The sequence below is a fragment of the Osmia lignaria genome, unplaced genomic scaffold, assembly GCF_051020975.1.
Source record: "Osmia lignaria lignaria isolate PbOS001 unplaced genomic scaffold, iyOsmLign1 scaffold0011, whole genome shotgun sequence".
Lineage (NCBI taxonomy): Eukaryota > Metazoa > Arthropoda > Insecta > Hymenoptera > Megachilidae > Osmia > Osmia lignaria.
This window is the reverse complement of record NW_027478165.1, coordinates 6,875,404-7,019,582: the sequence shown is the minus strand read 5'-3', so window position 1 is coordinate 7,019,582 and position 144,179 is coordinate 6,875,404.

The following is a 144,179-nucleotide window of genomic DNA, read 5'->3' as shown; positions in this document are numbered from 1 at the left end:
GTTTCCGAAATATTTGCAGATTTATCTCAAGGGAAGGGGGCTGACGGACATATTTCCAGATATTTCTTCTTCTTGTTGTTCTTCTTCTGCACAGCTAAGCTGGAAGTGGCATTTGCAGCTCGCAATAGTGCAGAGTTATCTCAGAGAAAGGGGCCACGGTGTTTCTGTATCTCTATTATGTTGGTGCGGCTTCGGAACTTTTAAATATCTTGATATATCTCGAGAACTACGCATCTGATCAAAAAATATCATAGAACATAAAAAGTAGGAAACTTAATTCTCTACAAAAAAGGTCTCATAACGTTTTGCAATAGCTCGCTTCGTTTCCGAGATATTTGCAGATTTATCTCAAGGGAAGGGTCCTGACGGACATATTTCGAGATATTTCTTCTTCTTGTTGTTCTTCTTCTGCACAGCTAAACTGGAAGTGGCATTTCCAGCTCGCAATACTGCAGAGTTATCCCAAAGAAAGGGGCCACGATGTTTCTGTATCTCTATTATGTTGGTGCGGCTTCGCAACTTTTAAATATCTCGATATATCTCGAAAACTACGCTTCTGATCAAAAAATATCATAGAACCTAAATTGTAGGAAACATAATTCTCTACAAAAAAGGTCTCTTAACATTTTGCCATAGCTCGCTTCGTTTCCGAGATATTTGCAGATTTATCTCAAGGGAAGGGGCCTGACGGACATATTTCGAGATATTTCTTCTTCTTGTTGTTCTTCTTCTGCACAGCTAAGCTGGAAGTGGCATTTGCAGCTCGCAATTGTGCAGAGTTATCTCAAAGAGAGGGGCCACGGTGTTTCTGTATCTCTATTATGTTGGTGCAGCTTCGGAACTTTTAAATATCTTGATATATCTCGAGAACTACGCATCTGATCAAAAAATATCGTAGAACATAAAAAGTAGGAAACTTAATTCTCTACAAATAAGGTCTCTTAACATTTTGCCATAGCTCGCTTGGTTTCCGAGATATTTGCAGATTTATCTCAAGGGAAGGGGCCTGAGGGACATATTTCGAGATATTTCTTCTTCTTGTTGTTCTTCTTCTGCACAGCGAAGCTGGAAGTGGCATTTGCAGCTCGCAATAGTGCAGAGTTACCTCAAAGAAAGGGGCCACGGTGTTTCTGTATCTTTATTATGTTGGTGCCGCTTCGGAACTTTTAAATATCTCGATATATCTCGAGAACTACGCATCTGATCAAAAAATATCATAGAACATAAAAAGTTGGAAACTTAATTCTCTACAAAAAAGGTCTCTTAACATTTTGCCCTAGCTCGCTTCGTTTCCGAGATATTTGCAGATTTATCCCAAGGGAAGGGGCCTGACGGACATATTTCGAGATATTTCTTCTTCTTGTTGTTCTTCTTCTGCACAGCTAAGCTGGAAGTGGCATTTGCAGCTCGCAGTAGTGCAGAGTTATCTCAAAGAAAGGGGCCACGGTGTTTCTGTATCTCTATTATGTTGGTGCGGCTTCGGAACTTTTAAATATCTTGATATATCTCGAGAACTACGCATCTGATCAAAAAATACCATAGAACATAAAAAGTAGGAAACTTAATTCTCTACAAAAAAGGTCTCTTAACATTTTGCCATAGCTCGCTTCGTTTCCGAGATATTTGCAGATTTATCTCAAGGGAAGGGGCCTGACGGACACATTTCGAGATATTTCTTCTTCTTGTTGTTCTTCTTCTGCACAGCTAAGCTGGAAGTGCCATTTGCAGCGCGCAATAGTGCAGAGTTATCTCAAAGAAAGGGGCCACGGTGTTTCTGTATCTCTATTATGTTGGTGCGGCTTCGGAACTTTTAAATATCTTGATATATCTCGAGAACTACGCATCTGTTCAAAAAATATCATAGAACATAAAAAGTAGGAATCCTAATTTTCTACAAAAAAGGTCTCTTAACATTTTGCCGTAGCTCGCTTCGTTTCCGAGATATTTGCAGATTTATCTCAAGGGAAGGGGCCTGACGGACATATTTCCAGATATTTCTTCTTCTTGTTGTTCTTCTTCTGCACAGCTAAGCTGGAAGTGGCATTTGCAGCTCGCAATAGTGCAGAGTTATCTCAGAGAAAGGGGCCACGGTGTTTCTGTATCTCTATTATGTTGGTGCGGCTTCGGAACTTTTAAATATCTTGATATATCTCGAGAACTACGCATCTGATCAAAAAATATCATAGAACATAAAAAGTAGGAAACTTAATTCTCTACAAAAAAGGTCTCTTAACGTTTTGCAATAGCTCGCTTCGTTTCCGAGATATTTGCAGATTTATCTCAAGGGAAGGGTCCTGACGGACATATTTCGAGATATTTCTTCTTCTTGTTGTTCTTCTTCTGCACAGCTAAACTGGAAGTGGCATTTCCAGCTCGCAATAGTGCAGAGTTATCCCAAAGAAAGGGGCCACGATGTTTCTGTATCTCTATTATGTTGGTGCGGCTTCGCAACTTTTAAATATCTCGATATATCTCGAAAACTACGCTTCTGATCAAAAAATATCATAGAACATAAATTGTAGGAAACATAATTCTCTACAAAAAAGGTCTCTTAACATTTTGCCATAGCTCGCTTCGTTTCCGAGATATTTGCAGATTTATCTCAAGGGAAGGGGCCTGACGGACATATTTCGAGATATTTCTTCTTCTTGTTGTTCTTCTTCTGCACAGCTAAGCTGGAAGTGGCATTTGCAGCTCGCAATTGTGCAGAGTTATCTCAAAGAGAGGGGCCACGGTGTTTCTGTATCTCTATTATGTTGGTGCAGCTTCGGAACTTTTAAATATCTTGATATATCTCGAGAACTACGCATCTGATCAAAAAATATCGTAGAACATAAAAAGTAGGAAACTTAATTCTCTACAAATAAGGTCTCTTAACATTTTGCCATAGCTCGCTTGGTTTCCGAGATATTTGCAGATTTATCTCAAGGGAAGGGGCCTGAGGGACATATTTCGAGATATTTCTTCTTCTTGTTGTTCTTCTTCTGCACAGCGAAGCTGGAAGTGGCATTTGCAGCTCGCAATAGTGCAGAGTTACCTCAAAGAAAGGGGCCACGGTGTTTCTGTATCTTTATTATGTTGGTGCCGCTTCGGAACTTTTAAATATCTCGATATATCTCGAGAACTACGCATCTGATCAAAAAATATCATAGAACATAAAAAGTTGGAAACTTAATTCTCTACAAAAAAGGTCTCTTAACATTTTGCCCTAGCTCGCTTCGTTTCCGAGATATTTGCAGATTTATCCCAAGGAAAGGGGCCTGACGGACATATTTCGAGATATTTCTTCTTCTTGTTGTTCTTCTTCTGCACAGCTAAGCTGGAAGTGGCATTTGCAGCTCGCAGTAGTGCAGAGTTATCTCAAAGAAAGGGGCCACGGTGTTTCTGTATCTCTATTATGTTGGTGCGGCTTCGGAACTTTTAAATATCTTGATATATCTCGAGAACTACGCATCTGATCAAAAAATACCATAGAACATAAAAAGTAGGAAACTTAATTCTCTACAAAAAAGGTCTCTTAACATTTTGCCATAGCTCGCTTCGTTTCCGAGATATTTGCAGATTTATCTCAAGGGAAGGGGCCTGACGGACACATTTCGAGATATTTCTTCTTCTTGTTGTTCTTCTTCTGCACAGCTAAGCTGGAAGTGCCATTTGCAGCGCGCAATAGTGCAGAGTTATCTCAAAGAAAGGGGCCACGGTGTTTCTGTATCTCTATTATGTTGGTGCGGCTTCGGAACTTTTAAATATCTTGATATATCTCGAGAACTACGCATCTGTTCAAAAAATATCATAGAACATAAAAAGTAGGAATCCTAATTTTCTACAAAAAAGGTCTCTTAACATTTTGCCGTAGCTCGCTTCGTTTCCGAGATATTTGCAGATTTATCTCAAGGGAAGGGGCCTGACGGACATATTTCCAGATATTTCTTCTTCTTGTTGTTCTTCTTCTGCACAGCTAAGCTGGAAGTGGCATTTGCAGCTCGCAATAGTGCAGAGTTATCTCAGAGAAAGGGGCCACGGTGTTTCTGTATCTCTATTATGTTGGTGCGGCTTCGGAACTTTTAAATATCTTGATATATCTCGAGAACTACGCATCTGATCAAAAAATATCATAGAACATAAAAAGTAGGAAACTTAATTCTCTACAAAAAAGGTCTCTTAACGTTTTGCAATAGCTCGCTTCGTTTCCGAGATATTTGCAGATTTATCTCAAGGGAAGGGTCCTGACGGACATATTTCGAGATATTTCTTCTTCTTGTTGTTCTTCTTCTGCACAGCTAAACTGGAAGTGGCATTTCCAGCTCGCAATAGCGCAGAGTTATCCCAAAGAAAGGGGCCACGATGTTTCTGTATCTCTACTATGTTGGTGCGGCTTCGCAACTTTTAAATATCTCGATATATCTCGAAAACTACGCTTCTGATCAAAAAATATCATAGAACATAAATTGTAGGAAATATAGTTCTCTACAAAAAAGGTCTCTTAACATTTTGCCATAGCTCGCTTCGTTTCCGAGATATTTGCAGATTTATCTCAAGGGAAGGGGCCTGACGGACATATTTCGAGATATTTCTTCTTCTTGTTGTTCTTCTTCTGCACAGCTAAGCTGGAAGTGGCATTTGCAGCTCGCAATTGTGCAGAGTTATCTCAAAGAGAGGGGCCACGGTGTTTCTGTATCTCTATTATGTTGGTGCAGCTTCGGAACTTTTAAATATCTTGATATATCTCGAGAACTACGCATCTGATCAAAAAATATCGTAGAACATAAAAAGTAGGAAACTTAATTCTCTACAAATAACGTCTCTTAACATTTTGCCATAGCTCGCTTGGTTTCCGAGATATTTGCAGATTTATCTCAAGGGAAGGGGCCTGAGGGACATATTTCGAGATATTTCTTCTTCTTGTTGTTCTTCTTCTGCACAGCTAAGCTGGAAGTGGCATTTGCAGCTCGCAATAGTGCAGAGTTACCTCAAAGAAAGGGGCCACGGTGTTTCTGTATCTCTATTATGTTGGTGCCGCTTCGGAACTTTTAAATATCTCGATATATCTCGAGAACTACGCATCTGATCAAAAAATATCATAGAACATAAAAAGTTGGAAACTTAATTCTCTACAAAAAAGGTCTCTTAACATTTTGCCCTAGCTCGCTTCGTTTCCGAGATATTTGCAGATTTATCCCAAGGGAAGGGGCCTGACGGACATATTTCGAGATATTTCTTCTTCTTGTTGTTCTTCTTCTGCACAGCTAAGCTGGAAGTGGCATTTGCAGCTCGCAGTAGTGCAGAGTTATCTCAAAGAAAGGGGCCACGGTGTTTCTGTATCTCTATTATGTTGGTGCGGCTTCGGAACTTTTAAATATCTTGATATATCTCGAGAACTACGCATCTGATCAAAAAATACCATAGAACATAAAAAGTAGGAAACTTAATTCTCTACAAAAAAGGTCTCTTAACATTTTGCCATAGCTCGCTTCGTTTCCGAGATATTTGCAGATTTATCTCAAGGGAAGGGGCCTGACGGACATATTTCCAGATATTTCTTCTTCTTGTTGTTCTTCTTCTGCACAGCTAAGCTGGAAGTGGCATTTGCAGCTCGCAATAGTGCAGAGTTATCTCAAAGAAAGGGGCCACGGTGTTTCTGTATCTCTATTATGTTGGTGCGGCTTCGGAACTTTTAAATATCTTGATATATCTCGAGAACTACGCATCTGATTAAAAAATATCATAGAACATAAAAAGTAGGAAACTTAATTCTCTACAAAAAAGGTCTCTTAACGTTTTGCAATAGCTCGCTTCGTTTCCGAGATATTTGCAGATTTATCTCAAGGGAAGGGGCCTGACGGACATATTTCCAGATATTTCTTCTTCTTGTTGTTCTTCTTCTGCACAGCTAAGCTGGAAGTGGCATTTGCAGCTCGCAATAGTGCAGAGTTATCTCAGAGAAAGGGGCCACGGTGTTTCTGTATCTCTATTATGTTGGTGCAGCTTCGGAACTTTTAAATATCTTGATATATCTCGAGAACTACGCATCTGATCAAAAAATATCGTAGAACATAAAAAGTAGGAAACTTAATTCTCTACAAATAACGTCTCTTAACATTTTGCCATAGCTCGCTTGGTTTCCGAGATATTTGCAGATTTATCTCAAGGGAAGGGGCCTGAGGGACATATTTCGAGATATTTCTTCTTCTTGTTGTTCTTCTTCTGCACAGCTAAGCTGGAAGTGGCATTTGCAGCTCGCAATAGTGCAGAGTTACCTCAAAGAAAGGGGCCACGGTGTTTCTGTATCTCTATTATGTTGGTGCCGCTTCGGAACTTTTAAATATCTCGATATATCTCGAGAACTACGCATCTGATCAAAAAATATCATAGAACATAAAAAGTTGGAAACTTAATTCTCTACAAAAAAGGTCTCTTAACATTTTGCCCTAGCTCGCTTCGTTTCCGAGATATTTGCAGATTTATCTCAAGGGAAGGGGCCTGACGGACACATTTCGAGATATTTCTTCTTCTTGTTGTTCTTCTTCTGCACAGCTAAGCTGGAAGTGCCATTTGCAGCGCGCAATAGTGCAGAGTTATCTCAAAGAAAGGGGCCACGGTGTTTCTGTATCTCTATTATGTTGGTGCGGCTTCGGAACTTTTAAATATCTTGATATATCTCGAGAACTACGCATCTGTTCAAAAAATATCATAGAACATAAAAAGTAGGAATCCTAATTTTCTACAAAAAAGGTCTCTTAACATTTTGCCGTAGCTCGCTTCGTTTCCGAGATATTTGCAGATTTATCTCAAGGGAAGGGGCCTGACGGACATATTTCCAGATATTTCTTCTTCTTGTTGTTCTTCTTCTGCACAGCTAAGCTGGAAGTGGCATTTGCAGCTCGCAATAGTGCAGAGTTATCTCAAAGAAAGGGGCCACGGTGTTTCTGTATCTCTATTATGTTGGTGCGGCTTCGGAACTTTTAAATATCTTGATATATCTCGAGAACTACGCATCTGATTAAAAAATATCATAGAACATAAAAAGTAGGAAACTTAATTCTCTACAAAAAAGGTCTCTTAACGTTTTGCAATAGCTCGCTTCGTTTCCGAGATATTTGCAGATTTATCTCAAGGGAAGGGGCCTGACGGACATATTTCCAGATATTTCTTCTTCTTGTTGTTCTTCTTCTGCACAGCTAAGCTGGAAGTGGCATTTCCAGCTCGCAATAGTGCAGAGTTATCCCAAAGAAAGGGGCCACGATGTTTCTGTATCTCTATTATGTTGGTGCGGCTTCGCAACTTTTAAATATCTCGATATATCTCGAAAACTACGCTTCTGATCAAAAAATATCATAGAACATAAATTGTAGGAAACATAATTCTCTACAAAAAAGGTCTCTTAACATTTTGCCATAGCTCGCTTCGTTTCCGAGATATTTGCAGATTTATCTCAAGGGAAGGGGCCTGACGGACATATTTCGAGATATTTCTTCTTCTTGTTGTTCTTCTTCTGCACAGCTAAGCTGGAAGTGGCATTTGCAGCTCGCAATTGTGCAGAGTTATCTCAAAGAGAGGGGCCACGGTGTTTCTGTATCTCTATTATGTTGGTGCAGCTTCGGAACTTTTAAATATCTTGATATATCTCGAGAACTACGCATCTGATCAAAAAATATCGTAGAACATAAAAAGTAGGAAACTTAATTCTCTACAAATAAGGTCTCTCAACATTTTGCCATAGCTCGCTTGGTTTCCGAGATATTTGCAGATTTATCTCAAGGGAAGGGGCCTGAGGGACATATTTCGAGATATTTCTTCTTCTTGTTGTTCTTCTTCTGCACAGCTAAGCTGCAAGTGGCATTTGCAGGTCGCAATAGTGCAGAGTTATCTCAAAGAAAGGGGCTACGGTGTTTCTGTATCTCTATTATGTTGGTGCGGCTTCGGAACTTTTAAATATCTCGATATATCTCGAAAACTACGCTTCTGATCAAAAAATATCAGAGAACGTAAATTGTAGGAAACATAATTCTCTACAAAAAAGGTCTCTTAAGATTTTGCCATAGCTCGCTTCGTTTCCGAGATATTTGCAGATTTATCTCAAGGGAAGGGGCCTGACGGACATATTTCGAGATATTTCTTCTTCTTGTTGTTCTTCTTCTGCACAGCTAAGCTGGAAGTGGCATTTGCAGCTCGCAATAGTGCAGAGTTATCTCAAAGAAAGGGGCCACGGTGTTTCTGTATCTCTATTATGTTGGTGCGGCTTCGGAACTTTTAAATATCTTGATATATCTCGAGAACTACGCATCTGATCAAAAAATATCGTAGAACATAAAAAGTAGGAAACTTAATTCTCTACAAATAAGGTCTCTTAACATTTTGCCATAGCTCGCTTGGTTTCCGAGATATTTGCAGATTTATCTCAAGGGAAGGGGCCTGAGGGACATATTTCGAGATATTTCTTCTTCTTGTTGTTCTTCTTCTGCACAGCTAAGCTGGAAGTGGCATTTGCAGCTCGCAATAGTGCAGAGTTATCTCAAAGAAAGGGGCCACGGTGTTTCTGTATCTCTATTATGTTGGTGCGGCTTCGGAACTTTTAAATATCTTGATATATCTCGAGAACTACGCATCTGTTCAAAAAATATCATAGAACATAAAAAGTAGGAATCCTAATTTTCTACAAAAAAGGTCTCTTAACATTTTGCCGTAGCTCGCTTCGTTTCCGAGATATTTGCAGATTTATCTCAAGGGAAGGGGCCTGACGGACATATTTCCAGATATTTCTTCTTCTTGTTGTTCTTCTTCTGCACAGCTAAGCTGGAAGTGGCATTTGCAGCTCGCAATAGTGCAGAGTTATCTCAAAGAAAGGGGCCACGGTGTTTCTGTATCTCTATTATGTTGGTGCGGCTTCGGAACTTTTAAATATCTTGATATATCTCGAGAACTACGCATCTGATCAAAAAATATCATAGAACATAAAAAGTAGGAAACTTAATTCTCTACAAAAAAGGTCTCTTAACGTTTTGCAATAGCTCGCTTCGTTTCCGAGATATTTGCAGATTTATCTCAAGGGAAGGGTCCTGACGGACATATTTCGAGATATTTCTTCTTCTTGTTGTTCTTCTTCTGCACAGCTAAACTGGAAGTGGCATTTCCAGCTCGCAATAGTGCAGAGTTATCCCAAAGAAAGGGGCCACGATGTTTCTGTATCTCTATTATGTTGGTGCGGCTTCGCAACTTTTAAATATCTCGATATATCTCGAAAACTACGCTTCTGATCAAAAAATATCATAGAACATAAATTGTAGGAAACATAGTTCTCTACAAAAAAGGTCTCTTAACATTTTGCCATAGCTCGCTTCGTTTCCGAGATATTTGCAGATTTATCTCAAGGGAAGGGGCCTGACGGACATATTTCGAGATATTTCTTCTTCTTGTTGTTCTTCTTCTGCACAGCTAAGCTGGAAGTGGCATTTGCAGCTCGCAATTGTGCAGAGTTATCTCAAAGAGAGGGGCCACGGTGTTTCTGTATCTCTATTATGTTGGTGCAGCTTCGGAACTTTTAAATATCTTGATATATCTCGAGAACTACGCATCTGATCAAAAAATATCGTAGAACATAAAAAGTAGGAAACTTAATTCTCTACAAATAAGGTCTCTTAACATTTTGCCATAGCTCGCTTGGTTTCCGAGATATTTGCAGATTTATCTCAAGGGAAGGGGCCTGAGGGACATATTTCGAGATATTTCTTCTTCTTGTTGTTCTTCTTCTGCACAGCTAAGCTGCAAGTGGCATTTGCAGGTCGCAATAGTGCAGAGTTATCTCAAAGAAAGGGGCTACGGTGTTTCTGTATCTCTATTATGTTGGTGCGGCTTCGGAACTTTTAAATATCTCGATATATCTCGAAAACTACGCTTCTGATCAAAAAATATCAGAGAACGTAAATTGTAGGAAACATAATTCTCTACAAAAAAGGTCTCTCAAGATTTTGCCATAGCTCGCTTCGTTTCCGAGATATTTGCAGATTTATCTCAAGGGAAGGGGCCTGACGGACATATTTCGAGATATTTCTTCTTCTTGTTGTTCTTCTTCTGCACAGCTAAGCTGGAAGTGGCATTTGCAGCTCGCAATAGTGCAGAGTTATCTCAAAGAAAGGGGCCACGGTGTTTCTGTATCTCTATTATGTTGGTGCGGCTTCGGAACTTTTAAATATCTTGATATATCTCGAGAACTACGCATCTGATCAAAAAATATCGTAGAACATAAAAAGTAGGAAACTTAATTCTCTACAAAAAAGGTCTCTTAACATTTTGCCCTAGCTCGCTTCGTTTCCGAGATATTTGCAGATTTATCCCAAGGGCAGGGGCCTGACGGACATATTTCGAGATATTTCTTCTTCTTGTTGTTCTTCTTCTGCACAGCTAAGCTGGAAGTGGCATTTGCAGCTCGCAGTAGTGCAGAGTTATCTCAAAGAAAGGGGCCACGGTGTTTCTGTATCTCTATTATGTTGGTGCGGCTTCGGAACTTTTAAATATCTTGATATATCTCGAGAACTACGCATCTGATCAAAAAATATCATAGAACATAAAAAGTAGCAAACTTAATTCTCTACAAAAAAGGTCTCTTAACGTTTTGCAATAGCTCGCTTCGTTTCCGAGATATTTGCAGATTTATCTCAAGGGAAGGGTCCTGACGGACATATTTCGAGATATTTCTTCTTCTTGTTGTTCTTCTTCTGCACAGCTAAACTGGAAGTGGCATTTCCAGCTCGCAATAGTGCAGAGTTATCCCAAAGAAAGGGGCCACGATGTTTCTGTATCTCTATTATGTTGGTGCGGCTTCGCAACTTTTAAATATCTCGATATATCTCGAAAACTACGCTTCTGATCAAAAAATATCATACAACATAAATTGTAGGAAACATAATTCTCTACAAAAAAGGTCTCTTAAGATTTTGCCATAGCTCGCTTCGTTTCCGAGATATTTGCAGATTTATCTCAAGGGAAGGGGCCTGACGGACATATTTCGAGATATTTCTTCTTCTTGTTGTTCTTCTTCTGCACAGCTAAGCTGGAAGTGGCATTTGCAGCTCGCAATAGTGCAGAGTTATCTCAAAGAAAGGGGCCACGGTGTTTCTGTATCTCTATTATGTTGGTGCGGCTTCGGAACTTTTAAATATCTTGATATATCTCGAGAACTACGCATCTGATCAAAAAATATCATAGAACATAAAAAGTAGGAAACTTAATTCTCTACAAAAAAGGTCTCTTAACATTTTGCCATAGCTCGCTTCGTTTCCGAGATATTTGCAGATTTATCTCAAGGGAAGGGGCCTGACGGACACATTTCGAGATATTTCTTCTTCTTGTTGTTCTTCTTCTGCACAGCTAAGCTGGAAGTGCCATTTGCAGCGCGCAATAGTGCAGAGTTATCTCAAAGAAAGGGGCCACGGTGTTTCTGTATCTCTATTATGTTGGTGCGGCTTCGGAACTTTTAAATATCTTGATATATCTCGAGAACTACGCATCTGTTCAAAAAATATCATAGAACATAAAAAGTAGGAATCCTAATTTTCTACAAAAAAGGTCTCTTAACATTTTGCCGTAGCTCGCTTCGTTTCCGAGATATTTGCAGATTTATCTCAAGGGAAGGGGCCTGACGGACATATTTCGAGATATTTCTTCTTCTTGTTGTTCTTCTTCTGCACAGCTAAACTGGAAGTGGCATTTGCAGCTCGCAGTAGTGCAGAGTTATCTCAAAGAAAGGGGCCACGGTGTTTCTGTATCTCTATTATGTTGGTGCGGCTTCGGAACTTTTAAATATCTTGATATATCTCGAGAACTACGCCTCTGATCGAAAAATATCATAGAACATAAAAAGTAGGAAACTTAATTCTCTACAAAAAAGGTCTCTTAACATTTTGCCATAGCTCGCTTCGTTTCCGAGATATTTGCAGATTTATCTCAAGGGAAGGGTCCTGACGGACATATTTCGAGATGTTTCTTCTTCTTGTTGTTCTTCTTCTGCACAGCTAAACTGGAAGTGGCATTTCCAGCTCGCAATAGTGCAGAGTTATCCCAAAGAAAGGGGCCACGATGTTTCTGTATCTCTATTATGTTGGTGCGGCTTCGGAACTTTTAAATATCTCGATATATCTCGAAAACTACGCTTCTGATCAAAAAATATCATAGAACATAAATTGTAGGAAACATAATTCTCTACAAAAAAGGTCTCTTAACATTTTGCCATAGCTCGCTTCGTTTCCGAGATATTTGCAGATTTATCTCAAGGGAAGGGGCCTGACGGACATATTTCGAGATATTTCTTCTTCTTGTTGTTCTTCTTCTGCACAGCTAAGCTGGAAGTGGCATTTGCAGCTCGCACTTGTGCAGAGTTATCTCAAAGAAAGGGGCCACGGTGTTTCTGTATCTCTATTATGTTGGTGCGGCTTCGGAACTTTTAAATATCTCGATATATCTCGAAAACTACGCTTCTGATCAAAAAATATCAGAGAACGTAAATTGTAGGAAACATAATTCTCTACAAAAAAGGTCTCTTAAGATTTTGCCATAGCTCGCTTCGTTTCCGAGATATTTGCAGATTTATCTCAAGGGAAGGGGCCTGACGGACATATTTCGAGATATTTCTTCTTCTTGTTGTTCTTCTTCTGCACAGCTAAGCTGGAAGTGGCATTTGCAGCTCGCAATAGTGCAGAGTTATCTCAAAGAAAGGGGCCACGGTGTTTCTGTATCTCTATTATGTTGGTGCGGCTTCGGAACTTTTAAATATCTTGATAAATCTCGAGAACTACGCATCTGATCAAAAAATATCATACAACATAAAAAGTAGGAAACTTAATTCTCTACAAAAAAGGTCTCTTAACATTTTGCCATAGCTCGCTTCGTTTCCGAGATATTTGCAGATTTATCTCAAGGGAAGGGGCCTGACGGACATATTTCGAGATATTTCTTCTTCTTGTTGTTCTTCTTCTGCACAGCTAAGCTGGAAGTGGCATTTGCAGCGCGCAATAGTGCAGAGTTATCTCAAAGAAAGGGGCCACGGTGTTTCTGTATCTCTATTATGTTAGTGCGGCTTCGGAACTTTTAAATATCTTGATATATCTCGAGAACTACGCATCTGGTCAAAAAATATCATAGAACATAAAAAGTAGGAATCCTAATTTTCTACAAAAAAGGTCTCTTAATATTTTGCCGTAGCTCGCTTCGTTTCCGAGATATTTGCAGATTTATCTCAAGGGAAGGGGCCTGACGGACATATTTCCAGATATTTCTTCTTCTTGTTGTTCTTCTTCTGCACAGCTAAGCTGGAAGTGGCATTTGCAGCTTGCAATAGTGCAGAGTTATCTCAAAGAAAGGGGCCACGGTGTTTCTGTATCTCTATTATGTTGGTGCGGCTTCGGAACTTTTAAATATCTCGATATATCTCGAAAACTACGCTTCTGATCAAAAAATATCAGAGAACGTAAATTGTAGGAAACATAATTCTCTACAAAAAAGGTCTCTTAAGGTTTTGCCATAGTTCGCTTCGTTTCCGAGATATTTGCAGATTTATCTCAAGGGAAGGGGCCTGACGGACATATTTCGAGATATTTCTTCTTCTTGTTGTTCTTCTTCTGCACAGCTAAGCTGGAAGTGGCATTTGCAGCTCGCAATAGTGCAGAGTTATCTCAAAGAAAGGGGCCACGGTGTTTCTGTATCTCTATTATGTTGGTGCGGCTTCGGAACTTTTAAATATCTTGATATATCTCGAGAACTACGCATCTGATCAAAAAATATCGTAGAACATAAAAAGTAGGAAACTTAATTCTCTACAAAAAAGGTCTCTTAACATTTTGCCATAGCTCGCTTCGTTTCCGAGATATTTGCAGATTTATCTCAAGGGAAGGGGCCTGACGGACATATTTCGAGATATTTCTTCTTCTTGTTGTTCTTCTTCTGCACAGCTAAGCTGGAAGTGGCATTTGCAGCTCGCAATTGTGCAGAGTTATCTCAAAGAGAGGGGCCACGGTGTTTCTGTATCTCTATTATGTTGGTGCAGCTTCGGAACTTTTAAATATCTTGATATATCTCGAGAACTACGCATCTGATCAAAAAATATCGTAGAACATAAAAAGTAGGAAACTTAATTCTCTACAAATAAGGTCTCTTAACATTTTGCCATAGCTCGCTTGGTTTCCGAGATATTTGCAGATTTATCTCAAGGGAAGGGGCCTGAGGGACATATTTCGAGATATTTCTTCTTCTTGTTGTTCTTCTTCTGCACAGCTAAGCTGCAAGTGGCATTTGCAGGTCGCAATAGTGCAGAGTTATCTCAAAGAAAGGGGCTACGGTGTTTCTGTATCTCTATTATGTTGGTGCGGCTTCGGAACTTTTAAATATCTCGATATATCTCGAAAACTACGCTTCTGATCAAAAAATATCAGAGAACGTAAATTGTAGGAAACATAATTCTCTACAAAAAAGGTCTCTCAAGATTTTGCCATAGCTCGCTTCGTTTCCGAGATATTTGCAGATTTATCTCAAGGGAAGGGGCCTGACGGACATATTTCGAGATATTTCTTCTTCTTGTTGTTCTTCTTCTGCACAGCTAAGCTGGAAGTGGCATTTGCAGCTCGCAATAGTGCAGAGTTATCTCAAAGAAAGGGGCCACGGTGTTTCTGTATCTCTATTATGTTGGTGCGGCTTCGGAACTTTTAAATATCTTGATATATCTCGAGAACTACGCATCTGATCAAAAAATATCGTAGAACATAAAAAGTAGGAAACTTAATTCTCTACAAAAAAGGTCTCTTAACATTTTGCCCTAGCTCGCTTCGTTTCCGAGATATTTGCAGATTTATCCCAAGGGCAGGGGCCTGACGGACATATTTCGAGATATTTCTTCTTCTTGTTGTTCTTCTTCTGCACAGCTAAGCTGGAAGTGGCATTTGCAGCTCGCAGTAGTGCAGAGTTATCTCAAAGAAAGGGGCCACGGTGTTTCTGTATCTCTATTATGTTGGTGCGGCTTCGGAACTTTTAAATATCTTGATATATCTCGAGAACTACGCATCTGATCAAAAAATATCATAGAACATAAAAAGTAGCAAACTTAATTCTCTACAAAAAAGGTCTCTTAACGTTTTGCAATAGCTCGCTTCGTTTCCGAGATATTTGCAGATTTATCTCAAGGGAAGGGTCCTGACGGACATATTTCGAGATATTTCTTCTTCTTGTTGTTCTTCTTCTGCACAGCTAAACTGGAAGTGGCATTTCCAGCTCGCAATAGTGCAGAGTTATCCCAAAGAAAGGGGCCACGATGTTTCTGTATCTCTATTATGTTGGTGCGGCTTCGCAACTTTTAAATATCTCGATATATCTCGAAAACTACGCTTCTGATCAAAAAATATCATACAACATAAATTGTAGGAAACATAATTCTCTACAAAAAAGGTCTCTTAAGATTTTGCCATAGCTCGCTTCGTTTCCGAGATATTTGCAGATTTATCTCAAGGGAAGGGGCCTGACGGACATATTTCGAGATATTTCTTCTTCTTGTTGTTCTTCTTCTGCACAGCTAAGCTGGAAGTGGCATTTGCAGCTCGCAATAGTGCAGAGTTATCTCAAAGAAAGGGGCCACGGTGTTTCTGTATCTCTATTATGTTGGTGCGGCTTCGGAACTTTTAAATATCTTGATATATCTCGAGAACTACGCATCTGATCAAAAAATATCATAGAACATAAAAAGTAGGAAACTTAATTCTCTACAAAAAAGGTCTCTTAACATTTTGCCATAGCTCGCTTCGTTTCCGAGATATTTGCAGATTTATCTCAAGGGAAGGGGCCTGACGGACACATTTCGAGATATTTCTTCTTCTTGTTGTTCTTCTTCTGCACAGCTAAGCTGGAAGTGCCATTTGCAGCGCGCAATAGTGCAGAGTTATCTCAAAGAAAGGGGCCACGGTGTTTCTGTATCTCTATTATGTTGGTGCGGCTTCGGAACTTTTAAATATCTTGATATATCTCGAGAACTACGCATCTGTTCAAAAAATATCATAGAACATAAAAAGTAGGAATCCTAATTTTCTACAAAAAAGGTCTCTTAACATTTTGCCGTAGCTCGCTTCGTTTCCGAGATATTTGCAGATTTATCTCAAGGGAAGGGGCCTGACGGACATATTTCGAGATATTTCTTCTTCTTGTTGTTCTTCTTCTGCACAGCTAAACTGGAAGTGGCATTTGCAGCTCGCAGTAGTGCAGAGTTATCTCAAAGAAAGGGGCCACGGTGTTTCTGTATCTCTATTATGTTGGTGCGGCTTCGGAACTTTTAAATATCTTGATATATCTCGAGAACTACGCCTCTGATCGAAAAATATCATAGAACATAAAAAGTAGGAAACTTAATTCTCTACAAAAAAGGTCTCTTAACATTTTGCCATAGCTCGCTTCGTTTCCGAGATATTTGCAGATTTATCTCAAGGGAAGGGTCCTGACGGACATATTTCGAGATGTTTCTTCTTCTTGTTGTTCTTCTTCTGCACAGCTAAACTGGAAGTGGCATTTCCAGCTCGCAATAGTGCAGAGTTATCCCAAAGAAAGGGGCCACGATGTTTCTGTATCTCTATTATGTTGGTGCGGCTTCGGAACTTTTAAATATCTCGATATATCTCGAAAACTACGCTTCTGATCAAAAAATATCATAGAACATAAATTGTAGGAAACATAATTCTCTACAAAAAAGGTCTCTTAACATTTTGCCATAGCTCGCTTCGTTTCCGAGATATTTGCAGATTTATCTCAAGGGAAGGGGCCTGACGGACATATTTCGAGATATTTCTTCTTCTTGTTGTTCTTCTTCTGCACAGCTAAGCTGGAAGTGGCATTTGCAGCTCGCACTTGTGCAGAGTTATCTCAAAGAAAGGGGCCACGGTGTTTCTGTATCTCTATTATGTTGGTGCGGCTTCGGAACTTTTAAATATCTCGATATATCTCGAAAACTACGCTTCTGATCAAAAAATATCAGAGAACGTAAATTGTAGGAAACATAATTCTCTACAAAAAAGGTCTCTTAAGATTTTGCCATAGCTCGCTTCGTTTCCGAGATATTTGCAGATTTATCTCAAGGGAAGGGGCCTGACGGACATATTTCGAGATATTTCTTCTTCTTGTTGTTCTTCTTCTGCACAGCTAAGCTGGAAGTGGCATTTGCAGCTCGCAATAGTGCAGAGTTATCTCAAAGAAAGGGGCCACGGTGTTTCTGTATCTCTATTATGTTGGTGCGGCTTCGGAACTTTTAAATATCTTGATAAATCTCGAGAACTACGCATCTGATCAAAAAATATCATACAACATAAAAAGTAGGAAACTTAATTCTCTACAAAAAAGGTCTCTTAACATTTTGCCATAGCTCGCTTCGTTTCCGAGATATTTGCAGATTTATCTCAAGGGAAGGGGCCTGACGGACATATTTCGAGATATTTCTTCTTCTTGTTGTTCTTCTTCTGCACAGCTAAGCTGGAAGTGGCATTTGCAGCGCGCAATAGTGCAGAGTTATCTCAAAGAAAGGGGCCACGGTGTTTCTGTATCTCTATTATGTTAGTGCGGCTTCGGAACTTTTAAATATCTTGATATATCTCGAGAACTACGCATCTGGTCAAAAAATATCATAGAACATAAAAAGTAGGAATCCTAATTTTCTACAAAAAAGGTCTCTTAATATTTTGCCGTAGCTCGCTTCGTTTCCGAGATATTTGCAGATTTATCTCAAGGGAAGGGGCCTGACGGACATATTTCCAGATATTTCTTCTTCTTGTTGTTCTTCTTCTGCACAGCTAAGCTGGAAGTGGCATTTGCAGCTTGCAATAGTGCAGAGTTATCTCAAAGAAAGGGGCCACGGTGTTTCTGTATCTCTATTATGTTGGTGCGGCTTCGGAACTTTTAAATATCTCGATATATCTCGAAAACTACGCTTCTGATCAAAAAATATCAGAGAACGTAAATTGTAGGAAACATAATTCTCTACAAAAAAGGTCTCTTAAGGTTTTGCCATAGTTCGCTTCGTTTCCGAGATATTTGCAGATTTATCTCAAGGGAAGGGGCCTGACGGACATATTTCGAGATATTTCTTCTTCTTGTTGTTCTTCTTCTGCACAGCTAAGCTGGAAGTGGCATTTGCAGCTCGCAATAGTGCAGAGTTATCTCAAAGAAAGGGGCCACGGTGTTTCTGTATCTCTATTATGTTGGTGCGGCTTCGGAACTTTTAAATATCTTGATATATCTCGAGAACTACGCATCTGATCAAAAAATATCGTAGAACATAAAAAGTAGGAAACTTAATTCTCTACAAATAAGGTCTCTTAACATTTTGCCATAGCTCGCTTGGTTTCCGAGATATTTGCAGATTTATCTCAAGGGAAGGGGCCTGAGGGACATATTTCGAGATATTTCTTCTTCTTGTTGTTCTTCTTCTGCACAGCTAAGCTGGAAGTGGCATTTGCAGCTCGCAATAGTGCAGAGTTACCTCAAAGAAAGGGGCCACGGTGTTTCTGTATCTCTATTATGTTGGTGCAGCTTCGGAACTTTTAAATATCTTGATATATCTCGAGAACTACGCATCTGATCAAAAAATATCGTAGAACATAAAAGGTAGGAAACTTAATTCTCTACAAATAAGGTCTCTTAACATTTTGCCATAGCTCGCTTGGTTTCCGAGATATTTGCAGATTTATCTCAAGGGAAGGGTCCTGACGGACATATTTCGAGATGTTTCTTCTTCTTGTTGTTCTTCTTCTGCACAGCTAAACTGGAAGTGGCATTTCCAGCTCGCAATAGTGCAGAGTTATCCCAAAGAAAGGGGCCACGATGTTTCTGTATCTCTATTATGTTGGTGCGGCTTCGGAACTTTTAAATATCTCGATATATCTCGAAAACTACGCTTCTGATCAAAAAATATCATAGAACATAAATTGTAGGAAACATAATTCTCTACAAAAAAGGTCTCTTAACATTTTGCCATAGCTCGCTTCGTTTCCGAGATATTTGCAGATTTATCTCAAGGGAAGGGGCCTGACGGACATATTTCGAGATATTTCTTCTTCTTGTTGTTCTTCTTCTGCACAGCTAAGCTGGAAGTGGCATTTGCAGCTCGCACTTGTGCAGAGTTATCTCAAAGAAAGGGGCCACGGTGTTTCTGTATCTCTATTATGTTGGTGCGGCTTCGGAACTTTTAAATATCTCGATATATCTCGAAAACTACGCTTCTGATCAAAAAATATCAGAGAACGTAAATTGTAGGAAACATAATTCTCTACAAAAAAGGTCTCTTAAGATTTTGCCATAGCTCGCTTCGTTTCCGAGATATTTGCAGATTTATCTCAAGGGAAGGGGCCTGACGGACATATTTCGAGATATTTCTTCTTCTTGTTGTTCTTCTTCTGCACAGCTAAGCTGGAAGTGGCATTTGCAGCTCGCAATAGTGCAGAGTTATCTCAAAGAAAGGGGCCACGGTGTTTCTGTATCTCTATTATGTTGGTGCGGCTTCGGAACTTTTAAATATCTTGATAAATCTCGAGAACTACGCATCTGATCAAAAAATATCATACAACATAAAAAGTAGGAAACTTAATTCTCTACAAAAAAGGTCTCTTAACATTTTGCCATAGCTCGCTTCGTTTCCGAGATATGTGCAGATTTATCTCAAGGGAAGGGGCCTGACGGACATATTTCGAGATATTTCTTCTTCTTGTTGTTCTTCTTCTGCACAGCTAAGCTGGAAGTGGCATTTGCAGCGCGCAATAGTGCAGAGTTATCTCAAAGAAAGGGGCCACGGTGTTTCTGTATCTCTATTATGTTAGTGCGGCTTCGGAACTTTTAAATATCTTGATATATCTCGAGAACTACGCATCTGGTCAAAAAATATCATAGAACATAAAAAGTAGGAATCCTAATTTTCTACAAAAAAGGTCTCTTAATATTTTGCCGTAGCTCGCTTCGTTTCCGAGATATTTGCAGATTTATCTCAAGGGAAGGGGCCTGACGGACATATTTCCAGATATTTCTTCTTCTTGTTGTTCTTCTTCTGCACAGCTAAGCTGGAAGTGGCATTTGCAGCTTGCAATAGTGCAGAGTTATCTCAAAGAAAGGGGCCACGGTGTTTCTGTATCTCTATTATGTTGGTGCGGCTTCGGAACTTTTAAATATCTCGATATATCTCGAAAACTACGCTTCTGATCAAAAAATATCAGAGAACGTAAATTGTAGGAAACATAATTCTCTACAAAAAAGGTCTCTTAAGGTTTTGCCATAGTTCGCTTCGTTTCCGAGATATTTGCAGATTTATCTCAAGGGAAGGGGCCTGACGGACATATTTCGAGATATTTCTTCTTCTTGTTGTTCTTCTTCTGCACAGCTAAGCTGGAAGTGGCATTTGCAGCTCGCAATAGTGCAGAGTTATCTCAAAGAAAGGGGCCACGGTGTTTCTGTATCTCTATTATGTTGGTGCGGCTTCGGAACTTTTAAATATCTTGATATATCTCGAGAACTACGCATCTGATCAAAAAATATCGTAGAACATAAAAAGTAGGAAACTTAATTCTCTACAAATAAGGTCTCTTAACATTTTGCCATAGCTCGCTTGGTTTCCGAGATATTTGCAGATTTATCTCAAGGGAAGGGGCCTGAGGGACATATTTCGAGATATTTCTTCTTCTTGTTGTTCTTCTTCTGCACAGCTAAGCTGGAAGTGGCATTTGCAGCTCGCAATAGTGCAGAGTTACCTCAAAGAAAGGGGCCACGGTGTTTCTGTATCTCTATTATGTTGGTGCCGCTTCGGAACTTTTAAATATCTGGATATATCTCGAGAACTACGCATCTGATCAAAAAATATCATAGAACATAAAAAGTAGGAAACTTAATTCTCTACAAAAAAGGTCTCTTAACGTTTTGCAATAGCTCGCTTCGTTTCCGAGATATTTGCAGATTTATCTCAAGGGAAGGGTCCTGACGGACATATTTCGAGATATTTCTTCTTCTTGTTGTTCTTCTTCTGCACAGCTAAACTGGAAGTGGCATTTCCAGCTCGCAATAGTGCAGAGTTATCCCAAAGAAAGGGGCCACGATGTTTCTGTATCTCTATTATGTTGGTGCGGCTTCGCAACTTTTAAATATCTCGATATATCTCGAAAACTACGCTTCTGATCAAAAAATATCATAGAACATAAATTGTAGGAAACATAATTCTCTACAAAAAAGGTCTCTTAACATTTTGCCATAGCTCGCTTCGTTTCCGAGATATTTGCAGATTTATCTCAAGGGATGGGGCCTGACGGACATATTTCGAGATATTTCTTCTTCTTGTTGTTCTTCTTCTGCACAGCTAAGCTGGAAGTGGCATTTGCAGCTCGCAATTGTGCAGAGTTATCTCAAAGAGAGGGGCCACGGTGTTTCTGTATCTCTATTATGTTGGTGCAGCTTCGGAACTTTTAAATATCTTGATATATCTCGAGAACTACGCATCTGATCAAAAAATATCGTAGAACATAAAAGGTAGGAAACTTAATTCTCTACAAATAAGGTCTCTTAACATTTTGCCATAGCTCGCTTCGTTTCCGAGATATTTGCAGATTTATCCCAAGGGAAGGGGCCTGACGGACATATTTCGAGATATTTCTTCTTCTTGTTGTTCTTCTTCTGCACAGCTAAGCTGGAAGTGGCATTTGCAGCTCGCAGTAGTGCAGAGTTATCTCAAAGAAAGGGGCCACGGTGTTTCTGTATCTCTATTATGTTGGTGCGGCTTCGGAACTTTTAAATATCTTGATATATCTCGAGAACTACGCCTCTGATCGAAAAATATCATAGAACATAAAAAGTAGGAAACTTAATTCTCTACAAAAAAGGTCTCTGAACATTTTGCCATAGCTCGCTTCGTTTCCGAGATATTTGCAGATTTATCTCAAGGGAAGGGTCCTGACGGACATATTTCGAGATATTTCTTCTTCTTGTTGTTCTTCTTCTGCACAGCTAAACTGGAAGTGGCATTTCCAGCTCGCAATAGTGCAGAGTTATCCCAAAGAAAGGGGCCACGATGATTCTGTATCTCTATTATGTTGGTGCGGCTTCGGAACTTTTAAATATCTCGATATATCTCGAAAACTACGCTTCTGATCAAAAAATATCATAGAACATAAATTGTAGGAAACATAATTCTCTACAAAAAAGGTCTCTTAACATTTTGCCATAGCTCGCTTCGTTTCCGAGATATTTGCAGATTTATCTCAAGGGAAGGGGCCTGACGGACATATTTCGCGATATTTCTTCTTCTTGTTGTTCTTCTTCTGCACAGCTAAGCTGGAAGTGGCATTTGCAGCTCGCAATAGTGCAGAGTTATCTCAAAGAAAGGGGCCACGGTGTTTCTGTATCTCTATTATGTTGGTGCGGCTTCGGAACTTTTAAATATCTTGATATATCTCGAGAACTACGCATCTGATCAAAAAATATCATACAACATAAAAAGTAGGAAACTTAATTCTCTACAAAAAAGGTCTCTTAACATTTTGCCATAGCTCGCTTCGTTTCCGAGATATTTGCAGATTTATCTCAAGGGAAGGGGCCTGACGGACATATTTCGAGATATTTCTTCTTCTTGTTGTTCTTCTTCTGCACAGCTAAGCTGGAAGTGGCATTTGCAGCGCGCAATAGTGCAGAGTTATCTCAAAGAAAGGGGCCACGGTGTTTCTGTATCTCTATTATGTTAGTGCGGCTTCGGAACTTTTAAATATCTTGATATATCTCGAGAACTACGCCTCTGATCGAAAAATATCATAGAACATAAAAAGTAGGAAACTTAATTCTCTACAAAAAAGGTCTCTGAACATTTTGCCATAGCTCGCTTCGTTTCCGAGATATTTGCAGATTTATCTCAAGGGAAGGGTCCTGACGGACATATTTCGAGATATTTCTTCTTCTTGTTGTTCTTCTTCTGCACAGCTAAACTGGAAGTGGCATTTCCAGCTCGCAATAGTGCAGAGTTATCCCAAAGAAAGGGGCCACGATGATTCTGTATCTCTATTATGTTGGTGCGGCTTCGGAACTTTTAAATATCTCGATATATCTCGAAAACTACGCTTCTGATCAAAAAATATCATAGAACATAAATTGTAGGAAACATAATTCTCTACAAAAAAGGTCTCTTAACATTTTGCCATAGCTCGCTTCGTTTCCGAGATATTTGCAGATTTATCTCAAGGGAAGGGGCCTGACGGACATATTTCGAGATATTTCTTCTTCTTGTTGTTCTTCTTCTGCACAGCTAAGCTGGAAGTGGCATTTGCAGCTCGCAATAGTGCAGAGTTATCTCAAAGAAAGGGGCCACGGTGTTTCTGTATCTCTATTATGTTGGTGCGGCTTCGGAACTTTTAAATATCTTGATATATCTCGAGAACTACGCATCTGATCAAAAAATATCATACAACATAAAAAGTAGGAAACTTAATTCTCTACAAAAAAGGTCTCTTAACATTTTGCCATAGCTCGCTTCGTTTCCGAGATATTTGCAGATTTATCTCAAGGGAAGGGGCCTGACGTACATATTTCGAGATATTTCTTCTTCTTGTTGTTCTTCTTCTGCACAGCTAAGCTGGAAGTGGCATTTGCAGCGCGCAATAGTGCAGAGTTATCTCAAAGAAAGGGGCCACGGTGTTTCTGTATCTCTATTATGTTAGTGCGGCTTCGGAACTTTTAAATATCTTGATATATCTCGAGAACTACGCATCTGGTCAAAAAATATCATAGAACATAAAAAGTAGGAATCCTAATTTTCTACAAAAAAGGTCTCTTAACATTTTGCCGTAGCTCGCTTCGTTTCCGAGATATTTGCAGATTTATCTCAAGGGAAGGGGCCTGACGGACATATTTCCAGATATTTCTTCTTCTTGTTGTTCTTCTTCTGCACAGCTAAGCTGGAAGTGGCATTTGCAGCTTGCAATAGTGCAGAGTTATCTCAAAGAAAGGGGCCACGGTGTTTCTGTATCTCTATTATGTTGGTGCGGCTTCGGAACTTTTAAATATCTCGATATATCTCGAAAACTACGCTTCTGATCAAAAAATATCAGAGAACGTAAATTGTAGGAAACATAATTCTCTACAAAAAAGGTCTCTTAAGATTTTGCCATAGTTCGCTTCGTTTCCGAGATATTTGCAGATTTATCTCAAGGGAAGGGGCCTGACGGACATATTTCGAGATATTTCTTCTTCTTGTTGTTCTTCTTCTGCACAGCTAAGCTGGAAGTGGCATTTGCAGCTCGCAATAGTGCAGAGTTATCTCAAAGAAAGGGGCCACGGTGTTTCTGTATCTCTATTATGTTGGTGCGGCTTCGGAACTTTTAAATATCTTGATATATCTCGAGAACTACGCATCTGATCAAAAAATATCGTAGAACATAAAAAGTAGGAAACTTAATTCTCTACAAATAAGGTCTCTTAACATTTTGCCATAGCTCGCTTGGTTTCCGAGATATTTGCAGATTTATCTCAAGGGAAGGGGCCTGAGGGACATATTTCGAGATATTTCTTCTTCTTGTTGTTCTTCTTCTGCACAGCTAAGCTGGAAGTGGCATTTGCAGCTCGCAATAGTGCAGAGTTACCTCAAAGAAAGGGGCCACGGTGTTTCTGTATCTCTATTATGTTGGTGCCGCTTCGGAACTTTTAAATATCTGGATATATCTCGAGAACTACGCATCTGATCAAAAAATATCATAGAACATAAAAAGTAGGAAACTTAATTCTCTACAAAAAAGGTCTCTTAACATTTTGCCATAGCTCGCTTCGTTTCCGAGATATTTGCAGATTTATCTCAAGGGAAGGGGCCTGACGGACATATTTCGAGATATTTCTTCTTCTTGTTGTTCTTCTTCTGCACAGCTAAGCTGGAAGTGGCATTTGCAGCTCGCAATAGTGCAGAGTTATCTCAAAGAAAGGGGCCACGGTGTTTCTGTATCTCTATTATGTTGGTGCGGCTTCGGAACTTTTAAATATCTCGATATATCTCGAAAACTACGCTTCTGATCAAAAAATATCAGAGAACGTAAATTGTAGGAAACATAATTCTCTACAAAAAAGGTCTCTTAAGATTTTGCCATAGTTCGCTTCGTTTCCGAGATATTTGCAGATTTATCTCAAGGGAAGGGGCCTGACGGACATATTTCGAGATATTTCTTCTTGTTGTTGTTCTTCTTCTGCACAGCTAAGCTGGAAGTGGCATTTGCAGCGCGCAATAGTGCAGAGTTATCTCAAAGAAAGGGGCCACGGTGTTTCTGTATCTCTATTATGTTAGTGCGGCTTCGGAACTTTTAAATATCTTGATATATCTCGAGAACTACGCATCTGGTCAAAAAATATCATAGAACATAAAAAGTAGGAATCCTAATTTTCTACAAAAAAGGTCTCTAAACATTTTGCCGTAGCTCGCTTCGTTTCCGAGATATTTGCAGATTTATCTCAAGGGAAGGGGCCTGACGGACATATTTCCAGATATTTCTTCTTCTTGTTGTTCTTCTTCTGCACAGCTAAGCTGGAAGTGGCATTTGCAGCTCGCAATAGTGCAGAGTTATCTCAAAGAAAGGGGCCACGGTGTTTCTGTATCTCTATTATGTTGGTGCGGCTTCGGAACTTTTAAATATCTCGATATATCTCGAAAACTACGCTTCTGATCAAAAAATATCAGAGAACGTAAATTGTAGGAAACATAATTCTCTACAAAAAAGGTCTCTTAAGATTTTGCCATAGTTCGCTTCGTTTCCGAGATATTTGCAGATTTATCTCAAGGGAAGGGGCCTGACGGACATATTTCGAGATATTTCTTCTTCTTGTTGTTCTTCTTCTGCACAGCTAAGCTGGAAGTGGCATTTGCAGCTCGCAATAGTGCAGAGTTATCTCAAAGAAAGGGGCCACGGTGTTTCTGTATCTCTATTATGTTGGTGCGGCTTCGGAACTTTTAAATATCTTGATATATCTCGAGAACTACGCATCTGATCAAAAAATATCGTAGAACATAAAAAGTAGGAAACTTAATTCTCTACAAATAAGGTCTCTTAACATTTTGCCATAGCTCGCTTGGTTTCCGAGATATTTGCAGATTTATCTCAAGGGAAGGGGCCTGAGGGACATATTTCGAGATATTTCTTCTTCTTGTTGTTCTTCTTCTGCACAGCTAAGCTGGAAGTGGCATTTGCAGCTCGCAATAGTGCAGAGTTACCTCAAAGAAAGGGGCCACGGTGTTTCTGTATCTCTATTATGTTGGTGCCGCTTCGGAACTTTTAAATATCTGGATATATCTCGAGAACTACGCATCTGATCAAAAAATATCATAGAACATAAAAAGTAGGAAACTTAATTCTCTACAAAAAAGGTCTCTCAACATTTTGCCATAGCTCGCTTCGTTTCCGAGATATTTGCAGATTTATCTCAAGGGAAGGGGCCTGACGGACATATTTCGAGATATTTCTTCTTCTTGTTGTTCTTCTTCTGCACAGCTAAGCTGGAAGTGGCATTTGCAGCTCGCAGTAGTGCAGAGTTATCTCAAAGAAAGGGGCCACGGTGTTTCTGTATCTCTATTATGTTGGTGCGGCTTCGGAACTTTTAAATATCTTGACATATCTCGAGAACTACGCATCTGATCAAAAAATATCATAGAACATAAAAAGTAGGAAACTTAATTCTCTACAAAAAAGGTCTCTTAACATTTTGCCATAGCTCGCTTCGTTTCCGCGATATTTGCAGATTTATCTCAAGGGAAGGGGCCTGACGGACATATTTCCAGATATTCCTTCTTCTTGTTGTTCTTCTTCTGCACAGCTAAGCTGGAAGTGGCATTTGCAGCTCGCAATAGTGCAGAGTTATCTCAAAGAAAGGGGCCACGGTGTTTCTGTATCTCTATTATGTTGGTGCGGCTTCGGAACTTTTAAATATCTCGATATATCTCGAAAACTACGCTTCTGATCAAAAAATATCAGAGAACGTAAATTGTAGGAAACATAATTCTCTACAAAAAAGGTCTCTTAAGATTTTGCCATAGTTCGCTTCGTTTCCGAGATATTTGCAGATTTATCTCAAGGGAAGGGGCCTGACGGACATATTTCGAGATATTTCTTCTTGTTGTTGTTCTTCTTCTGCACAGCTAAGCTGGAAGTGGCATTTGCAGCGCGCAATAGTGCAGAGTTATCTCAAAGAAAGGGGCCACGGTGTTTCTGTATCTCTATTATGTTAGTGCGGCTTCGGAACTTTTAAATATCTTGATATATCTCGAGAACTACGCATCTGGTCAAAAAATATCATAGAACATAAAAAGTAGGAATCCTAATTTTCTACAAAAAAGGTCTCTTAACATTTTGCCGTAGCTCGCTTCGTTTCCGAGATATTTGCAGATTTATCTCAAGGGAAGGGGCCTGACGGACATATTTCCAGATATTTCTTCTTCTTGTTGTTCATCTTCTGCACAGCTAAGCTGGAAGTGGCATTTGCAGCTCGCAATAGTGCAGAGTTATCTCAAAGAAAGGGGCCACGGTGTTTCTGTATCTCTATTATGTTGGTGCGGCTTCGGAACTTTTAAATATCTCGATATATCTCGAAAACTACGCTTCTGATCAAAAAATATCAGAGAACGTAAATTGTAGGAAACATAATTCTCTACAAAAAAGGTCTCTTAAGATTTTGCCATAGTTCGCTTCGTTTCCGAGATATTTGCAGATTTATCTCAAGGGAAGGGGCCTGACGGACATATTTCGAGATATTTCTTCTTCTTGTTGTTCTTCTTCTGCACAGCTAAGCTGGAAGTGGCATTTGCAGCTCGCAATAGTGCAGAGTTATCTCAAAGAAAGGGGCCACGGTGTTTCTGTATCTCTATTATGTTGGTGCGGCTTCGGAACTTTTAAATATCTTGATATATCTCGAGAACTACGCATCTGATCAAAAAATATCGTAGAACATAAAAAGTAGGAAACTTAATTCTCTACAAATAAGGTCTCTTAACATTTTGCCATAGCTCCCTTGGTTTCCGAGATATTTGCAGATTTATCTCAAGGGAAGGGGCCTGAGGGACATATTTCGAGATATTTCTTCTTCTTGTTGTTCTTCTTCTGCACAGCTAAGCTGGAAGTGGCATTTGCAGCTCGCAGTAGTGCAGAGTTATCTCAAAGAAAGGGGCCACGGTGTTTCTGTATCTCTATTATGTTGGTGCGTCTTCGGAACTTTTAAATATCTTGATATATCTCGAGAACTACGCATCTGATCAAAAAATATCATAGAACATAAAAAGTAGGAAACTTAATTCTCTACAAAAAAGGTCTCTTCACATTTTGCCATAGCTCGCTTCGTTTCCGCGATATTTGCAGATTTATCTCAAGGGAAGGGGCCTGACGGACATATTTCGAGATATTTCTTCTTGTTGTTGTTCTTCTTCTGCACAGCTAAGCTGGAAGTGGCATTTGCAGCGCGCAATAGTGCAGAGTTATCTCAAAGAAAGGGGCCACGGTGTTTCTGTATCTGTATTATGTTAGTGCGGCTTCGGAACTTTTAAATATCTTGATATATCTCGAGAACTACGCATCTGTTCAAAAAATATCATAGAACATAAAAAGTAGGAATCCTAATTTTCTACAAAAAAGGTCTCTTAACATTTTGCCGTAGCTCGCTTCGTTTCCGAGATGTTTGCAGATTTATCTCAAGGGAAGGGGCCTGACGGACATATTTCCAGATATTTCTTCTTCTTGTTGTTCTTCTTCTGCACAGCTAAGCTGGAAGTGGCATTTGCAGCTCGCAATAGTGCAGAGTTATCTCAAAGAAAGGGGCCACGGTGTTTCTGTATCTCTATTATGTTGGTGCGGCTTCGGAACTTTTAAATATCTTGATATATCTCGAGAACTACGCTTCTGATCAAAAAATATCATAGAACATAAATTGTAGGAAACATAATTCTCTACAAAAAAGGTCTCTTAACATTTTGCCATAGCTCGCTTCGTTTCCGAGATATTTGCAGATTTATCTCAAGGGAAGGGGCCTGACGGACATATTTCGAGATATTTCTTCTTCTTGTTGTTCTTCTTCTGCACAGCTAAGCTGGAAGTGGCATTTGCAGCTCGCACTTGTGCAGAGTTATCTCAAAGAAAGGGGCCACGGTGTTTCTGTATCTCTATTATGTTGGTGCGGCTTCGGAACTTTTAAATATCTCGATATATCTCGAAAACTACGCTTCTGATCAAAAAATATCAGAGAACGTAAATTGTAGGAAACATAATTCTCTACAAAAAAGGTCTCTTAAGATTTTGCCATAGTTCGCTTCGTTTCCGAGATATTTGCAGATTTATCTCAAGGGAAGGGGCCTGACGGACATATTTCGAGATATTTCTTCTTCTTGTTGTTCTTCTTCTGCACAGCTAAGCTGGAAGTGGCATTTGCAGCTCGCAATAGTGCAGTGTTACCTCAAAGAAAGGGGCCACGGTGTTTCTGTATCTCTATTATGTTGGTGCCGCTTCGGAACTTTTAAATATCTGGATATATCTCGAGAACTACGCATCTGATCAAAAAATATCATAGAACATAAAAAGAAGGAAACTTAATTCTCTACAAAAAAGGTCTCTTAACATTTTGCCATAGCTCGCTTCGTTTCCGAGATATTTGCAGATTTATCTCAAGGGAAGGGGCCTGACGGACATATTTCGAGATATTTCTTCTTCTTGTTGTTCTTCTTCTGCACAGCTAAGCTGGAAGTGGCATTTGCAGCTCGCAGTAGTGCAGAGTTATCTCAAAGAAAGGGGCCACGGTGTTTCTGTATCTGTATTATGTTAGTGCGGCTTCGGAACTTTTAAATATCTTGATATATCTCGAGAACTACGCATCTGTTCAAAAAATATCATAGAACATAAAAAGTAGGAATCCTAATTTTTTACAAAAAAGGTCTCTTAACATTTTGCCGTAGCTCGCTTCGTTTCCGAGATATTTGCAGATTTATCTCAAGGGAAGGGGCCTGACGGACATATTTCCAGATATTTCTTCTTCTTGTTGTTCTTCTTCTGCACAGCTAAGCTGGAAGTGGCATTTGCAGCTCGCAATAGTGCAGAGTTATCTCAAAGAAAGGGGCCACGGTGTTTCTGTATCTCTATTATGTTGGTGCGGCTTCGGAACTTTTAAATATCTTGATATATCTCGAGAACTACGCTTCTGATCAAAAAATATCATAGAACATAAATTGTAGGAAACATAATTCTCTACAAAAAAGGTCTCTTAACATTTTGCCATAGCTCGCTTCGTTTCCGAGATATTTGCAGATTTATCTCAAGGGAAGGGGCCTGACGGACATATTTCGAGATATTTCTTCTTCTTGTTGTTCTTCTTCTGCACAGCTAAGCTGGAAGTGGCATTTGCAGCTCGCACTTGTGCAGAGTTATCTCAAAGAAAGGGGCCACGGTGTTTCTGTATCTCTATTATGTTGGTGCGGCTTCGGAACTTTTAAATATCTCGATATATCTCGAAAACTACGCTTCTGATCAAAAAATATCAGAGAACGTAAATTGTAGGAAACATAATTCTCTACAAAAAAGGTCTCTTAACATTTTGCCATAGTTCGCTTCGTTTCCGAGATATTTGCAGATTTATCTCAAGGGAAGGGGCCTGACGGACATATTTCGAGATATTTCTTCTTCTTGTTGTTCTTCTTCTGCACAGCTAAGCTGGAAGTGGCATTTGCAGGTCGCAATAGTGCAGAGTTATCACAAAGAAAGGGGCCACGGTGTTTCTGTATCTCTATTATGTTGGTGCGGCTTCGGAACTTTTAAATATCTCGATATATCTCGAAAACTACGCTTCTGATCAAAAAATATCAGAGAACGTAAATTGTAGGAAACATAATTCTCTACAAGAAAGGTCTCTTAACATTTTGCCATAGCTCGCTTCGTTTCCGAGATATTTGCAGATTTATCTCAAGGGAAGGGGCCTGACGGACATATTTCGAGATATTTCTTCTTCTTCTTGTTCTTCTTCTGCACAGCTAAGCTGGAAGTGGCATTTGCAGCTCGCAGTAGTGCAGAGTTATCTCAAAGAAAGGGGCCACGGTGTTTCTGTATCTCTATTATGTTGGTGCGGCTTCGGAACTTTTAAATATCTTGATATATCTCGAGAACTACGCATCTGATCAAAAAATATCATAGAACATAAAAAGTAGGAAACTTAATTCTCTACAAAAAAGGTCTCTTAACATTTTGCCATAGCTCGCTTCGTTTCCGAGATATTTGCAGATTTATCTCAAGGGAAGGGGCCTGACGGACATATTTCGAGATATTTCTTCTTCTTGTTGTTCTTCTTCTGCACAGCTAAGCTGGAAGTGGCATTTGCAGCGCGCAATAGTGCAGAGTTATCTCAAAGAAAGGGGCCACGGTGTTTCTGTATCTCTATTATGTTAGTGCGGCTTCGGAACTTTTAAATATCTTGATATATCTCGAGAACTACGCATCTGGTCAAAAAATATCATAGAACATAAAAAGTAGGAATCCTAATTTTCTACAAAAAAGGTCTCTTAACATTTTGCCGTAGCTCGCTTCGTTTCCGAGATATTTGCAGATTTATCTCAAGGGAAGGGGCCTGACGGACATATTTCCAGATATTTCTTATTCTTGTTGTTCTTCTTCTGCACAGCTAAGCTGGAAGTGGCATTTGCAGCTCGCAATAGTGCAGAGTTATCTCAAAGAAAGGGGCCACGGTGTTTCTGTATCTCTATTATGTTGGTGCGGCTTCGGAACTTTTAAATATCTCGATATATCTCGAAAACTACGCTTCTGATCAAAAAATATCAGAGAACGTAAATTGTAGGAAACATAATTCTCTACAAAAAAGGTCTCTTAAGATTTTGCCATAGTTCGCTTCGTTTCCGAGATATTTGCAGATTTATCTCAAGGGAAGGGGCCTGACGGACATATTTCGAGATATTTCTTCTTCTTGTTGTTCTTCTTCTGCACAGCTAAGCTGGAAGTGGCATTTGCAGCTCGCAATAGTGCAGAGTTATCTCAAAGAAAGGGGCCACGGTGTTTCTGTATCTCTATTATGTTGGTGCGGCTTCGGAACTTTTAAATATCTCGATATATCTCGAAAACTACGCTTCTGATCAAAAAATATCAGAGAACGTAAATTGTAGGAAACATAATTCTCTACAAAAAAGGTCTCTTAAGATTTTGCCATAGTTCGCTTCGTTTCCGAGATATTTGCAGATTTATCTCAAGGGAAGGGGCCTGACGGACATATTTCGAGATATTTCTTCTTCTTGTTGTTCTTCTTCTGCACAGCTAAGCTGGAAGTGGCATTTGCAGCTCGCAATAGTGCAGAGTTATCTCAAAGAAAGGGGCCACGGTGTTTCTGTATCTCTATTATGTTGGTGCGGCTTCGGAACTTTTAAATATCTTGATATATCTCGAGAACTCCGCATCTGATCAAAAAATATCGTAGAACATAAAAAGTAGGAAACTTAATTCTCTACAAATAAGGTCTCTTAACATTTTGCCATAGCTCGCTTGGTTTCCGAGATATTTGCAGATTTATCTCAAGGGAAGGGGCCTGAGGGACATATTTCGAGATATTTCTTCTTCTTGTTGTTCTTCTTCTGCACAGCTAAGCTGGAAGTGGCATTTGCAGCTCGCAATAGTGCAGAGTTACCTCAAAGAAAGGGGCCACGGTGTTTCTGTATCTCTATTATGTTGGTGCGGCTTCGGAACTTTTAAATATCTTGATATATCTCGAGAACTACGCTTCTGATCGAAAAATATCATAGAACATAAATTGTAGGAAACATAATTCTCTACAAAAAAGGTCTCTTAACATTTTGCCATAGCTCGCTTCGTTTCCGAGATATTTGCAGATTTATCTCAAGGGAAGGGGCCTGACGGACATATTTCGAGATATTTCTTCTTCTTGTTGTTCTTCTTCTGCACAGCTAAGCTGGAAGTGGCATTTGCAGCTCGCACTTGTGCAGAGTTATCTCAAAGAAAGGGGCCACGGTGTTTCTGTATCTCTATTATGTTGGTGCGGCTTCGGAACTTTTAAATATCTCGATATATCTCGAAAACTACGCTTCTGATCAAAAAATATCAGAGAACGTAAATTGTAGGAAACATAATTCTCTACAAAAAAGGTCTCTTAAGATTTTGCCATAGCTCGCTTCGTTTCCGAGATATTTGCAGATTTATCTCAAGGGAAGGGGCCTGACGGACATATTTCGAGATATTTCTCCTTCTTGTTGTTCTTCTTCTGCACAGCTAAGCTGGAAGTGGCATTTGCAGCTCGCAGTAGTGCAGAGTTATCTCAAAGAAAGGGGCCACGGTGTTTCTGTATCTCTATTATGTTGGTGCGGCTTCGGAACTTTTAAATATCTTGATATATCTCGAGAACTACGCATCTGATCGAAAAATATCATAGAACATAAAAAGTAGGAAACTTAATTCTCTACAAAAAAGGTCTCTTAACATTTTGCCATAGCTCGCTTCGTTTCCGAGATATTTGCAGATTTATCTCAAGGGAAGGGGCCTGACGGACATATTTCCAGATATTTCTTCTTCTTGTTGTTCTTCTTCTGCACAGCTAAGCTGGAAGTGGCATTTGCAGCGCGCAATAGTGCAGAGTTATCTCAAAGAAAGGGGCCACGGTGTTTCTGTATCTGTATTATGTTAGTGCGGCTTCGGAACTTTTAAATATCTTGATATATCTCGAGAACTACGCATCTGGTCAAAAAATATCATAGAACATAAAAAGTAGGAATCCTAATTTTCTACAAAAAAGGTCTCTTAACATTTTGCCGTAGCTCGCTTCGTTTCCGAGATATTTGCAGATATATCTCAAGGGAAGGGGCCTGACGGACATATTTCCAGATATTTCTTCTTCTTGTTGTTCTTCTTCTGCACAGCTAAGCTGGAAGTGGCATTTGCAGCTCGCAATAGTGCAGAGTTATCTCAAAGAAAGGGGCCACGGTGTTTCTGTATCTCTATTATGTTGGTGCGGCTTCGGAACTTTTAAATATCTCGATATATCTCGAAAACTACGCTTCTGATCAAAAAATATCAGAGAACGTAAATTGTAGGAAACATAATTCTCTACAAAAAAGGTCTCTTAAGATTTTGCCATAGTTCGCTTCGTTTCCGAGATATTTGCAGATTTATCTCAAGGGAAGGGGCCTGACGGACATATTTCGAGATATTTCTTCTTCTTGTTGTTCTTCTTCTGCACAGCTAAGCTGGAAGTGGCATTTGCAGCTCGCAATAGTGCAGAGTTATCTCAAAGAAAGGGGCCACGGTGTTTCTGTATCTCTATTATGTTGGTGCGGCTTCGGAACTTTTAAATATCTTGATATATCTCGAGAACTACGCATCTGATCAAAAAATATCGTAGAACATAAAAAGTAGGAAACTTAATTCTTTACAAATAAGGTCTGTTAACATTTTGCCATAGCTCGCTTGGTTTCCGAGATATTTGCAGATTTATCTCAAGGGAAGGGGCCTGAGGGACATATTTCGAGATATTTCTTCTTCTTGTTGTTCTTCTTCTGCACAGCTAAGCTGGAAGTGGCATTTGCAGCTCGCAATAGTGCAGAGTTACCTCAAAGAAAGGGGCCACGGTGTTTCTGTATCTCTATTATGTTGGTGCCGCTTCGGAACTTTTAAATATCTGGATATATCTCGAGAACTACGCATCTCATCAAAAAATATCATAGAACATAAAAAGTAGGAAACTTAATTCTCTACAAAAAAGGTCTCTTAACATTTTGCCATAGCTCGCTTCGTTTCCGAGATATTTGCAGATTTATCTCAAGGGAAGGGGCCTGACGGACATATTTCGAGATATTTCTTCTTCTTGTTGTTCTTCTTCTGCACAGCTAAGCTGGAAGTGGCATTTGCAGCTCGCAGTAGTGCAGAGTTATCTCAAAGAAAGGGGCTACGGTGTTTCTGTATCTCTATTATGTTGGTGCGGCTTCGGAACTTTTAAATATCTTGATATATCTCGAGAACTACGCATCTGATCAAAAAATATCATAGAACATAAAAAGTAGGAAACTTAATTCTCTACAAAAAAGGTCTCTTAACATTTTGCCATAGCTCGCTTCGTTTCCGCGATATTTGCAGATTTATCTCAAGGGAAGGGGCCTGACGGACATATTTCGAGATATTTCTTCTTGTTGTTGTTCTTCTTCTGCACAGCTAAGCTGGAAGTGGCATTTGCAGCGCGCAATAGTGCAGAGTTATCTCAAAGAAAGGGGCCACGGTGTTTCTGTATCTGTATTATGTTAGTGCGGCTTCGGAACTTTTAAATATCTTGATATATCTCGAGAACTACGCATCTGTTCAAAAAATATCATAGAACATAAAAAGTAGGAATCCTAATTTTCTACAAAAAAGGTCTCTTAACATTTTGCCGTAGCTCGCTTCGTTTCCGAGATATTTGCAGATTTATCTCAAGGGAAGGGGCCTGACGGACATATTTCCAGATATTTCTTCTTCTTGTTGTTCTTCTTCTGCACAGCTAAGCTGGAAGTGGCATTTGCAGCTCGCAATAGTGCAGAGTTATCTCAAAGAAAGGGGCCACGGTGTTTCTGTATCTCTATTATGTTGGTGCGGCTTCGGAACTTTTAAATATCTTGATATATCTCGAGAACTACGCATCTGATCAAAAAATATCGTAGAACATAAAAAGTAGGAAACTTAATTCTCTACAAATAAGGTCTCTTAACATTTTGCCATAGCTCGCTTGGTTTCCGAGATATTTGCAGATTTATCTCAAGGGAAGGGGCCTGAGGGACATATTTCGAGATATTTCTTCTTCTTGTTGTTCTTCTTCTGCACAGCTAAGCTGGAAGTGGCATTTGCAGCTCGCAATAGTGCAGAGTTATCCCAAAGAAAGGGGCCACGATGTTTCTGTATCTCTATTATGTTGGTGCGGCTTCGGAACTTTTAAATATCTCGATATATCTCGAAAACTACGCATCTGATCAAAAAATATCATAGAACATAAAAAGTAGGAAACTTAATTCTCTACAACAAAGGTCTCTTAACATTTTCCCATAGCTGGCATCGTTTCCGCGATATTTGCAGATTTAGCTCAAGGGAAGGGGCCTGACGACATATTCCGAGATATTTCTTCTTCTTGTTGTTCCTCTTCTGCACAGCTAAGCTGGAAGTGGCATTTGCAGGTCGCAATAGTGCAGAGTTATCTCAAAGAAAGGGGCCACCGTGTTTCTGTATCTCTATTATGTTGGTGCGGCTTCGGAACTTTTAAATATCTCGATATATCTCGAAAACTACGCTTCTGATCAAAAAATATCAGAGAACGTAAATTATAGGAAACATAATTCTCTACAAAAAAGGTCTCTTAACATTTTGCCATAGCTCGCTTCGTTTCCGAGATATTTGCAGATTTATCTCAAGGGAAGGGGCCTGACGGACATATTTCGAGATATTTCTTGTTCTTGTTGTTCTTCTTCTGCACAGCTAAGCTGGAAGTGGCATTTGCAGCTCGCAATAGTGCAGAGTTATCTCAAAGAAAGGGGCCACGGTGTTTCTGTACCTCTATTATGTTGGTGCAGCTTCGGAGCTTTTAAATATCTTGATATATCTCGAGAACTACGCATCTGATCAAAAAATATCATAGAACATAAAAAGTAGGAAACTTAATTCTCTACAAAAAAGGTCTCTTAACATTTTGCCATAGCTCGCTTCGTTTCCGAGATATTTGCAGATTTATCTCAAGGGAAGGGGCCTGACGGACATATTTCGAGATATTTCTTCTTCTTGTTGTTCTTCTTCTGCACAGCTAAGCTGGAAGTGGCATTTGCAGCTCGCACTTGTGCAGAGTTATCTCAAAGAAAGGGGCCACGGTGTTTCTGTATCTCTATTATGTTGGTGCGGCTTCGGAACTTTTAAATATCTCGATATATCTCGAAAACTACGCTTCTGATCAAAAAATATCAGAGAACGTAAATTGTAGGAAACATAATTCTCTACAAAAAAGGTCTCTTAAGATTTTGCCATAGTTCGCTTCGTTTCCGAGATATTTGCAGATTTATCTCAAGGGAAGGGGCCTGACGGACATATTTCGAGATATTTCTTCTTCTTGTTGTTCTTCTTCTGCACAGCTAAGCTGGAAGTGGCATTTGCAGCTCGCAATAGTGCAGAGTTATCTCAAAGAAAGGGGCCACGGTGTTTCTGTATCTCTATTATGTTGGTGCGGCTTCGGAACTTTTAAATATCTTGATATATCTCGAGAACTACGCATCTGATCAAAAAATATCGTAGAACATAAAAAGTAGGAAACTTAATTCTTTACAAATAAGGTCTGTTAACATTTTGCCATAGCTCGCTTGGTTTCCGAGATATTTGCAGATTTATCTCAAGGGAAGGGGCCTGAGGGACATATTTCGAGATATTTCTTCTTCTTGTTGTTCTTCTTCTGCACAGCTAAGCTGGAAGTGGCATTTGCAGCTCGCAATAGTGCAGAGTTACCTCAAAGAAAGGGGCCACGGTGTTTCTGTATCTCTATTATGTTGGTGCCGCTTCGGAACTTTTAAATATCTGGATATATCTCGAGAACTACGCATCTGATCAAAAAATATCATAGAACATAAAAAGTAGGAAACTTAATTCTCTACAAAAAAGGTCTCTTAACATTTTGCCATAGCTCGCTTCGTTTCCGAGATATTTGCAGATTTATCTCAAGGGAAGGGGCCTGACGGACATATTTCGAGATATTTCTTCTTCTTGTTGTTCTTCTTCTGCACAGCTAAGCTGGAAGTGGCATTTGCAGCTCGCAGTAGTGCAGAGTTATCTCAAAGAAAGGGGCTACGGTGTTTCTGTATCTCTATTATGTTGGTGCGGCTTCGGAACTTTTAAATATCTTGATATATCTCGAGAACTACGCATCTGATGAAAAAATATCATAGAACATAAAAAGTAGGAAACTTAATTCTCTACAAAAAAGGTCTCTTAACATTTTGCCATAGCTCGCTTCGTTTCCGCGATATTTGCAGATTTATCTCAAGGGAAGGGGCCTGACGGACATATTTCGAGATATTTCTTCTTGTTGTTGTTCTTCTTCTGCACAGCTAAGCTGGAAGTGGCATTTGCAGCGCGCAATAGTGCAGAGTTATCTCAAAGAAAGGGGCCACGGTGTTTCTGTATCTGTATTATGTTAGTGCGGCTTCGGAACTTTTAAATATCTTGATATATCTCGAGAACTACGCATCTGTTCAAAAAATATCATAGAACATAAAAAGTAGGAATCCTAATTTTCTACAAAAAAGGTCTCTTAACATTTTGCCGTAGCTCGCTTCGTTTCCGAGATATTTGCAGATTTATCTCAAGGGAAGGGGCCTGACGGACATATTTCCAGATATTTCTTCTTCTTGTTGTTCTTCTTCTGCACAGCTAAGCTGGAAGTGGCATTTGCAGCTCGCAATAGTGCAGAGTTATCTCAAAGAAAGGGGCCACGGTGTTTCTGTATCTCTATTATGTTGGTGCGGCTTCGGAACTTTTAAATATCTTGATATATCTCGAGAACTACGCATCTGATCAAAAAATATCGTAGAACATAAAAAGTAGGAAACTTAATTCTCTACAAATAAGGTCTCTTAACATTTTGCCATAGCTCGCTTGGTTTCCGAGATATTTGCAGATTTATCTCAAGGGAAGGGGCCTGAGGGACATATTTCGAGATATTTCTTCTTCTTGTTGTTCTTCTTCTGCACAGCTAAGCTGGAAGTGGCATTTGCAGCTCGCAATAGTGCAGAGTTATCCCAAAGAAAGGGGCCACGATGTTTCTGTATCTCTATTATGTTGGTGCGGCTTCGGAACTTTTAAATATCTCGATATATCTCGAAAACTACGCATCTGATCAAAAAATATCATAGAACATAAAAAGTAGGAAACTTAATTCTCTACAACAAAGGTCTCTTAACATTTTCCCATAGCTGGCATCGTTTCCGCGATATTTGCAGATTTAGCTCAAGGGAAGGGGCCTGACGACATATTCCGAGATATTTCTTCTTCTTGTTGTTCCTCTTCTGCACAGCTAAGCTGGAAGTGGCATTTGCAGGTCGCAATAGTGCAGAGTTATCTCAAAGAAAGGGGCCACCGTGTTTCTGTATCTCTATTATGTTGGTGCGGCTTCGGAACTTTTAAATATCTCGATATATCTCGAAAACTACGCTTCTGATCAAAAAATATCAGAGAACGTAAATTGTAGGAAACATAATTCTCTACAAAAAAGGTCTCTTAACATTTTGCCATAGCTCGCTTCGTTTCCGAGATATTTGCAGATTTATCTCAAGGGAAGGGGCCTGACGGACATATTTCGAGATATTTCTTGTTCTTGTTGTTCTTCTTCTGCACAGCTAAGCTGGAAGTGGCATTTGCAGCTCGCAATAGTGCAGAGTTATCTCAAAGAAAGGGGCCACGGTGTTTCTGTACCTCTATTATGTTGGTGCAGCTTCGGAGCTTTTAAATATCTTGATATATCTCGAGAACTACGCATCTGATCAAAAAATATCATAGAACATAAAAAGTAGGAAACTTAATTCTCTACAAAAAAGGTCTCTTAACATTTTGCCATAGCTCGCTTCGTTTCCGAGATATTTGCAGATTTATCTCAAGGGAAGGGGCCTGACGGACATATTTCGAGATATTTCTTCTTCTTGTTGTTCTTCTTCTGCACAGCTAAGCTGGAAGTGGCATTTGCAGCTCGCAGTAGTGCAGAGTTATCTCAAAGAAAGGGGCCACGGTGTTTCTGTATCTCTATTATGTTGGTGCGGCTTCGGAACTTTTAAATATCTTGATATATCTCGAGAACTACGCATCTGATCAAAAAATATCGTAGAACATAAAAAGTAGGAAACTTAATTCTCTACAAAAAAGGTCTCTTAACATTTTGCCATAGCTCGCTTCGTTTCCGAGATATTTGCAGATTTATCTCAACGGAAGGGGCCTGACGGACATATTTCGAGATATTTCTTCTTGTTGTTGTTCTTCTTCTGCACAGCTAAGCTGGAAGTGGCATTTGCAGCGCGCAATAGTGCAGAGTTATCTCAAAGAAAGGGGCCACGGTGTTTCTGTATCTCTATTATGTTAGTGCGGCTTCGGAACTTTTAAATATCTTGATATATCTCGAGAACTACGCATCTGGTCAAAAAATATCATAGAACATAAAAAGTAGGAATCCTAATTTTCTACAAAAAAGGTCTCTTAACATTTTGCCGTAGCTCGCTTCGTTTCCGAGATATTTGCAGATTTATCTCAAGGGAAGGGGCCTGACGGACATATTTCCAGATATTTCTTCTTCTTGTTGTTCTTCTTCTGCACAGCTAAGCTGGAAGTGGCATTTGCAGCTCGCAATAGTGCAGAGTTATCTCAAAGAAAGGGGCCACGGTGTTTCTGTATCTCTATTATGTTGGTGCGGCTTCGGAACTTTTAAATATCTCGATATATCTCGAAAACTACGCTTCTGATCAAAAAATATCAGAGAACGTAAATTGTAGGAAACATAATTCTCTACAAAAAAGGTCTCTTAAGATTTTGCCATAGTTCGCTTCGTTTCCGAGATATTTGCAGATTTATCTCAAGGGAAGGGGCCTGACGGACATATTTCGAGATATTTCTTCTTCTTGTTGTTCTTCTTCTGCACAGCTAAGCTGGAAGTGGCATTTGCAGCTCGCAATAGTGCAGAGTTATCTCAAAGAAAGGGGCCACGGTGTTTCTGTATCTCTATTATGTTGGTGCGGCTTCGGAACTTTTAAATATCTCGATATATCTCGAAAACTACGCTTCTGATCAAAAAATATCAGAGAACGTAAATTGTAGGAAACATAATTCTCTACAAAAAAGGTCTCTTAAGATTTTGCCATAGTTCGCTTCGTTTCCGAGATATTTGCAGATTTATCTCAAGGGAAGGGGCCTGACGGACATATTTCGAGATATTTCTTCTTCTTGTTGTTCTTCTTCTGCACAGCTAAGCTGGAAGTGGCATTTGCAGCTCGCAATAGTGCAGAGTTATCTCAAAGAGAGGGGCCACGGTGTTTCTGTATCTCTATTATGTTGGTGCGGCTTCGGAACTTTTAAATATCTTGATATATCTCGAGAACTCCGCATCTGATCAAAAAATATCGTAGAACATAAAAAGTAGGAAACTTAATTCTCTACAAATAAGGTCTCTTAACATTTTGCCATAGCTCGCTTGGTTTCCGAGATATTTGCAGATTTATCTCAAGGGAAGGGGCCTGAGGGACATATTTCGAGATATTTCTTCTTCTTGTTGTTCTTCTTCTGCACAGCTAAGCTGGAAGTGGCATTTGCAGCTCGCAATAGTGCAGAGTTACCTCAAAGAAAGGGGCCACGGTGTTTCTGTATCTCTATTATGTTGGTGCGGCTTCGGAACTTTTAAATATCTTGATATATCTCGAGAACTACGCTTCTGATCGAAAAATATCATAGAACATAAATTGTAGGAAACATAATTCTCTACAAAAAAGGTCTCTTAACATTTTGCCATAGCTCGCTTCGTTTCCGAGATATTTGCAGATTTATCTCAAGGGAAGGGGCCTGACGGACATATTTCGAGATATTTCTTCTTCTTGTTGTTCTTCTTCTGCACAGCTAAGCTGGAAGTGGCATTTGCAGCTCGCACTTGTGCAGAGTTATCTCAAAGAAAGGGGCCACGGTGTTTCTGTATCTCTATTATGTTGGTGCGGCTTCGGAACTTTTAAATATCTCGATATATCTCGAAAACTACGCTTCTGATCAAAAAATATCAGAGAACGTAAATTGTAGGAAACATAATTCTCTACAAAAAAGGTCTCTTAAGATTTTGCCATAGCTCGCTTCGTTTCCGAGATATTTGCAGATTTATCTCAAGGGAAGGGGCCTGACGGACATATTTCGAGATATTTCTTCTTCTTGTTGTTCTTCTTCTGCACAGCTAAGCTGGAAGTGGCATTTGCAGCTCGCAGTAGTGCAGAGTTATCTCAAAGAAAGGGGCCACGGTGTTTCTGTATCTCTATTATGTTGGTGCGGCTTCGGAACTTTTAAATATCTTGATATATCTCGAGAACTACGCATCTGATCGAAAAATATCATAGAACATAAAAAGTAGGAAACTTAATTCTCTACAAAAAAGGTCTCTTAACATTTTGCCATAGCTCGCTTCGTTTCCGAGATATTTGCAGATTTATCTCAAGGGAAGGGGCCTGACGGACATATTTCCAGATATTTCTTCTTCTTGTTGTTCTTCTTCTGCACAGCTAAGCTGGAAGTGGCATTTGCAGCGCGCAATAGTGCAGAGTTATCTCAAAGAAAGGGGCCACGGTGTTTCTGTATCTCTATTATGTTAGTGCGGCTTCGGAACTTTTAAATATCTTGATATATCTCGAGAACTACGCATCTGGTCAAAAAATATCATAGAACATAAAAAGTAGGAATCCTAATTTTCTACAAAAAAGGTCTCTTAACATTTTGCCGTAGCTCGCTTCGTTTCCGAGATATTTGCAGATTTATCTCAAGGGAAGGGGCCTGACGGACATATTTCCAGATATTTCTTCTTCTTGTTGTTCTTCTTCTGCACAGCTAAGCTGGAAGTGGCATTTGCAGCTCGCAATAGTGCAGAGTTATCTCAAAGAAAGGGGCCACGGTGTTTCTGTATCTCTATTATGTTGGTGCGGCTTCGGAACTTTTAAATATCTTGATATATCTCGAGAACTACGCATCTGATCAAAAAATATCGTAGAACATAAAAAGTAGGAAACTTAATTCTTTACAAATAAGGTCTCTTAACATTTTGCCATAGCTCGCTTGGTTTCCGAGATATTTGCAGATTTATCTCAAGGGAAGGGGCCTGAGGGACATATTTCGAGATATTTCTTCTTCTTGTTGTTCTTCTTCTGCACAGCTAAGCTGGAAGTGGCATTTGCAGCTCGCAATAGTGCAGAGTTACCTCAAAGAAAGGGGCCACGGTGTTTCTGTATCTCTATTATGTTGGTGCCGCTTCGGAACTTTTAAATATCTGGATATATCTCGAGAACTACGCATCTGATCAAAAAATATCATAGAACATAAAAAGTAGGAAACTTAATTCTCTACAAAAAAGGTCTCTTAACATTTTGCCATAGCTCGCTTCGTTTCCGAGATATTTGCAGATTTATCTCAAGGGAAGGGGCCTGACGGACATATTTCGAGATATTTCTTGTTCTTGTTGTTCTTCTTCTGCACAGCTAAGCTGGAAGTGGCATTTGCAGCTCGCAATAGTGCAGAGTTATCTCAAAGAAAGGGGCCACGGTGTTTCTGTACCTCTATTATGTTGGTGCAGCTTCGGAGCTTTTAAATATCTTGATATATCTCGAGAACTACGCATCTGATCAAAAAATATCATAGAACATAAACAGTAGGAAACTTAATTCTCTACGAAAAAGGTCTCTTAACATTTTGCCATAGCTCGCTTCGTTTCCGAGATATTTGCAGATTTATCTCAAGGGAAGGGGCCTGACGGACATATTTCGAGATATTTCTTCTTCTTGTTGTTCTTCTTCTGCACAGCTAAGCTGGAAGTGGCATTTGCAGCTCGCAGTAGTGCAGAGTTATCTCAAAGAAAGGGGCCACGGTGTTTCTGTATCTCTATTATGTTGGTGCGGCTTCGGAACTTTTAAATATCTTGATATATCTCGAGAACTACGCATCTGATCAAAAAATATCGTAGAACATAAAAAGTAGGAAACTTAATTCTCTACAAAAAAGGTCTCTTAACATTTTGCCATAGCTCGCTTCGTTTCCGAGATATTTGCAGATTTATCTCAACGGAAGGGGCCTGACGGACATATTTCGAGATATTTCTTCTTCTTGTTGTTCTTCTTCTGCACAGCTAAGCTGGAAGTGGCATTTGCAGCGCGCAATAGTGCAGAGTTATCTCAAAGAAAGGGGCCACGGTGTTTCTGTATCTCTATTATGTTAGTGCGGCTTCGGAACTTTTAAATATCTTGATATATCTCGAGAACTACGCATCTGTTCAAAAAATATCATAGAACATAAAAAGTAGGAATCCTAATTTTCTACAAAAAAGGTCTCTTAACATTTTGCCGTAGCTCGCTTCGTTTCCGAGATATTTGCAGATTTATCTCAAGGGAAGGGGCCTGACGGACATATTTCCAGATATTTCTTCTTCTTGTTGTTCTTCTTCTGCACAGCTAAGCTGGAAGTGGCATCTGCAGCTCGCAATAGTGCAGAGTTATCTCAAAGAAAGGGGCCACGGTGTTTCTGTATCTCTATTATGTTGGTGCGGCTTCGGAACTTTTAAATATCTTGATATATCTCGAGAACTACGCATCTGATCAAAAAATATCATAGAACATAAAAAGTAGGAAACTTAATTCTCTACAAAAAAGGTCTCTTAACATTTTGCCATAGCTCGCTTCGTTTCCGCGATATTTGCAGATTTATCTCAAGGGAAGGGGCCTGACGGACATATTTCGAGATATTTCTTCTTGTTGTTGTTCTTCTTCTGCACAGCTAAGCTGGAAGTGGCATTTGCAGCGCGCAATAGTGCAGAGTTATCTCAAAGAAAGGGGCCACGGTGTTTCTGTATCTGTATTATGTTAGTGCGGCTTCGGAACTTTTAAATATCTTGATATATCTCGAGAACTACGCATCTGATCAAAAAATATCGTAGAACATAAAAAGTAGGAAACTTAATTCTCTACAAATAAGGTCTCTTAACATTTTGCCATAGCTCGCTTGGTTTCCGAGATATGTGCAGATTTATCTCAAGGGAAGGGGCCTGAGGGACATATTTCGAGATATTTCTTCTTCTTGTTGTTCTTCTTCTGCACAGCTAAGCTGGAAGTGGCATTTGCAGCTCGCAATAGTGCAGAGTTATCCCAAAGAAAGGGGCCACGATGTTTCTGTATCTCTATTATGTTGGTGCGGCTTCGGAACTTTTAAATATCTCGATATATCTCGAGAACTACGCATCTGATCAAAAAATATCGTAGAACATAAAAAGTAGGAAACTTAATTCCCTACAAATAAGGTCTCTTAACATTTTGCCATAGCTCGCTTGGTTTCCGAGATATTTGCAGATTTATCTCAAGGGAAGGGGCCTGAGGGACATATTTCGAGATATTTCTTCTTCTTGTTGTTCTTCTTCTGCACAGCTAAGCTGGAAGTGGCATTTGCAGCTCGCAATAGTGCAGAGTTACCTCAAAGAAAGGGGCCACGGTGTTTCTGTATCTCTATTATGTTGGTGCCGCTTCGGAACTTTTAAATATCTGGATATATCTCGAGAACTACGCATCTGATCAAAAAATATCATAGAACATAAAAAGTAGGAAACTTAATTCTCTACAAAAAAGGTCTCTTAACATTTTGCCATAGCTCGCTTCGTTTCCGAGATATTTGCAGATTTATCTCAAGGGAAGGGGCCTGACGGACATATTTCGAAATATTTCTTATTCTTGTTGTTCTTCTTCTGCACAGCTAAGCTGGAAGTAGCATTTGCAGCTCGCAATAGTGCAGAGTTATCTCAAAGAAAGGGGCCACGGTGTTTCTGTACCTCTATTATGTTGGTGCAGCTTCGGAGCTTTTAAATATCTTGATATATCTCGAGAACTACGCATCTGATCAAAAAATATCATAGAACATAAAAAGTAGGAAACTTAATTCTCTACAAAAAAGGTCTCTTAACATTTTGCCATAGCTCGCTTCGTTTCCGAGATATTTGCAGATTTACCTCAAGGGAAGGGGCCTGACGGACATATTTCGAGATATTTCTTCTTCCTGTTGTTCTTCTTCTGCACAGCTAAGCTGGAAGTGGCATTTGCAGCTCGCAATAGTGCAGAGTTATCGCAAAGAAAGGGGCCACGGTGTTTCTGTATCTCTATTATGTTGGTGCGGCTTCGGAACTTTTAAATATCTTGATATATCTCGAGAACTACGCATCTGATCAAAAAATATCATAGAACATAAAAAGTAGGAAACTTAATTCTCTACAACAAAGGTCTCTTAACATTTTCCCATAGCTGGCATCGTTTCCGAGATATTTGCAGATTTAGCTCAAGGGAAGGGGCCTGACGACATATTCCGAGATATTTCTTCTTCTTGTTGTTCCTCTTCTGCACAGCTAAGCTGGAAGTGGCATTTGCAGGTCGCAATAGTGCAGAGTTATCTCAAAGAAAGGGGCCACCGTGTTTCTGTATCTCTATTATGTTGGTGCGGCTTCGGAACTTTTAAATATCTCGATATATCTCGAAAACTACGCTTCTGATCAAAAAATATCAGAGAACGTAAATTGTAGGAAACATAATTCTCTACAGAAAAGGTCTCTTAACATTTTGCCATAGCTCGCTTCGTTTCCGAGATATTTACAGATTTATCTCAAGGGATGGGGCCTGACGGACATATTTCGAGATATTTCTTCTTCTTGTTGTTCTTCTTCTGCACAGCTAAGCTGGAAGTAGCATTTGCAGCTCGCAATAGTGCAGAGTTATCTCAAAGAAAGGGGCCACGGTGTTTCTGTACCTCTATTATGTTGGTGCAGCTTCGGAGCTTTTAAATATCTTGATATATCTCGAGAACTACGCATCTGATCAAAAAATATCATAGAACATAAAAAGTAGGAAACTTAATTCTCTACAAAAAAGGTCTCTTAACATTTTGCCATAGCTCGCTTCGTTTCCGAGATATTTGCAGATTTACCTCAAGGGAAGGGGCCTGACGGACATATTTCGAGATATTTCTTCTTCTTGTTGTTCTTCTTCTGCACAGCTAAGCTGGAAGTGGCACTTGCAGCTCGCAATAGTGCAGAGTTATCTCAAAGAAAGGGGCCACGGTGTTTCTGTATCTCTATTATGTTGGTGCGGCTTCGGAACTTTTAAATATCTTGATATATCTCGAGAACTACGCATCTGATCAAAAAATATCATAGAACATAAAAAGTAGGAAACTTAATTCTCTACAAAAAAGGTCTCTAAACATTTTGCCATAGCTCGCTTCGTTTCCGAGATATTTGCAGATTTATCTCAAGGGAAGGGGCCTGACGAACATATTTCGAGATATTTCTTCTTCTTGTTGTTCTTCTTCTGCACAGCTAAGCTGGAAGTGGCATTTGCAGCTCGCAATAGTGCAGAGTTATCTCAAAGAAAGGGGCCACGGTGTTTCTGTATCTCTATTATGTTGGTGCGGCTTCGGAACTTTTAAATATCTTGATATATCTCGAGAACTACGCATCTGATCAAAAAATATCATAGAACATGAAAAGTAGGAAACTTAATTCTCTACAAAAAAGGTCTCTTAACATTTTGCCATAGCTCGCTTCGTTTCCGAGATATTTGCAGATTTATCTCAAGGGAAGGGGCCTGACGGACATATTTCGAAATATTTCTTCTTCTTGTTGTTCTTCTTCTGCACAGCTAAGCTGGAAGTAGCATTTGCAGCTCGCAATAGTGCAGAGTTATCTCAAAGAAAGGGGCCACGGTGTTTCTGTACCTCTATTATGTTGGTGCAGCTTCGGAGCTTTTAAATATCTTGATATATCTCGAGAACTACGCATCTGATCAAAAAATATCATAGAACATAAAAAGTAGGAAACTTAATTCTCTACAAAAAAGGTCTCTTAACATTTTGCCATAGCTCGCTTCGTTTCCGAGATATTTGCAGATTTACCTCAAGGGAAGGGGCCTGACGGACATATTTCGAGATATTTCTTCTTCCTGTTGTTCTTCTTCTGCACAGCTAAGCTGGAAGTGGCATTTGCAGCTCGCAATAGTGCAGAGTTATCGCAAAGAAAGGGGCCACGGTGTTTCTGTATCTCTATTATGTTGGTGCGGCTTCGGAACTTTTAAATATCTTGATATATCTCGAGAACTACGCATCTGATCAAAAAATATCATAGAACATAAAAAGTAGGAAACTTAATTCTCTACAACAAAGGTCTCTTAACATTTTCCCATAGCTGGCATCGTTTCCGAGATATTTGCAGATTTAGCTCAAGGGAAGGGGCCTGACGACATATTCCGAGATATTTCTTCTTCTTGTTGTTCCTCTTCTGCACAGCTAAGCTGGAAGTGGCATTTGCAGGTCGCAATAGTGCAGAGTTATCTCAAAGAAAGGGGCCACCGTGTTTCTGTATCTCTATTATGTTGGTGCGGCTTCGGAACTTTTAAATATCTCGATATATCTCGAAAACTACGCTTCTGATCAAAAAATATCAGAGAACGTAAATTGTAGGAAACATAATTCTCTACAGAAAAGGTCTCTTAACATTTTGCCATAGCTCGCTTCGTTTCCGAGATATTTACAGATTTATCTCAAGGGATGGGGCCTGACGGACATATTTCGAGATATTTCTTCTTCTTGTTGTTCTTCTTCTGCACAGCTAAGCTGGAAGTAGCATTTGCAGCTCGCAATAGTGCAGAGTTATCTCAAAGAAAGGGGCCACGGTGTTTCTGTACCTCTATTATGTTGGTGCAGCTTCGGAGCTTTTAAATATCTTGATATATCTCGAGAACTACGCATCTGATCAAAAAATATCATAGAACATAAAAAGTAGGAAACTTAATTCTCTACAAAAAAGGTCTCTTAACATTTTGCCATAGCTCGCTTCGTTTCCGAGATATTTGCAGATTTACCTCAAGGGAAGGGGCCTGACGGACATATTTCGAGATATTTCTTCTTCTTGTTGTTCTTCTTCTGCACAGCTAAGCTGGAAGTGGCACTTGCAGCTCGCAATAGTGCAGAGTTATCTCAAAGAAAGGGGCCACGGTGTTTCTGTATCTCTATTATGTTGGTGCGGCTTCGGAACTTTTAAATATCTTGATATATCTCGAGAACTACGCATCTGATCAAAAAATATCATAGAACATAAAAAGTAGGAAACTTAATTCTCTACAAAAAAGGTCTCTAAACATTTTGCCATAGCTCGCTTCGTTTCCGAGATATTTGCAGATTTATCTCAAGGGAAGGGGCCTGACGAACATATTTCGAGATATTTCTTCTTCTTGTTGTTCTTCTTCTGCACAGCTAAGCTGGAAGTGGCATTTGCAGCTCGCAATAGTGCAGAGTTATCTCAAAGAAAGGGGCCACGGTGTTTCTGTATCTCTATTATGTTGGTGCGGCTTCGGAACTTTTAAATATCTTGATATATCTCGAGAACTACGCATCTGATCAAAAAATATCATAGAACATGAAAAGTAGGAAACTTAATTCTCTACAAAAAAGGTCTCTTAACATTTTGCCATAGCTCTCTTCGTTTCCGAGATATTTGCAGATTTATCTCGAGGGAAGGGGTCTGACGGACATATTTCGAAATATTTCTTCTTCTTGTTGTTCTTCTTCTGCACAGCTAAGCTGGAAGTGGCATTTGCAGCTCGCAATAGTGCAGAGTGATCTCAAAGAAAGGGGCCACGGTGTTTCTGTATCTCTATTATGTTGGTGCGGCTTCGGAACTTTTAAATATCTTGATATATCTCGAGAACTACGCATCTGATCAAAAAATATCATAGAACATGAAAAGTAGGAAACTTAATTCTCTACAAAAAAGGTCTCTTAACATTTTGCCATAGCTCTCTTCGTTTCCGAGATATTTGCAGATTTATCTCAAGGGAAGGGGCCTGACGGACATATTTCGAGATATTTCTTCTTCTTGTTGTTCTTCTTCTGCACAGCTAAGCTGGAAGTGGCATTTGCAGCTCGCAATAGTGCAGAGTTATCTCAAAGAAAGGGGCCACGGTGTTTCTGTATCTCTATTATGTTGGTGCGGCTTCGGAACTTTTAAATATCTTGATATATCTCGAGAACTACGCTTCTGATCAAAAAATATCATAGAACATAAATTGTAGGAAACATAATTCTCGACAAAAAAGGTCTCTTAACATTTTGCCATAGCTCGCTTCGTTTCCGAGATATTTGCAGATATATCTCAAGGGAAGGGGCCTGACGGACATATTTCAAGATATTTCTTCTTCTTGTTGTTCTTCTTCTGCACAGCTAAGCTGGAAGTGGCATTTACAGCTCGCAATAGTGCAGAGTTATCTCAAAGAAAGGGGCCACGGTGTTTCTGTATCTCTATTATGTTGGTGCGGCTTCGGAACTTTTAAATATCTTGATATATCTCGAGAACTACGCATCTGATCAAAAAATGTCATAGAAAGTAAAAAGTAGGAAACTTAATTCTCTACAAAAAAGGTCTCTTAACATTTTGCCATAGCTCTCTTCGTTTCCGAGATATTTGCAGATTTATCTCAAGGGAAGGGGCCTGACGGACATATTTCGAGATATTTCTTCTTCTTGTTGTTCTTCTTCTGCACAGCTAAGCTGGAAGTGGCATTTGCAGCTCGCAATAGTGCAGAGTTATCTCAAAGAAAGGGGCCACGGTGTTTCTGTATCTCTATTATGTTGGTGCGGCTTCGGAACTTTTAAATATCTTGATATATCTCGAGAACTACGCTTCTGATCAAAAAATATCATAGAACATAAATTGTAGGAAACATAATTCTCGACAAAAAAGGTCTCTTAACATTTTGCCATAGCTCGCTTCGTTTCCGAGATATTTGCAGATATATCTCAAGGGAAGGGGCCTGACGGACATATTTCAAGATATTTCTTCTTCTTGTTGTTCTTCTTCTGCACAGCTAAGCTGGAAGTGGCATTTGCAGCTCGCAATAGTGCAGAGTCATCTCAAAGAAAGGGGCCACGGTGTTTCTGTATCTCTATTATGTTGGTGCGGCTTCGGAACTTTTAAATATCTCGATATATCTCGAAAACTACGCTTCTGATCAAAAAATATCATAGAACATAAATTGTAGGAAACATAATTCTCGACAAAAAAGGTCTCTTAACATTTTGCCATAGCTCGCTTCGTTTCCGAGATATTTGCAGATATATCTCAAGGGAAGGGGCCTGACGGACATATTTCAAGATATTTCTTCTTCTTGTTGTTCTTCTTCTGCACAGCTAAGCTGGAAGTGGCATTTACAGATCGCAATAGTGCAGAGTTATCTCAAAGAAAGGGGCCACGGTGTTTCTGTATCTCTATTATGTTGGTGCGGCTGCGGAACTTTTAAATATCTTAATATATCTCGAGAACTACGCATCTGATCAAAAAATATCATAGAACATAAAAAGTAGGAAACTTAATTCTCTACAAAAAAGGTCTCTTAACATTTTGCCATAGCTCGCTTCGTTTCCGAGATATTTGCAGATTTATCTCAAGGGAAGGGGCCTAACGGACATATTTCGAGATATTTCTTCTTCTTGTTGTTCTTCTTCTGCACAGCTAAGCTGTAAGTGGCATTTGCGGCTCGCACTAGTGCAGAGTTATCTCAAAGAAAGGGGCCACGGTGTTTCTGTATCTCTATTATGTTGGTGCGGCTTCGGAACTTTTAAATATCTTGATATATCTCGAGAACTACGCATCTGATCAAAAAATGTCATAGAACGTAAAAAGTAGGAAACTTAATTCTCTACAAAAAAGGTCTCTTAACATTTTGCCATAGCTCTCTTCGTTTCCGAGATATTTCCAGATTTATCTCAAGGGAAGGGGCCTCACGGACATATTTCGAGATATTTCTTCTTCTTGTTGTTCTTCTTCTGCACAGCTAAACTGGAAGTGGCATTTCCAGCTCGCAATAGTGCAGAGTTATCTCAAAGAAAGGAGCCACGGTGTTTCTGTATCTCTATTATGTTGGTGCGGCTTCGGAACTTTTAAATATCTTGATATATCTCGAGAACTACGCATCTGATCAAAAAATATCATAGAACATAAAATGTAGGAAACTTAATTCTCTACAAAAAAGGTCTCTTAACATTTTGCCATAGCTCGCTTCGTTTCCGAGATATTTGCAGATTTATCTCAAGGGAAGGGGCCTGACGGACATATTTCGAGATATTTCTTCTTCTCGTTGTTCTTCTTCTGCACAGCTAAGCTGTAAGTGGCATTTGCGGCTCGCGCTAGTGCAGAGTTATCTCAAAGAAAGGGGCCACGGTGTTTCTGTATCTCTATTATGTTGGTGCGGCTTCGGAACTTTTAAATATCTTGATATATCTCGAGAACTACGCATCTGATCAAAAAATATCATAGAACATAAAAAGTAGGAAACTTAATTCTCTACAGAAAAGATCTCTTAACATTTTGCCATAGCTCGCTTGGTTTCCGAGATATTTGCAGATTTATCTCAAGGGAAGGGGCCTGACGGACATATTTCGAGATACTTCTTCTTCTTGTTGTTCTTCTTCTGCACAGCTAAGCTGGAAGTGGCATTTGCAGCTCGCAATAGTGCAGAGTTATCTCAAAGAAAGGGGCCACGGTGTTTCTGTATCTCTATTATGATGGTGCGGCTTCGGAACTTTTAAATATCTTAATATATCTCGAGAACTACGCATCTGATCAAAAAATATCATAGAACATAAAAAGTAGGAAACTTAATTCTCTACAAAAAAGGTCTCTTAACATTTTGCCATAGCTCGCTTCGTTTCCGAGATATTTGCAGATTTATCTCAAGGGAAGGGGCCTCACGGACATATTTCGAGATATTTCTTCTTCTTGTTGTTCTTCTTCTGCACAGCTAAGCTGGAAGTGACATTTGCAGCTCGCAATAGTGCAGAGATATCTCAAAGAAAGGGGCCACGGTGTTTCTGTATCTCTATTATGTTGGTGCGGCTTCGGAACTTTTAAATATCTTGATATATCTCGAGAACTACGCGTCTGATCAAAAAATATCATAGAACATAAAAAGTAGGAAACATAATTCTGTACAAAAAAGGTCTCCTAACATTTTGCCATAGCTCGCTTCGTTTCCGAGATATTTGCAGATTTATCTCAAGGGAAGGGGCCTGACGGACATATTTCGAGATATTTCTTCTTCTTGTTGTTCTTCTTCTGCACAGCTAAGCTGGAAGTGGCATTTGCGGCTCGCACTAGTGCAGAGTTATCTCAAAGAAAGGGGCCACGGTGTTTCTGTATCTCTATTATGTTGGTGCGGCTTCGGAACTTTTAAATATCTCGATATATCTCGAAAACTACGCTTCTGATCAAAAAATATCATAGAACATAAATTGTAGGAAACATAATTCTCTACAAAAAAGGTCTCTCAACATTTTGCCATAGCTCGCTTCGTTTCCGAGATATTTGCATATTTATCTCAAGGGAAGGGGCCTGACGGACATATTTCGAGATATTTCTTCTTCTTGTTGTTCTTCTTCTGCACAGCTAAGCTGGAAGTGGCATTTGCGGCTCGCACTAGTGCAGAGTTATCTCAAAGAAAGGGGCCACGGTGTTTCTGTATCTCTATTATGTTGGTGCGGCTTCGGAACTTTTAAATATCCCGATATATCTCGAAAACTACGCTTCTGATCAAAAAATATCATAGAACATAAATTGTAGGAAACATAATTCTCTACAGAAAAGGTCTCTCAACATTTTGCCATAGCTCGCTTCGTTTCCGAGATATTTGCAGATATATCTCAAGGGCAGGGGCCTGACGGACATATTTCGAGATATTTCTTCTTCTTGTTGTTCTTCTTCTGCACAGCTAAGCTGGAAGTGGCATTTGCAGCTCGCAATAGTGCAGAGTGATCTCAAAGAAAGGGGCCACGGTGTTTCTGTATCTCTATTATGTTGGTGCGGCTTCGGAACTTTTAAATATCTTGATATATCTCGAGAACTACGCATCTGATCAAAAAATATCATAGAACATGAAAAGTAGGAAACTTAATTCTCTACAAAAAAGGTCTCTTAACATTTTGCCATAGCTCTCTTCGTTTCCGAGATATTTGCAGATTTATCTCAAGGGAAGGGGCCTGACGGACATATTTCGAGATATTTCTTCTTCTTGTTGTTCTTCTTCTGCACAGCTAAGCTGGAAGTGGCATTTGCAGCTCGCAATAGTGCAGAGTCATCTCAAAGAAAGGGGCCACGGTGTTTCTGTATCTCTATTATGTTGGTGCGGCTTCGGAACTTTTAAATTGCTCGATATATCTCGAAAACTACGCTTCTGATCAAAAAATATCATAGAACATAAATTGTAGGAAACATAATTCTCGACAAAAAAGGTCTCTTAACATTTTGCCATAGCTCGCTTCGTTTCCGAGATATTTGCAGATATATCTCAAGGGAAGGGGCCTGACGGACATATTTCAAGATATTTCTTCTTCTTGTTGTTCTTCTTCTGCACAGCTAAGCTGGAAGTGGCATTTACAGCTCGCAATAGTGCAGAGTTATCTCAAAGAAAGGGGCCACGGTGTTTCTGTATCTCTATTATGTTGGTGCGGCTGCGGAACTTTTAAATATCTTAATATATCTCGAGAACTACGCATCTGATCAAAAAATATCATAGAACATAAAAAGTAGGAAACTTAATTCTCTACAAAAAAGGTCTCTTAACATTTTGCCATAGCTCGCTTCGTTTCCGAGATATTTGCAGATTTATCTCAAGGGAAGGGGCCTAACGGACATATTTCGAGATATTTCTTCTTCTTGTTGTTCTTCTTCTGCACAGCTAAGCTGTAAGTGGCATTTGCGGCTCGCACTAGTGCAGAGTTATCTCAAAGAAAGGGGCCACGGTGTTTCTGTATCTCTATTATGTTGGTGCGGCTTCGGAACTTTTAAATATCTTGCTATATCTCGAGAACTACGCGTCTGATCAAAAAATATCATAGAACATAAAAAGTAGGAAACATAATTCTGTACAAAAAAGGTCTCTTAACATTTTGCCATAGCTCGCTTCGTTTCCGAGATATTTGCAGATTTATCTCAAGGGAAGGGGCCTAACGGACATATTTCGAGATATTTCTTCTTCTTGTTGTTCTTCTTCTGCACAGCTAAACTGGAAGTGGCATTTCCAGCTCGCAATAGTGCAGAGTTATCTCAAAGAAAGGAGCCACGGTGTTTCTGTATCTCTATTATGTTGGTGCGGCTTCGGAACTTTTAAATATCTTGATATATCTCGAGAACTACGCCTCTGATCAAAAAATATCATACAACGTAAATTGTAGGAAACATTATTCTCTACAAAAAAGGTCTCTTAACATTTTGCCATAGCTCGCTTCGTTTCCGAGATATTTGCAGATTTATCTCAAGGGAAGGGGCCTGACGGACATATTTCGAGATATTTCTTCTTCTTGTTGTTCTTCTTCTGCACAGCTAAGCTGGAAGTGGCATTTGCAGCGCGCAATAGTGCAGAGTTATCTCAAAGAAAGGGGCCACGGTGTTTCTGTATCTCTATCATGTTGGTGCGGCTTCGGAACTTTTAAATATCTTGATACATCTCGAGAACTACGCATCTGATCAAAAAATATCATAGAAGATAAAAAGTAGGAAACATAATTCTCTACAAAAAAGGTCTCTTAACATTTCGCCATAGCTCGCTTCGTTTCCGAGATATTTGCAGATTTATCTCAAGGGAAGGGGCCTGTCGGACATATTTCGAGATATTTCTTCTTCTTGTTGTTCTTCTTCTGCACAGCTAAGCTGGAAGTGGCATTTGCGGCTCGCACTAGTGCAGAGTTATCTCAAAGAAAGGGGCCACGGTGTTTCTGTATCTCTATTATGTTGGTGCGGCTTCGGAACTTTTAAATATCTTGATATATCTCGAGAACTACGCATCTGATCAAAAAATATCATAGAACATGAAAAGTAGGAAACTTAATTCTCTACAAAAAAGGTCTCTTAACATTTTGCCATAGCTCTCTTCGTTTCCGAGATATTTGCAGATTTATCTCAAGGGAAGGGGCCTGACGGACATATTTCGAGATATTTCTTCTTCTTGTTGTTCTTCTTCTGCACAGCTAAGCTGGAAGTGGCATTTGCAGCTCGCAATAGTGCAGAGTTATCTCAAAGAAAGGGGCCACGGTGTTTCTGTATCTCTATTATGTTGGTGCGGCTTCGGAACTTTTAAATATCTTGATATATCTCGAGAACTACGCTTCTGATCAAAAAATATCATAGAACATAAATTGTAGGAAACATAATTCTCGACAAAAAAGGTCTCTTAACATTTTGCCATAGCTCGCTTCGTTTCCGAGATATTTGCAGATATATCTCAAGGGAAGGGGCCTGACGGACATATTTCAAGATATTTCTTCTTCTTGTTGTTCTTCTTCTGCACAGCTAAGCTGGAAGTGGCATTTACAGCTCGCAATAGTGCAGAGTTATCTCAAAGAAAGGGGCCACGGTGTTTCTGTATCTCTATTATGTTGGTGCGGCTTCGGAACTTTTAAATATCTTGATATATCTCGAGAACTACGCAACGGATCAAAAAATGTCATAGAACGTAAAAAGTACGAAACTTAATTCTCTACAAAAAAGGTCTCTTAACATTTTGCCATAGCTCTCTTCGTTTCCGAGATATTTGCAGATTTATCTCAAGGGAAGGGGCCTGACGGACATATTTCGAGATATTTCTTCTTCTTGTTGTTCTTCTCCTGCACAGCTAAGCTGGAAGTGGCATTTGCAGCTCGCAATAGTGCAGAGTTATCTCAAAGAAAGGGGCCACGGTGTTTCTGTATCTCTATTATGTTGGTGCGGCTTCGGAACTTTTAAATATCTTGATATATCTCGAGAACTACGCATCTGATCAAAAAATGTCATAGAACGTAAAAAGTAGGAAACTTAATTCTCTACAAAAAAGGTCTCTTAACATTTTGCCATAGCTCTCTTCGTTTCCGAGATATTTCCAGATTTATCTCAAGGGAAGGGGCCTCACGGACATATTTCGAGATATTTCTTCGTCTTGTTGTTCTTCTTCTGCACAGCTAAACTGGAAGTGGCATTTCCAGCTCGCAATAGTGCAGAGTTATCTCAAAGAAAGGAGACACGGTGTTTCTGTATCTCTATTATGTTGGTGCGGCTTCGGATCTTTTAAATATCTTGATATATCTCGAGAACTACGCGTCTGATCAAAAAATATCATAGAACATAAAAAGTAGGAAACATAATTCTGTACAAAAAAGTTCTCTTAACATTTTGCCATAGCTCGCTTCGTTTCCGAGATATTTGCAGATTTATCTCAAGGGAAGGGGCCTGACGGACATATTTCGAGATATTTCTTCTTCTCGTTGTTCTTCTTCTGCACAGCTAAGCTGTAAGTGGCATTTGCGGCTCGCGCTAGTGCAGAGTTATCTCAAAGAAAGGGGCCGCGGTGTTTCTGTATCTCTATTATGTTGGTGCGGCTTCGGAACTTTTAAATATCTTAATATATCTCGAGAACTACGCATCTGATCAAAAAATATCATAGAACATAAAAAGTAGGAAACTTAATTCTCTACAAAAAAGGTCTCTTAACATTTTGCCATAGCTCGCTTCGTTTCCGAGATATTTGCAGATTTATCTCAAGGGAAGGGGCCTCACGGACATATTTCGAGATATTTCTTCTTCTTGTTGTTCTTCTTCTGCACAGCTAAGCTGGAAGTGGCATTTGCAGCTCGCAATAGTGCAGAGATATCTCAAAGAAAGGGGCCACGGTGTTTCTGTATCTCTATTATGTTGGTGCGGCTTCGGAACTTTTAAATATCTTGATATATCTCGAGAACTACGCGTCTGATCAAAAAATATCATAGAACATAAAAAGTAGGAAACATAATTCTGTACAAAAAAGGTCTCCTAACATTTTGCCATAGCTCGCTTCGTTTCCGAGATATTTGCAGATTTATCTCAAGGGAAGGGGCCTGACGGACATATTTCGAGATATTTCTTCTTCTTGTTGTTCTTCTTCTGCACAGCTAAGCTGGAAGTGGCATTTGCGGCTCGCACTAGTGCAGAGTTATCTCAAAGAAAGGGGCCACGGTGTTTCTGTATCTCTACTATGTTGGTGCGGCTTCGGAACTTTTAAATATCTTGATATATCTCGAGAACTACGCATCTGATCAAAAAATATCATAGAACATGAAAAGTAGGAAACTTAATTCTCTACAAAAAAGGTCTCTTAACATTTTGCCATAGCTCTCTTCGTTTCCGAGATATTTGCAGATTTATCTCAAGGGAAGGGGCCTGACGGACATATTTCGAGATATTTCTTCTTCTTGTTGTTCTTCTTCTGCACAGCTAAGCTGGAAGTGGCATTTGCAGCTCGCAATAGTGCAGAGTCATCTCAAAGAAAGGGGCCACGGTGTTTCTGTATCTCTATTATGTTGGTGCGGCTTCGGAACTTTTAAATTGCTCGATATATCTCGAAAACTACGCTTCTGATCAAAAAATATCATAGAACATAAATTGTAGGAAACATAATTCTCGACAAAAAAGGTCTCTTAACATTTTGCCATAGCTCGCTTCGTTTCCGAGATATTTGCAGATATATCTCAAGGGAAGGGGCCTGACGGACATATTTCAAGATATTTCTTCTTCTTGTTGTTCTTCTTCTGCACAGCTAAGCTGGAAGTGGCATTTACAGCTCGCAATAGTGCAGAGTTATCTCAAAGAAAGGGGCCACGGTGTTTCTGTATCTCTATTATGTTGGTGCGGCTGCGGAACTTTTAAATATCTTAATATATCTCGAGAACTACGCATCTGATCAAAAAATATCATAGAACATAAAAAGTAGGGAACTTAATTCTCTACAAAAAAGGTCTCTTAACATTTTGCCATAGCTCGCTTCGTTTCCGCGATATTTGCAGATTTATCTCAAGGGAAGGGGCCTAACGGACATATTTCGAGATATTTCTTCTTCTTGTTGTTCTTCTTCTGCACAGCTAAGCTGTAAGTGGCATTTGCGGCTCGCACTAGTGCAGAGTTATCTCAAAGAAAGGGGCCACGGTGTTTCTGTATCTCTATTATGTTGGTGCGGCTTCGGAACTTTTAAATATCTTGATATATCTCGAGAACTACGCGTCTGATCAAAAAATATCATAGAACATAAAAAGTAGGAAACATAATTCTGTACAAAAAAGGTCTCTTAACATTTTGCCATAGCTCGCTTCGTTTCCGAGATATTTGCAGATTTATCTCAAGGGAAGGGGCCTAACGGACATATTTCGAGATATTTCTTCTTCTTGTTGTTCTTCTTCTGCACAGCTAAACTGGAAGTGGCATTTCCAGCTCGCAATAGTGCAGAGTTATCTCAAAGAAAGGAGCCACGGTGTTTCTGTATCTCTATTATGTTGGTGCGGCTTCGGAACTTTTAAATATCTTGATATATCTCGAGAACTACGCATCTGATCAAAAAATATCATAGAACATAAAATGTAGGAAACTTAATTCTCTACAAAAAAGGTCTCTTAACATTTTGCCATAGCTCGCTTCGTTTCCGAGATATTTGCAGATTTATCTCAAGGGAAGGGGCCTGACGGACATATTTCGAGATATTTCTTCTTCTTGTTGTTCTTCCTCTGCACAGCTAAGCTGGAAGTGGCATTTGCAGCTCGCAATAGTGCAGAGTTATCTCAAAGAAAGGGGCCACGGTGTTTCTGTATCTCTATTATGTTGGTGCGGCTTCGGAACTTTTAAATATCTTGATATATCTCGAGAACTACGCTTCTGATCAAAAAATATCATAGAACATAAATTGTAGGAAACATAATTCTCGACAAAAAAGGTCTCTTAACATTTTGCCATAGCTCGCTTCGTTTCCGAGATATTTGCAGATATATCTCAAGGGAAGGGGCCTGACGGACATATTTCAAGATATTTCTTCTTCTTGTTGTTCTTCTTCTGCACAGCTAAGCTGGAAGTGGCATTTACAGCTCGCAATAGTGCAGAGTTATCTCAAAGAAAGGGGCCACGGTGTTTCTGTATCTCTATTATGTTGGTGCGGCTTCGGAACTTTTAAATATCTTGATATATCTCGAGAACTACGCAACGGATCAAAAAATGTCATAGAACGTAAAAAGTACGAAACTTAATTCTCTACAAAAAAGGTCTCTTAACATTTTGCCATAGCTCTCTTCGTTTCCGAGATATTTGCAGATTTATCTCAAGGGAAGGGGCCTGACGGACATATTTCGAGATATTTCTTCTTCTTGTTGTTCTTCTCCTGCACAGCTAAGCTGGAAGTGGCATTTGCAGCTCGCAATAGTGCAGAGTTATCTCAAAGAAAGGGGCCACGGTGTTTCTGTATCTCTATTATGTTGGTGCGGCTTCGGAACTTTTAAATATCTTGATATATCTCGAGAACTACGCATCTGATCAAAAAATGTCATAGAACGTAAAAAGTAGGAAACTTAATTCTCTACAAAAAAGGTCTCTTAACATTTTGCCATAGCTCTCTTCGTTTCCGAGATATTTCCAGATTTATCTCAAGGGAAGGGGCCTCACGGACATATTTCGAGATATTTCTTCGTCTTGTTGTTCTTCTTCTGCACAGCTAAACTGGAAGTGGCATTTCCAGCTCGCAATAGTGCAGAGTTATCTCAAAGAAAGGAGACACGGTGTTTCTGTATCTCTATTATGTTGGTGCGGCTTCGGATCTTTTAAATATCTTGATATATCTCGAGAACTACGCGTCTGATCAAAAAATATCATAGAACATAAAAAGTAGGAAACATAATTCTGTACAAAAAAGTTCTCTTAACATTTTGCCATAGCTCGCTTCGTTTCCGAGATATTTGCAGATTTATCTCAAGGGAAGGGGCCTGACGGACATATTTCGAGATATTTCTTCTTCTCGTTGTTCTTCTTCTGCACAGCTAAGCTGTAAGTGGCATTTGCGGCTCGCGCTAGTGCAGAGTTATCTCAAAGAAAGGGGCCGCGGTGTTTCTGTATCTCTATTATGTTGGTGCGGCTTCGGAACTTTTAAATATCTTAATATATCTCGAGAACTACGCATCTGATCAAAAAATATCATAGAACATAAAAAGTAGGAAACTTAATTCTCTACAAAAAAGGTCTCTTAACATTTTGCCATAGCTCGCTTCGTTTCCGAGATATTTGCAGATTTATCTCAAGGGAAGGGGCCTCACGGACATATTTCGAGATATTTCTTCTTCTTGTTGTTCTTCTTCTGCACAGCTAAGCTGGAAGTGGCATTTGCAGCTCGCAATAGTGCAGAGATATCTCAAAGAAAGGGGCCACGGTGTTTCTGTATCTCTATTATGTTGGTGCGGCTTCGGAACTTTTAAATATCTTGATATATCTCGAGAACTACGCGTCTGATCAAAAAATATCATAGAACATAAAAAGTAGGAAACATAATTCTGTACAAAAAAGGTCTCCTAACATTTTGCCATAGCTCGCTTCGTTTCCGAGATATTTGCAGATTTATCTCAAGGGAAGGGGCCTGACGGACATATTTCGAGATATTTCTTCTTCTTGTTGTTCTTCTTCTGCACAGCTAAGCTGGAAGTGGCATTTGCGGCTCGCACTAGTGCAGAGTTATCTCAAAGAAAGGGGCCACGGTGTTTCTGTATCTCTATTATGTTGGTGCGGCTTCGGAACTTTTAAATATCTTGATATATCTCGAGAACTACGCATCTGATCAAAAAATATCATAGAACATGAAAAGTAGGAAACTTAATTCTCTACAAAAAAGGTCTCTTAACATTTTGCCATAGCTCTCTTCGTTTCCGAGATATTTGCAGATTTATCTCAAGGGAAGGGGCCTGACGGACATATTTCGAGATATTTCTTCTTCTTGTTGTTCTTCTTCTGCACAGCTAAGCTGGAAGTGGCATTTGCAGCTCGCAATAGTGCAGAGTCATCTCAAAGAAAGGGGCCACGGTGTTTCTGTATCTCTATTATGTTGGTGCGGCTTCGGAACTTTTAAATTGCTCGATATATCTCGAAAACTACGCTTCTGATCAAAAAATATCATAGAACATAAATTGTAGGAAACATAATTCTCGACAAAAAAGGTCTCTTAACATTTTGCCATAGCTCGCTTCGTTTCCGAGATATTTGCAGATATATCTCAAGGGAAGGGGCCTGACGGACATATTTCAAGATATTTCTTCTTCTTGTTGTTCTTCTTCTGCACAGCTAAGCTGGAAGTGGCATTTACAGCTCGCAATAGTGCAGAGTTATCTCAAAGAAAGGGGCCACGGTGTTTCTGTATCTCTATTATGTTGGTGCGGCTGCGGAACTTTTAAATATCTTAATATATCTCGAGAACTACGCATCTGATCAAAAAATATCATAGAACATAAAAAGTAGGGAACTTAATTCTCTACAAAAAAGGTCTCTTAACATTTTGCCATAGCTCGCTTCGTTTCCGCGATATTTGCAGATTTATCTCAAGGGAAGGGGCCTAACGGACATATTTCGAGATATTTCTTCTTCTTGTTGTTCTTCTTCTGCACAGCTAAGCTGTAAGTGGCATTTGCGGCTCGCACTAGTGCAGAGTTATCTCAAAGAAAGGGGCCACGGTGTTTCTGTATCTCTATTATGTTGGTGCGGCTTCGGAACTTTTAAATATCTTGATATATCTCGAGAACTACGCGTCTGATCAAAAAATATCATAGAACATAAAAAGTAGGAAACATAATTCTGTACAAAAAAGGTCTCTTAACATTTTGCCATAGCTCGCTTCGTTTCCGAGATATTTGCAGATTTATCTCAAGGGAAGGGGCCTAACGGACATATTTCGAGATATTTCTTCTTCTTGTTGTTCTTCTTCTGCACAGCTAAACTGGAAGTGGCATTTCCAGCTCGCAATAGTGCAGAGTTATCTCAAAGAAAGGAGCCACGGTGTTTCTGTATCTCTATTATGTTGGTGCGGCTTCGGAACTTTTAAATATCTTGATATATCTCGAGAACTACGCATCTGATCAAAAAATATCATAGAACATAAAATGTAGGAAACTTAATTCTCTACAAAAAAGGTCTCTTAACATTTTGCCATAGCTCGCTTCGTTTCCGAGATATTTGCAGATTTATCTCAAGGGAAGGGGCCTGACGGACATATTTCGAGATATTTCTTCTTCTTGTTGTTCTTCCTCTGCACAGCTAAGCTGGAAGTGGCATTTGCAGCTCGCAATAGTGCAGAGTTATCTCAAAGAAAGGGGCCACGGTGTTTCTGTATCTCTATTATGTTGGTGGGGCTTGGGAACTTTTAAATATCTTGATATATCTCGAGAACTACGCATCTGATCAAAAAATATCATAGAACATAAAAAGTAGGACACTTAATTCTCTACAAAAAAGGTCGCTTAACATTTTGCCATAGCTCGCTTCGTTTCCGAGATATTTGCATATTTATCTCAAGGGAAGGGGCCTGACGGACATATTTCGAGATATTTCTTCTTCTTGTTGTTCTTCTTCTGCACAGCTAAGCTGGAAGTGGCATTTGCGGCTCGCACTAGTGCAGAGTTATCTCAAAGAAAGGGGCCACGGTGTTTCTGTATCTCTATTATGTTGGTGCGGCTTCGGAACTTTTAAATATCTCGATATATCTCGAAAACTACGCTTCTGATCAAAAAATATCATTGAACATAAATTGTAGGAAACATAATTCTCTACAAAAAAGGTCTCTGAACATTTTGCCATAGCTCGCTTCGTTTCCGAGATATTTGCATATTTATCTCAAGGGAAGGGGCCTGACGGACATATTTCGAGATATTTCTTCTTCTTGTTGTTCTTCTTCTGCACAGCTAAGCTGGAAGTGGCATTTGCGGCTCGCACTAGTGCAGAGTTATCTCAAAGAAAGGGGCCACGGTGTTTCTGTATCTCTATTATGTTGGTGCGGCTTCGGAACTTTTAAATATCTCGATATATCTCGAAAACTACGCTTCTGATCAAAAAATATCATAGAACATAAATTGTAGGAAACATAATTCTCTACAAAAAAGGTCTCTCAACATTTTGCCATAGCTCGCTTCGTTTCCGAGATATTTGCAGATATATCTCAAGGGCAGGGGCCTGACGGACATATTTCGAGATATTTCTTCTTCTTGTTGTTCTTCTTCTGCACAGCTAAACTGGAAGTGGCATTTCCAGCTCGCAATAGTGCAGAGTTATCTCAAAGAAAGGAGCCACGGTGTTTCTGTATCTCTATTATGTTGGTGCGGCTTCGGAACTTTTAAATATCTTGATATATCTCGAGAACTACGCATCTGATCAAAAAATATCATAGAACATAAAATGTAGGAAACTTAATTCTCTACAAAAAAGGTCTCTTAACATTTTGCCATAGCTCTCTTCGTTTCCGAGATATTTGCAGATTTATCTCAAGGGAAGGGGCCTGACGGACATATTTCGAGATATTTCTTCTTCTTGTTGTTCTTCTCCTGCACAGCTAAGCTGGAAGTGGCATTTGCAGCTCGCAATAGTGCAGAGTTATCTCAAAGAAAGGGGCCACGGTGTTTCTGTATCTCTATTATGTTGGTGCGGCTTCGGAACTTTTAAATATCTTGATATATCTCGAGAACTACGCTTCTGATCAAAAAATATCATAGAACATAAATTGTAGGAAACATAATTGTCGACAAAAAAGGTCTCTTAACATTTTGCCATAGCTCGCTTCGTTTCCGAGATATTTGCAGATATATCTCAAGGGAAGGGGCCTGACGGACATATTTCAAGATATTTCTTCTTCTTGTTGTTCTTCTTCTGCACAGCTAAGCTGGAAGTGGCATTTGCAGCTCGCAATAGTGCAGAGTCATCTCAAAGAAAGGGGCCACGGTGTTTCTGTATCTCTATTATGTTGGTGCGGCTTCGGAACTTTTAAATATCTCGATATATCTCGAAAACTACGCTTCTGATCAAAAAATATCATAGAACATAAATTGTAGGAAACATAATTCTCGACAAAAAAGGTCTCTTAACATTTTGCCATAGCTCGCTTCGTTTCCGAGATATTTGCAGATATATCTCAAGGGAAGGGGCCTGACGGACATATTTCAAGATATTTCTTCTTCTTGTTGTTCTTCTTCTGCACAGCTAAGCTGGAAGTGGCATTTACAGCTCGCAATAGTGCAGAGTTATCCCAAAGAAAGGGGCCACGGTGTTTCTGTATCTCTATTATGTTGGTGCGGCTGCGGAACTTTTAAATATCTTAATATATCTCGAGAACTACGCATCTGATCAAAAAATATCATAGAACATAAAAAGTAGGAAACTTAATTCTCTACAAAAAAGGTCTCTTAACATTTTGCCATAGCTCGCTTCGTTTCCGAGATATTTGCAGATTTATCTCAAGGGAAGGGGCCTAACGGACATATTTCGAGATATTTCTTCTTCTTGTTGTTCTTCTTCTGCACAGCTAAGCTGTAAGTGGCATTTGCGGCTCGCACTAGTGCAGAGTTATCTCAAAGAAAGGGGCCACGGTGTTTCTGTATCTCTATTATGTTGGTGCGGCTTCGGAACTTTTAAATATCTTGATATATCTCGAGAACTACGCATCTGATCAAAAAATGTCATAGAACGTAAAAAGTAGGAAACTTAATTCTCTACAAAAAAGGTCTCTTAACATTTTGCCATAGCTCTCTTCGTTTCCGAGATATTTCCAGATTTATCTCAAGGGAAGGGGCCTCACGGACATATTTCGAGATATTTCTTCGTCTTGTTGTTCTTCTTCTGCACAGCTAAACTGGAAGTGGCATTTCCAGCTCGCAATAGTGCAGAGTTATCTCAAAGAAAGGAGACACGGTGTTTCTGTATCTCTATTATGTTGGTGCGGCTTCGGATCTTTTAAATATCTTGATATATCTCGAGAACTACGCGTCTGATCAAAAAATATCATAGAACATAAAAAGTAGGAAACTTAATTCTCGACAAAAAAGGTCTCTTAACATTTTGCCATAGCTCGCTTCGTTTCCGAGATATTTGCAGATATATCTCAAGGGAAGGGGCCTGACGGACATATTTCAAGATATTTCTTCTTCTTGTTGTTCTTCTTCTGCACAGCTAAGCTGGAAGTGGCATTTACAGCTCGCAATAGTGCAGAGTTATCTCAAAGAAAGGGGCCACGGTGTTTCTGTATCTCTATTATGTTGGTGCGGCTGCGGAACTTTTAAATATCTTAATATATCTCGAGAACTACGCATCTGATCAAAAAATATCATAGAACATAAAAAGTAGGGAACTTAATTCTCTACAAAAAAGGTCTCTTAACATTTTGCCATAGCTCGCTTCGTTTCCGCGATATTTGCAGATTTATCTCAAGGGAAGGGGCCTAACGGACATATTTCGAGATATTTCTTCTTCTTGTTGTTCTTCTTCTGCACAGCTAAGCTGTAAGTGGCATTTGCGGCTCGCACTAGTGCAGAGTTATCTCAAAGAAAGGGGCCACGGTGTTTCTGTATCTCTATTATGTTGGTGCGGCTTCGGAACTTTTAAATATCTTGATATATCTCGAGAACTACGCGTCTGATCAAAAAATATCATAGAACATAAAAAGTAGGAAACATAATTCTGTACAAAAAAGGTCTCTTAACATTTTGCCATAGCTCGCTTCGTTTCCGAGATATTTGCAGATTTATCTCAAGGGAAGGGGCCTAACGGACATATTTCGAGATATTTCTTCTTCTTGTTGTTCTTCTTCTGCACAGCTAAACTGGAAGTGGCATTTCCAGCTCGCAATAGTGCAGAGTTATCTCAAAGAAAGGAGCCACGGTGTTTCTGTATCTCTATTATGTTGGTGCGGCTTCGGAACTTTTAAATATCTTGATATATCTCGAGAACTACGCATCTGATCAAAAAATATCATAGAACATAAAATGTAGGAAACTTAATTCTCTACAAAAAAGGTCTCTTAACATTTTGCCATAGCTCGCTTCGTTTCCGAGATATTTGCAGATTTATCTCAAGGGAAGGGGCCTGACGGACATATTTCGAGATATTTCTTCTTCTTGTTGTTCTTCCTCTGCACAGCTAAGCTGGAAGTGGCATTTGCAGCTCGCAATAGTGCAGAGTTATCTCAAAGAAAGGGGCCACGGTGTTTCTGTATCTCTATTATGTTGGTGGGGCTTGGGAACTTTTAAATATCTTGATATATCTCGAGAACTACGCATCTGATCAAAAAATATCATAGAACATAAAAAGTAGGACACTTAATTCTCTACAAAAAAGGTCGCTTAACATTTTGCCATAGCTCGCTTCGTTTCCGAGATATTTGCATATTTATCTCAAGGGAAGGGGCCTGACGGACATATTTCGAGATATTTCTTCTTCTTGTTGTTCTTCTTCTGCACAGCTAAGCTGGAAGTGGCATTTGCGGCTCGCACTAGTGCAGAGTTATCTCAAAGAAAGGGGCCACGGTGTTTCTGTATCTCTATTATGTTGGTGCGGCTTCGGAACTTTTAAATATCTCGATATATCTCGAAAACTACGCTTCTGATCAAAAAATATCATTGAACATAAATTGTAGGAAACATAATTCTCTACAAAAAAGGTCTCTGAACATTTTGCCATAGCTCGCTTCGTTTCCGAGATATTTGCATATTTATCTCAAGGGAAGGGGCCTGACGGACATATTTCGAGATATTTCTTCTTCTTGTTGTTCTTCTTCTGCACAGCTAAGCTGGAAGTGGCATTTGCGGCTCGCACTAGTGCAGAGTTATCTCAAAGAAAGGGGCCACGGTGTTTCTGTATCTCTATTATGTTGGTGCGGCTTCGGAACTTTTAAATATCTCGATATATCTCGAAAACTACGCCTCTGATCAAAAAATATCATAGAACATAAATTGTAGGAAACATAATTCTCTACAAAAAAGGTCTCTCAACATTTTGCCATAGCTCGCTTCGTTTCCGAGATATTTGCAGATATATCTCAAGGGCAGGGGCCTGACGGACATATTTCGAGATATTTCTTCTTCTTGTTGTTCTTCTTCTGCACAGCTAAACTGGAAGTGGCATTTCCAGCTCGCAATAGTGCAGAGTTATCTCAAAGAAAGGAGCCACGGTGTTTCTGTATCTCTATTATGTTGGTGCGGCTTCGGAACTTTTAAATATCTTGATATATCTCGAGAACTACGCATCTGATCAAAAAATATCATAGAACATAAAATGTAGGAAACTTAATTCTCTACAAAAAAGGTCTCTTAACATTTTGCCATAGCTCTCTTCGTTTCCGAGATATTTGCAGATTTATCTCAAGGGAAGGGGCCTGACGGACATATTTCGAGATATTTCTTCTTCTTGTTGTTCTTCTCCTGCACAGCTAAGCTGGAAGTGGCATTTGCAGCTCGCAATAGTGCAGAGTTATCTCAAAGAAAGGGGCCACGGTGTTTCTGTATCTCTATTATGTTGGTGCGGCTTCGGAACTTTTAAATATCTTGATATATCTCGAGAACTACGCTTCTGATCAAAAAATATCATAGAACATAAATTGTAGGAAACATAATTGTCGACAAAAAAGGTCTCTTAACATTTTGCCATAGCTCGCTTCGTTTCCGAGATATTTGCAGATATATCTCAAGGGAAGGGGCCTGACGGACATATTTCAAGATATTTCTTCTTCTTGTTGTTCTTCTTCTGCACAGCTAAGCTGGAAGTGGCATTTGCAGCTCGCAATAGTGCAGAGTCATCTCAAAGAAAGGGGCCACGGTGTTTCTGTATCTCTATTATGTTGGTGCGGCTTCGGAACTTTTAAATATCTCGATATATCTCGAAAACTACGCTTCTGATCAAAAAATATCATAGAACATAAATTGTAGGAAACATAATTCTCGACAAAAAAGGTCTCTTAACATTTTGCCATAGCTCGCTTCGTTTCCGAGATATTTGCAGATATATCTCAAGGGAAGGGGCCTGACGGACATATTTCAAGATATTTCTTCTTCTTGTTGTTCTTCTTCTGCACAGCTAAGCTGGAAGTGGCATTTACAGCTCGCAATAGTGCAGAGTTATCCCAAAGAAAGGGGCCACGGTGTTTCTGTATCTCTATTATGTTGGTGCGGCTGCGGAACTTTTAAATATCTTAATATATCTCGAGAACTACGCATCTGATCAAAAAATATCATAGAACATAAAAAGTAGGAAACTTAATTCTCTACAAAAAAGGTCTCTTAACATTTTGCCATAGCTCGCTTCGTTTCCGAGATATTTGCAGATTTATCTCAAGGGAAGGGGCCTAACGGACATATTTCGAGATATTTCTTCTTCTTGTTGTTCTTCTTCTGCACAGCTAAGCTGTAAGTGGCATTTGCGGCTCGCACTAGTGCAGAGTTATCTCAAAGAAAGGGGCCACGGTGTTTCTGTATCTCTATTATGTTGGTGCGGCTTCGGAACTTTTAAATATCTTGATATATCTCGAGAACTACGCATCTGATCAAAAAATGTCATAGAACGTAAAAAGTAGGAAACTTAATTCTCTACAAAAAAGGTCTCTTAACATTTTGCCATAGCTCTCTTCGTTTCCGAGATATTTCCAGATTTATCTCAAGGGAAGGGGCCTCACGGACATATTTCGAGATATTTCTTCGTCTTGTTGTTCTTCTTCTGCACAGCTAAACTGGAAGTGGCATTTCCAGCTCGCAATAGTGCAGAGTTATCTCAAAGAAAGGAGACACGGTGTTTCTGTATCTCTATTATGTTGGTGCGGCTTCGGATCTTTTAAATATCTTGATATATCTCGAGAACTACGCGTCTGATCAAAAAATATCATAGAACATAAAAAGTAGGAAACATAATTCTGTACAAAAAAGTTCTCTTAACATTTTGCCATAGCTCGCTTCGTTTCCGAGATATTTGCAGATTTATCTCAAGGGAAGGGGCCTGACGGACATATTTCGAGATATTTCTTCTTCTCGTTGTTCTTCTTCTGCACAGCTAAGCTGTAAGTGGCATTTGCGGCTCGCGCTAGTGCAGAGTTATCTCAAAGAAAGGGGCCGCGGTGTTTCTGTATCTCTATTATGTTGGTGCGGCTTCGGAACTTTTAAATATCTTAATATATCTCGAGAACTACGCATCTGATCAAAAAATATCATAGAACATAAAAAGTAGGAAACTTAATTCTCTACAAAAAAGGTCTCTTAACATTTTGCCATAGCTCGCTTCGTTTCCGAGATATTTGCAGATTTATCTCAAGGGAAGGGGCCTCACGGACATATTTCGAGATATTTCTTCTTCTTGTTGTTCTTCTTCTGCACAGCTAAGCTGGAAGTGGCATTTGCAGCTCGCAATAGTGCAGAGATATCTCAAAGAAAGGGGCCACGGTGTTTCTGTATCTCTATTATGTTGGTGCGGCTTCGGAACTTTTAAATATCTTGATATATCTCGAGAACTACGCGTCTGATCAAAAAATATCATAGAACATAAAAAGTAGGAAACATAATTCTGTACAAAAAAGGTCTCCTAACATTTTGCCATAGCTCGCTTCGTTTCCGAGATATTTGCAGATTTATCTCAAGGGAAGGGGCCTGACGGACATATTTCGAGATATTTCTTCTTCTTGTTGTTCTTCTTCTGCACAGCTAAGCTGGAAGTGGCATTTGCGGCTCGCACTAGTGCAGAGTTATCTCAAAGAAAGGGGCCACGGTGTTTCTGTATCTCTATTATGTTGGTGCGGCTTCGGAACTTTTAAATATCTTGATATATCTCGAGAACTACGCATCTGATCAAAAAATATCATAGAACATGAAAAGTAGGAAACTTAATTCTCTACAAAAAAGGTCTCTTAACATTTTGCCATAGCTCTCTTCGTTTCCGAGATATTTGCAGATTTATCTCAAGGGAAGGGGCCTGACGGACATATTTCGAGATATTTCTTCTTCTTGTTGTTCTTCTTCTGCACAGCTAAGCTGGAAGTGGCATTTGCAGCTCGCAATAGTGCAGAGTCATCTCAAAGAAAGGGGCCACGGTGTTTCTGTATCTCTATTATGTTGGTGCGGCTTCGGAACTTTTAAATTGCTCGATATATCTCGAAAACTACGCTTCTGATCAAAAAATATCATAGAACATAAATTGTAGGAAACATAATTCTCGACAAAAAAGGTCTCTTAACATTTTGCCATAGCTCGCTTCGTTTCCGAGATATTTGCAGATATATCTCAAGGGAAGGGGCCTGACGGACATATTTCAAGATATTTCTTCTTCTTGTTGTTCTTCTTCTGCACAGCTAAGCTGGAAGTGGCATTTACAGCTCGCAATAGTGCAGAGTTATCTCAAAGAAAGGGGCCACGGTGTTTCTGTATCTCTATTATGTTGGTGCGGCTGCGGAACTTTTAAATATCTTAATATATCTCGAGAACTACGCATCTGATCAAAAAATATCATAGAACATAAAAAGTAGGGAACTTAATTCTCTACAAAAAAGGTCTCTTAACATTTTGCCATAGCTCGCTTCGTTTCCGCGATATTTGCAGATTTATCTCAAGGGAAGGGGCCTAACGGACATATTTCGAGATATTTCTTCTTCTTGTTGTTCTTCTTCTGCACAGCTAAGCTGTAAGTGGCATTTGCGGCTCGCACTAGTGCAGAGTTATCTCAAAGAAAGGGGCCACGGTGTTTCTGTATCTCTATTATGTTGGTGCGGCTTCGGAACTTTTAAATATCTTGATATATCTCGAGAACTACGCGTCTGATCAAAAAATATCATAGAACATAAAAAGTAGGAAACATAATTCTGTACAAAAAAGGTCTCTTAACATTTTGCCATAGCTCGCTTCGTTTCCGAGATATTTGCAGATTTATCTCAAGGGAAGGGGCCTAACGGACATATTTCGAGATATTTCTTCTTCTTGTTGTTCTTCTTCTGCACAGCTAAACTGGAAGTGGCATTTCCAGCTCGCAATAGTGCAGAGTTATCTCAAAGAAAGGAGCCACGGTGTTTCTGTATCTCTATTATGTTGGTGCGGCTTCGGAACTTTTAAATATCTTGATATATCTCGAGAACTACGCATCTGATCAAAAAATATCATAGAACATAAAATGTAGGAAACTTAATTCTCTACAAAAAAGGTCTCTTAACATTTTGCCATAGCTCGCTTCGTTTCCGAGATATTTGCAGATTTATCTCAAGGGAAGGGGCCTGACGGACATATTTCGAGATATTTCTTCTTCTTGTTGTTCTTCCTCTGCACAGCTAAGCTGGAAGTGGCATTTGCAGCTCGCAATAGTGCAGAGTTATCTCAAAGAAAGGGGCCACGGTGTTTCTGTATCTCTATTATGTTGGTGGGGCTTGGGAACTTTTAAATATCTTGATATATCTCGAGAACTACGCATCTGATCAAAAAATATCATAGAACATAAAAAGTAGGACACTTAATTCTCTACAAAAAAGGTCGCTTAACATTTTGCCATAGCTCGCTTCGTTTCCGAGATATTTGCATATTTATCTCAAGGGAAGGGGCCTGACGGACATATTTCGAGATATTTCTTCTTCTTGTTGTTCTTCTTCTGCACAGCTAAGCTGGAAGTGGCATTTGCGGCTCGCACTAGTGCAGAGTTATCTCAAAGAAAGGGGCCACGGTGTTTCTGTATCTCTATTATGTTGGTGCGGCTTCGGAACTTTTAAATATCTCGATATATCTCGAAAACTACGCTTCTGATCAAAAAATATCATAGAACATAAATTGTAGGAAACATAATTCTCTACAAAAAAGGTCTCTGAACATTTTGCCATAGCTCGCTTCGTTTCCGAGATATTTGCATATTTATCTCAAGGGAAGGGGCCTGACGGACATATTTCGAGATATTTCTTCTTCTTGTTGTTCTTCTTCTGCACAGCTAAGCTGGAAGTGGCATTTGCGGCTCGCACTAGTGCAGAGTTATCTCAAAGAAAGGGGCCACGGTGTTTCTGTATCTCTATTATGTTGGTGCGGCTTCGGAACTTTTAAATATCTCGATATATCTCGAAAACTACGCTTCTGATCAAAAAATATCATAGAACATAAATTGTAGGAAACATAATTCTCTACAAAAAAGGTCTCTCAACATTTTGCCATAGCTCGCTTCGTTTCCGAGATATTTGCAGATATATCTCAAGGGCAGGGGCCTGACGGACATATTTCGAGATATTTCTTCTTCTTGTTGTTCTTCTTCTGCACAGCTAAACTGGAAGTGGCATTTCCAGCTCGCAATAGTGCAGAGTTATCTCAAAGAAAGGAGCCACGGTGTTTCTGTATCTCTATTATGTTGGTGCGGCTTCGGAACTTTTAAATATCTTGATATATCTCGAGAACTACGCATCTGATCAAAAAATATCATAGAACATAAAATGTAGGAAACTAAATTCTCTACAAAAAAGGTCTCTTAACATTTTGCCATAGCTCGCTTCGTTTCCGAGATATTTGCAGATTTATCTCAAGGGAAGGGGCCTGACGGACATATTTCGAGAGATTTCTTCTTCTCGTTGTTCTTCTTCTGCACAGCTAAGCTGGAAGTGGCATTTGCGGCTCGCACTAGTGCAGAGTTATCTCAAAGAAAGGGGCCACGGTGTTTCTGTATCTCTATTATGTTGGTGCGGCTTCGGAACTTTTAAATATCTCGATATATCTCGAAAACTACGCTTCTGATCAAAAAATATCATAGAACATAAATTGTAGGAAACATAATTCTCTACAAAAAAGGTCTCTTAACATTTTGCCATAGCTCTCTTCGTTTCCGAGATATTTGCAGATTTATCTCAAGGGAAGGGGCCTGACGGACATATTTCGAAATATTTCTTATTCTTGTTGTTCTTCTTCTGCACAGCTAAGCTGGAAGTGGCATTTGCAGCTCGCAATAGTGCAGAGTTATCTCAAAGAAAGGGGCCACGGTGTTTCTGTACCTCTATTATGTTGGTGCAGCTTCGGAGCTTTTAAATATCTTGATATATCTCGAGAACTACGCATCTGATCAAAAAATATCATAGAACATAAAAAGTAGGAAACTTAATTCTCTACAAAAAAGGTCTCTTAACATTTTGCCATAGCTCGCTTCGTTTCCGAGATATTTGCAGATTTACCTCAAGGGAAGGGGCCTGACGGACATATTTCGAGATATTTCTTCTTCTTGTTGTTCTTCTTCTGCACAGCTAAGCTGGAAGTGGCATTTGCAGCTCGCAATAGTGCAGAGTTATCGCAAAGAAAGGGGCCACGGTGTTTCTGTATCTCTATTATGTTGGTGCGGCTTCGGAACTTTTAAATATCTTGATATATCTCGAGAACTACGCATCTGATCAAAAAATATCATAGAACATAAAAAGTAGGAAACTTAATTCTCTACAAAAAAGGTCTCTTAACATTTTCCCATAGCTGGCATCGTTTCCGAGATATTTGCAGATTTAGCTCAAGGGAAGGGGCCTGACGGACATATTTCGAGATATTTCTTCTTCTTGTTGTTCCTCTTCTGCACAGCTAAGCTGGAAGTGGCATTTGCAGGTCGCAATAGTGCAGAGTTATCTCAAAGAAAGGGGCCACGGTGTTTCTGTATCTCTATTATGTTGGTGCGGCTTCGGAACTTTTAAATATCTCGATATATCTCGAAAACTACGCTTCTGATCAAAAAATATCATGGAACGTAAATTGTAGGAAACATAATTCTCTACAAAAAAGGTCTCTTAACATTTTGCCATAGCTCGCTTCGTTTCCGAGATATTTGCAGATTTATCTCAAGGGAAGGGGCCTGACGGACATATTTCGAGATATTTCTTCTTCTTGTTGTTCTTCTTCTTCACAGCTAAGCTGGAAGTGGCACTTGCAGCTCGCAATAGTGCAGAGTTATCTCAAAGAAAGGGGCCACGGTGTTTCTGTATCTCTATTATGTTGGTGCGGCTTCGGAACTTTTAAATATCTTGATATATCTCGAGAACTACGCATCTGATCAAAAAATATCATAGAACATAAAAAGTAGGAAACTTAATTCTCTACAAAAAAGATCTCTTAACATTTTGCCATAGCTCGCTTGGTTTCCGAGATATTTGCAGATTTATCTCAAGGGAAGGGGCCTGACGGACATATTTCGAGATACTTCTTCTTCTTGTTGTTCTTCTTCTGCACAGCTAAGCTGGAAGTGGCATTTGCAGCTCGCAATAGTGCAGAGTTATCTCAAAGAAAGGGGCCACGGTGTTTCTGTATCTCTATTATGTTGGTGCGGCTTCGGAACTTTTAAATATCTTAATATATCTCGAGAACTACGCATCTGATCAAAAAATATCATAGAACATAAAAAGTAGGAAACTTAATTCTCTACAAAAAAGGTCTCTTAACATTTTGCCATAGCTCGCTTCGTTTCCGAGATATTTGCAGATTTATCTCAAGGGAAGGGGCCTCACGGACATATTTCGAGATATTTCTTCTTCTTGTTGTTCTTCTTCTGCACAGCTAAGCTGGAAGTGGCATTTGCAGCTCGCAATAGTGCAGAGATATCTCAAAGAAAGGGGCCACGGTGTTTCTGTATCTCTATTATGTTGGTGCGGCTTCGGAACTTTTAAATATCTTGATATATCTCGAGAACTACGCGTCTGATCAAAAAATATCATAGAACATAAAAAGTAGGAAACATAATTCTGTACAAAAAAGGTCTCCTAACATTTTGCCATAGCTCGCTTCGTTTCCGAGATATTTGCAGATTTATCTCAAGGGAAGGGGCCTGACGGACATATTTCGAGATATTTCTTCTTCTTGTTGTTCTTCTTCTGCACAGCTAAGCTGGAAGTGGCATTTGCGGCTCGCACTAGTGCAGAGTTATCTCAAAGAAAGGGGCCACGGTGTTTCTGTATCTCTATTATGTTGGTGCGGCTTCGGAACTTTTAAATATCTCGATATATCTCGAAAACTACGCTTCTGATCAAAAAATATCATAGAACATAAATTGTAGGAAACATAATTCTCTACAAAAAAGGTCTCTCAACATTTTGCCATAGCTCGCTTCGTTTCCGAGATATTTGCATATTTATCTCAAGGGAAGGGGCCTGACGGACATATTTCGAGATATTTCTTCTTCTTGTTGTTCTTCTTCTGCACAGCTAAGCTGGAAGTGGCATTTGCGGCTCGCACTAGTGCAGAGTTATCTCAAAGAAAGGGGCCACGGTGTTTCTGTATCTCTATTATGTTGGTGCGGCTTCGGAACTTTTAAATATCTCGATATATCTCGAAAACTACGCTTCTGATCAAAAAATATCATAGAACATAAATTGTAGGAAACATAATTCTCTACAAAAAAGGTCTCTCAACATTTTGCCATAGCTCGCTTCGTTTCCGAGATATTTGCAGATATATCTCAAGGGCAGGGCCCTGACGGACATATTTCGAGATATTTCTTCTTCTTGTTGTTCTTCTTCTGCACAGCTAAACTGGAAGTGGCATTTCCAGCTCGCAATAGTGCAGAGTTATCTCAAAGAAAGGAGCCACGGTGTTTCTGTATCTCTATTTTGTTGGTGCGGCTTCGGAACTTTTAAATATCTTGATATATCTCGAGAACTACGCATCTGATCAAAAAATATCATAGAACATAAAATGTAGGAAACTTAATTCTCTACAAAAAAGGTCTCTTAACATTTTGCCATACCTCGCTTCGTTTCCGAGATATTTGCAGATTTATCTCAAGGGAAGGGGCCTGACGGACATATTTCGAGATATTTCTTCTTCTCGTTGTTCTTCTTCTGCACAGCTAAGCTGTAAGTGGCATTTGCGGCTCGCACTAGTGCAGAGTTATCTCAAAGAAAGGGGCCACGGTGTTTCTGTATCTCTATTATGTTGGTGCGGCTTCGGAACTTTTAAATATCTTGATATATCTCGAGAACTACGCTTCTGATCAAAAAATATCATAGAACATAAATTGTAGGAAACATAATTCTCGACAAAAAAGGTCTCTTAACATTTTGCCATAGCTCGCTTCGTTTCCGAGATATTTGCAGATATATCTCAAGGGAAGGGGCCTGACGGACATATTTCAAGATATTTCTTCTTCTTGTTGTTCTTCTTCTGCACAGCTAAGCTGGAAGTGGCATTTACAGCTCGCAATAGTGCAGAGTTATCTCAAAGAAAGGGGCCACGGTGTTTCTGTATCTCTATTATGTTGGTGCGGCTGCGGAACTTTTAAATATCTTAATATATCTCGAGAACTACGCATCTGATCAAAAAATATCATAGAACATAAAAAGTAGGAAACTTAATTCTCTACAAAAAAGGTCTCTTAACATTTTGCCATAGCTCGCTTCGTTTCCGAGATATTTGCAGATTTATCTCAAGGGAAGGGGCCTAACGGACATATTTCGAGATATTTCTTCTTCTTGTTGTTCTTCTTCTGCACAGCTAAGCTGTAAGTGGCATTTGCGGCTCGCACTAGTGCAGAGTTATCTCAAAGAAAGGGGCCACGGTGTTTCTGTATCTCTATTATGTTGGTGCGGCTTCGGAACTTTTAAATATCTTGATATATCTCGAGAACTACGCATCTGATCAAAAAATGTCATAGAACGTAAAAAGTAGGAAACTTAATTCTCTACAAAAAAGGTCTCTTAACATTTTGCCATAGCTCTCTTTGTTTCCGAGATATTTCCAGATTTATCTCAAGGGAAGGGGCCTCACGGACATATTTCGAGATATTTCTTCTTCTTGTTGTTCTTCTTCTGCACAGCTAAACTGGAAGTGGCATTTCCAGCTCGCAATAGTGCAGAGTTATCTCAAAGAAAGGAGCCACGGTGTTTCTGTATCTCTATTATGTTGGTGCGGCTTCGGAACTTTTAAATATCTTGATATATCTCGAGAACTACGCGTCTGATCAAAAAATATCATAGAACATAAAAAGTAGGAAACATAATTCTGTACAAAAAAGGTCTCTTAACATTTTGCCATAGCTCGCTTCGTTTCCGAGATATTTGCAGATTTATCTCAAGGGAAGGGGCCTGACGGACATATTTCGAGATATTTCTTCTTCTCGTTGTTCTTCTTCAGCACAGCTAAGCTGTAAGTGGCATTTGCGGCTCGCGCTAGTGCAGAGTTATCTCAAAGAAAGGGGCCGCGGTGTTTCTGTATCTCTATTATGTTGGTGCGGCTTCGGAACTTTTAAATATCTTGCTATATCTCGAGAACTACGCGTCTGGTCAAAAAATATCATAGAACATAAAAAGTAGGAAACATAATTCTGTACAAAAAAGGTCTCTTAACATTTTGCCATAGCTCGCTTCGTTTCCGAGATATTTGCAGATTTATCTCAAGGGAAGGGGCCTAACGGACATATTTCGAGATATTTCTTCTTCTTGTTGTTCTTCTTCTGCACAGCTAAACTGGAAGTGGCATTTCCAGCTCGCAATAGTGCAGAGTTATCTCAAAGAAAGGAGCCACGGTGTTTCTGTATCTCTATTATGTTGGTGCGGCTTCGGAACTTTTAAATATCTTGATATATCTCGAGAACTACGCATCTGATCAAAAAATATCATAGAACATAAAATGTAGGAAACTTAGTTCTCTACAAAAAAGGTCTCTTAACATTTTGCCATAGCTCGCTTCGTTTCCGAGATATTTGCAGATTTATCTCAAGGGAAGGGGCCTGACGGACATATTTCGAGATATTTCTTCTTCTCGTTGTTCTTCTTCTGCACAGCTAAGCTGGAAGTGGCATTTGCAGCTCGCAATAGTGCAGAGTTATCTCAAAGAAAGGGGCCACGGTGTTTCTGTATCTCTATTATGTTGGTGCGGCTTCGGAACTTTTAAATATCTTAATATATCTCGAGAACTACGCATCTGATCAAAAAATATCATAGAACATAAAAAGTAGGAAACTTAATTCTCTACAAAAAAGGTCTCTTAACATTTTGCCATAGCTCGCTTCGTTTCCGAGATATTTGCAGATTTATCTCAAGGGAAGGGGCCTCACGGACATATTTCGAGATATTTCTTCTTCTTGTTGTTCTTCTTCTGCACAGCTAAGCTGGAAGTGGCATTTGCAGCTTGCAATAGTGCAGAGATATCTCAAAGAAAGGGGCCACGGTGTTTCTGTATCTCTATTATGTTGGTGCGGCTTCGGAACTTTTAAATATCTTGATATATCTCGAGAACTACGCGTCTGATCAAAAAATATCATAGAACATAAAAAGTAGGAAACATAATTCTGTACAAAAAAGGTCTCCTAACATTTTGCCATAGCTCGCTTCGTTTCCGAGATATTTGCAGATTTATCTCAAGGGAAGGGGCCTGACGGACATATTTCGAGATATTTCTTCTTCTTGTTGTTCTTCTTCTGCACAGCTAAGCTGGAAGTGGCATTTGCGGCTCGCACTAGTGCACAGTTATCTCAAAGAAAGGGGCCACGGTGTTTCTGTATCTCTATTATGTTGGTGCGGCTTCGGAACTTTTAAGTATCTCGATATATCTCGAAAACTACGCTTCTGATCAAAAAATATCATAGAACATAAAAAGTAGGACACTTAATTCTCTACAAAAAAGGTCGCTTAACATTTTGCCATAGCTCGCTTCGTTTCCGAGATATTTGCATATTTATCTCAAGGGAAGGGGCCTGACGGACATATTTCAAGATATTTCTTCTTCTTGTTGTTCTTCTTCTGCACAGCTAAGCTGGAAGTGGCATTTGCGGCTCGCACTAGTGCAGAGTTATCTCAAAGAAAGGGGCCACGGTGTTTCTGTATCTCTATTATGTTGGTGCGGCTTCGGAACTTTTAAATATCTCGATATATCTCGAAAACTACGCTTCTGATCAAAAAATATCATAGAACATAAATTGTAGGAAACATAATTCTCTACAAAAAAGGTCTCTCAACATTTTGCCATAGCTCGCTTCGTTTCCGAGATATTTGCATATTTATCTCAAGGGAAGGGGCCTGACGGACATATTTCGAGATATTTCTTCTTCTTGTTGTTCTTCTTCTGCACAGCTAAGCTGGAAGTGGCATTTGCGGCTCGCACTAGTGCAGAGTTATCTCAAAGAAAGGGGCCACGGTGTTTCTGTATCTCTATTATGTTGGTGCGGCTTCGGAACTTTTAAATATCTTGATATATCTCGAAAACTACGCTTCTGATCAAAAAATATCATAGAACGTAAATTGTAGCAAACATTATTCTCTACAAAAATGGTCTCTTAACATTTTGCCATAGCTCGCATCGTTTCCGAGATATTTGCAGATTTATCTCAAAGGAAGGGTCCTGATGGACATATTTCGAGATATTTCTTCTTCTTGTTGTTCTTCTTCTGCACAGCTAAACTGGAAGTGGCATTTCCAGCCCGCAATCGTGCAGAGTTATCTCAAAGAAAGGGGCCACGGTGTTTCTGTATCTCTATTATGTTGGTGCGGCTTCGGAACTTTTAAATATCTTGATATATCTCGAGAACTACGCCTCTGATCGAAAAATATCATAGAACATAAAAAGTAGGAAACTTAATTTTCTACAAAAAAGGTCTCTTAACATTTTGCCATAGCTCGCTTCGTTTCCGAGATATTTGCAGATATATCTCAATGCAGGGGCCTGACGGACATATTTCGAGATATTTCTTCTTCTTGTTGTTCTTCTTCTGCACAGCTAAACTGGAAGTGGCATTTCCAGCTCGCAATAGTGCAGAGTTATCTCAAAGAAAGGAGCCACGGTGTTTCTGTATCTCTATTATGTTGGTGCGGCTTCGGAACTTTTAAATATCTTGATATATCTCGAGAACTACGCATCTGATCAAAAAATATCATAGAACATAAAATGTAGGAAACTTAATTCTCTACAAAAAAGGTCTCTTAACATTTTGCCATAGCTCGCTTCGTTTCCGAGATATTTGCAGATATATCTCAAGGGCAGGGGCCTGACGGACATATTTCGAGAGATTTCTTCTTCTCGTTGTTCTTCTTCTGCACAGCTAAGCTGTAAGTGGCATTTGCGGCTCGCACTAGTGCAGAGTTATCTCAAAGAAAGGGGCCACGGTGTTTCTGTATCTCTATTATGTTGGTGCGGCTTCGGAACTTTTAAATATCTTGATATATCTCGAGAACTACGCCTCTGATCGAAAAATATCATAGAACATAAAAAGTAGGAAACTTAATTCTCTACAAAAAAGGTCTCTTAACATTTTGCCATAGCTCGCTTCGTTTCCGAGATATTTGCAGATTTATTTCAAGGGAAGGGGCCTGACGGACATATTTCGAGATATTTCTTCTTCTTGTTGTTCTTCTTCTGCACAGCTAAACTGGAAGTGGCATTTCCAGCTCAAAATCGTGCAGAGTTATCTCAAAGAAAGGGGCCACGGTGTTTCTGTATCTCTATTATGTTGGTGCGGCTTGGGAACTTTTAAATATCTCGATATATCTCGAAAACTACGCTTCTGATCAAAAAATATCATAGAACCTACATTGTAGGAAACATAATTCTCTACAAAAAAGGTCTCTTAACATTTTGCCATAGCTCGCTTCGTTTCCGAGATATTTGCAGATATATCTCAAGGGAAGGGGCCTGACGGACATATTTCGAGATATTTCTTCTTCTTGTTGTTCTTCTTCTGCACAGCTAAGCTGGAAGTGGCATTTGCATCTCGCAATAGTGCAGAGTTATCTCAAAGAAAGGGGCCACGGTGTTTCTGTATCTCTATTATGTTGGTGCGGCTTCGGAACTTTTAAATATCTTGATATATCTCGAGAACTACGCATCTGATCAAAAAATATCATAGAACATAAAAAGTAGGAAACTTAATTCTCTACAAAAACGGTCTCTTAACATTTTGCCATAGCTCGCTTCGTTTCCGAGATATTTGCAGATTTATCTCAAGGGAAGGGGCCTGACGGACATATTTCGAGATATTTCTTCTTCTTGTTGTTCTTCTTCTGCACAGCTGAGCTGGAAGTGGCATTTGCAGGTCGCAATAGTGCAGAGTTATCTCAAAGAAAGGGGCCACGGTGTTTCTGTATCTCTATTATGTTGGTGGGGCTTCGGAACTTTTAAATATCTTGATATATCTCGAGAACTACGCATCTGATCAAAAAATATCATAGAACATAAAAAGTAGGACACTTAATTCTCTACAAAAAAGGTCGCTTAACATTTTGCCATAGCTCGCTTCGTTTCCGAGATATTTGCATATTTATCTCAAGGGAAGGGGCCTGACGGACATATTTCGAGATATTTCTTCTTCTTGTTGTTCTTCTTCTGCACAGCTAAGCTGGAAGTGGCATTTACAGCTCGCAATAGTGCAGAGTTATCTCAAAGAAAGGGGCCACGGTGTTTCTGTATCTCTATTATGTTGGTGCGGCTTCGGAACTTTTAAATATCTTGATATATCTCGAGACCTACGCATCTGATCAAAAAATATCATAGAACATAAAAAGTAGGAAACTTAATTCTCTACAAAAAAGGTCTCTTAACATTTTGCCACAGCTCTCTTCGTTTCCGAGATATTTGCAGATTTATCTCAAGGGAAGGGGCCTGACGGACATATTTCGAGATACTTCTTCTTCTTGTTGTTCTTCTTCTGCACAGCTAAGCTGGAAGTGGCATTTGCAGCTCGCAATAGTGCAGAGTTATCTCAAAGAAAGGGGCCACGGTGTTTCTGTATCTCTATTATGTTGGTGCGGCTTCGGAACTTTTAAATATCTTAATATATCTCGAGAACTACGCATCTGATAAAAAAATATCATAGAACATAAAAAGTAGGAAACTTAATTCTCTACAAAAAAGGTCTCTTAACATTTTGCCATAGCTCGCTTCGTTTCCGAGATATTTGCAGATTTATCTCAAGGGAAGGGGCCTAACGGACATATTTCGAGATATTTCTTCTTCTTGTTGTTCTTCTTCTGCACAGCTAAGCTGGAAGCGGCATTTGCGGCTCGCACTAGTGCAGAGTTATCTCAAAGAAAGGGGCCACGGTGTTTCTGTATCCCTATTATGTTGGTGCGGCTTCGGAACTTTTAAATATCTCGATATATCTCGAAAACTACGCTTCTGATCAAAAAATATCATAGAACATAAATTGTAGGAAACAATTCTCTACAAAAAACGTCTCTTAACATTTTGCCATAGCTCGCTTCGTTTCCGAGATATTTGCAGATTCAGCTCAAAGGAACTGGCCTGACGGACATATTTCGAGATATTTCTTCTTCTTGTTGTTCTTCTTCTGCACAGCTAAACTGGAAGTGGCATTTCCAGCTCGCAATAGTGCAGAGTTATCTCAAAGAAAGGAGCCACGGTGTTTCTGTATCTCTATTATGTTGGTGCGGCTTCGGAACTTTTAAATATCTTGATATATCTCGAGAACTACGCATCTGATCAAAAAATATCATAGAACATAAAATGTAGGAAACTTAATTCTCTACAAAAAAGGTCTCTTAACATTTTGCCATAGCTCGCTTCGTTTCCGAGATATTTGCAGATATATCTCAAGGGCAGGGGCCTGACGGACATATTTCGAGAGATTTCTTCTTCTCGTTGTTCTTCTTCTGCACAGCTAAGCTGTAAGTGGCATTTGCGGCTCGCACTAGTGCAGAGTTATCTCAAAGAAAGGGGCCACGGTGTTTCTGTATCTCTATTATGTTGGTGCGGCTTCGGAACTTTTAAATATCTTGATATATCTCGAGAACTACGCCTCTGATCGAAAAATATCATAGAACATAAAAAGTAGGAAACTTAATTCTCTACAAAAAAGGTCTCTTAACATTTTGCCATAGCTCGCTTCGTTTCCGAGATATTTGCAGATTTATTTCAAGGGAAGGGGCCTGACGGACATATTTCGAGATATTTCTTCTTCTTGTTGTTCTTCTTCTGCACAGCTAAACTGGAAGTGGCATTTCCAGCTCAAAATCGTGCAGAGTTATCTCAAAGAAAGGGGCCACGGTGTTTCTGTATCTCTATTATGTTGGTGCGGCTTGGGAACTTTTAAATATCTCGATATATCTCGAAAACTACGCTTCTGATCAAAAAATATCATAGAACCTACATTGTAGGAAACATAATTCTCTACAAAAAAGGTCTCTTAACATTTTGCCATAGCTCGCTTCGTTTCCGAGATATTTGCAGATATATCTCAAGGGAAGGGGCCTGACGGACATATTTCGAGATATTTCTTCTTCTTGTTGTTCTTCTTCTGCACAGCTAAGCTGGAAGTGGCATTTGCATCTCGCAATAGTGCAGAGTTATCTCAAAGAAAGGGGCCACGGTGTTTCTGTATCTCTATTATGTTGGTGCGGCTTCGGAACTTTTAAATATCTTGATATATCTCGAGAACTACGCATCTGATCAAAAAATATCATAGAACATAAAAAGTAGGAAACTTAATTCTCTACAAAAACGGTCTCTTAACATTTTGCCATAGCTCGCTTCGTTTCCGAGATATTTGCAGATTTATCTCAAGGGAAGGGGCCTGACGGACATATTTCGAGATATTTCTTCTTCTTGTTGTTCTTCTTCTGCACAGCTGAGCTGGAAGTGGCATTTGCAGGTCGCAATAGTGCAGAGTTATCTCAAAGAAAGGGGCCACGGTGTTTCTGTATCTCTATTATGTTGGTGGGGCTTCGGAACTTTTAAATATCTTGATATATCTCGAGAACTACGCATCTGATCAAAAAATATCATAGAACATAAAAAGTAGGACACTTAATTCTCTACAAAAAAGGTCGCTTAACATTTTGCCATAGCTCGCTTCGTTTCCGAGATATTTGCATATTTATCTCAAGGGAAGGGGCCTGACGGACATATTTCGAGATATTTCTTCTTCTTGTTGTTCTTCTTCTGCACAGCTAAGCTGGAAGTGGCATTTACAGCTCGCAATAGTGCAGAGTTATCTCAAAGAAAGGGGCCACGGTGTTTCTGTATCTCTATTATGTTGGTGCGGCTTCGGAACTTTTAAATATCTTGATATATCTCGAGACCTACGCATCTGATCAAAAAATATCATAGAACATAAAAAGTAGGAAACTTAATTCTCTACAAAAAAGGTCTCTTAACATTTTGCCACAGCTCTCTTCGTTTCCGAGATATTTGCAGATTTATCTCAAGGGAAGGGGCCTGACGGACATATTTCGAGATACTTCTTCTTCTTGTTGTTCTTCTTCTGCACAGCTAAGCTGGAAGTGGCATTTGCAGCTCGCAATAGTGCAGAGTTATCTCAAAGAAAGGGGCCACGGTGTTTCTGTATCTCTATTATGTTGGTGCGGCTTCGGAACTTTTAAATATCTTAATATATCTCGAGAACTACGCATCTGATAAAAAAATATCATAGAACATAAAAAGTAGGAAACTTAATTCTCTACAAAAAAGGTCTCTTAACATTTTGCCATAGCTCGCTTCGTTTCCGAGATATTTGCAGATTTATCTCAAGGGAAGGGGCCTAACGGACATATTTCGAGATATTTCTTCTTCTTGTTGTTCTTCTTCTGCACAGCTAAGCTGGAAGCGGCATTTGCGGCTCGCACTAGTGCAGAGTTATCTCAAAGAAAGGGGCCACGGTGTTTCTGTATCCCTATTATGTTGGTGCGGCTTCGGAACTTTTAAATATCTCGATATATCTCGAAAACTACGCTTCTGATCAAAAAATATCATAGAACATAAATTGTAGGAAACAATTCTCTACAAAAAACGTCTCTTAACATTTTGCCATAGCTCGCTTCGTTTCCGAGATATTTGCAGATTCAGCTCAAAGGAACTGGCCTGACGGACATATTTCGAGATATTTCTTCTTCTTGTTGTTCTTCTTCTGCACAGCGAAACTGGAAGTGGCATTTCCAGCTCGCAATCGTGCAGAGTTATCTCAAAGAAAGGGGCCACGGTGTTTCTGTATCTCTATTATGTTGGTGCGGCTTCGGAACTTTTAAATATCTTGATATATCTCGAGAACTACGCCTCTGATCGAAAAATATCATAGAACATAAAAAGTAGGAAACTTAATTCTCTACAAAAAAGGTCTCTTAACATTTTGCCATAGCTCGCTTCGTTTCCGAGATATTTGCAGATTTATCTCAAGGGAAGCGGCCTGACGGACATATTTCGAGATATTTCTTCTTCTTGTTGTTCTTCTTCTGCACAGCTAAGCTGGAGGCGGCATTTGCGGCTCGCACTAGTGCAGAGTTATCTCAAAGAAAGGGGCCACGGTGTTTCTGTATCCCTATTATGTTGGTGCGGCTTCGGAACTTTTAAATATCTTGATATATCTCGAGAACTACGCCTCTGATCGAAAAATATCATAGAACATAAAAAGTAGGAAACTTAATTCTCTACAAAAAAGGTCTCTTAACATTTTCCCATAGCTCGCTTCGTTTCCGAGATATTTGCAGATTTATCTCAAGGGAAGCGGCCTGACGGACATATTTCGAGATATTTCTTCTTCTTGTTGTTCTTCTTCTGCACAGCTAAGCTGGAAGTGGCATTTGCAGCTCGCAATAGTGCAGAGTTATCCCAAAGAAAGGGGCCACGGTGTTTCTGTATCTCTATTATGTTGGTGCGGCTTCGGAACTTTTACATATCTCGATATATCTCGAAAACTACGCTTCTGATCAAAAAATATCATAGAACATAAATTGTAGGAAACATAATTCTCTACAAAAAAGGTCTCTTCACATTTTGCCATAGCTCGCTTCGTTTCCGAGATATTTGCAGATTTATCTCAAGGGAAGGGTCCTGATGGACATATTTCGAGATATTTCTTCTTCTTGTTGTTCTTCTTCTGCACAGCTAAACTGGAAGTGGCATTTCCAGCTCGCACTCGTGCAGAGTTATCTCAAAGAAAGGGGCCACGGTGTTTCTGTATCTCTATTATGTTGGTGCGGCTTCGGAACTTTTAAATATCTTGATATATCTCGAGAACTACGCCTCTGATCGAAAAATATCATAGAACATAAAAAGTAGGAAACTTAATTCTCTACAAAAAAGGTCTCTTAACATTTTGCCATAGCTCGCTTCGTTTCCGAGATATTTGCAGATTTATTTCAAGGGAAGGGGCCTGACGGACATATTTCGAGATATTTCTTCTTCTTGTTGTTCTTCTTCTGCACAGCTAAGCTGGAAGTGGCATTTGCAGCTCGCACTAGTGCAGAGTTATCTCAAAGAAAGGGGCCACGGTGTTTCTGTATCTCTATTATGTTGGTGCGGCTTCGGAACTTATACATATCTCGATATATCTCGAAAACTACGCTTCTGATCAAAAAATATCATAGAACATAAATTGTAGGAAACATAATTCTCTACAAAAAAGGTCTCTTAATATTTTGCCATAGCTCGCTTCGTTTCCGAGATATTTGCAGATTTATCTCAAGGGAAGGGTCCTGATGGACATATTTCGAGATATTTCTTCTTCTTGTTGTTCTTCTTCTGCACAGCTAAACTGGAAGTGGCATTTCCAGCTCGCACTCGTGCAGAGTTATCTCAAAGAAAGGGGCCACGGTGTTTCTGTATCTCTATTATGTTGGTGCGGCTTCGGAACTTTTAAATATCTTGATATATCTCGAGAACTACGCCTCTGATCGAAAAATATCATAGAACATAAAAAGTAGGAAACTTAATTCTCTACAAAAAAGGTCTCTTAACATTTTGCCATAGCTCGCTTCGTTTCCGAGATATGTGCAGATTTATTTCAAGGGAAGGGGCCTGACGGACATATTTCGAGATATTTCTTCTTCTTGTTGTTCTTCTTCTGCACAGCTAAGCTGGAAGTGGCATTTGCAGCTCGCACTAGTGCAGAGTTATCTCAAAGAAAGGGGCCACGGTGTTTCTGTATCTCTATTATGTTGGTGCGGCTTCGGAACTTTTAAATATCTCGATATATCTCGAAAACTACGCTTCTGATCAAAAAATATCATAGAACATAAATTGTAGGAAACATAATTCTCTACAAAAAAGGTCTCTCAACATTTTGCCATAGCTCGCTTCGTTTCCGAGATATTTGCAGATATATCTCAAGGGAAGGGGCCTGACGGACATATTTCGAGATATTTCTTCTTCTTGTTGTTCTTCTTCTGCACAGCTAAGCTGGAAGTGGCATTTACAGCTCGCAATAGTGCAGAGTTATCTCAAAGAAAGGGGCCACGGTGTTTCTGTATCTCTATTATGTTGGTGCGGCTTCGGAACTTTTAAATATCTTGATATATCTCGAGAACTACGCATCTGATCAAAAAATATCATAGAACATAAAAAGTAGGAAACCTAATTTTCTACAAAAAAGGTCTCTTAACATTTTGCCATAGCTCGCTTCGTTTCCGAGATATTTGCAGATTTATCTCAAGGGAAGGCGCCTGACGGACATATTTCGAGATATTTCTTCTTCTTGTTGTTCTTCTTCTGCACAGCTAAGCTGGAAGTGGCATTTGCGGCTCGCACTAGTGCAGAGTTATCTCAAAGAAAGGGGCCACGGTGTTTCTGTATCCCTATTATGTTGGTGCGGCTTCGGAACTTTTACATATCTCGATATATCTCGAAAACTACGCTTCTGATCAAAAAATATCATAGAACATAAATTGTAGGAAACAATTCTCTACAAAAAACGTCTCTTAACATTTTGCCATAGCTCGCTTCGTTTCCGAGATATTTGCAGATTCAGGTCAAAGGAACTGGCCTGACGGACATATTTCGAGATATTTCTTCTTCTTGTTGTTCTTCTTCTGCACAGCTAAACTGGAAGTGGCATTTCCAGCTCGCAATCGTGCAGAGTTATCTCAAAGAAAGGGGCCACGGTGTTTCTGTATCTCTATTATGTTGGTGCGGCTTCGGAACTTTTAAATATCTTGATATATCTCGAGAACTACGCCTCTGATCGAAAAATATCATAGAACATAAAAAGTAGGAAACTTAATTCTCTACAAAAAAGGTCTCTTAACATTTTCCCATAGCTCGCTTCGTTTCCGAGATATTTGCAGATTTATCTCAAGGGAAGCGGCCTGACGGACATATTTCGAGATATTTCTTCTTCTTGTTGTTCTTCTTCTGCACAGCTAAGCTGGAAGTGGCATTTGCTGCTCGCAATAGTGCAGAGTTATCCCAAAGAAAGGGGCCACGGTGTTTCTGTATCTCTATTATGTTGGTGCGGCTTCGGAACTTTTACATATCTCGATATATCTCGAAAACTACGCTTCTGATCAAAAAATATCATAGAACATAAATTGTAGGAAACATAATTCTCTACAAAAAAGGTCTCTTAACATTTTGCCATAGCTCGCTTCGTTTCCGAGATATTTGCAGATTTATCTCAAGGGAAGGGTCCTGATGGACATATTTCGAGATATTTCTTCTTCTTGTTGTTCTTCTTCTGCACAGCTAAACTGGAAGTCGCATTTCCAGCTCGCACTCGTGCAGAGTTATCTCAAAGAAAGGGGCCACGGTGTTTCTGTATCTCTATTATGTTGGTGCGGCTTCGGAACTTTTAAATATCTTGATATATCTCGAGAACTACGCCTCTGATCGAAAAATATCATAGAACATAAAAAGTAGGAAACTTAATTCTCTACAAAAAAGGTCTCTTAACATTTTGCCATAGCTCGCTTCGTTTCCGAGATATTTGCAGATTTATTTCAAGGGAAGGGGCCTGACGGACATATTTCGAGATATTTCTTCTTCTTGTTGTTCTTCTTCTGCACAGCTAAGCTGGAAGTGGCATTTGCAGCTCGCACTAGTGCAGAGTTATCTCAAAGAAAGGGGCCACGGTGTTTCTGTATCTCTATTATGTTGGTGCGGCTTCGGAACTTTTAAGTATCTCGATATATCTCGAAAACTACGCCTCTGATCGAAAAATATCATAGAACATAAAAAGTAGGAAACTTAATTCTCTACAAAAAAGGTCTCTTAACATTTTGCCATAGCTCGCTTCGTTTCCGAGATATTTGCAGATTTATTTCAAGGGAAGGGGCCTGACGGACATATTTCGAGATATTTCTTCTTCTTGTTGTTCTTCTTCTGCACAGCTAAGCTGGAAGTGGCATTTGCAGCTCGCACTAGTGCAGAGTTATCTCAAAGAAAGGGGCCACGGTGTTTCTGTATCTCTATTATGTTGGTGCGACTTCGGAACTTTTACATATCTCGATATATCTCGAAAACTACGCTTCTGATCAAAAAATATCATAGAACATAAATTGTAGGAAACATAATTCTCTACAAAAAAGGTCTCTTAACATTTTGCCATAGCTCGCTTCGTTTCCGAGATATTTGCAGATTCAGCTCAAAGGAACTGGCCTGACGGACATATTTCGAGATATTTCTTCTTCTTGTTGTTCTTCCTCTGCACAGCTAAGCTGGAAGTGGCATTTGCAGCTCGCAATAGTGCAGAGTTATCTCAAAGAAAGGGGCCACGGTATTTCTGTATCTCTATTATGTTGGTGCGGCTTCGGAACTTTTAAATATCTTGATATATCTCGAGAACTACGCCTCTGATCAAAAAATATCATAGAACGTAAATTGTAGGAAACATTATTCTCTACAAAAAAGGTCTCTTAACATTTTGCCATAGCTCGCTTCGTTTCCGAGATATTTGCAGATTTATCTCAAGGGAAGGGGCCTGACGGACATATTTCGAGATATTTCTTCTTCTTGTTGCTCTTCTTCTGCACAGCTAAGCTGGAAGTGGCATTTGCAGCGCGCAATAGTGCAGAGTTATCTCAAAGAAAGGGGCCACGGTGTTTCTGTATCTCTATTATGTTGGTGCGGCTTCGGAACTTTTAAATATCTTGATACATCTCGAGAACTACGCATCTGATCAAAAAATATCATAGAAGATAAAAAGTAGGAAACTTAATTCTCTACAAAAAAGGTCTCTTAACATTTCGCAATAGCTCGCTTCGTTTCCGAGATATTTGCAGATTTATCTCAAGGGAAGGGGCCTGTCGGACATATTTCGAGATATTTCTTCTTCTTGTTGTTCTTCTTCTGCACAGCTAAGCTGGAAGTGGCATTTGCGGCTCGCACTAGTGCAGAGTTATCTCAAAGAAAGGGGCCACGGTGTTTCTGTATCTCTATTATGTTGGTGCGGCTTCGGAACTTTTAAATATCTCGATATATCTCGAAAACTACGCTTCTGATCAAAAAATATCATAGAACATAAATTGTGGGAAACATAATTCTCTACAAAAAAGGTCTCTTAACATTTCGCCATAGCTCGCTTCGTTTCCGAGATATTTGCAGATTTATCTCAAGGGAAGGGGCCTGTCGGACATATTTCGAGATATTTCTTCTTCTTGTTGTTCTTCTTCTGCACAGCTAAGCTGGAAGTGGCATTTGCGGCTCGCACTAGTGCAGAGTTATCTCAAAGAAAGGGGCCACGGTGTTTCTGTATCTCTATTATGTTGGTGCGGCTTCGGAACTTTTAAATATCTCGATATATCTCGAAAACTACGCTTCTGATCAAAAAATATCATAGAACATAAATTGTGGGAAACATAATTCTCTACAAAAAAGGTCTCTTAACATTTTGCCATTGCTCTCTTCGTTTCCGAGATATTTGCAGATTTATCTCAAGGGAAGGGGCCTGACGGACATATTTCGAGATACTTCTTCTTCTTGTTGTTCTTCTTCTGCACAGCTAAACTGGAAGTGGCATTTCCAGCTCGCAATCGTGCAGAGTTATCTCAAAGAACGGGGCCACGGTGTTTCTGTATCTCTATTATGTTGGTGCGGCTTCGGAACTTTTAAATATCTTGATATATCTCGAGAACTACGCCTCTGATCGAAAAATATCATAGAACGTAAAAAGTAGGAAACTTAATTCTCTACAAAAAAGGTCTCTTAACATTTCGCCATAGCTCGCTTCGTTTCCGAGATATTTGCAGATTTATCTCAAGGGAAGGGGCCTGTCGGACATATTTCGAGATATTTCTTCTTCTTGTTGTTCTTCTTCTGCACAGCTAAGCTGGAAGTGGCATTTGCGGCTCGCACTAGTGCAGAGTTATCTCAAACAAAGGGGCCACGGTGTTTCTGTATCTCTATTATGTTGGTGCGGCTTCGGAACATTTAAATATCTCGATATATCTCGAAAACTACGCTTCTGATCAAAAAATATCATAGAACATAAATTGTAGGAAACATAATTCTCTACAAAAAAGGTCTCTTAACATTTTGCCATAGCTCTCTTCGTTTCCGAGATATTTGCAGATTTATCTCAAGGGAAGGGGCCTGACGGACATATTTCGAGATACTTCTTCTTCTTGTTGTTCTTCTTCTGCACAGCTAAACTGGAAGTGGCACTTCCAGCTCGCAATCGTGCAGAGTTATCTCAAAGAACGGGGCCACGGTGTTTCTGTATCTCTATTATGTTGGTGCGGCTTCGGAACTTTTAAATATCTTGATATATCTCGAGAACTACGCCTCTGATCGAAAAATATCATAGAACGTAAAAAGTAGGAAACTTAATTCTCTACAAAAAAGGTCTCTTAACATTTCGCCATAGCTCGCTTCGTTTCCGAGATATTTGCAGATTTATCTCAAGGGAAGGGGCCTGTCGGACATATTTCGAGATATTTCTTCTTCTTGTTGTTCTTCTTCTGCACAGCTAAGCTGGAAGTGGCATTTGCGGCTCGCACTAGTGCAGAGTTATCTCAAAGAAAGGGGCCACGGTGTTTCTGTATCTCTATTATGTTGGTGCGGCTTCGGAACTTTTAAATATCTCGATATATCTCGAAAACTACGCTTCTGATCAAAAAATATCATAGAACATAAATTGTAGGAAACATAATTCTCTACAAAAAAGGTCTCTTAACATTTTGCCATAGCTCTCTTCGTTTCCGAGATATTTGCAGATTTATCTCAAGGGAAGGGGCCTGACGGACATATTTCGAGATACTTCTTCTTCTTGTTGTTCTTCTTCTGCACAGCTAAACTGGAAGTGGCATTTCCAGCTCGCAATCGTGCAGAGTTATCTCAAAGAACGGGGCCACGGTGTTTCTGTATCTCTATTATGTTGGTGCGGCTTCGGAACTTTTAAATATCTTGATATATCTCGAGAACTACGCCTCTGATCGAAAAATATCATAGAACGTAAAAAGTAGGAAACTTAATTCTCTACAAAAAAGGTCTCTTAACATTTCGCCATAGCTCGCTTCGTTTCCGAGATATTTGCAGATTTATCTCAAGGGAAGGGGCCTGTCGGACATATTTCGAGATATTTCTTCTTCTTGTTGTTCTTCTTCTGCACAGCTAAGCTGGAAGTGGCATTTGCGGCTCGCACTAGTGCAGAGTTATCTCAAAGAAAGGGGCCACGGTGTTTCTGTATCTCTGTTATGTTGGTGCGGCTTCGGAACTTTTAAATATCTCGATATATCTCGAAAACTACGCTTCTGATCAAAAAATATCATAGAACATAAATTGTAGGAAACATAATTCTCTACAAAAAAGGTCTCTTAACATTTTGCCATAGCTCTCTTCGTTTCCGAGATATTTGCAGATTTATCTCAAGGGAAGGGGCCTGACGGACATATTTCGAGATACTTCTTCTTCTTGTTGTTCTTCTTCTGCACAGCTAAACTGGAAGTGGCATTTCCAGCTCGCAATCGTGCAGAGTTATCTCAAAGAACGGGGCCACGGTGTTTCTGTATCTCTATTATGTTGGTGCGGCTTCGGAACTTTTAAATATCTTGATATATCTCGAGAACTACGCCTCTGATCGAAAAATATCATAGAACGTAAAAAGTAGGAAACTTAATTCTCTACAAAAAAGGTCTCTTAACATTTTGCCATAGCTCGCTTCGTTTCCGAGATATTTGCAGATTTATCTCAAGGGAAGGGGCCTGACGGACATATTTCGAGATATTTCTTCTTCTTGTTGTTCTTCTTCTGCACAGCTAAGCTGGAAGTGGCATTTGCGGCTCGCACTAGTGCAGAGTTATCTCAAAGAAAGGGGCCACGGTGTTTCTGTATCTCTATTATGTTGGTGCGGCTTCGGAACTTTTAAATATCTCGATATATCTCGAAAACTACGCTTCTGATCAAAAAATATCATAGAACGTAAAAAGTAGGAAACTTAATTCTCTACAAAAAAGGTCTCTTAACATTTTGCCATAGCTCGCTTCGTTTCCGAGATATTTGCAGATTTATCTCAAGGGAAGGGGCCTGACGGACATATTTCGAGATATTTCTTCTTCTTGTTGTTCTTCTTCTGCACAGCTAAGCTGGAAGTGGCATTTGCAGCGCGCAATAGTGCAGAGTTATCTCAAAGAAAGGGGCCACGGTGTTTCTGTATCTCTATTATGTTGGTGCGGCTTCGGAACTTTTAAATATCTTGATACATCTCGAGAACTACGCATCTGATCAAAAAATATCATAGAAGATAAAAAGTATGAAACTTAATTCTCTACAAAAAAGGTCTCTTAACATTTCGCCATAGCTCGCTTCGTTTCCGAGATATTTGCAGATTTATCTCAAGGGAAGGGGCCTGTCGGACATATTTCGAGATATTTCTCCTTCTTGTTGTTCTTCTTCTGCACAGCTAAGCTGGAAGTGGCATTTGCGGCTCGCACTAGTGCAGAGTTATCTCAAAGAAAGGGGCCACGGTGTTTCTGTATCTCTATTATGTTGGTGCGGCTTCGGAACTTTTAAATATCTTGATACATCTCGAGAACTACGCATCTGATCAAAAAATATCATAGAAGATAAAAAGTAGGAAACTTAATTCTCTACAAAAAAGGTCTCTTAACATTTCGCCATAGCTCGCTTCGTTTCCGAGATATTTGCAGATTTATCTCAAGGGAAGGGGCCTGTCGGACATATTTCGAGATATTTCTTCTTCTTGTTGTTCTTCTTCTGCACAGCTAAGCTGGAAGTGGCATTTGCGGCTCGCACTAGTGCAGAGTTATCTCAAAGAAAGGGGCCACGGTGTTTCTGTATCTCTATTATGTTGGTGCGGCTTCGGAACTTTTAAATATCTCGATATATCTCGAAAACTACGCTTCTGATCAAAAAATATCATAGAACGTAAATTGAAGGAAACATAATTCTCTACAAAAAACGTCTCTTAACATTTTGCCATAGCTCGCTTCGTTTCCGAGATATTTGCAGATTCAGCTCAAAGGAACGGGCCTGACGGACATATTTCGGGATACTTCTTCTTCTTGTTGTTCTTCCTCTGCACAGCTAAGCTGGAAGTGGCATTTGCAGCTCGCAATAGTGCAGAGTTATCTCAAAGAAAGGGGCCACGGTGTTTCTGTATCTCTATTATGTTGGTGCGGCTTCGGAACTTTTAAATATCTTGATATATCTCGAGAACTACGCATCTGATCAAAAAATATCATAGAACATAAAAAGTAGGAAACTTAATTCTCTACAAAAAAGGTCTCTTAACATTTCGCCATAGCTCGCTTCGTTTCCGAGATATTTGCAGATTTATCTCAAGGGAAGGGGCCTGTCGGACATATTTCGAGATATTTCTTCTTCTTGTTGTTCTTCTTCTGCACAGCTAAGCTGGAAGTGGCATTTGCGGCTCGCACTAGTGCAGAGTTATCTCAAAGAAAGGGGCCACGGTGTTTCTGTATCTCTATTATGTTGGTGCGGCTTCGGAACTTTTAAATATCTCGATATATCTCGAAAACTACGCTTCTGATCAAAAAATATCATAGAACATAAATTGTAGGAAACATAATTCTCTACAAAAAAGGTCTCTTAACATTTTGCCATAGCTCTCTTCGTTTCCGAGATATTTGCAGATTTATCTCAAGGGAAGGGGCCTGACGGACATATTTCGAGATACTTCTTCTTCTTGTTGTTCTTCTTCTGCACAGCTAAACTGGAAGTGGCATTTCCAGCTCGCAATCGTGCAGAGTTATCTCAAAGAACGGGGCCACGGTGTTTCTGTATCTCTATTATGTTGGTGCGGCTTCGGAACTTTTAAATATCTTGATATATCTCGAGAACTACGCCTCTGATCGAAAAATATCATAGAACGTAAAAAGTAGGAAACTTAATTCTCTACAAAAAAGGTCTCTTAACATTTTGCCATAGCTCGCTTCGTTTCCGAGATATTTGCAGATTTATCTCAAGGGAAGGGGCCTGACGGACATATTTCGAGATATTTCTTCTTCTTGTTGTTCTTCTTCTGCACAGCTAAGCTGGAAGTGGCATTTGCGGCTCGCACTAGTGCAGAGTTATCTCAAAGAAAGGGGCCACGGTGTTTCTGTATCTCTATTATGTTGGTGCGGCTTCGGAACTTTTAAATATCTCGATATATCTCGAAAACTACGCTTCTGATCAAAAAATATCATAGAACGTAAAAAGTAGGAAACTTAATTCTCTACAAAAAAGGTCTCTTAACATTTTGCCATAGCTCGCTTCGTTTCCGAGATATTTGCAGATTTATCTCAAGGGAAGGGGCCTGACGGACATATTTCGAGATATTTCTTCTTCTTGTTGTTCTTCTTCTGCACAGCTAAGCTGGAAGTGGCATTTGCAGCGCGCAATAGTGCAGAGTTATCTCAAAGAAAGGGGCCACGGTGTTTCTGTATCTCTATTATGTTGGTGCGGCTTCGGAACTTTTAAATATCTTGATACATCTCGAGAACTACGCATCTGATCAAAAAATATCATAGAAGATAAAAAGTATGAAACTTAATTCTCTACAAAAAAGGTCTCTTAACATTTCGCCATAGCTCGCTTCGTTTCCGAGATATTTGCAGATTTATCTCAAGGGAAGGGGCCTGTCGGACATATTTCGAGATATTTCTCCTTCTTGTTGTTCTTCTTCTGCACAGCTAAGCTGGAAGTGGCATTTGCGGCTCGCACTAGTGCAGAGTTATCTCAAAGAAAGGGGCCACGGTGTTTCTGTATCTCTATTATGTTGGTGCGGCTTCGGAACTTTTAAATATCTTGATACATCTCGAGAACTACGCATCTGATCAAAAAATATCATAGAAGATAAAAAGTAGGAAACTTAATTCTCTACAAAAAAGGTCTCTTAACATTTCGCCATAGCTCGCTTCGTTTCCGAGATATTTGCAGATTTATCTCAAGGGAAGGGGCCTGTCGGACATATTTCGAGATATTTCTTCTTCTTGTTGTTCTTCTTCTGCACAGCTAAGCTGGAAGTGGCATTTGCGGCTCGCACTAGTGCAGAGTTATCTCAAAGAAAGGGGCCACGGTGTTTCTGTATCTCTATTATGTTGGTGCGGCTTCGGAACTTTTAAATATCTCGATATATCTCGAAAACTACGCTTCTGATCAAAAAATATCATAGAACGTAAATTGTAGGAAACATAATTCTCTACAAAAAACGTCTCTTAACATTTTGCCATAGCTCGCTTCGTTTCCGAGATATTTGCAGATTCAGCTCAAAGGAACGGGCCTGACGGACATATTTCGGGATACTTCTTCTTCTTGTTGTTCTTCCTCTGCACAGCTAAGCTGGAAGTGGCATTTGCAGCTCGCAATAGTGCAGAGTTATCTCAAAGAAAGGGGCCACGGTGTTTCTGTATCTCTATTATGTTGGTGCGGCTTCGGAACTTTTAAATATCTTGATATATCTCGAGAACTACGCATCTGATCAAAAAATATCATAGAACATAAAAAGTAGGAAACTTAATTCTCTACAAAAAAGGTCTCTTAACATTTCGCCATAGCTCGCTTCGTTTCCGAGATATTTGCAGATTTATCTCAAGGGAAGGGGCCTGTCGGACATATTTCGAGATATTTCTTCTTCTTGTTGTTCTTCTTCTGCACAGCTAAGCTGGAAGTGGCATTTGCGGCTCGCACTAGTGCAGAGTTATCTCAAAGAAAGGGGCCACGGTGTTTCTGTATCTCTATTATGTTGGTGCGGCTTCGGAACTTTTAAATATCTCGATATATCTCGAAAACTACGCTTCTGATCAAAAAATATCATAGAACATAAATTGTAGGAAACATAATTCTCTACAAAAAAGGTCTCTTAACATTTTGCCATAGCTCTCTTCGTTTCCGAGATATTTGCAGATTTATCTCAAGGGAAGGGGCCTGACGGACATATTTCGAGATACTTCTTCTTCTTGTTGTTCTTCTTCTGCACAGCTAAACTGGAAGTGGCATTTCCAGCTCGCAATCGTGCAGAGTTATCTCAAAGAACGGGGCCACGGTGTTTCTGTATCTCTATTATGTTGGTGCGGCTTCGGAACTTTTAAATATCTTGATATATCTCGAGAACTACGCCTCTGATCGAAAAATATCATAGAACGTAAAAAGTAGGAAACTTAATTCTCTACAAAAAAGGTCTCTTAACATTTTGCCATAGCTCGCTTCGTTTCCGAGATATTTGCAGATTTATCTCAAGGGAAGGGGCCTGACGGACATATTTCGAGATATTTCTTCTTCTTGTTGTTCTTCTTCTGCACAGCTAAGCTGGAAGTGGCATTTGCAGCGCGCAATAGTGCAGAGTTATCTCAAAGAAAGGGGCCACGGTGTTTCTGTATCTCTATTATGTTGGTGCGGCTTCGGAACTTTTAAATATCTTGATACATCTCGAGAACTACGCATCTGATCAAAAAATATCATAGAAGATAAAAAGTAGGAAACTTAATTCTCTACAAAAAAGGTCTCTTAACATTTTGCCATAGCTCGCTTCGTTTCCGAGATATTTGCAGATTTATCTCAAGGGAAGGGGCCTGACGGACATATTTCGAGATATTTCTTCTTCTTGTTGTTCTTCTTCTGCACAGCTAAGCTGGAAGTGGCATTTGCAGCGCGCAATAGTGCAGAGTTATCTCAAAGAAAGGGGCCACGGTGTTTCTGTATCTCTATTATGTTGGTGCGGCTTCGGAACTTTTAAATATCTTGATATATCTCGAGAACTACGCCTCTGATCGAAAAATATCATAGAACGTAAAAAGTAGGAAACTTAATTCTCTACAAAAAAGGTCTCTTAACATTTCGCCATAGCTCGCTTCGTTTCCGAGATATTTGCAGATTTATCTCAAGGGAAGGGGCCTGTCGGACATATTTCGAGATATTTCTTCTTCTTGTTGTTCTTCTTCTGCACAGCTAAGCTGGAAGTGGCATTTGCGGCTCGCACTAGTGCAGAGTTATCTCAAACAAAGGGGCCACGGTGTTTCTGTATCTCTATTATGTTGGTGCGGCTTCGGAACATTTAAATATCTCGATATATCTCGAAAACTACGCTTCTGATCAAAAAATATCATAGAACATAAATTGTAGGAAACATAATTCTCTACAAAAAAGGTCTCTTAACATTTTGCCATAGCTCTCTTCGTTTCCGAGATATTTGCAGATTTATCTCAAGGGAAGGGGCCTGACGGACATATTTCGAGATACTTCTTCTTCTTGTTGTTCTTCTTCTGCACAGCTAAACTGGAAGTGGCACTTCCAGCTCGCAATCGTGCAGAGTTATCTCAAAGAACGGGGCCACGGTGTTTCTGTATCTCTATTATGTTGGTGCGGCTTCGGAACTTTTAAATATCTTGATATATCTCGAGAACTACGCCTCTGATCGAAAAATATCATAGAACGTAAAAAGTAGGAAACTTAATTCTCTACAAAAAAGGTCTCTTAACATTTCGCCATAGCTCGCTTCGTTTCCGAGATATTTGCAGATTTATCTCAAGGGAAGGGGCCTGTCGGACATATTTCGAGATATTTCTTCTTCTTGTTGTTCTTCTTCTGCACAGCTAAGCTGGAAGTGGCATTTGCGGCTCGCACTAGTGCAGAGTTATCTCAAAGAAAGGGGCCACGGTGTTTCTGTATCTCTATTATGTTGGTGCGGCTTCGGAACTTTTAAATATCTCGATATATCTCGAAAACTACGCTTCTGATCAAAAAATATCATAGAACATAAATTGTAGGAAACATAATTCTCTACAAAAAAGGTCTCTTAACATTTTGCCATAGCTCTCTTCGTTTCCGAGATATTTGCAGATTTATCTCAAGGGAAGGGGCCTGACGGACATATTTCGAGATACTTCTTCTTCTTGTTGTTCTTCTTCTGCACAGCTAAACTGGAAGTGGCATTTCCAGCTCGCAATCGTGCAGAGTTATCTCAAAGAACGGGGCCACGGTGTTTCTGTATCTCTATTATGTTGGTGCGGCTTCGGAACTTTTAAATATCTTGATATATCTCGAGAACTACGCCTCTGATCGAAAAATATCATAGAACGTAAAAAGTAGGAAACTTAATTCTCTACAAAAAAGGTCTCTTAACATTTCGCCATAGCTCGCTTCGTTTCCGAGATATTTGCAGATTTATCTCAAGGGAAGGGGCCTGTCGGACATATTTCGAGATATTTCTTCTTCTTGTTGTTCTTCTTCTGCACAGCTAAGCTGGAAGTGGCATTTGCGGCTCGCACTAGTGCAGAGTTATCTCAAAGAAAGGGGCCACGGTGTTTCTGTATCTCTGTTATGTTGGTGCGGCTTCGGAACTTTTAAATATCTCGATATATCTCGAAAACTACGCTTCTGATCAAAAAATATCATAGAACATAAATTGTAGGAAACATAATTCTCTACAAAAAAGGTCTCTTAACATTTTGCCATAGCTCTCTTCGTTTCCGAGATATTTGCAGATTTATCTCAAGGGAAGGGGCCTGACGGACATATTTCGAGATACTTCTTCTTCTTGTTGTTCTTCTTCTGCACAGCTAAACTGGGAGTGGCATTTCCAGCTCGCAATCGTGCAGAGTTATCTCAAAGAACGGGGCCACGGTGTTTCTGTATCTCTATTATGTTGGTGCGGCTTCGGAACTTTTAAATATCTTGATATATCTCGAGAACTACGCCTCTGATCGAAAAATATCATAGAACGTAAAAAGTAGGAAACTTAATTCTCTACAAAAAAGGTCTCTTAACATTTTGCCATAGCTCGCTTCGTTTCCGAGATATTTGCAGATTTATCTCAAGGGAAGGGGCCTGACGGACATATTTCGAGATATTTCTTCTTCTTGTTGTTCTTCTTCTGCACAGCTAAGCTGGAAGTGGCATTTGCGGCTCGCACTAGTGCAGAGTTATCTCAAAGAAAGGGGCCACGGTGTTTCTGTATCTCTATTATGTTGGTGCGGCTTCGGAACTTTTAAATATCTCGATATATCTCGAAAACTACGCTTCTGATCAAAAAATATCATAGAACGTAAAAAGTAGGAAACTTAATTCTCTACAAAAAAGGTCTCTTAACATTTTGCCATAGCTCGCTTCGTTTCCGAGATATTTGCAGATTTATCTCAAGGGAAGGGGCCTGACGGACATATTTCGAGATATTTCTTCTTCTTGTTGTTCTTCTTCTGCACAGCTAAGCTGGAAGTGGCATTTGCAGCGCGCAATAGTGCAGAGTTATCTCAAAGAAAGGGGCCACGGTGTTTCTGTATCTCTATTATGTTGGTGCGGCTTCGGAACTTTTAAATATCTTGATACATCTCGAGAACTACGCATCTGATCAAAAAATATCATAGAAGATAAAAAGTATGAAACTTAATTCTCTACAAAAAAGGTCTCTTAACATTTCGCCATAGCTCGCTTCGTTTCCGAGATATTTGCAGATTTATCTCAAGGGAAGGGGCCTGTCGGACATATTTCGAGATATTTCTCCTTCTTGTTGTTCTTCTTCTGCACAGCTAAGCTGGAAGTGGCATTTGCGGCTCGCACTAGTGCAGAGTTATCTCAAAGAAAGGGGCCACGGTGTTTCTGTATCTCTATTATGTTGGTGCGGCTTCGGAACTTTTAAATATCTTGATACATCTCGAGAACTACGCATCTGATCAAAAAATATCATAGAAGATAAAAAGTAGGAAACTTAATTCTCTACAAAAAAGGTCTCTTAACATTTCGCCATAGCTCGCTTCGTTTCCGAGATATTTGCAGATTTATCTCAAGGGAAGGGGCCTGTCGGACATATTTCGAGATATTTCTTCTTCTTGTTGTTCTTCTTCTGCACAGCTAAGCTGGAAGTGGCATTTGCGGCTCGCACTAGTGCAGAGTTATCTCAAAGAAAGGGGCCACGGTGTTTCTGTATCTCTATTATGTTGGTGCGGCTTCGGAACTTTTAAATATCTCGATATATCTCGAAAACTACGCTTCTGATCAAAAAATATCATAGAACGTAAATTGTAGGAAACATAATTCTCTACAAAAAACGTCTCTTAACATTTTGCCATAGCTCGCTTCGTTTCCGAGATATTTGCAGATTCAGCTCAAAGGAACGGGCCTGACGGACATATTTCGGGATACTTCTTCTTCTTGTTGTTCTTCCTCTGCACAGCTAAGCTGGAAGTGGCATTTGCAGCTCGCAATAGTGCAGAGTTATCTCAAAGAAAGGGGCCACGGTGTTTCTGTATCTCTATTATGTTGGTGCGGCTTCGGAACTTTTAAATATCTTGATATATCTCGAGAACTACGCATCTGATCAAAAAATATCATAGAACATAAAAAGTAGGAAACTTAATTCTCTACAAAAAAGGTCTCTTAACATTTCGCCATAGCTCGCTTCGTTTCCGAGATATTTGCAGATTTATCTCAAGGGAAGGGGCCTGTCGGACATATTTCGAGATATTTCTTCTTCTTGTTGTTCTTCTTCTGCACAGCTAAGCTGGAAGTGGCATTTGCGGCTCGCACTAGTGCAGAGTTATCTCAAAGAAAGGGGCCACGGTGTTTCTGTATCTCTATTATGTTGGTGCGGCTTCGGAACTTTTAAATATCTCGATATATCTCGAAAACTACGCTTCTGATCAAAAAATATCATAGAACATAAATTGTAGGAAACATAATTCTCTACAAAAAAGGTCTCTTAACATTTTGCCATAGCTCTCTTCGTTTCCGAGATATTTGCAGATTTATCTCAAGGGAAGGGGCCTGACGGACATATTTCGAGATACTTCTTCTTCTTGTTGTTCTTCTTCTGCACAGCTAAACTGGAAGTGGCATTTCCAGCTCGCAATCGTGCAGAGTTATCTCAAAGAACGGGGCCACGGTGTTTCTGTATCTCTATTATGTTGGTGCGGCTTCGGAACTTTTAAATATCTTGATATATCTCGAGAACTACGCCTCTGATCGAAAAATATCATAGAACGTAAAAAGTAGGAAACTTAATTGTCTACAAAAAAGGTCTCTTAACATTTTGCCATAGCTCGCTTCGTTTCCGAGATATTTGCAGATTTATCTCAAGGGAAGGGGCCTGACGGACATATTTCGAGATATTTCTTCTTCTTGTTGTTCTTCTTCTGCACAGCTAAGCTGGAAGTGGCATTTGCAGCGCGCAATAGTGCAGAGTTATCTCAAAGAAAGGGGCCACGGTGTTTCTGTATCTCTATTATGTTGGTGCGGCTTCGGAACTTTTAAATATCTTGATACATCTCGAGAACTACGCATCTGATCAAAAAATATCATAGAAGATAAAAAGTAGGAAACTTAATTCTCTACAAAAAAGGTCTCTTAACATTTCGCCATAGCTCGCTTCGTTTCCGAGATATTTGCAGATTTATCTCAAGGGAAGGGGCCTGTCGGACATATTTCGAGATATTTCTTCTTCTTGTTGTTCTTCTTCTGCACAGCTAAGCTGGAAGTGGCATTTGCGGCTCGCACTAGTGCAGAGTTATCTCAAAGAAAGGGGCCACGGTGTTTCTGTATCTCTATTATGTTGGTGCGGCTTCGGAACTTTTAAATATCTCGATATATCTCGAAAACTACGCTTCTGATCAAAAAATATCATAGAACGTAAATTGTAGGAAACATAATTCTCTACAAAAAACGTCTCTTAACATTTTGCCATAGCTCGCTTCGTTTCCGAGATATTTGCAGATTCAGCTCAAAGGAGCGGGCCTGACGGACATATTTCGGGATACTTCTTCTTCTTGTTGTTCTTCCTCTGCACAGCTAAGCTGGAAGTGGCATTTGCAGCTCGCAATAGTGCAGAGTTATCTCAAAGAAAGGGGCCACGGTGTTTCTGTATCTCTATTATGTTGGTGCGGCTTCGGAAATTTTAAATATCTTGATATATCTCGAGAACTACGCATCTGATCAAAAAATATCATTGAACATAAAAAGTAGGAAACTTAATTCTCTACAAAAAAGGTCTCTTAACATTTCGCCATAGCTCGCTTCGTTTCCGAGATATTTGCAGATTTATCTCAAGGGAAGGGGCCTGTCGGACATATTTCGAGATATTTCTTCTTCTTGTTGTTCTTCTTCTGCACAGCTAAGCTGGAAGTGGCATTTGCGGCTCGCACTAGTGCAGAGTTATCTCAAAGAAAGGGGCCACGGTGTTTCTGTATCTCTATTATGTTGGTGCGGCTTCGGAACTTTTAAATATCTCGATATATCTCGAAAACTACGCTTCTGATCAAAAAATATCATAGAACATAAATTGTAGGAAACATAATTCTCTACAAAAAAGGTCTCTTAACATTTTGCCATAGCTCTCTTCGTTTCCGAGATATTTGCAGATTTATCTCAAGGGAAGGGGCCTGACGGACATATTTCGAGATACTTCTTCTTCTTGTTGTTCTTCTTCTGCACAGCTAAACTGGAAGTGGCATTTCCAGCTCGCAATCGTGCAGAGTTATCTCAAAGAACGGGGCCACGGTGTTTCTGTATCTCTATTATGTTGGTGCGGCTTCGGAACTTTTAAATATCTTGATATATCTCGAGAACTACGCCTCTGATCGAAAAATATCATAGAACGTAAAAAGTAGGAAACTTAATTCTCTACAAAAAAGGTCTCTTAACATTTCGCCATAGCTCGCTTCGTTTCCGAGATATTTGCAGATTTATCTCAAGGGAAGGGGCCTGTCGGACATATTTCGAGATATTTCTTCTTCTTGTTGTTCTTCTTCTGCACAGCTAAGCTGGAAGTGGCATTTGCGGCTCGCACTAGTGCAGAGTTATCTCAAAGAAAGGGGCCACGGTGTTTCTGTATCTCTATTATGTTGGTGCGGCTTCGGAACTTTTAAATATCTCGATATATCTCGAAAACTACGCTTCTGATCAAAAAATATCATAGAACATAAATTGTAGGAAACATAATTCTCTACAAAAAAGGTCTCTTAACATTTTGCCATAGCTCTCTTCGTTTCCGAGATATTTGCAGATTTATCTCAAGGGAAGGGGCCTGACGGACATATTTCGAGATACTTCTTCTTCTTGTTGTTCTTCTTCTGCACAGCTAAACTGGAAGTGGCATTTCCAGCTCGCAATCGTGCAGAGTTATCTCAAAGAACGGGGCCACGGTGTTTCTGTATCTCTATTATGTTGGTGCGGCTTCGGAACTTTTAAATATCTTGATATATCTCGAGAACTACGCCTCTGATCGAAAAATATCATAGAACGTAAAAAGTAGGAAACTTAATTCTCTACAAAAAAGGTCTCTTAACATTTTGCCATAGCTCGCTTCGTTTCCGAGATATTTGCAGATTTATCTCAAGGGAAGGGGCCTGACGGACATATTTCGAGATATTTCTTCTTCTTGTTGTTCTTCTTCTGCACAGCTAAGCTGGAAGTGTCATTTGCAGCGCGCAATAGTGCAGAGTTATCTCAAAGAAAGGGGCCACGGTGTTTCTGTATCTCTATTATGTTGGTGCGGCTTCGGAACTTTTAAATATCTTGATACATCTCGAGAACTACGCATCTGATCAAAAAATATCATAGAAGATAAAAAGTAGGAAACTTAATTCTCTACAAAAAAGGTCTCTTAACATTTCGGCATAGCTCGCTTCGTTTCCGAGATATTTGCAGATTTATCTCAAGGGAAGGGGCCTGTCGGACATATTTCGAGATACTTCTTCTTCTTGTTGTTCTTCTTCTGCACAGCTAAGCTGGAAGTGGCATTTGCGGCTCGCACTAGTGCAGAGTTATCTCAAAGAAAGGGGCCACGGTGTTTCTGTATCTCTATTATGTTGGTGCGGCTTCGGAACTTTTAAATATCTCGATATATCTCGAAAACTACGCTTCTGATCAAAAAATATCATAGAACGTAAAAAGTAGGAAACTTAATTCTCTACAAAAAAGGTCTCTTAACATTTTGCCATAACTCGCTTCGTTTCCGAGATATTTGCAGATTTATCTCAAGGGAAGGGGCCTGACGGACATATTTCGAGATATTTCTTCTTCTTGTTGTTCTTCTTCTGCACAGCTAAGCTGGAAGTGGCATTTGCAGCGCGCAATAGTGCAGAGTTATCTCAAAGAAAGGGGCCACGGTGTTTCTGTATCTCTATTATGTTGGTGCGGCTTCGGAACTTTTAAATATCTTGATACATCTCGAGAACTACGCATCTGATCAAAAAATATCATAGAAGATAAAAAGTAGGAAACTTAATTCTCTACAAAAAAGGTCTCTTAACATTTCGCCATAGCTCGCTTCGTTTCCGAGATATTTGCAGATTTATCTCAAGGGAAGGGGCCTGTCGGACATATTTCGAGATATTTCTCCTTCTTGTTGTTCTTCTTCTGCACAGCTAAGCTGGAAGTGGCATTTGCGGCTCGCACTAGTGCAGAGTTATCTCAAAGAAAGGGGCCACGGTGTTTCTGTATCTCTATTATGTTGGTGCGGCTTCGGAACTTTTAAATATCTCGATATATCTCGAAAACTACGCTTCTGATCAAAAAATATCATACAACATAAATTGTAGGAAACATAATTCTCTACAAAAAAGGTCTCTTAACATTTTGCCATAGCTCTCTTCGTTTCCGAGATATTTGCAGATTTATCTCAAGGGAAGGGGCCTGACGGACATATTTCGAGATACTTCTTCTTCTTGTTGTTCTTCTTCTGCACAGCTAAACTGGAAGTGGCATTTCCAGCTCGCAAACGTGCAGAGTTATCTCAAAGAACGGGGCCACGGTGTTTCTGTATCTCTATTATGTTGGTGCGGCTTCGGAACTTTTAAATATCTTGATATATCTCGAGAACTACGCCTCTGATCGAAAAATATCATAGAACGTAAAAAGTAGGAAACTTAATTCTCTACAAAAAAGGTCTCTTAACATTTCGCCATAGCTCGCTTCGTTTCCGAGATATTTGCAGATTTATCTCAAGGGAAGGGGCCTGTCGGACATATTTCGAGATATTTCTTCTTCTTGTTGTTCTTCTTCTGCACAGCTAAGCTGGAAGTGGCATTTGCGGCTCGCACTAGTGCAGAGTTATCTCAAAGAAAGGGGCCACGGTGTTTCTGTATCTCTATTATGTTGGTGCGGCTTCGGAACTTTTAAATATCTCGATATATCTCGAAAACTACGCTTCTGATCAAAAAATATCATAGAACATAAATTGTAGGAAACATAATTCTCTACAAAAAAGGTCTCTTAACATTTTGCCATAGCTCTCTTCGTTTCCGAGATATTTGCAGATTTATCTCAAGGGAAGGGGCCTGACGGACATATTTCGAGATACTTCTTCTTCTTGTTGTTCTTCTTCTGCACAGCTAAACTGGAAGTGGCATTTCCAGCTCGCAATCGTGCAGAGTTATCTCAAAGAACGGGGCCACGGTGTTTCTGTATCTCTATTATGTTGGTGCGGCTTCGGAACTTTTAAATATCTTGATATATCTCGAGAACTACGCCTCTGATCGAAAAATATCATAGAACGTAAAAAGTAGGAAACTTAATTCTCTACAAAAAAGGTCTCTTAACATTTTGCCATAGCTCGCTTCGTTTCCGAGATATTTGCAGATTTATCTCAAGGGAAGGGGCCTGACGGACATATTTCGAGATATTTCTTCTTCTTGTTGTTCTTCTTCTGCACAGCTAAGCTGGAAGTGGCATTTGCAGCGCGCAATAGTGCAGAGTTATCTCAAAGAAAGGGGCCACGGTGTTTCTGTATCTCTATTATGTTGGTGCGGCTTCGGAACTTTTAAATATCTTGATACATCTCGAGAACTACGCATCTGATCAAAAAATATCATAGAAGATAAAAAGTAGGAAACTTAATTCTCTACAAAAAAGGTCTCTTAACATTTCGCCATAGCTCGCTTCGTTTCCGAGATATTTGCAGATTTATCTCAAGGGAAGGGGCCTGTCGGACATATTTCGAGATATTTCTTCTTCTTGTTGTTCTTCTTCTGCACAGCTAAGCTGGAAGTGGCATTTGCGGCTCGCACTAGTGCAGAGTTATCTCAAAGAAAGGGGCCACGGTGTTTCTGTATCTCTATTATGTTGGTGCGGCTTCGGAACTTTTAAATATCTCGATATATCTCGAAAACTACGCTTCTGATCAAAAAATATCATAGAACGTAAATTGTAGGAAACATAATTCTCTACAAAAAACGTCTCTTAACATTTTGCCATAGCTCGCTTCGTTTCCGAGATATTTGCAGATTCAGCTCAAAGGAACGGGCCTGACGGACATATTTCGGGATACTTCTTCTTCTTGTTGTTCTTCCTCTGCACAGCTAAGCTGGAAGTGGCATTTGCAGCTCGCAATAGTGCAGAGTTATCTCAAAGAAAGGGGCCACGGTGTTTCTGTATCTCTATTATGTTGGTGCGGCTTCGGAACTTTTAAATATCTTGATATATCTCGAGAACTACGCATCTGATCAAAAAATATCATAGAACATAAAAAGTAGGAAACTTAATTCTCTACAAAAAAGGTCTCTTAACATTTTGCCATAGCTCGCTTCGTTTCCGAGATATTTGCAGATTTATCTCAAGGGAAGGGGCCTGACGGACATATTTCGAGATATTTCTTCTTCTTGTTGTTCTTCTTCTGCACAGCTGAGCTGGAAGTGGCATTTGCAGGTCGCAATAGTGCAGAGTTATCTCAAAGAAAGGAGCCACGGTGTTTCTGTATCTCTATTATGTTGGTGCGGCTTCGGAACTTTTAAATATCTCGATATATCTCGAAAACTACGCTTCTGATCAAAAAATATCATAGAACATAAATTGTAGGAAACATAATTCACTACAAAAAACGTCTCTTAACATTTTGCCATAGCTCGCTTCGTTTCCGAGATATTTGCAGATTCAGCTCAAAGGAACGGGCCTGACGGACATATTTCGAGATACTTCTTCTTCTTGTTGTTCTTCCTCTGCACAGCTAAGCTGGAAGTGGCATTTGCAGCTCGCAATAGTGCAGAGTTATCTCAAAGAAAGGGGCCACGCTGTTTCTGTATCTCTATTATGTTGGTGCGGCTTCGGAACTTTTAAATATCTTGATATATCTCGAGAACTACGCATCTGATCAAAAAATATCATAGAACATAAAAAGTAGGAAACTTAATTCTCTACAAAAAAGGTCTCTTAACGTTTTGCCATAGCTCGCTTCGTTTCCGAGATATTTGCAGATTTATCTCAAGGGAAGGGTCCTGATGGACATATTTCGAGATATTTCTTCTTCTTGTTGTTCTTCTTCTGCACAGCTAAGCTGGAAGTGGCATTTGCGGCTCGCACTAGTGCAGAGTTATCTCGAAGAAAGGAGCCACGGTGTTTCTGTATCTCTATTATGTTGGTGCGGCTTCGAAACTTTTAAATATCTTGATATATCTCGAGAACTACGCCTCTGATCGAAAAATATCATAGAACGTAAAAAGTAGGAAACTTAATTCTCTACAAAAAAGGTCTCTTAACATTTTGCCATAGCTCGCTTCGTTTCCGAGATATTTGCAGATTTATCTCAAGGGAAGGGGCCTGACGGACATATTTCGAGATATTTCTTCTTCTTGTTGTTCTTCTTCTGCACAGCTAAGCTGGAAGTGGCATTTGCAGCGCGCAATAGTGCAGAGTTATCTCAAAGAAAGGGGCCACGGTGTTTCTGTATCTCTATTATGTTGGTGCGGCTTCGGAACTTTTAAATATCTTGATACATCTCGAGAACTATGCATCTGATCAAAAAATATCATAGAAGATAAAAAGTAGGAAACTTAATTCTCTACAAAAAAGGTCTCTTAACATTTCGCCATAGCTCACTTCGTTTCCGAGATATTTGCAGATTTATCTCAAGGGAAGGGGCCTGTCGGACATATTTCGAGATATTTCTTCTTCTTGTTGTTCTTCCTCTGCACAGCTAAGCTGGAAGTGGCATTTGCAGCTCGCAATAGTGCAGAGTTATCTCAAAGAAAGGGGCCACGGTGTTTCTGTATCTCTATTATGTTGGTGCGGCTTCGGAACTTTTAAATATCTTGATATATCTCGAGAACTACGCATCTGATCAAAAAATATCATAGAACCTAAATTGTAGGAAACATAATTCTCTACAAAAAAGGTATCTTAACATTTTGCCATAGCTCGCTTCGTTTCCGAGATATTTGCAGATATATCTCAAGGGAAGGGGCCTGCCGGACATATTTCGAGATATTTCTTCTTCTTGTTGTTCTTCTTCTGCACAGCTAAGCTGGAAGTGGCATTTGCGGCTCGCACTAGTGCAGAGTTATCTCAAAGAAAGGGGCCACGGTGTTTCTGTATCTCTATTATGTTGGTGCGGCTTCGGAACTTTTATATATCTTGATATATCTCGAGAACTACGCCTCTGATCGAAAAATATCATAGAACATAAAAAGTAGGAAACTTAATTCTCTACAAAAAAGGTCTCTTAACATTTTGCCATAGCTCGCTTCGTTTCCGAGATATTTGCAGATTTATCTCAAGGGAAGGGGCCTGACGGACATATTTCGAGATATTTCTTCTTCTTGTTGTTCTTCTTCTGCACAGCTAAGCTGGAAGTGGCATTTGCGGCTCGCACTAGTGCAGAGTTATCTCAAAGAAAGGAGCCACGGTGTTTCTGTATCTCTATTATGTTGGTGCGGCTTCGGAACTTTTAAATATCTCGATATATCTCGAAAACTACGCTTCTGATCAAAAAATATCATAGAACATAAATTGTAGGAAACATAATTCACTACAAAAAACGTCTCTTAACATTTTGCCATAGCTCGCTTCGTATCCGAGATATTTGCAGATTCAGCTCAAAGGAACGGGCCTGACGGACATATTTCGAGATACTTCTTCTTCTTGTTGTTCTTCCTCTGCACAGCTAAGCTGGAAGTGGCATTTGCAGCTCGCAATAGTGCAGAGTTATCTCAAAGAAAGGGGCCACGGTGTTTCTGTATCTCTATTATGTTGGTGCGGCTTCGGAACTTTTAAATATCTTGATATATCTCGAGAACTACGCATCTGATCAAAAATATCATATAACATAAAAAGTAGGAAACTTAATTCTCTACAAAAAAGGTCTCTTAACATTTTGCCATAGCTCGCTTCGTTTCCGAGATATTTGCAGATTTATCTCAAGGGAAGGGGCCTGACGGACATATTTCGAGATATTTCTTCTTCTTGTTGTTCTTCTTCTGCACAGCTAAGCTGGAAGTGGCATTTGCAGCTCGCACTAGTGCAGAGTTATCTCAAAGAAAGGGGCCACGGTGTTTCTGTATCTCTATTATGTTGGTGCGGCTTCGGAACTTTTAAATATCTCGATATATCTCGAAAACTACGCTTCTGATCAAAAAATATCATAGAACATAAATTGTAGGAACCATAATTCTCTACAAAAAAGGTCTCTTAACATTTTGCCATAGCTCGCTTCGTTTCCGAGATATTTGCAGATATATCTCAAGGGAAGGGGCCTGACGGACATATTTCGAGATATTTCTTCTTCTTGTTGTTCTTCTTCTGCACAGCTAAGCTGGAAGTGGCATTTGCAGCTCGCAATAGTGCAGAGTTATCTCTAAGAAAGGGGCCACGGTGTTTCTGTATCTCTATTATGTTGGTGCGGCTTCGGAACTTTTAAATATCTTGATATATCTCGAGAACTACGCTTCTGATCAAAAAATATCATAGAACATAAATTGTAGGAAACATAATTCTCTACAAAAAACGTCTCTTAACATTTTGCCATAGCTCGCTTCGTTTCCGAGATATTTGCAGATTCAGCTCAAAGGCACTGGCCTGACGGACATATTTCGAGATATTTCTTTTTCTTGTTGTTCTTCCTCTGCACAGCTAAGCTGGAAGTGACATTTGCAGCTCGCAATAGTGCAGAGTTATCTCAAAGAAAGGGGCCACGGTGTTTCTGTATCTCTATTATGTTGGTGCGGCTTCGGAACTTTTAAATATCTTGATATATCTCGAGAACTACGCATCTGATCAAAAAATATCATAGAACATAAAAAGTAGGAAACTTAATTCTCTACAAAAACGGTCTCTTAACATTTTGCCATAGCTCGCTTCGTTTCCGAGATATTTGCAGATTTATCTCAAGGGAAGGGGCCTGACGGACATATTTCGAGATATTTCTTCTTCTTGTTGTTCTCCTTCTGCACAGCTGAGCTGGAAGTGGCATTTGCAGGTCGCAATAGTGCAGAGTTATCTCAAAGAAAGGGGCCACGGTGTTTCTGTATCTCTATTATGTTGGTGCGGCTTCGGAACTTTTAAATATCTTGATATATCTCGAAAACTACGCTTCTGATCAAAAAATATCATAGAACGTAAATTGTAGGAAACATTATTCTCTACAAAAAAGGTCTCTTAACATTTTGCCATAGCTCGCTTCGTTTCCGAGATACTTGCAGATTTATCTCAAGGGAAGGGTCGTGATGGACATATTTCGAGATATTTCTTCTTCTTGTTGTTCTTCTTCTGCACAGCTAAGCTGGAAGTGGCATTTGCAGCTCGCAATCTTGCAGAGTTATCTCAAAGAAAGGGGCCACGGTGTTTCTGTATCTCTATTATGTTGGTGCGGCTTCGGAACTTTTAAATATCTCGATATATCTCGAAAACTACGCGTCTGATCAAAAAATATCATAGAACATAAATTGTAGGAAACATAATTCTCTACAAAAAACGTCTCTTAACATTTTGCCATAGCTCGCTTCGTTTCCGAGATATTTGCAGATTCAGCTCAAAGGAACGGGCCTGACGGACATATTTCGAGATACTTCTTCTTCTTGTTGTTCTTCCTCTGCACAGCTAAGCTGGAAGTGGCATTTGCAGCTCGCAATAGTGCAGAGTTATCTCAAAGAAAGGGGCCACGGTGTTTCTGTATCTCTATTATGTTGGTGCGGCTTCGGAACTTTTAAATATCTTGATATATCTCGAGAACTACGCATCTGATCAAAAAATATCATAGAACATAAAAAGTAGGAAACTTAATTCTCTACAAAAAGGTCTCTTAACATTTTGCCATAGCTCGCTTCGTTTCCGAGATATTTGCAGATTTACCTCAAGGGAAGGGGCCTGACGGACATATTTCGAGATATTTCTTCTTCTTGTTGTTCTTCCTCTGCACAGCTAAGCTGGAAGTGGCATTTGCAGCTCGCAATAGTGCAGAGTTATCTCAAAGAAAGGGGCCACGGTGTTTCTGTATCTCTATTATGTTGGTGCGGCTTCGGAACTTTTAAATATCTTGATATATCTCGAGAACTACGCATCTGATCAAAAAATATCATACAACATAAATTATAGGAAACATAATTCTCTACAAAAAAGGTATCTTAACATTTTGCCATAGCTCGCTTCGTTTCCGAGATATTTGCAGATATATCTCAAGGGAAGGGGCCTGCCGGACATATTTCGAGATATTTCTTCTTCTTGTTGTTCTTCTTCTGCACAGCTAAGCTGGAAGTGGCATTTACAGCTCGCAATAGTGCAGAGTTATCTCAAAGAAAGGGGCCACGGTGTTTCTGTATCTCTATTATGTTGGTGCTGCTTCGGAACTTTTAAATATCTTGATATATCTCGAGAACTACGCATCTGATCAAAAAATATCATAGAACATGAAAAGTAGGAAACTTAATTCTCTACAAAAAAGGTCTCTTAACATTTTGCCATAGCTCGCTTCGTTTCCGAGATATTTGCAGATTCAGCTCAAAGGAACTGGCCTGACGGACATATTTCGAGATATTTCTTTTTCTTGTTGTTCTTCCTCTGCACAGCTAAGCTGGAAGTGACATTTGCAGCTCGCAATAGTGCAGAGTTATCTCAAAGAAAGGGGCCACGGTGTTTCTGTATCTCTATTATGTTGGTGCGGCTTCGGAACTTTTAAATATCTTGATATATCTCGAGAACTACGCATCTGATCAAAAAATATCATAGAACATAAAAAGTAGGAAACTTAATTCTCTACAAAAACGGTCTCTTAACATTTTGCCATAGCTCGCTTCGTTTCCGAGATATTTGCAGATTTATCTCAAGGGAAGGGGCCTGACGGACATATTTCGAGATATTTCTTCTTCTTGTTGTTCTTCTTCTGCACAGCTAAGCTGGAAGTGGCATTTGCAGCTCGCAATAGTGCAGAGTTATCTCAAAGAGAGGGGCCACGGTGTTTCTGTATCTCTATTATGTTGGTGCGGCTTCGGAACTTTTAAATATCTTGATATATCTCGAGAACTACGCATCTGATCAAAAAATATCATAGAAGATAAAAAGTAGGAAACTTAATTCTCTACAGAAAAGGTCTCTTAACATTTTGCCATAGCTCGCTTCGTTTCCGAGATATTTGCAGATTTATCTCAAGGGAAGGGGCCTGTCGGACATATTTCGAGATATTTCTTCTTCTTGTTGTTCTTCTTCTGCACAGCTAAGCTGGAAGTGGCATTTGCGGCTCGCACTAGTGCAGAGTTATCTCAAAGAAAGGGGCCACGGTGTTTCTGTATCTCTATTATGTTGGTGCGGCTTCGGAACTTTTAAATATCTTGATATATCTCGAGAACTACGCATCTGATCAAAAAATATCATAGAACATAAAAAGTAGGAAACTTAATTCTCTACAAAAAGGTCTCTTAACATTTTGCCATAGCTCGCTTCGTTTCCGAGATATTTGCAGATTTACCTCAAGGGAAGGGGCCTGACGGACATATTTCGAGATATTTCTTCTTCTTGTTGTTCTTCCTCTGCACAGCTAAGCTGGAAGTGGCATTTGCAGCTCGCAATAGTGCAGAGTTATCTCAAAGAAAGGGGCCACGGTGTTTCTGTATCTCTATTATGTTGGTGCGGCTTCGGAACTTTTAAATATCTTGATATATCTCGAGAACTACGCATCTGATCAAAAAATATCATACAACATAAATTATAGGAAACATAATTCTCTACAAAAAAGGTATCTTAACATTTTGCCATAGCTCGCTTCGTTTCCGAGATATTTGCAGATTTATCTCAAGGGAAGGGGCCTGTCGGACATATTTCGAGATATTTCTTCTTCTTGTTGTTCTTCTTCTGCACAGCTAAGCTGGAAGTGGCATTTGCGGCTCGCACTAGTGCAGAGTTATCTCAAAGAAAGGGGCCACGGTGTTTCTGTATCTCTATTATGTTGGTGCGGCTTCGGAACTTTTAAATATCTCGATATATCTCGAAAACTACGCTTCTGATCAAAAAATATCATAGAACATAAATTGTAGGAAACATAATTCTCTACAAAAAACGTCTCTTAACATTTTGCCATAGCTCGCTTCGTTTCCGAGATATTTGCAGATTCAGCTCAAAGGAACTGGCCTGACGGACATATTTCGAGATATTTCTTTTTCTTGTTGTTCTTCCTCTGCACAGCTAAGCTGGAAGTGACATTTGCAGCTCGCAATAGTGCAGAGTTATCTCAAAGAAAGGGGCCACGGTGTTTCTGTATCTCTATTATGTTGGTGCGGCTTCGGAACTTTTAAATATCTTGATATATCTCGAGAACTACGCATCTGATCAAAAAATATCATAGAACATAAAAAGTAGGAAACTTAATTCTCTACAAAAACGGTCTCTTAACATTTTGCCATAGCTCGCTTCGTTTCCGAGATATTTGCAGATTTATCTCAAGGGAAGGGGCCTGACGGACATATTTCGAGATATTTCTTCTTCTTGTTGTTCTTCTTCTGCACAGCTAAGCTGGAAGTGGCATTTGCAGCTCGCAATAGTGCAGAGTTATCTCAAAGAGAGGGGCCACGGTGTTTCTGTATCTCTATTATGTTGGTGCGGCTTCGGAACTTTTAAATATCTTGATATATCTCGAGAACTACGCATCTGATCAAAAAATATCATAGAAGATAAAAAGTAGGAAACTTAATTCTCTACAGAAAAGGTCTCTTAACATTTCGCCATAGCTCGCTTCGTTTCCGAGATATTTGCAGATTTATCTCAAGGGAAGGGGCCTGTCGGACATATTTCGAGATATTTCTTCTTCTTGTTGTTCTTCTTCTGCACAGCTAAGCTGGAAGTGGCATTTGCGGCTCGCACTAGTGCAGAGTTATCTCAAAGAAAGGGGCCACGGTGTTTCTGTATCTCTATTATGTTGGTGCGGCTTCGGAACTTTTAAATATCTCGATATATCTCGAAAACTACGCTTCTGATCAAAAAATATCATAGAACATAAATTGTAGGAAACATAATTCTCTACAAAAAACGTCTCTTAACATTTTGCCATAGCTCGCTTCGTTTCCGAGATATTTGCAGATTCAGCTCAAAGGAACTGGCCTGACGGACATATTTCGAGATATTTCTTCTTCTTGTTGTTCTTCCTCTGCACAGCTAAGCTGGAAGTGACATTTGCAGCTCGCAATAGTGCAGAGTTATCTCAAAGAAAGGGGCCACGGTGTTTCTGTATCTCTATTATGTTGGTGCGGCTTCGGAACTTTTAAATATCTTGATATATCTCGAGAACTACGCATCTGATCAAAAAATATCATAGAACATAAAAAGTAGGAAACTTAATTCTCTACAAAAACGGTCTCTTAACATTTTGCCATAGCTCGCTTCGTTTCCGAGATATTTGCAGATTTATCTCAAGGGAAGGGGCCTGACGGACATATTTCGAGATATTTCTTCTTCTTGTTGTTCTTCTTCTGCACAGCTGAGCTGGAAGTGGCATTTGCAGGTCGCAATAGTGCAGAGTTATCTCAAAGAAAGGGGCCACGGTGTTTCTGTATCTCTATTATGTTGGTGCGGCTTCGGAACTTTTAAATATCTCGATATATCTCGAAAACTACGCTTCTGATCAAAAAATATCATAGAACATAAATTGTAGGAAACATAATTCTCTACAAAAAACGTCTCTTAACATTTTGCCATAGCTCGCTTCGTTTCCGAGATATTTGCAGATTCAGCTCAAAGGAACGGGCCTGACGGACATATTTCGAGATACTTCTTCTTCTTGTTGTTCTTCCTCTGCACAGCTAAGCTGGAAGTGGCATTTGCAGCTCGCAATAGTGCAGAGTTATCTCAAAGAAAGGGGCCACGGTGTTTCTGTATCTCTATTATGTTGGTGCGGCTTCGGAACTTTTAAATATCTCGATATATCTCGAAAACTACGCTTCTGATCAAAAAATATCATAGAACATAAATTGTAGGAAACATAATTCTCTACAAAAAACGTCTCTTAACATTTTGCCATAGCTCGCTTCGTTTCCGAGATATTTGCAGATTCAGCTCAAAGGAACTGGCCTGACGGACATATTTCGAGATATTTCTTTTTCTTGTTGTTCTTCCTCTGCACAGCTAAGCTGGAAGTGACATTTGCAGCTCGCAATAGTGCAGAGTTATCTCAAAGAAAGGGGCCACGGTGTTTCTGTATCTCTATTATGTTGGTGCGGCTTCGGAACTTTTAAATATCTTGATATATCTCGAGAACTACGCATCTGATCAAAAAATATCATAGAACATAAAAAGTAGGAAACTTAATTCTCTACAAAAACGGTCTCTTAACATTTTGCCATAGCTCGCTTCGTTTCCGAGATATTTGCAGATTTATCTCAAGGGAAGGGGCCTGACGGACATATTTCGAGATATTTCTTCTTCTTGTTGTTCTTCTTCTGCACAGCTAAGCTGGAAGTGGCATTTGCAGCTCGCAATAGTGCAGAGTTATCTCAAAGAGAGGGGCCACGGTGTTTCTGTATCTCTATTATGTTGGTGCGGCTTCGGAACTTTTAAATATCTTGATATATCTCGAGAACTACGCATCTGATCAAAAAATATCATAGAAGATAAAAAGTAGGAAACTTAATTCTCTACAGAAAAGGTCTCTTAACATTTCGCCATAGCTCGCTTCGTTTCCGAGATATTTGCAGATTTATCTCAAGGGAAGGGGCCTGTCGGACATATTTCGAGATATTTCTTCTTCTTGTTGTTCTTCTTCTGCACAGCTAAGCTGGAAGTGGCATTTGCGGCTCGCACTAGTGCAGAGTTATCTCAAAGAAAGGGGCCACGGTGTTTCTGTATCTCTATTATGTTGGTGCGGCTTCGGAACTTTTAAATATCTCGATATATCTCGAAAACTACGCTTCTGATCAAAAAATATCATAGAACATAAATTGTAGGAAACATAATTCTCTACAAAAAACGTCTCTTAACATTTTGCCATAGCTCGCTTCGTTTCCGAGATATTTGCAGATTCAGCTCAAAGGAACTGGCCTGACGGACATATTTCGAGATATTTCTTCTTCTTGTTGTTCTTCCTCTGCACAGCTAAGCTGGAAGTGACATTTGCAGCTCGCAATAGTGCAGAGTTATCTCAAAGAAAGGGGCCACGGTGTTTCTGTATCTCTATTATGTTGGTGCGGCTTCGGAACTTTTAAATATCTTGATATATCTCGAGAACTACGCATCTGATCAAAAAATATCATAGAACATAAAAAGTAGGAAACTTAATTCTCTACAAAAACGGTCTCTTAACGTTTTGCCATAGCTCGCTTCGTTTCCGAGATATTTGCAGATTTATCTCAAGGGAAGGGGCCTGACGGACATATTTCGAGATATTTCTTCTTCTTGTTGTTCTTCTTCTGCACAGCTGAGCTGGAAGTGGCATTTGCAGGTCGCAATAGTGCAGAGTTATCTCAAAGAAAGGGGCCACGGTGTTTCTGTATCTCTATTATGTTGGTGCGGCTTCGGAACTTTTAAATATCTCGATATATCTCGAAAACTACGCTTCTGATCAAAAAATATCATAGAACATAAATTGTAGGAAACATAATTCTCTACAAAAAACGTCTCTTAACATTTTGCCATAGCTCGCTTCGTTTCCGAGATATTTGCAGATTCAGCTCAAAGGAACGGGCCTGACGGACATATTTCGAGATACTTCTTCTTCTTGTTGTTCTTCCTCTGCACAGCTAAGCTGGAAGTGGCATTTGCAGCTCGCAATAGTGCAGAGTTATCTCAAAGAAAGGGGCCACGGTGTTTCTGTATCTCTATTATGTTGGTGCGGCTTCGGAACTTTTAAATATCTTGATATATCTCGAGAACTACGCATCTGATCAAAAAATATCATAGAACATAAAAAGTAGGAAACTTAATTCTCTACAGAAAAGGTCTCTTAACATTTCGCCATAGCTCGCTTCGTTTCCGAGATATTTGCAGATTTATCTCAAGGGAAGGGGCCTGTCGGACATATTTCGAGATATTTCTTCTTCTTGTTGTTCTTCTTCTGCACAGCTAAGCAGGAAGTGGCATTTGCGGCTCGCACTAGTGCAGAGTTATCTCAAAGAAAGGGGCCACGGTGTTTCTGTATCTCTATTATGTTGGTGCGGCTTCGGAACTTTTAAATATCTCGATATATCTCGAAAACTACGCTTCTGATCAAAAAATATCATAGAACATAAATTGTAGGAAACATAATTCTCTACAAAAAACGTCTCTTAACATTTTGCCACAGCTCGCTTCGTTTCCGAGATATTTGCAGATTCAGCTCAAAGGAACTGGCCTGACGGACATATTTCGAGATATTTCTTCTTCTTGTTGTTCTTCCTCTGCACAGCTAAGCTGGAAGTGACATTTGCAGCTCGCAATAGTGCAGAGTTATCTCAAAGAAAGGGGCCACGGTGTTTCTGTATCTCTATTATGTTGGTGCGGCTTCGGAACTTTTAAATATCTTGATATATCTCGAGAACCACGCATCTGATCAAAAAATATCATAGAACATAAAAAGTAGGAAACTTAATTCTCTACAAAAAAGGTCTCTTAACATTTTGCCATAGCTCGCTTCGTTTCCGAGATATTTGCAGATTTATCTCAAGGGAAGGGGCCTGACGGACATATTTCGAGATATTTCTTCTTCTTGTTGTTCTTCTTCTGCACAGCTAAGCTGGAAGTGGCATTTGCGGCTCGCACTAGTGCAGGGTTATCTCAAAGAAAGGGGCCACGGTGTTTCTGTATCTCTATTATGTTGGTGCGGCTTCGGAACTTTTAAATATCTCGATATATCTCGAAAACTAGGCTTCTGATCAAAAAATATCATAGAACATAAATTGTAGGAAACAGAATTCTCTACAAAAAAGGTCTCTTAACATTTTGCCATAGCTCGCTTCGTTTCCGAGATATTTGCAGATTTATCTCAAGGGAAGGGGCCTGACGGACATATTTCGAGATATTTCTTCTTCTTGTTGTTCTTCTTCTGCACAGCTAAGCTGGAAGTGGCATTTGCGGCTCGCACTAGTGCAGAGTTATCTCAAAGAAAGGGGCCACGGTGTTTCTGTATCCCTATTATGTTGGTGCGGCTTCGGAACGTTTAAATATCTCGATATATCTCGAAAACTACGCTTCTGATCAAAAAATATCATAGAACATAAATTGTAGGAAACATAATTCTCTACAAAAAAGGTCTCTTAACATTTTGCCATAGCTCGCTTCGTTTCCGAGATATTTGCAGATTTATCTCAAGGGAAGGGGCCTGACGGACATATTTCGAGATATTTCTTCTTCTTGTTGTTCTTCTTCTGCACAGCTAAGCTGGAAGTGGCATTTGCGGCTCGCACTAGTGCAGAGTTATCTCAAAGAAAGGGGCCACGGTGTTTCTGTATCTCTATTATGTTGGTGCGGCTTCGGAACTTTTAAATATCTTGATATATCTCGAGAACTACGCATCTGATCAAAAAATATCATAGAACATAAAAAGTAGGAAACATAATTCTCTACAAAAAAGGTCTCTTAACATTTTGCCATAGCTCGCTTCGTTTCCGAGATATTTGCAGATTTATCTCAAGGGAAGGGGCCTGACGGACATATTTCGAGATATTTCTTCTTCTTGTTGTTCTTCTTCTGCACAGCTAAGCTGGAAGTGGCATTTGCGGCTCGCACTAGTGCAGAGTTATCTCAAAGAAAGGGGCCACGGTGTTTCTGTATCCCTATTATGTTGGTGCGGCTTCGGAACTTTTAAATATCTCGATATATCTCGAAAACTACGCTTCTGATCAAAAAATATCATAGAACATAAATTGTAGGAAACATAATTCTCTACAAAAAACGTCTCTTAACATTTTGCCATAGCTCTCTTCGTTTCCGAGATATTTGCAGATTTATCTCAAGGGAAGGGGCCTGACGGACATATTTCGAGATATTTCTTCTTCTTGTTGTTCTTCTGCACAGCTAAGCTGGAAGTGGCATTTGCAGCTCGCAATAGTGCATAGTTATCTGAATGAAAGGGGCCACGGTGTTTCTGTATCTCTATTATGTTGGTGCGGCTTCGGAACTTTTAAATATCTTGATATATCTCGAGAACTACGCATCTAATCAAAAAATATCATAGAACATAAAAAGTAGGAAACTTAATTCTCTACAAAAAAGGTCTCTTAACATTTTGCCATAGCTCTCTTCGTTTCCGAGATATTTGCAGATTTATCTCAAGGGAAGGGGCCTGACGGACATATTTCGAGATATTTCTTCTTCTTGTTGTTCTTCTTCTGCACAGCTAAGCTGGAAGTGGCATTTGCGGCTCGCACTAGTGCAGAGTTATCTCAAAGAAAGGGGCCACGGTGTTTCTGTATCCCTATTATGTTGGTGCGGCTTCGGAACTTTTAAATATCTCGATATATCTCGAAAACTACGCTTCTGATCAAAAAATATCATAGAACATAAATTGTAGGAAACATAATTCTCTACAAAAAAGGTCTCTTAACATTTTGCCATAGCTCGCTTCGTTTCCGAGATATTTGCAGATTTATCTCAAGGGAAGGGGCCTGACGGACATATTTCGAGATATTTCTTCTTCTTGTTGTTCTTCTTCTGCACAGCTAAGCTGGAAGTGGCATTTGCGGCTCGCACTAGTGCAGAGTTATCTCAAAGAAAGGGGCCACGGTGTTTCTGTATCCCTATTATGTTGGTGCGGCTTCGGAACTTTTAAATATCTCGATATATCTCGAAAACTACGCTTCTGATCAAAAAATATCATAGAACATAAATTGTAGGAAACATAATTCTCTATAAAAAACGTCTCTTAACATTTTGCCATAGCTCGCTTCGTTTCCGAGATATTTGCAGATTCAGCTCAAAGGAACTGGCCTGACGGACATATTTCGAGATATTTCTTCTTCTTGTTGTTCTTCTTCTGCACAGCTGAGCTGGAAGTGGCATTTGCAGGTCGCAATAGTGCAGAGTTATCTCAAAGAAAGGGGCCACGGTGTTTCTGTATCTCTATTATGTTGGTGCGGCTTCGGAACTTTTAAATATCTTGATATATCTCGAAAACTACGCTTCTGATCAAAAAATATCATAGAACGTAAATTGTAGGAAACATTATTCTCTACAAAAAAGGTCTCTTAACATTTTGCCATAGCTCGCTTCGTTTCCGAGATACTTGCAGATTTATCTCAAGGGAAGGGTCGTGATGGACATATTTCGAGATATTTCTTCTTCTTGTTGTTCTTCTTCTGCACAGCTAAGCTGGAAGTGGCATTTGCAGCTCGCAATCTTGCAGAGTTATCTCAAAGAAAGGGGCCACGGTGTTTCTGTATCTCTATTATGTTGGTGCGGCTTCGGAACTTTTAAATATCTCGATATATCTCGAGAACTACGCATCTGATCAAAAAATATCATACAACATAAATTATAGGAAACATAATTCTCTACAAAAAAGGTATCTACACATTTTGCCATAGCTCGCTTCGTTTCCGAGATATTTGCAGATATATCTCAAGGGAAGGGGCCTGCCGGACATATTTCGAGATATTTCTTCTTCTTGTTGTTCTTCTTCTGCACAGCTAAGCTGGAAGTGGCATTTACAGCTCGCAATAGTGCAGAGTTATCTCAAAGAAAGGGGCCACGGTGTTTCTGTATCTCTATTATGTTGGTGCTGCTTCGGAACTTTTAAATATCTTGATATATCTCGAGAACTACGCATCTGATCAAAAAATATCATAGAACATGAAAAGTAGGAAACTTAATTCTCTACAAAAAAGGTCTCTTAACATTTCGCCATAGCTCGCTTCGTTTCCGAGATATTTGCAGATTTATCTCAAGGGAAGGGGCCTGTCGGACATATTTCGAGATATTTCTTCTTCTTGTTGTTCTTCTTCTGCACAGCTAAGCTGGAAGTGGCATTTGCGGCTCGCACTAGTGCAGAGTTATCTCAAAGAAAGGGGCCACGGTGTTTCTGTATCTCTATTATGAAGGTGCGGCTTCGGAACTTTTAAATATCTTGATATATCTCGAGAACTACGCATCTGATCAAAAAATATCATAGAACATAAAAAGTAGGAAACTTAATTCTCTACAAAAACGGTCTCTTAACATTTTTCCATAGCTCGCTTCGTTTCCGAGATATTTGCAGATTTATCTCAAGGGAAGGGGCCTGACGGACATATTTCGAGATATTTCTTCTTCTTGTTGTTCTTCTTCTGCACAGCTGAGCTGGAAGTGGCATTTGCAGGTCGCAATAGTGCAGAGTAATCTCAAAGAAAGGGGCCACGGTGTTTCTGTATCTCTATTATGTTGGTGCGGCTTCGGAACTTTTAAATATCTTGATATATCTCGAAAACTACGCTTCTGATCAAAAAATATCATAGAACGTAAATTGTAGGAAACATTATTCTCTACAAAAAAGGTCTCTTAACATTTTGCCATAGCTCGCTTCGTTTCCGAGATACTTGCAGATTTATCTCAAGGGAAGGGTCGTGATGGACATATTTCGAGATATTTCTTCTTCTTGTTGTTCTTCTTCTGCACAGCTAAGCTGGAAGTGGCATTTGCAGCTCGCAATCTTGCAGAGTTATCTCAAAGAAAGGGGCCACGGTGTTTCTGTATCTCTATTATGTTGGTGCGGCTTCGGAACTTTTAAATATCTCGATATATCTCGAAAACTACGCGTCTGATCAAAAAATATCATAGAACATAAATTGTAGGAAACATAATTCTCTACAATAAAGGTATCTTAACATTTTGCCATAGCTCGCTTCGTTTCCGAGATATTTGCAGATATATCTCAAGGGAAGGGGCCTGCCGGACATATTTCGAGATATTTCTTCTTCTTGTTGTTCTTCTTCTGCACAGCTAAGCTGGAAGTGGCATTTACAGCTCGCAATAATGCAGAGTTATCTCAAAGAAAGGGGCCACGGTGTTTCTGTATCTCTATTATGTTGGTGCTGCTTCGGAACTTTTAAATATCTTGATATATCTCGAGAACTACGCATCTGATCAAAAAATATCATAGAACATGAAAAGTAGGAAACTTAATTCTCTACAAAAAAGGTCTCTTAACATTTCGCCATAGCTCGCTTCGTTTCCGAGATATTTGCAGATTTATCTCAAGGGAAGGGGCCTGTCGGACATATTTCGAGATATTTCTTCTTCTTGTTGTTCTTCTTCTGCACAGCTAAGCTGGAAGTGGCATTTGCGGCTCGCACTAGTGCAGAGTTATCTCAAAGAAAGGGGCCACGGTGTTTCTGTATCTCTATTATGTTGGTGCGGCTTCGGAACTTTTAAATATCTCGATATATCTCGAAAACTACGCTTCTGATCAAAAAATATCATAGAACATAAATTGTAGGAAACATAATTCTCTACAAAAAACGTCTCTTAACATTTTGCCATAGCTCGCTTCGTTTCCGAGATATTTGCAGATTCAGCTCAAAGGAACTGGCCTGACGGACATATTTCGAGATATTTCTTCTTCTTGTTGTTCTTCCTCTGCACAGCTAAGCTGGAAGTGACATTTGCAGCTCGCAATAGTGCAGAGTTATCTCAAAGAAAGGGGCCACGGTGTTTCTGTATCTCTATTATGTTGGTGCGGCTTCGGAACTTTTAAATATCTCTATATATCTCGAAAACTACGCTTCTGATCAAAAAATATCATAGAACATAAATTGTAGGAAACAGAATTCTCTACAAAAAAGGTCTCTTAACATTTTGCCATAGCTCGCTTCGTTTCCGAGATATTTGCAGATTTATCTCAAGGGAAGGGGCCTGACGGACATATTTCGAGATATTTCTTCTTCTTGTTGTTCTTCTTCTGCACAGCTAAGCTGGAAGTGGCATTTGCGGCTCGCACTAGTGCAGAGTTATCTCAAAGAAAGGGGCCACGGTGTTTCTGTATCTCTATTATGTTGGTGCGGCTTCGGAACTTTTAAATATCTTAATATATCTCGAGAACTACGCATCTGATCAAAAAATATCATAGAAGATAAAAAGTAGGAAACTTAATTCTCTACAAAAAAGGTCTCTTAACATTTTGCCATAGCTCGCTTCGTTTCCGAGATATTTGCAGATTTATCTCAAGGGAAGGGGCCTGACGGACATATTTCGAGATATTTCTTCTTCTTGTTGTTCTTCTTCTGCACAGCTAAGCTGGAAGTGGCATTTGCGGCTCGCACTAGTGCAGAGTTATCTCAAAGAAAGGGGCCACCGTGTTTCTGTATCTCTATTATGTTGGTGCGGTTTCGGAACTTTTAAATATCTTGATATATCTCGAGAACTACGCATCTGATCAAAAAATATCATAGAACATAAAAAGTAGGAAACTTAATTCTCTGCAAATAAGGTCTCTTAACATTTTGCCATAGCTCGCTTCGTTTCCGAGATATTTGCAGATTTATCTCAAGGGAAGGGGCCTGACGGACATATTTCCAGATATTTCTTCTTCTTGTTGTTCTTCTTCTGCACAGCTAAGCTGGAAGTGGCATTTGCAGCTCGCAATAGTGCAGAGTTATCTCAAAGAAAGGGGCCACGGTGTTTCTGTATCTCTATTATGTTGGTGCGGCTTCGGAACTTTTAAATATCTTGATATATCTCGAGAACTACGCATCTGATCAAAAAATATCATAGAACATAAAAAGTAGGAAACTTAATTCCCTACAAAAAAGGTCTCTTAACATTTTGCCATAGCTCGCTTCGTTTCCGAGATATTTGCAGATTTATCTCAAGGGAAGGGGCCTGACGGACATATTTCGAGATATTTCTTCTTCTTGTTGTTCTTCTTCTGCACAGCTAAGCTGGAAGTGGCATTTGCGGCTCGCACTAGTGCAGAGTTATCTCAAAGAAAGGGGCCACGGTGTTTCTGTATCTCTATTATGTTGGTGCGGCTTCGGAACTTTTAAATATCTCGATATATCTCGAAAACTACGCTTCTGATCAAAAAATATCATAGAACATAAATTGTAGGAAACAGAATTCTCTACAAAAAAGGTCTCTTAACATTTTGCCATAGCTCGCTTCGTTTCCGAGATATTTGCAGATATATCTCAAGGGAAGGGGCCTGACGGACATATTTCGAGATATTTCTTCTTCTTGTTGTTCTTCTGCACAGCTAAGCTGGAAGTGGCATTTGCAGCTCGCAATAGTGCATAGTTATCTCAAAGAAAGGGGCCACGGTGTTTCTGTATCTCTATTATGTTGGTGCGGCTTCGGAACTTTTAAATATCTTGATATATCTCGAGAACTACGCATCTAATCAAAAAATATCATAGAACATAAAAAGTAGGAAACTTAATTCTCTACAAAAAAGGTCTCTTAACATTTTGCCATAGCTCTCTTCGTTTCCGAGATATTTGCAGATTTATCTCAAGGGAAGGGGCCTGACGGACATATTTCGAGATATTTCTTCTTCTTGTTGTTCTTCTTCTGCACAGCTAAGCTGGAAGTGGCATTTGCAGCTCGCAATAGTGCAGAGTTATCTCAAAGAAAGGGGCCACGGTGTTTCTGTATCTCTATTATGTTGGTGCGGCTTCGGAACTTTTAGATATCTTGATATATCTCGAGAACTACGCATCTGATCAAAAAATATCATACAACATAAAAAGTAGGAAACTTAATTCTCTACAAAAAAGGTCTCTTAACATTTTGCCATAGCTCGCTTCGTTTCCGAGATATTTGCAGATTTATCTCAAGGGAAGGGGCCTGACGGACATATTTCGAGATATTTCTTCTTCTTGTTGTTCTTCTTCTGCACAGCTAAGCTGGAAGTGGCATTTGCGGCTCGCACTAGTGCAGAGTTATCTCAAAGAAAGGGGCCACGGTGTTTCTGTATCCCTATTATGTTGGTGCGGCTTCGGAACTTTTAAATATCTTGATATATCTCGAGAACTACGCATCTGATCAAAAAATATCATAGAACATAAAAAGTAGGAAACTTAATTCCCTACAAAAAAGGTCTCTTAACATTTTGCCATAGCTCGCTTCGTTTCCGAGATATTTGCAGATTTATCTCAAGGGAAGGGGCCTGACGGACATATTTCGAGATATTTCTTCTTCTTGTTGTTCTTCTTCTGCACAGCTAAGCTGGAAGTGGCATTTGCGGCTCGCACTAGTGCAGAGTTATCTCAAAGAAAGGGGCCACGGTGTTTCTGTATCTCTATTATGTTGGTGCGGCTTCGGAACTTTTAAATATCTCGATATATCTCGAAAACTACGCTTCTGATCAAAAAATATCATAGAACATAAATTGTAGGAAACAGAATTCTCTACAAAAAAGGTCTCTTAACATTTTGCCATAGCTCGCTTCGTTTCCGAGATATTTGCAGATATATCTCAAGGGAAGGGGCCTGACGGACATATTTCGAGATATTTCTTCTTCTTGTTGTTCTTCTTCTGCACAGCTAAGCTGGAACTGGCATTTGCAGCTCGCAATAGTGCAGAGATATCTCAAAGAAAGGGGCCACGCTGTTTCTGTATCTCTATTATGTTGGTGCGGCTTCGGAACTTTTAAATATCTTGATATATCTCGAGAGCTACGCGTTTGATCAAAAAATATCATAGAACATAAAAAGTAGGAAACATAATTCTCTACAAAAAAGGTCTCTTAACATTTTGCCATAGCTCGCTTCGTTTCCGAGATATTTGCAGATTTATCTCAAGGGAAGGGGCCTGACGGACATATTTCGAGATATTTCTTCTTCTTGTTGTTCTTCTTCTGCACAGCTAAGCTGGAAGTGGCATTTGCGGCTCGCACTAGTGCAGAGTTATCTCAACGAAAGGGGCCACGGTGTTTCTGTATCTCTATTATGTTGGTGCGGCTTCGGAACTTTTAAATATCTCGATATATCTCGAAAACTACGCTTCTGATCAAAAAATATCATAGAACATAAATTGTAGGAAACTTAATTCTCTACAAAAAAGGTCTCTTAACATTTTGCCATAGCTCTCTTCGTTTCCGAGATATTTGCAGATTTATCTCAAGGGAAGGGGCCTGACGGACATATTTCGAGATATTTCTTCTTCTTGTTGTTCTTCTGCACAGCTAAGCTGGAAGTGGCATTTGCAGCTCGCAATAGTGCATAGTTATCTGAAAGAAAGGGGCCACGGTGTTTCTGTATCTCTATTATGTTGGTGCGGCTTCGGAACTTTTAAATATCTTGATATATCTCGAGAACTACGCATCTAATCAAAAAATATCATAGAACATAAAAAGTAGGAAACTTAATTCTCTACAAAAAAGGTCTCTTAACATTTTGCCATAGCTCTCTTCGTTTCCGAGATATTTGCAGATGTATCTCAAGGGAAGGGGCCTGACGGACATATTTCGAGATATTTCTTCTTCTTGTTGTTCTTCTTCTGCACAGCTAAGCTGGAAGTGGCATTTGCAGCTCGCAATAGTGCAGAGTTATCTCAAAGAAAGGGGCCACGGTGTTTCTGTATCTCTATTATGTTGGTGCGGCTTCGGAACTTTTAGATATCTTGATATATCTCGAGAACTACGCATCTGATCAAAAAATATCATACAACATAAAAAGTAGGAAACTTAATTCTCTACAAAAAAGGTCTCTTAACATTTTGCCATAGCTCGCTTCGTTTCCGAGATATTTGCAGATTTATCTCAAGGGAAGGGGCCTGACGGACATATTTCGAGATATTTCTTCTTCTTGTTGTTCTTCTTCTGCACAGCTAAGCTGGAAGTGGCATTTGCAGCTCGCAATAGTGCAGAGTTATCTCAAAGAAAGGGGCCACGGTGTTTCTGTATCCCTATTATGTTGGTGCGGCTTCGGAACTTTTAAATATCTTGATATATCTCGAGAACTACGCATCTGATCAAAAAATATCATAGAAGATAAAAAGTAGGAAACTTAATTCTCTACAAAAAAGGTCTCTTAACATTTTGCCATAGCTCGCTTCGTTTCCGAGATATTTGCAGATTTATCTCAAGGGAAGGGGCCTGACGGACATATTTCGAGATATTTCTTCTTCTTGTTGTTCTTCTTCTGCACAGCTAAGCTGGAAGTGGCATTTGCGGCTCGCACTAGTGCAGAGTTATCTCAAAGAAAGGGGCCACGGTGTTTCTGTATCTCTATTATGTTGGTGCGGCTTCGGAACTTTTAAATATCTCGATATATCTCGAAAACTACGCTTCTGATCAAAAAATATCATAGAACATAAATTGTAGGAAACAGAATTCTCTACAAAAAAGGTCTCTTAACATTTTGCCATAGCTCGCTTCGTTTCCGAGATATTTGCAGATATATCTCAAGGGAAGGGGCCTGACGGACATATTTCGAGATATTTCTTCTTCTTGTTGTTCTTCTTCTGCACAGCTAAGCTGGAAGTGGCATTTACAGCTCGCAATAGTGCAGAGTTATCTCAAAGAAAGGGGCCACGGTGTTTCTGTATCTCTATTATGTTGGTGCGGCTTCGGAACTTTTAAATATCTTGATATATCTCGAGAACTACGGATCTGATCAAAAAATATCATAGAACATAAAAAGTAGGAAACTTAATTCTCTACAAAAAAGGTCTCTTAACATTTTGCCATAGCTCGCTTCGTTTCCGAGATATTTGCAGATTTATCTCAAGGGAAGGGGCCTGACGGACATATTTCAAGATATTTCTTCTTCTTGTTGTTCTCCTTCTGCACAGCTAAGCTAGAACTGGCATTTGCAGCTCGCAATAGTGCAGAGATATCTGAAAGAAAGGGGCCACGCTGTTTCTGTATCTCTATTATGTTGGTGCGGCTTCGGAACTTTTAAATATCTTGATATATCTCGAGAGCTACGCGTTTGATCAAAAAATATCATAGAACATAAAAAGTAGGAAACATAATTCTCTACAAAAAAGGTCTCTTAACATTTTGCCATAGCTCGCTTCGTTTCCGAGATATTTGCAGATTTATCTCAAGGGAAGTGTCCTGACGGACATATTTCGAGATATTTCTTCTTCTTGTTGTTCTTCTTCTGCATAGCTAAGCTGGAAGTGGCATTTGCGGCTCGCTCTAGTGCAGAGTTATCTCAAAGAAAGGGGCCACGGTGTTTCTGTATCTCTATTATGTTGGTGCGGCTTCGGAACTTTTAAATATCTTGATATATCTCGAGAACTACGCATCTGATCCAAAAATATCATAGAACATAAATAGTAGGAAACTTAATTCTCTACAAAAAAGGTCTCTTAACATTTTGCCATAGCTCGCTTCGTTTCCGAGATATTTGCAGATTTATCTCAAGGGAAGGGGCCTGACGGACATATTTCGAGATATTTCTTCTTCTTGTTGTTCTTCTTCTGCACAGCTAAGCTGGAAGTGGCATTTGCAGCTCGCAATAGTGCAGAGTTATCTCAAAGAAAGGGGCCACGGTGTTTCTGTATCTCTATTATGTTGGTGCGGCTTCGGAACTTTTAGATATCTTGATATATCTCGAGAACTACGCATCTGATCAAAAAATATCATAGAACATAAAAAGTAGGAAACTTAATTCTCTACAAAAAAGGTCTCTTAACATTTTGCCATAGCTCGCTTCGTTTCCGAGATATTTGCAGATTTATCTCAAGGGAAGGGGCCTGACGGACATATTTCGAGATATTTCTTCTTCTTGTTGTTCTTCTTCTGCACAGCTAAGCTGGAAGTGGCATTTGCGGCTCGCACTAGTGCAGAGTTATCTCAACGAAAGGGGCCACGGTGTTTCTGTATCTCTATTATGTTGGTGCGGCTTCGGAACTTTTAAATATCTCGATATATCTCGAAAACTACGCTTCTGATCAAAAAATATCATAGAACATAAATTGTAGGAAACTTAATTCTCTACAAAAAAGGTCTCTTCACATTTTGCCATAGCTCTCTTCGTTTCCGAGATATTTGCAGATTTATCTCAAGGGAAGGGGCCTGACGGACATATTTCGAGATATTTCTTCTTCTTGTTGTTCTTCTGCACAGCTAAGCTGGAAGTGGCATTTGCAGCTCGCAATAGTGCATAGTTATCTGAAAGAAGGGGCCACGGTGTTTCTGTATCTCTATTATGTTGGTGCGGCTTCGGAACTTTTAAATATCTTGATATATCTCGAGAACTACGCATCTAATCAAAAAATATCATAAACCATAAAAAGTAGGAAACTTAATTCTCTACAAAAAAGGTCTCTTAACATTTTGCCATAGCTCGCTTCGTTTCCGAGATATTTGCAGATTTATCTCAAGGGAAGGGGCCTGACGGACATATTTCGAGATATTTCTTCTTCTTGTTGTTCTTCTTCTGCACAGCTAAGCTGGAAGTGGCATTTACAGCTCGCAATAGTGCAGAGTTATCTCAAAGAAAGGGGCCACGGTGTTTCTGTATCTCTATTATGTTGGTGCGGCTTCGGAACTTTTAAATATCTCGATATACCTCGAAAACTACGGATCTGATCAAAAAATATCATAGAACATAAAAAGTAGGAAACTTAATTCTCTACAAAAAAGGTCTCTTAACATTTTGCCATAGCTCTCTTCGTTTCCGAGATATTTGCAGATTTATCTCAAGGGAAGGGGCCTGACGGACATATTTCGAGATATTTCTTCTTCTTGATGTTCTTCTTCTGCACAGCTAAGCTGGAAGTGGCATTTGCAGCTCGCAATAGTGCAGAGATATCTGAAAGAAAGGGGCCACGCTGTTTCTGTATCTCTATTATGTTGGTGCGGCTTCGGAACTTTTAAATATCTTGATATATCTCGAGAGCTACGCGTTTGATCAAAAAATATCATAGAACATAAAAAGTAGGAAACATAATTCTCTACAAAAAAGGTCTCTTAACATTTTGCCATAGCTCGCTTCGTTTCCGAGATATTTGCAGATTTATCTCAAGGGAAGTGTCCTGACGGACATATTTCGAGATATTTCTTCTTCTTGTTGTTCTTCTTCTGCATAGCTAAGCTGGAAGTGGCATTTGCGGCTCGCTCTAGTGCAGAGTTATCTCAAAGAAAGGGGCCACGGTGTTTCTGTATCTCTATTATGTTGGTGCGGCTTCGGAACTTTTAAATATCTTGATATATCTCGAGAACTACGCATCTGATCCAAAAATATCATAGAACATAAATAGTAGGAAACTTAATTCTCTACAAAAAAGGTCTCTTAACATTTTGCCATAGCTCGCTTCGTTTCCGAGATATTTGCAGATTTATCTCAAGGGAAGGGGCCTGACGGACATATTTCGAGATATTTCTTCTTCTTGTTGTTCTTCTTCTGCACAGCTAAGCTGGAAGTGGCATTTGCAGCTCGCAATAGTGCAGAGTTATCTCAAAGAAAGGGGCCACGGTGTTTCTGTATCTCTATTATGTTGGTGCGGCTTCGGAACTTTTAGATATCTTGATATATCTCGAGAACTACGCATCTGATCAAAAAATATCATAGAACATAAAAAGTAGGAAACTTAATTCTCTACAAAAAAGGTCTCTTAACATTTTGCCATAGCTCGCTTCGTTTCCGAGATATTTGCAGATTTATCTCAAGGGAAGGGGCCTGACGGACATATTTCGAGATATTTCTTCTTCTTGTTGTTCTTCTTCTGCACAGCTAAGCTGGAAGTGGCATTTGCGGCTCGCACTAGTGCAGAGTTATCTCAAAGAAAGGGGCCACGGTGTTTCTGTATCTCTATTATGTTGGTGCGGCTTCGGAACTTTTAAATATCTCGATATATCTCGAAAACTACGCTTCTGATCAAAAAATATCATAGAACATAAATTGTAGGAAACAGAATTCTCTACAAAAAAGGTCTCTTAACATTTTGCCATAGCTCGCTTCGTTTCCGAGATATTTGCAGATATATCTCAAGGGAAGGGGCCTGACGGACATATTTCGAGATATTTCTTCTTCTTGTTGTTCTTCTTCTGCACAGCTAAGCTGGAAGTGGCATTTACAGCTCGCAATAGTGCAGAGTTATCTCAAAGAAAGGGGCCACGGTGTTTCTGTATCTCTATTATGTTGGTGCGGCTTCGGAACTTTTAAATATCTTGATATATCTCGAGAACTACGGATCTGATCAAAAAATATCATAGAACATAAAAAGTAGGAAACTTAATTCTCTACAAAAAAGGTCTCTTAACATTTTGCCATAGCTCGCTTCGTTTCCGAGATATTTGCAGATTTATCTCAAGGGAAGGGGCCTGACGGACATATTTCAAGATATTTCTTCTTCTTGTTGTTCTCCTTCTGCACAGCTAAGCTAGAACTGGCATTTGCGGCTCGCACTAGTGCAGAGTTATCTCAAAGAAAGGGGCCACGGTGTTTCTGTATCCCTATTATGTTGGTGCGGCTTCGGAACTTTTAAATATCTCGATATATCTCGAAAACTACGCTTCTGATCAAAAAATATCATAGAACATAAATTGTAGGAAACATAATTCTCTACAAAAAAGGTCTCTTAACATTTTGCCATAGCTCTCTTCGTTTCCGAGATATTTGCAGATTTATCTCAAGGGAAGGGGCCTGACGGACATATTTCGAGATATTTCTTCTTCTTGTTGTTCTTCTTCTGCACAGCTAAGCTGGAAGTGGCATTTGCGGCTCGCACTAGTGCAGAGTTATCTCAACGAAAGGGGCCACGGTGTTTCTGTATCTCTATTATGTTGGTGCGGCTTCGGAACTTTTAAATATCTCGATATATCTCGAAAACTACGCTTCTGATCAAAAAATATCATAGAACATAAATTGTAGGAAACATAATTCTCTACAAAAAAGGTCTCTCAACATTTTGCCATAGCTCGCTTCCTTTCCGAGATATTTGCAGATTTATCTCAAGGGAAGGGGCCTGACGGACATATTTCGAGATATTTCTTCTTCTTGTTGTTCTTCTTCTGCACAGCTAAGCTGGAAGTGGCATTTGCGGCTCGCAATAGTGCAGAGTTATCTCAAAGAAAGGGGCCACGGTGTTTCTGTATCTCTATTATGTTGGTGCGGCTTTGGAACTTTTAAATATCTCGATATATCTCGAAAACTACGCTTCTGATCAAAAAATATCATAGAACATAAAAAGTAGGAAACTTAATTCTCTACAAAAAAGGTCTCTTAACATTTTGCCATAGCTCTCTTCGTTTCCGAGATATTTGCAGATTTATCTCAAGGGAAGGGGCCTGACGGACATATTTCGAGATATTTCTTCTTCTTGATGTTCTTCTTCTGCACAGCTAAGCTGGAAGTGGCATTTGCAGCTCGCAATAGTGCAGAGTTATCTCAAAGAAAGGGGCCACGGTGTTTCTGTATCTCTATTATGTTGGTGCGGCTTCGGAACTTTTAAATATCTTGATATATCTCGAGAACTACGCATCTGATCAAAAAATATCATAGAACATAAAAAGTAGGAAACTTAATTCTCTACAAAAAAGGTCTCTTAACATTTTGCCATAGCTCGCTTCGTTTCCGAGATATTTGCAGTTATATCTCAAGGGAAGGGGCCTGACGGACATATTTCGAGATATTTCTTCTTCTTGTTGTTCTTCTTCTGCACAGCTAAGCTGGAAGTGGCATTTGCGGCTCGCACTAGTGCAGAGTTATCTCAAAGAAAGGGGCCACGGTGTTTCTGTATCCCTATTATGTTGTTGCGGCTTCGGAACTTTTAAATATCTTGATATATCTCGAGAACTACGCATCTGATCAAAAAATATCATAGAACATAAAAAGTAGGAAACTTAATTCTCTACAAAAAAGGTCTCTTAACAACTGGCCATAGCTCGCTTCGTTTCCGAGATATTTGCAGATTTATCTCAAGGGAAGGGGCCTGGCGGACATATTTCGAGATATTTCTTCTTCTTGTTGTTCTTCTTCTGCACAGCTAAGCTGGAAGTGGCATTTGCGGCTCGCACTAGTGCAGAGTTATCTCAACGAAAGGGGCCACGGTGTTTCTGTATCTCTATTATGTTGGTGCGGCTTCGGAACTTTTAAATATCTTGATATATCTCGAGAACTACGCATCTGATCAAAAAATATCATAGAACATAAAACGTAGGAAACTTAACTCTCTACAAAAAAGGTCTCTCAACATTTTGCCATAGCTCGCTTCGTTTCCGAGATATTTGCAGATTTATCTCAAGGGAAGGGGCCTGACGGACATATTTCGAGATATTTCTTCTTCTTGTTGTTCTTCTTCTGCACAGCTAAGCTGGAAGTGGCATTTGCGGCTCGCAATAGTGCAGAGTTATCTCAAAGAAAGGGGCCACGGTGTTTCTGTATCTCTATTATGTTGGTGCGGCTTCGGAACTTTTAAATATCTCGATATATCTCGAAAACTACGCTTCTGATCAAAAAATATCATAGAACATAAATTGTAGGAAACATAATTCTCTACAAAAAAGGTCTCTTAACATTTTGCCATAGCTCTCTTCGTTTCCGAGATATTTGCAGATTTATCTCAAGGGAAGGGGCCTGACGGACATATTTCGAGATATTTCTTCTTCTTGTTGTTCTTCTTCTGCACAGCTAAGCTGGAAGTGGCATTTGCGGCTCGCAATAGTGCAGAGTTATCTCAAAGAAAGGGGCCACGGTGTTTCTGTATCTCTATTATGTTGGTGCGGCTTCGGAACTTTTAAATATCTCGATATATCTCGAAAACTACGCTTCTGATCAAAAAATATCATAGAACATAAATTGTAGGAAACATAATTCTCTACAAAAAAGGTCTCTTAACATTTTGCCATAGCTCTCTTCGTTTCCGAGATATTTGCAGATTTATCTCAAGGGAAGGGGCCTGACGGACATATTTCGAGATATTTCTTCTTCTTGTTGTTCTTCTTCTGCACAGCTAAGCTGGAAGTGGCATTTGCGGCTCGCAATAGTGCAGAGTTATCTCAAAGAAAGGGGCCACGGTGTTTCTGTATCTCTATTATGTTGGTGCGGCTTCGGAACTTTTAAATATCTCGATATATCTCGAAAACTACGCTTCTGATCAAAAAATATCATAGAACATAAATTGTAGGAAACATAATTCTCTACAAAAAAGGTCTCTTAACATTTTGCCATAGCTCTCTTCGTTTCCGAGATATTTGCAGATTTATCTCAAGGGAAGGGGCCTGACGGACATATTTCGAGATATTTCTTCTTCTTGTTGTTCTTCTTCTGCACAGCTAAGCTGGAAGTGGCATTTGCGGCTCGCAATAGTGCAGAGTTATCTCAAAGAAAGGGGCCACGGTGTTTCTGTATCTCTATTATGTTGGTGCGGCTTCGGAACTTTTAAATATCTCGATATATCTCGAAAACTACGCTTCTGATCAAAAAATATCATAGAACATAAATTGTAGGAAACATAATTCTCTACAAAAAAGGTCTCTTAAGATCTTGCCATAGCTCGCTTCGTTTCCGAGATATTTGCAGATTTATCTCAAGGGAAGGGGCCTGACGGACATATTTCGAGATATTTCTTCTTCTTGTTGTTCTTCTTCTGCACAGCTAAGCTGGAAGTGGCATTTGCGGCTCGCAATAGTGCAGAGTTATCTCAAAGAAAGGGGCCACGGTGTTTCTGTATCTCTATTATGTTGGTGCGGCTTCGGAACTTTTAAATATCTCGATATATCTCGAAAACTACGCTTCTGATCAAAAAATATCATAGAACATAAATTGTAGGAAACATAATTCTCTACAAAAAAGGTCTCTTAACATTTTGCCATAGCTCGCTTCGTTTCCGAGATATTTGCAGATATATCTCAAGGGAAGGGGCCTGACGGACATATTTCGAGATATGTCTTCTTCTTGTTGTTCTTCTTCTGCACTGCTAAGCTGGAAGTGGCATTTACAGCTCGCAATAGTGCAGAGTTATCCCAAAGAAAGGGGCCACGGTGTTTCTGTATCTCTATTATGTTGGTGCGGCTTCGGAACTTTTAAATATCTTGATATATCTCGAGAACTACGCATCAGATCAAAAAATATCATAGAACATAAAAAGTAGGAAACTTAATTCTCTACAAAAAAGGTCTCTTAACATTTTGCCATAGCTCTCTTCGTTTCCGAGATATTTGCAGATTTATCTCAAGGGAAGGGGCCTGACGGACATATTTCGAGATATTTCTTCTTCTTGTTGTTCTTCTTCTGCACAGCTAAGCTGGAAGTGGCATTTGCGGCTCGCACTAGTGCAGAGTTATCTCAACGAAAGGGGCCACGGTGTTTCTGTATCTCTATTATGTTGGTGCGGCTTCGGAACTTTTAAATATCTCGATATATCTCGAAAACTACGCTTCTGATCAAAAAATATCATAGAACATAAATTGTAGGAAACATAATTCTCTACAAAAAAGGTCTCTTAACATTTTGCCATAGCTCGCTTCGTTTCCGAGATATTTGCAGATTTATCTCAAGGGAAGGGGCCTGACGGACATATTTCGAGATATTTCTTCTTCTTGTTGTTCTTCTTCTGCACAGCTAAGCTGGAAGTGGCATTTGCGGCTCGCAATAGTGCAGAGTTATCTCAAAGAAAGGGGCCACGGTGTTTCTGTATCTCTATTATGTTGGTGCGGCTTCGGAACTTTTAAATATCTCGATATATCTCGAAAACTACGCTTCTGATCAAAAAATATCATAGAACATAAATTGTAGGAAACATAATTCTCTACAAAAAAGGTCTCTTAACATTTTGCCATAGCTCGCTTCGTTTCCGAGATATTTGCAGATATATCTCAAGGGAAGGGGCCTGACGGACATATTTCGAGATATGTCTTCTTCTTGTTGTTCTTCTTCTGCACAGCTAAGCTGGAAGTGGCATTTACAGCTCGCAATAGTGCAGAGTTATCTCAAAGAAAGGGGCCACGGTGTTTCTGTATCTCTATTATGTTGGTGCGGCTTCGGAACTTTTAAATATCTTGATATATCTCGAGAACTACGCATCAGATCAAAAAATATCATAGAACATAAAAAGTAGGAAACTTAATTCTCTACAAAAAAGGTCTCTTAACATTTTGCCATAGCTCTCTTCGTTTCCGAGATATTTGCAGATTTATCTCAAGGGAAGGGGCCTGACGGACATATTTCGAGATATTTCTTCTTCTTGATGTTCTTCTTCTGCACAGCTAAGCTGGAAGTGGCATTTGCAGCTCGCAATAGTGCAGAGTTATCTCAAAGAAAGGGGCCACGGTGTTTCTGTATCTCTATTATGTTGGTGCGGCTTCGGAACTTTTAAATATCTTGATATATCTCGAGAACTACGCATCTGATCAAAAAATATCATAGATCATAAAACGTAGGAAACTTAATTCTCTACAAAAAAGGTCTCTCAACATTTTGCCATAGCTCGCTTCGTTTCCGAGATATTTGCAGATTTATCTCAAGGGAAGGGGCCTGACGGACATATTTCGAGATATTTCTTCTTCTTGTTGTTCTTCTTCTGCACAGCTAAGCTGGAAGTGGCATTTGCGGCTCGCACTAGTGCAGAGTTATCTCAAAGAAAGGGGCCACGGTGTTTCTGTATCTCTATTATGTTGGTGCGGCTTTGGAACTTTTAAATATTTCGATATATCTCGAAAACTACGCTTCTCACCAAAAAATATCATAGAACATAAATTGTACGAAACATAATTCTCTACAAAAAAGGTCTCTTAACATTTTGCCATAGCTCGCTTCGTTTCCGAGATATTTGCAGATATATCTCAAGGGAAGGGGCCTGACGGACATATTTCGAGATATTTCTTCTTCTTGTTGTTCTTCTTCTGCACAGCTAAGCTGGAAGTGGCATTTGCAGCTCGCAATAGTGCACAGTTATCTCAAAGAATGGGGCCACGGTGTTTCTGTATCTCTATTATGTTGGTGCAGCTTCGGAACTTTTAAATATCTTGATATATCTCGAGAATTACGCATCTGATCAAAAAATATCATGGATCATAAAAAGTGGAAAACTTAATTCTCTACAAAAAAGGTCTCTTAACATTTTGCCATAGCTCGCTTCGTTTCCGAGATATTTGCAGATATATCTCAAGGGAAGGGGCCTGACGGACATATTTCGAGATATTTCTTCTTCTTGTTGTTCTTCTTCTGCACAGCTAAGCTGGAAGTGGCATTTGCAGCTCGCAATAGTGCATAGTTATCTCAAAGAAAGGGGCCACGGTGTTTCTGTATCTCTATTATGTTGGTGCGGCTTCGGAACTTTTAAATATCTTGATATATCTCGAGAACTACGCATCAGATCAAAAAATATCATAGAACATAAAAAGTAGGAAACTTAATTCTCTACAAAAAAGGTCTCTTAACATTTTGCCATAGCTCGCTTTGTTTCCGAAATATTTGCAGATTTATCTCAAGGGAAGGGGCCTGACGGACATATTTCGAGATATTTCTTCTTCTTGATGTTCTTCTTCTGCACAGCTAAGCTGGAAGTGGCATTTGCAGCTCGCAATAGTGCAGAGTTATCTCAAAGAAAGGGGCCACGGTGTTTCTGTATCTCTATTATGTTGGTGCGGCTTCGGAACTTTTAAATATCTTGATATATCTCGAGAACTACGCATCTGATCAAAAAATATCATAGAACATAAAACGTAGGAAACTTAATTCTCTACAAAAAAGGTCTCTTAACATTTTGCCATAGCTCGCTTCGTTTCCGAGATATTTGCAGATTTATCTCGAGGGAAGGGGCCTGACGGACATATTTCGAGATATTTCTTCTTCTTGTTGTTCTTCTCCTGCACAGCTAAGCTGGAAGTGGCATTTGCAGCTCGCAATAGTGCATAGTTATCTCAAAGAAAGGGGCCACGGTGTTTCTGTATCTCTATTATGTTGGTGCGGCTTCGGAACTTTTAAATATCTTGATATATCTCGAGAACTACGCATCTGATCAAAAAATATCATAGGACATAAAAAGTAGGAAACTTAATTCTCTACAAAAAAGGTCTCTTAACATTTTGCCATAGCTCGCTTTGTTTCCGAAATATTTGCAGATTTATCTCAAGGGAAGGGGCCTAACAGACATATTTCGTGATATTTCTTCTTCTTGTTGTTCTTCTTCTGCACAGCTAAGCTGGAAGTGGCATTTGCAGCTCGCAATAGTGCGGAGTTATCTCAAAGAAAGGGGCCACGGTTTTTCTGTATCTCTATTATGTTGGTGCGGCTTCGGAACTTTTAAATATCTTGATATATCTCGAGAACAACGCATCTGATCAAAAAATATCATAGAACATAAAAAGTAGGAAACTTAATTCTCTACAACAAAGGTCTCTTAACATTTTGCCATAGCTCGCTTCGTTTCCGAGATATTTGCAGATTTATCTCGAGGGAAGGGGCCTGACGGACATATTTCGAGATATTTCTTCTTCTTGTTGTTCTTCTTCTGCACAGCTAAGCTGGAAGTGGCATTTGCGGCTCGCACTAGTGCAGAGTTATCTCAAAGAAAGGGGCCACGGTGTTTCTGGATCTCTATTATGTTGGTGCGGCTTCGGAACTTTTAAATATCTCGATATATCTCGAAAACTACGCTTCTGATCAGAAAATATCATATAACATAAATTGTAGGAAACATAATTCTCTACAAAAAAGGTCTCTTAACATTTTGCCATAGCTCGTTTCGTTTCCGAGATATTTGCAGATATATCTCAAGGGAAGGGGCCTGACGGACATATTTCGAGATATTTCTTCTTCTTGTTGTTCTTCTTCTGCACAGCTAAACTGGAAGTGGCATTTGCAGCTCGCAATAGTGCATAGTTATCTCAAAGAAAGGGTCCACGGTGTTTCTGTATCTCTATTATGTTGGTGCGGCTTCGGAACTTTTAAATATCTTGATATATCTCGAGAACTACGCATCTAATCAAAAAATATCATAGAACATAAAAAGTAGGAAACTTAATTCTCTACAAAAAAGGTCTCTTGACATTTTGCCATAGCTCGCTTCGTTTCCGAGATATTGGCAGATTTATCTCAAGGGAAGGGGCCTGACGGACATATTTCGAGATATTTCTTCTTCTTGTTGTTCTTCTTCTGCACAGCTAAGCTGGAAGTGGCATTTGCAGCTCGCAATAGTGCATAGTTATCTCAAAGAAAGGGGCCACGGTGTTTCTGTATCTCTATTATGTTGGTGCGGCTTCGGAACTTTTAAATATCTTGATATATCTCGAGAACTACGCATCTGATCAAAAAATATCATAGAACATAAAAAGTAGGAAACTTAATTCTCTACAAAAAAGTCTCGTAAGATTTTGCCATAGCTCGCTTCGTTTCCGAGATATTTGCAGATTTATCTCAAGGGAAGGGGCCTAACGGACATATTTCGAGATATTTCTTCTTCTTGTTGTTCTTCTTCTGCACAGCTAAACTGGAAGTGGCATTTCCAGCTCGCAATAGTGCAGAGTTATCTCAAAGAAAGGGGCCACGGTGTTTCTGTATCTCTATTATGTTGGTGCGGCTTCGGAACTTTTAAATATCTTGATATATCTCGAGAACTACGCATCTGATCAAAAAATATCATAGAACATAAAAAGTAGGAAACTTAATTCTCTACAAATAAGGTCTCTTAACATTTTGCCATAGCTCGCTTCGTTTCGGAGATATTTGTAGATTTATCTCAAGGGAAGGGGCCTCACGGACATATTTCGAGATATTTCTTCTTCTTGTTGTTCTTCTTCTGCACAGCTAAGCTGGAAGTGGCATTTGCAGCTCGCGATAGTGCAGAGTTATCTCAAAGAAAGGGTCCACGGTGTTTCTGTATCTCTATTATGTTGGTGCGGCTTCGGAACTTTTAAATATCTTGGTATATCTCGAGAACTACGCATCTGATCAAAAAATATCATAGAACATAAAAAGTACGAAACTTAATTCTCTACAAAAAAGGTCTCTTAACATTTTGCCATAGCTCGCTTGGTTTCCGAGATATATGCAGATTTATCTCAAGGGAAGGGGCCTGACGGACATATTTCGAGATATTTCTTCTTCTTGTTGTTCTTCTTCTGCACAGCTAAGCTGGAAGTGGCATTTGCGGCTCGCACAAGTGCAGAGTTATCTCAAAGAAAGCGGCCACGGTGTTTCTGTATCTCTATTATGTTGGTGCGGCTTCGGAACTTTTAAATATCTTGATATATCTCGAGAACTACGCATCTGATCAAAAAATATCATAGAACATAAAAAGTACCAAACATAATTCTCTACAAAAAAGGTCTCTTAACATTTTGCCATAGCTCGTTTCGTTTCCGAGATATTTGCAGATATATCTCAAGGGAAGGGGCCTGACGGACATATTTCGAGATATTTCTTCTTCTTGTTGTTCTTCTTCTGCACAGCTAAACTGGAAGTGGCATTTCCAGCTCGCAATAGTGCAGAGTTATCTCAAAGAAAGGGGCCACGGTGTTTCTGTATCTCTATTATGTTGGTGCGGCTTCGGAACTTTTAAATATCTTGATATATCTCGAGAACTACGCATCTGATCAAAAAATATCATAGAACATAAAAACTAGGAAACTTAATTCTCTACAAAAAAGGTCTCTTAACATTTTGCCATAGCTCGCTTCGTTTCCGAGATATTTGCAGATTTATCTCAAGGGAAGGGGCCTGACGGACATATTTCGAGATATTTCTTCTTCTTGTTGTTCTTCTTCTGCACAGCTAAACTGGAAGTGGCATTTCCAGCTCGCAATAGTGCAGAGTTATCTCAAAGAAAGGGGCCACGGTGTTTCTGTATCTCTATTATGCTGGTGCGGCTTCGGAACTTTTAAATATCTTGATATATCTCGAGAACTACGCATCTGATCAAAAAATATCATAGAACATAAAAAGTACGAAACTTATTTCTCTACAACAAAGGTCTCTTAACATTTTGCCATAGCTCGCTTTGTTTCCGAGATATTTGCTGATTTATCTCAAGGGAAGGGGCCTGACGGACATATTTTGAGATATTTCTTCTTCTTGTTGTTCTTCTTCTGCACAGCTAAGCTGGAAGTGGCATTTGCAGCTCGCAATAGTGCAGAGTTATCTCAAAGAAAGGGGCCACGGTGTTTCTGTATCTCTATTATGTTGGTGCGGCTTCGAAACTTTTAAATATCTCGATATATCTCGAAAACTACGCTTCTGATCAAAAAATATCATAGAACATAACTTGTAGGAGACATAATTCTCTACAAAAAAGGTCTCTTAACATTTTGCCATAGCTCGCTTCGTGTCCGAGATATTTGCAGATATATCTCAAGGGAAGGGGCCTGACGGACATATTTCGAGATATTTCTTCTTCTTGTTGTTCTTCTTCTGCACAGCTAAACTGGAACTGGCATTTCCAGCTCGCAATAGAGCAGAGTTATCGGAAAGAAAGGGGCCACGGTGTTTCTGTATCTCTATTATGTTGGTGCGGCTTCGGAACTTTTAAATATCTTGATATATCTCGAGAAGTACGCATCTGATCAAAAAATATCATAGAACATAGAAAGTAGGAAACTTAATTCTCTACAAAAAAGGTCTCTTAACATTTTGCCATAGCTCGCTTCGTTTCCGAGATATTTGCAGATTTATCTCAAGGGAAGGGGCCTGACGGACATATTTCGAGATATTTCTTCTTCTTGTTGTTCTTCTTCTGCACAGCTAAACTGGAAGTGGCATTTCCAGCTCGCAATAGTGCAGAGTTATCTCAAAGAAAGGGGCCACGGTGTTTCTGTATCTCTATTATGCTGGTGCGGCTTCGGAACTTTTAAATATCTTGATATATCTCGAGAACTACGCATCTGATCAAAAAATATCATAGAACATAAAAAGTACGAAACTTATTTCTCTACAACAAAGGTCTCTTAACATTTTGCCATAGCTCGCTTTGTTTCCGAGATATTTGCTGATTTATCTCAAGGGAAGGGGCCTGACGGACATATTTCGAGATATTTCTTCTTCTCGTTGTTCTTCTTCTGCACAGCTAAGCTGGAAGTGGCATTTGCGGCCCGCACTAGTGCAGAGTTATCTCAAAGAAAGGGGCCACGGTGTTTCTGTATCTCTATTATGTTGGTGCGGCTTCGGAACTTTTAAATATCTCGATATATCTCGAAAACTACGCTTCTGATCAAAAAATATCATAGAACATAACTTGTAGGAGACATAATTCTCTACAAAAAAGGTCTCTTAACATTTTGCCATAGCTCGCTTCGTTTCCGAGATATTTGCAGATATATCTCAAGGGAAGGGGCCTGACGGACATATTTCGAGATATTTCTTCTTCTTGTTGTTCTTCTTCTGCACAGCTAAGCTGGAAGTGGCATTTGCAGCTCGCAATAGTGCAGAGTTATCTCAAAGAAAGGGGCCACGGTGTTTCTGTATCTCTATTATGTTGGTGCAGCTTCGGAACTTTTAAATATCTTGATATATCTCGAGAACAACGCATCTGATCAAAAAATATCATAGAACATAAAAAGTAGAAAAC